Source organism: Taudactylus pleione, unplaced genomic scaffold (assembly GCF_031769625.1).
Source record: "Taudactylus pleione unplaced genomic scaffold, aTauple2 ptg000078l, whole genome shotgun sequence".
Classification (NCBI taxonomy): domain Eukaryota; kingdom Metazoa; phylum Chordata; class Amphibia; order Anura; family Myobatrachidae; genus Taudactylus; species Taudactylus pleione.
Window position 1 is genome coordinate 4,388,982 of NW_028284480.1, and position 120,958 is coordinate 4,509,939.

Genomic DNA, 120,958 nt, shown 5'->3' on the forward strand with positions numbered 1-120,958 from the left:
ATATGTGCTGGCACTGCAGCACAAAGCGTGTAATGAGATACACAGAGTATATAGCAATAATCAAACAGCAAGGGTACTAGAGTACACAAACACAGAGATGATAAATGCAAATAGGTGGAGTTGGCACAATAAAATACGTTGGTGCGGTGTCTAAGACCCTCACCTGACTTTACCAGGAATCCCTGCACGAGGATATGGACTTTACTCAGTGAGGGCCCAGGTCACAGCCCAGTGTAGTTGGTTCCCACTGTGAAAGCAACAGAGTACTTAGGGCCTGATTCAGAGCCGGACGCTCTGACCAGAGCATATACGAGCGTGCAAAAAGATGGTAGCGATGGTCTTGACCATCGCGACCATCGGAACTGCGAGTGAAAGCCTGCGGTTGGGAGCCAAAGCCTGCGTTATCAGAGCCAAAATCACTCCCACTGACATCACTAGTGATGTCAGTGGGGCCGGCTTCAGACGGTAGGCGTTCCCTTGGGAACGCCTCCGTCTGGCAGGCACGCCCACCAAAGGGGGCGTGCTGTCAGTCACCATCGACAGCACGCCCCCTTTGATGAGACACTCCGAGCGAAGGAAAGTCCTTTGCTCGCCGGGTCTCGCGCATGCGCACGACGGAGCTCCCTCCATCGTGCGCATGCGCAGTGGGGAACATCGACCCACTTGCGAGCGTACTGCCGCTCGCGGGTGGGTCTGAATGACCCCCTTAGCTAGTATGAGGACTGCCTGGAAACACTGCAGATGGAAATGCGGATATGGATGTGTTACTGTTGAGGAAACCAAACAAGACTTTAAACAACACTGGAATAAAACTATGCTGGAGACTATAATTCTGAAGCATGAACACCTATGTAGAACATAATTGACACTCAGGCACTGAAGAAAGGCAGGTTCATATAGTGACTGGTCGACTGCCTGAGGCTCAACCCAGCTGGGTTCTGCTAAGGATTGTAATTAAGAAGTCCAGCAATTAGTAACCTGCTAAGTGATGTCAACCAGACACCCACAAATCCTCTTATGGGGAACTTCCTTAGGAATTTCTTGATAGCCTGTTGAGCATGGACACCTGATGCCCCCACCCAGGTCCTTTCCTCTGGACCTTACCCCTTCCAGTCTATCGCATATTACAGGGTACCTCTGCATCTGCAAACATCTCGTGCTCCTCCTGTGATGACACCACAACTGGTGGTGGTGCCATGTCCTGGGTGGAGTGTTTTGTTGACGAGTGGTTTAAGCAGCATCTCACTGCTTAAATCACAGAGTCTTGTAGTTTCAGCCAAAATGCCACCGGACTGATGGCCGAGGTGATTTGGACTTTGGAATATATCCCTTTGCTAGGTTCTCCTGGATGTAGTCTGACATCACCTGGGTTTCTGGCAATAAAAGTGGGAAAACCTGCCAGGTGGGAATTTCCTGGAAACAGGTTGATTCCACAGTCACCTTTCTGGAGGGGTAGCATCTGCTCCACTCTCCGTTTAACGAAAATGTCTGAGAATTCAGAGCAGTGGGGGAAGGTAGGGTAAGGTAGGGTCGTGGTGCCCAGCGTATTGGGATTCCTTTTGACTGGTTTGGTAAGGCAACGAAGTTGACACTCTGTCCCCCATGCTTCGATCTCCGAAGAGGACAAGTCCAGTGTGGGACTCCCACGTGCAAGCTTACAGCACCCCCTTATACCTGTCCAACATCTTGTAACCCATTATTCTGCATTTTGCAGAATTTTACCCCAAAAATGACATGTTATTTTTGGCCAAATGCAGCTAAGTAAAAATTTCTGAGTGCTTTAATCATTAATGGTGGTGTCCCAGTGGTTCTGAACCAAGTCCCAACATTTGTACCTTAAAATAGGGATTTTCCCCAACTTTTCACCTGCTCGGGAAGACGTGCTAACGCCTATGGAGAATTAATGCATGTGAATAGCTTCAAATTTGCGTCTCCTGTAGAAAGTCATATTTACAACTCGTCCCAAAGTGTGAAATTATGGTAGCCTGCCACAAAGTACACGGATGCTTCGGTACTGTTTGTACAGCACGTAGTGTGCAACAAGGTACACAGATGTGTTGGGACTGGTTCTACAGTGCATAGCAAGCAATAAGGTACACAAGTGTTGGCACCATTAGGACATCACATAACATGTAATGAGATACACGTGCTGGCACTGAGTAAACAGCGCATAGTGTGCAATGGGAGACACAGATGTGTTGGCACTGGGAACAGCATGTAGCATGCAGTAAGGTACACAGAAGTGTTTGGACAGCACATAGCGTGTAACGAGATACACGTATGTACTGGCACTGGGAACAGCGCAAAGCGTGCAATGAGGCATGGATGTATTGGCACTGTAGGAATAGTGTGCAATGAGAAGCATGGATGTATCAGCACTGTGGTAACAGCGTAGCGTGCAATGAGGGGCATGGATGTATTGGCACTGTGGGAAAAGCGTAATATGCAATGAGGGGCATGGATGTGTTGGCACTGAAGAAATAGTGCCTAGCGTGCAATGAGAGGCATGGATGTGGTAGCAGAGAGTAGCATGTAATGAGATCCATGGATATGTTGGAACTGTAGGAACAGAGGGGTAGATGTACTAAGTCTTGGAGAGAGAAGAGTATCAACTAATCAGCTCCTGTAATTTTTAAACACAGTCTGTAAGCTTATTGGTTGGTACTTTATCTCTCTCCAAGGTTTGATACATCTCCCCCAGAGCGTAACGTGCAGTAAGAGGCACGGATATTTTGGCAATGTAGGAACAGTGCATAGCATGCAGTAAGATACACAGAGTATATAGCAATAACCCTGGAGCTACAAACAGAGAGCAAGTTTATTGGAGTACACACACTCAGAGAGATGATAAATGCAAACAGGTGGAATTGGCACAATCAAATACCCTAGTACGAAATCTAAGACCGACCCCCCACCGGACTTCACCCGGAATCCCCGCACAGGGATATGGACTTTACTCAGTGAGGGCCCAGTTCGTGGCCTAGTGTAGTTGGTTCCCACTATTAATGCAACAGAATACGTAGCTGGTATGTGGATGAAAATTCGTGCATGGTTGTGCTGCCGTCTAGGAAACCACATACTGGAGTATAAACAACACTGGAAGAAAACTATACTGGAGAGTATAGTTCTGAAGCAGGAGCACCTATGTAGAAAACAATTGATATTTAGGCACTGAATAAGTGCACTGAGCAGGTTTATATAGTGACTGGCTGATAGGCGATTCCCCACATGAATCATAGGTGCTGCAGGTTAGTGGTAACATCAGGCCATCTGGGTTCTGTTAAGGATTCTAATTGAGAAGTCCAGCAATTAGTAACCTACTGGAGCAGGCCAGTGATGTCTAAAGGGGCCCATACACTAGAAATGGTTCGCTGTGATCCTGCAACCCCGGCATCTCAGGATCAGTGATTTGCCGATCATGATCAAAATATGATTGTGATTTGCAAAGCAGGAAATTTAACATGGAGAATTTCACCGAGCCTCCGACAGATCGCAGAACATCGATGGTGTTTCCGATCCGAGCGTGACCAGTCAATAGGTGTATGGGGCCTTTAGACTTCTGGTAATGACACTCCTCCCTGCAGACTCCAAGGTAGGGCGAAATACAAACTGGTCAAACAACACGGGGGCTAGTCTATTTTATATAGGGAAAGAGGGAGCTGTCAGATTCAGGGAAATGAAGACATTGGTCTAATAACAACCAATTGGTATAGAACTGAGGTAAAGTTTAGATTTTGTATAAGTGCTATTTCCTGGGGGTGGGGTGATCAATGTTGGACAAGCTGTTCGATAGAGAAGTGAACTCTATTAGACTAGTAATAGATGCCAATGACAAACACTTCTTTAATTTGTCTGCCATCCTGACAAATAAAGCAGAATTATTATGAGACTTTGCGAGAATCATCTTCAAGGGGGTCAGTGTATTATAAAAGAAACCCCATGTTCCGGGTTTCTCTGCTGCTGGCTGGTAAAGCCTAGTAGCAGTAATTACAGGTGTCTCCACTAGTCTAAGCTGTCAGCGCTAGTGCTGAATGTATATACACACACAAAGCTCAAAATGTGAACGCTGAGGTCCACAGTGTGCAAATAATAATGTGTGTATCTCTACTACTCTGCAAGATTTCCATTCCTAGTGATCTTAGCAACTATACCATGTGACACTATAGGCATATTAGAATAGATTAGGTTAAGACTTCAGAATTTTACTTGCTTGTATTATACCAAATTTCACTTCACCTTATTATTAGTACAGCCAGGGCCATAACGTGCCATGTGTGACCTGTACCACTGCCCAAGGCACAAAACCATACTTGCCCACTCTTTTGAAACAGCTGGGAGGCTCCCAGCAAACCAGAAGAGCATTCAAGTCTTCCAGAGACTGACCCCCATCTGCCTGGCAACGTCCACTTCTCCAGTAAAGATGGGGGTCCGAGTGGCTGATGGCACGGTCCACGCTGAATCGTGTCATCGTAACCACACTCCCCACTTTACAAAATCAGTAATATCGGCATTGTATTGAGGGCCCTGATGATGCAGTTGCGCAGTCACAACCCCAGCGCCAACCCCTATGCTGCACCATGCCCCTCACACGCTTCCTGCACCTCCCCTCTATGCCGAGCCATGCCCCCCGCTGTGCCGACCTGCCAGAAAGTCGGCAAAAGGCCGATGTGGCAGTGCACACTCAGCGCAACCAATCACCACTTTTCACCTAGCTGTGTGCATGGAGAGGCACCTGCTACAAAAAGTGCACCAGGTACATCCCCAGGATGGGCCCGGCCCCCATCTACCTGCTCCCAATGTTCCCCTAGCGCTTATGTGACATCATTATGTCATGTCCAAGCATAGGGCATGGCAATACCATGCTACAGCACTGAGTACAGGCATTTTGTAATGTTTAATACATGTTCAAATTTGCACCATTAAAAACATAAGACCATGAACACAGCACAGAAAGTTTCCAATCTTTAATAAATGGCAAGTAATAAAATATTAGAATGCAGATTTTTTTTTTAGAAAAAGTAAAAATAGAAAATATAAAGAATACAATGATCAAATGTATAGTTACACTGTAGTATCCAAGCCAATTTAGCCTCTTTATTACTGTAAAGAAGGTGTTACACCTGTTAGTATGATACAGGTTTCCACATGTAAACTCATTTTGATGTCAGTAGGTAACGTCTGTTACCTTGGCTTACTGACATCTTGCCAGCACCATCTGAGTACTCTGCTTATATTGTAGGTAGGCTTTTATCTGCAGAACATTCATTCCTATGATACTGCTTTCTATTATTTTAATTTAACCAGATAGAAATATAAAAAAAAAAAAATCAATATTATTTAATGGCACCTTTTTTCATCTTTTATTAAAGAATCCCTTTATTACACAGGTATAGTAATCCTGTATTCACATTTCTTACTATGAATTTGGTACTATGCTGGTGCGGTCTACAAAGTTTTGTCCTTCTTGGCTCTTATCATTACTAAATGGAATGCATGTTTAATGGAATACCATATTGCATGGAATTGACCTACAGTGGTTTTGTTATGGCAGTGAAATTTTGTCATAAGCTTTTCCCTCTTCCAGTAACAACAAACAATAAAAAGCAATATAAAGGCACGCTGACTATGGGGCATGTTTATCGAGCAAAATTTGCGGCATACGTCTGTTTTCGGTGGCTACCTACAAATATTAAGCATCACTAGAATGTATGTACGAGGGACATCTGCTACAGTCCTGTTTTTGATCGCAAAAGCAGCCCTCAAAGGGATGTTAAAATTTCAAATTTACTAAACTTGACCCCGAATAGTGAAATGTGTTGACCAATGTACATTTTATAGCTTACAAAGTGAATACTTTATTAGAAATACACTAATGGTATAAAAGTTTATGTGTTTTGAAAAAAGGTAAAAGACCCTTTTGCATTCAACTGATCTGTATGGGATCGATATGAATACCGACAGTCGGGATCTTGTCTATCAGAAACCTGACGCCGGGATCTCGACAGGGTTAACATAGCGACATTTGTTGGTCGGTATGCTAACCCTCCCCCTCTCCCTAATCTAAACCTCAACTTTTAGTGCCGAACCCTAACACTCCTCCCAAAGCTGTTACCTTCGGCATCCCGGCGGCTGGGATGCTGGCACCGGGTTTATTACAGAGTCGGTAATGTAGAGCGTCGGCATCCTGACCGCCGGGATGCGGAACGCATCCAGTCTGTACTTATATCATAGCTCATTTTCCAAGTATATGATAAAATATGCAATAGTCAGTGAAAACAAATTAGGATTTTGGTACTTACCGATAAATCCCTTTCTCCGATTCCACAGGGGACACTGGAGTCTCAGGGCCTGATTCTGACCCGCTCGCGAGCGCTGTACGCTCGCAAGCGGGTCGATGGTGCCGAAGTGCGCATGCGCGCGATGGAGGGAGCTCCGTCGTGCGCATGCGCGAGACCCGGCGAGCGACGGGGAATCCGTTGCTCGGGGTCTCGCACCAAAAGCGGCGTGCTGTCGATGGTGAGTGACAGCACGCCCCCTTTGGTGGGCGTGCCGGGGGTGTGGCTGCCAGACCGAGGCGTTCCCATGGGAACGCCTACCGTCTGAGTCCGGCCCCACTGATAGAGCCAAAATCACTCCAGGGCTTGCGGCAGCGAGACCCTACCGCAGGGTCTCGTCGCAAGCCCGATGGTCGCGATGGTCTTGACCATCGCGACCATCATCATGGACGCTTGCTATAGCTGTGGGTAGTAACCCACAGCTATGCGAGCGTCCATGAGCCCGCTCCGATGTTAGGTAGGAGGGCCCTGATTCAGAGCGAGCGCTCTGGTCAGAGCGTCCGGCTCTGAATCAGGCCCTCAGTACAATGGGATATAGAAGTGGGTTAACCGGGAGCTGCCACCTTTAAAAAATCTGAATGGTAGCTAGCTGCTCCCCCTCTATACCCCCTACAGGCAGTCTAAATAAACTGTGCCCGAGGGAAGCTGGAAAGTAAGGAAAAAGGAGACAGAAAAGCTACAGCATTCATGTATAAAGAAGTAAACATTGTTTTAAAAAAAAAACCAACAACATTCCAATCAGACTCTGGATAAACAAACAACCGTCTGAAACTGGAAAACAATGATAAATGCAGGTAAAACAGCGCAGGGTGGGCGTCCAGTGTCCCCTGTGGAATCGGAGAAAGGGATTTATCGGTAAGTACCAAAATCCTAATTTCTCCTTCATCCACTAGGGGACACTGGAGTCTCAGTACAATGGGGACGTCCCAGAGCTCACATCCCGGGTGGGAGAGCGCTGAGAACCCTGCAAAACCGCACGGCCAAACTATGAAGCAGAGGCCGCAAAAGTATCAAAGCGGTAGAACTTTAAAAAAAATATGCCTGCCTGACCAAGTGGCTGCTCGACAAAGGTTTAAGGAGACCCCACGAGCAGCCGCCCATGAAGCACCTACTGAGCGCGTTGAATGCGCTGTAATGGAAACAGGTGGTTGTCTTGAGGCCGCCACATAAGCCTGTCTGATAGACAGACAAATCCATCTAGAAATGGTTTGTATTGATGCCGGCCAACCTGTTCGCGCCAGATCAAACCGAACAAACAAAGCATCGGACTTTCGGAGAGAAGTTCTGTCAACATAAATCTGGAGCGCCCTGACAACATCTAAGGATTTAGAGGCCGGAGACTCATCCGTAAATACGGACCACAATTGGTTGGTTTATATGAAAAGCAGATATGACTTTTGGAAGGAAAGACCTTTGCGTACGCAACTCCGCCCTATCCTCGTGGAAAATGAGATAAGGGGGACGACATGATAAAGCCCCCAGGTCAGACACACGCCTCGCTGAGGCGAATGCCAAAAGAAGAACAACCTTCCAGGTTAAATACTTTATCTCCACCCTCTGTAACGACTCAAAGGTGTCAGACTGGAGAAAAGACAATACCAAATTCAAGTCCCATGGTGCTGTTGGAGGAACAAAAGGAGGCTGAATTCTGACTACTCCTTGGAGAAAGGTCTGGATATCCGGCAATAAGGCTAATCTTCTCTGAAAGAAAATGGACAGAGCGGATACCTGTACCTTTAAGGAACCAAGACGAAGGCCTGCTGTTAAACCAGCCTGAAGGAAAAGAAGGAGGCGCGATAACTTAAATGGTGACGGAGATTAATTTTGTCGTTCACACCAAGCTACATACGTCTTCCATATACGATAGTAATGTTGAGACGTATCCTCCTTCCGAGCCCGAATCATGGTAGGAATCACACTGGATGGGATACCCTTTTTCCTGAGGACGGCCCTTTCAATAGCCACGCCGTCAAACAAAGCCGCCTTGAGTCTTGATAAATAAACGGACCCTGAAGAAGGAGGTCGTCTTGTAGAGGAACGGCCTCGGCTCGTCTATCAACAGACTCCATATGTGGGAGTACCACGCTCGTCTGGGCCAATCTGGAGCTACTAGTAGCACCTTGACATTTTCTCGCTTGATTCTTTGAAGCAATCGTGGGATGAGCGGGATAGGAGGGAACAGGTATATGTAGTGAAACGGCCACGGTGTTGTCAGTGCATCCACTGCTGCTGCTTGCGGGTCCCTCGTTCAGGAGCAGTAAACTGGTAATTGGTGGTTCAACCTCGACGCCATGAGGTCGGCCCCAACGCAGAGTCAGTTGGTGAAATACTTGTGGATTGAGCGACCATTCCCCCGGATGAATGTCCTGCCGATTGAGGTAGTCGGCCTCCCAATTTTCTGCTCCTGGGATGAATATCACAGAAATCACCACTGCAAATTCCTCTGCCCAAAGCAGAATTCTGCTTACTTCCCTCATGGCGGCCCGGCTTTTGGTGCCGCCCTGTTTGTTTATATATGCCACCACTGTGGCATTGTCTGACTGTACTCTCTTGCAGGGTCAGGCAATCAGAGGATGCGCCAGCTGGAGAGCATAAAACACTGCCCTTAATTCTTGGATGTTTATAGGCAGTCCTGCCTCCCACTGAGTCCAGTGACCCTGAAAGTGTTTTCCCAGAGTCACTGCCCCCCACCATCTCAGACTTGCGTCTGTGGTGAGTAGAATCCAATCCCACACTGCAAAACGCCTTCCTGCCAACAGGTGAGATGGATTCAACCACCAAATGAGAGATGTTCGAGTTTGGGGAGACAATAGAGCTCGCTGGTGGAGAAAGAGTTGGGATCCTGACCATTGGGAGAGAATGGGCGGGCATGAAATCTTGCGTATTGAATTGCCTCGAAAGTCGCCACCATCTTCCCCTGAAGTCGAATACAGAGATGTACAGACACTCTGCGATGTCGCAGAATCAGACACACCATGTGCTGAATGGAGGAGACCTTGTCTTGAGGTAGGAATACCTTTTGTTCCACCGTGTCCACCCAGGAATAGCAGGCGTTGGGTTGGTATTAGAGAGGATTTTTGGAAATTGAGAATCCACCCATGTTGTAAGAGAATACTCGGAGTTACCTGAATATCCAGTAACAAGTGAGCTACTGACGGGGCCTCGATCAGGAGATCGTCCAAGTATGGAACAATGACAACCCCCTGAAGACGAAGCAGGGCCATCATAACAGCCATGACTTTCGTGAACACTCTTGGTGCTGACGAAAGACCGAAAGTTAAGGCCTGAAATTGCAAATGAGAGTTTAGAACCGCAAACCGAAGAAATGCCTCATGAGGAGGCCAGATGGGGATGTGGAAATAGGCATCTTTTATGTCTAAGGACACAAAAAACTCGTCCCTCTCAAGTCCTGCTATAACAGACTGGAGGGACTCCATCTTGAACCTGAAGGCTCGACGATAGGGGTTTAGATCCCTGAGGTTGAGAATGGGTCTCATTGAACCGTCCGGTTTGGGCACCACAAACAAGCTGGAATAAAAACCCTGACCTCTCTGATGGGCTGGAACATTCACTACCACCTGAGACAATAGCAGCTTTTGTATTGCTTCCTGAATTACCACTCGCTTTTCTGATGCCAGTGGTAAACCAGTTGTGAAAAAACAAGGGGGCGGCTGGATTTTGAAGTCCAACTTCAGTCCGTGAGTAATGATGTCCTGGACTCAGGCGTCCGGACAAGAATTGATCCACACTTCTTTGAAGTGCAGAAGATGATCTCCCACCCTGGGATCCCCCAAGTGAGAAGGGAGAGCGTCATGCAGAGGGCTTTGCTGCAGCCTTGTCCTGCTGGGACGAGGATGCAGAGGATTCTGAAGCTCTACCACGGCCTCTGGAACCGCGGGAGAAGGCCGGAGCTCCTCTGGAACGACCTTTGAACCTTCCAGGGGCACGAAGGGACCGAGAGGATGGTCCTGCAGCAGGTCATCTAGGAGGAGCAGCAGATGGTAGGTAAGTGGATTTACCACCTGTAGCTTATGAGATCCACCTATCTAACTCTGAATAGAATGTCCCCCGTAAAAGGAAGAGCCTCTACTGCTCTTAGATTCCGCATCTGCTTGCCACTGACGCAGCCAAAGAGCTCTTCTAGCTGAGATAGCTAAAGCCGAGGATCTAGCAGAAAGACCACATATGTCCTTAGAAGCTTCCCCAAGGAAAGAAGCTGATTCCGCAATCTTTTCGAATGAGATCTTCAGTTTGTGCTCCGGTCTTAAGGCCCTCTGAAAGCTGCGTAGCCCAAGCTTCTATAGCCTTATTTACCCAACAGCTAACTAGTGCTGGACGCAGGGATAACCCTGCAACTGTATATATAGACTTCCACGTGTTTTCCAGCTTCCTGTCAGAGGATTCTTTAAGTGAAACAGCCCCAGGTACCGGGAGTAGTGTCTTTTTAGAAACACGGGACACTGAGGGATCCACTGCGGGAGAAGTATCACATAATTTCCTGCTTTCTGGAGGAAAGGGGTAATAAGATAAAAGCTTCTTTGATATTTGAAACTTCTTATCTGGGTGTTTCCACGCTGAGGTTAGGATTTCATCCAATTCCTTTGACGCTAGAAAAGTGACAGCCTGTCTTAATCTTTTACTAAAGATAGACGGTCTAGCAGTCACCTCTAAGTCTTCCACATGTAAAACCTGGCATACTGCAGTAATTAATGCTTCTACGCCCTGAGTTGCAGGTTCTGACTCCTCAAGAATCTGAACCTCATCTGGATCTTGAACCTCGCCCTCTTCTGGCTCCTGCAACTCTTCCTCCTCTGATTCATCCCGCTGCAAGGGATTCTGAATCAGACTCTTATTAGGGACATTATAGGACGAGGCTGCAGGAGGGGCCTGGGACATTACCCTTGTAAGTCCCTCAACGGACTTGGCTAATGCACGAGCCCAATCTGGTTTGCAGGATGTCTTTCTGAGCACCTCCCTGTCTCTGCGAGCTGCTTCCAGCTCTGCAGACAGAGTAGACATAACTGAAGTCAATTGATCAGAACATATAGGCTGAACTGGTGAGTCAGCAGTCTGAGACTGAGAAACACACTTGTCACACAGCAGGGAAGTATTAGACTGTTTCTGTAAGAAAATTCTCTGCACAATTCTTGCAGGAGAATGATTTCTGTGCAGCCTTAGAACCCTTGGTAGACATGACACAGACACACACACGTGAAGGGACAGTGAGATTCAGAGATCAATACAGAGACTGTAAGAACTGGAAAGGGACATAGAGGGAGATATGCTATGACCCTTGCAGCGCTAGAATGAATAGTGCTGTTGAATAAAAACTGTGAAACAGCAGTACTGGCCTGAGTGTCACAGCTCCGTTTTGCAGACAGTCTCCGCGTGCAGCAGTAGCTAAAATTGGCCTCCAGCCTCCCTTTGGAAGCGCTGAGGCTGCGGGGAGGCATGACCAGAAGATTTACTTAGGCTCTGCCCCCCCGCTATGGCGCTCTCTCAGCGCTAGCGGACCGCTTGCTATGTATGCCAACCTAACGTCCTGGCTCCCTGCTATTCAGAGAGCCAGGACACACTAACCTTGTTCTGCCTTGTGCTGCCGACTGCGGGCTTTTGCTGTGGGAGCCCGCGACGTGCGCCGCATGCAGAGCGTCTTGGGACTCCCCAGAGACTGTGGTCTCTGTAGCAGGAGAACCCAGCGCACACCGCAAGCAGCTGCGGTGAGGTCTCCCCGGCAGCTCCAACGGCGCAGACAGGCAGGGGCAGTGAGCAGCCTATCTGTGTCCTCAATATGCTAATTGAAGAGATCGTGAGTGAGAGAGCCCTAAGGAGCATAGGTCCAGCTCCCAGGGCACAAATTTTAGACTGCCTGTAGGAGGGTATAGAGGGGGAGGAGCTAGCTACCATTCAGATTTTTTAAAGGTGCCAGCTCCAGGTTAACCCACTTCTATATCCCATTGTACTGAGACTCCAGTGTCCCCTAGTGGATGAAGGAGAAAATGCTTCTATATATAAAGATTGCCGTATGCTAAAATATTTCTTATTTTGGTACCATATTGTCCTGCTCTTTGCATTGGGAATTTTGCCTAAATACAGGTGAGTAAATTAATATCACAAAGTGTCGTTGACTTAAAAATTCTGTTTTGATTGCATTTTAGCTATAGCAGACAATACAATAAGGTAAAATCAACTAAATGGAAAATCATTTTAAAGTACATTTCTAATGATGCACAAAGTTGTATTTTATTTATCATTACCAAATGGGATGTAAATATTATCTACAAAATACGTTTAATAAACCATTATTGCTTTTTTTCCTGCATATTTCAAACATATTGGCACTTGTGTACAAAAATATGATTTTCTGTTTTCAAAGTAAAAAGAATTGCTGTAAAATATCCCTTTAATCCTATTCTTCCTCTCCCATTTAAAAGATATGTAACAATCATTTACACATACAATGTCCAATTATGTTTTATGCCTCAGTCTTATACCTAGTAAACACATAAAAATGTAGTAAATAATCATTGCTTCACCAGTTGACCTTTACCTACATGTGATCAATAGGTAGACATTAATAATATATTAGTTTCTGGGTGGTCCTCGAGGTCAGGACTAGTTTGGTATTCTTATTGTCCATCTACTTCCTGCTGCCCATCCTTAGGAACATTGCACTCTTCTTTCTTGCTCTCGTTTTGCCCCTCCTCTTCAGGATTATCACCTCCAGTAGGTAGTTTTTCATTTGCATTATGCTCTAAGAGTGTATCCTCCTGATCCTTAGTAACCTTAGTCTGCTCTCCATCTTTTTTATCAGCATTTGTAATCTGTTCCATAAGTCCATCCTTTTGCTTCTCAGCTTCATCTTTTTTCTCCTCACCATCTTCAGCCTGCTCCTCAACTGCATCCTTTGTGTCCTCATCACCTTTAACCTGCTCCTCAGGTCCATCCTTTTGCTCCTCTGTATCTTTAGGCTGCTCCTCTGCTCCAGTTTGTTTCACACTGCTATCATTGAGTTGGTCTCCCAAACCATCATTTTTCTGCTCATCTTCTGTCTGATCTTTGGTCCCAATGTGTACCTTCTCAGAACCTGACTTGTCGTCCTCAGACAGTAATCCTTGTTCTATTAGCTCCTCAGAACTGTCAATGGAATCCTGTTTTTTGGCTTCATTTGTGACACTATTGCCATTTTGTCCTTGAGTGCTGCAAAATAGTGCAACAAACATGAGTAGGTATTTATGCAATGATCTCTTGTAATACATAGTAATGGGCCCCATACCTCAGTGACGGATTTTCGTAATTCCTTGATCCCCAGATGCTGAGGTTAGGGCACCGCTGAAATTCAACACGTTGGATTTAACTGATTTGCTGATCCCGAGAGCAGCAAATGTTTAACATGAAGAATTTCCACGATTCCCCGGACTTATCGATGATCATCAATGGCCGCCGATCAGCATTTCCGACCGGTGAATCCAGTCGGGAAATGGCTGCCTGATGGATGGGGCCCTTTACATTACAAAGATCACAGGAATGAGTAAAATCCAAAATTTAAAGCCAGCTTTCCCTTACCAGACATTGATCCGTAAAATGCCATTCAGAAGGTTCAGCTGCTGCAACAGGGTTTCAATCCCTGGCGGGACAGTCTGGATGGAAAAAAAAAATTTTTTTGAAAGCTATCAAATCATAAAAGTATATTAAATACATTGTCTAACTAAAGGTAACATGTACTTATTTAAAGTTGAGGGTGAATTAGACACATTGGGGCTCATGTAGAGGTGGATGTATGTCTGAGGGATATTTAGGCAGATGCACACAAAAAATGCAAAAATAATTTAATTAGAATTTAATTATATAAATGCTACTTTTGCCTTTTTCAGTGTAAATTACGAGAGGGACTCGTCCTGAACATATACCTCCAAAGTGCTAAGGACTAGTCTCACTTGTTATTGCCACTAAAGGAGTGAACATAAAGAAAATAAACAGGCACATACTAACAAGTCCTGCCTTGGGAAGATGCAGCAGAATAATAATGCCATCTCCAGCATCCTGGCATCCAGAGAGTCAGGGGCACTCATTTCAGAGAATACAGTCCTCATATATAACACAATATGCTACAGAAATCATTAAGAATTTCAGAGATTAGAATGATCAGTTCTCCCCTACTTGGCTTCAATAAACTAATGGGTCATATAATCATGTATCCTCTATCCTGGCTTCAGAAAACATAGGGACACTCTTATTAGATGCCATGGATTGGTTTCCCATATTATTCCAACACATTTTTTGCATCTGGCAAAATATGAAATAAAAAAAATAATCACATTCCAGATCATATTTCCTTATGAAAAGCTATGTGTATCATCCCAATATTGTGGTTTTGAAAAGATGGATTGATGGCAAAGCATGAATCACAAATTATATTTTTGTTCAAAGCCTTGATTTGCTGCATTTTACAGCAGGGAGCGAGATCACATTGATGTGATTTAATGCAAATCGCATCATCAAACCTCTGGGCCACACACTTCCCTTGGGAAGTGGGCAGCATGTGGGGGACTAGCAGTTCTGGAGAGCCCCCCAAAAAACGGTTACTCTCCCGGCAGTCTGGGAGAATTGGTAAGAATGAATAAAACACTCAAACAGTAAAAACAACAACAAAGGGCCAATTGATATGAAGAAATGTCTATATATATATATATATATATATATATGTCTATATATATATATATATATATATATATATATATATATGTCTATATATATATATATATATAGGCTCATTTATATGAAGCCATAAAATATTAATCTGCCATTATTCTCAATTTTCTATTATGCCAGGCACAGTATATAACTAGCACAAGGGGAAAGAGACCAAGGACGAGTAAATCACAAGGGTTAGGACTTCATTCAGACACGGTCGCAAGCGCTGCGTCCACGCAACCGGGTTGATGTTTTGGTCCTGCGCACGCGCAGCGGCCGCACTGCGCGTGCACAAGCCCCTCAGATACTCTCTCGCTCCGGAGCTCACTACAAAAGGGGCGGCTGTTGATGTTGATCGACAGCTCGCCCCATTTTGTAGGCTGGGCGGGGGTGGTGGCTACACAAACGGAGGCGTTCCTGACGGAACGCTTGCCGTTTTGTGGGTGGCCGCACTGACATCAGCAGTGATGTCAGTGGGGAGCTTCCTGCTCGATGAGAGCAGGAAGCTCCCTGGGGCTTGCAGTTGCCAAGACCCAACCTTAGGGTCTCGTCGCAAGCCCCGATGGTCACGATGGTGTTGACCATCGCGACCATCACCCTGGTTGGTCGCTAAGCTGTGGGTGGTAACCCACAGCTTAGCTAGCGACCAGGGGGCCGCACTAAAAAAAAGAAGCGGCAGCCCTCATTCAGAGCGAGCGATCGCTTCTTGCGACCGACTCTGAATGAGGGCCTTAGATTATACCAAGAAGAATGTAAGCATCATTAGCACAAACCATATAGCTAGACCCTGGCCTTAAACTAAATAGCATTCTGATCAATATACAGTATAACCCCCTATTTACCAGCATTTAAAGTCTTCTTTTTTCTTACTAGAATGTACAATTATTCTCGGAGCACTAACCATACTATTATGGTACGGTCATATAACTAATCCAGTGATCCGGCAGCAGCATTTAGATTTATGTACCTATTTTTTACTTCTGCGAGGAATCAGTAGTCAAAGCGGTCATACAAATGTCAGAAGATGGGGTAAATGTAATAAAGACTGCGGGCATTGGCAAGTTCCGTGCGAGACTGCCCGATGTTTTAAAGTAGCCGTCATTTAAAAGGCAAAATCAACCTGGTCTTGCCTTTTAAATTACAGCTACTTTAAAACATTGGGCAGTCTCGCACGGAATTTGCTGATGCCTGCACTCCGTAGCTTATTACATATACCCCGATGTCAGTTTCCTGTCCACCCAGTGCACACATTTTTGTGTTATACTCCTTGTGGCTGATAGTGACAGTGTTTGTCCATCTTTCACATTCTACAAGAAAATTGGATGTACAAGATGCCATCACTGTGCTGTAAACAAGAGTCCATAACAACAATTACTGTGATTAGACATTACATTCCAGTACATTGGCAAAACCAGCTCATCTATTATATGAGCTTCTTATTATTATTATAACAGATAGTAGTGGGGGGTGACCAGTCAGATTCTTATACAACTGAATGACAGGTAATAACATTAGCAGCCAGTGACCCAGTGCCCTAGCACAGCAGACAGACAGGATCAGAGCTGATGGCTGAGTTGAGGTGCACTGTGACAGTGCAATGGGAGAACCAAGAGGACGGAGGGTCCTGCCTGTAAGAACAATCTCAACACTAATGAGAGCCTAGTATTGTTGAGGGCTTCTCCTTGTATTTTAAATATAATAGTTGGATAATGTGTCAGAAGCTGTATAATGAGTAATTGCATCTATCATTTTCCAATTCTACTGTGCCTACAAGTCAGTACAATATACCTGGACATGAGATAAGGTGGCAATTGATCCATTCTTGTAGATCTCATTCATAGTTCGCTGCAGGTTTACAGCTTGTTGTGTAACATGCTTCAAAAATGCAGAGCTCTCTCTAGTGCGTTCATGGGAATCGCTGAGCTAGAAGCGACAAAAAGAAAATATGAATATTTGCCCTGTCTGGATACCAGCAGTCTTCAGGCTTTCACAGGCTGCTTTCTACTCCAGAATACTCATGCTCATATTAATAGCAAACAAATATGATGTATGGCCCATTTTCACCTATGCACGCCAGAAATTGGACACCTATGAATGCAGTGCATAAACAGACATTCCGAATGTAAATTATATATTAGAGCAGTAAATACCAACCATAGTCCTCAAGACACACTAATAGTCCAGATTTTAAGGATATCTATGCTTGAGCACTGATGGTTCAATCAAAATAATAATCATATAAAAATAATCAAAATAATTGTGGATATCCTTAATAGATGAACTGTTAATCTTGTAAAATACTATAGGACTATAGTACGATATATCGTTCCAATGGGGATCGGAATGTTATATACGTGGATCGTACAGTGTATACACTCTAATTGCGTGTGCACACCAATTGTTCATCGCATCGTCCCATCTGCTGTGCTGCACAGCAGATGGGACGATGCAATGAGTGACGCCATGATGCATGGAACAATACATCATGCGTACACCGGATCTTGTAGTGTGTACGGCATATGTGATATATCTTTATATCGCGACGTTCCGTCGGCTGGGAAGAGTTTGTTTAGTGCACCCAGATTTAGTGTGGGAAACATTGCATTAGAGCAGTGGTTCTCAAACTCGGTCCTCAGGACCCCACACACTGCAAGTTTTCCAGGTCACCCAGCAGGTACACAGGTGTATTCATTACTCACTAACACATTTTAAAAGATCCACAGGTGGAGCGGATTGTTTCACTTGTGATTTTGTGAGGAAACCTGCCAAACATGCACTGTTTGGGGTCCTGAGGACCGAGTTTGAGAATTAACCAACCTTTCTAGCAGATGCAGCAACTTAAATTAGTGTGGATTAACAGCTTTGCAGATCCAGTACTCTAATGCACAGGTGTGCATTAGAGTGCTGGATCTGCAAAGCTGTTAATCCACACTAATTTAAGTTGCTGCATCTGCTAGAAAGGTTGGTTAATTGGTTTTCCCTTTTAAGTTCCAGTGTTAATAAGATACAGTAAGTTCCTTTCACACATTCTATGTCTTACTTGTGTATAAGCTATTGAGTAATTATACAACATTATTGATGATTGTTTTCTCATAAAGGTAGTTTAAACCAACCAAAACACTTTTCAGTATGTTACCAAATATTTCAGGGGACAGGGACCTTTCTAATATAGATGCGTTCTTTTTCTTACTATTTGTTATAAGCAGTGCAGAGTTGAACTATGGGTAAGCGTCCCAGGGGGTAGTGTCCCTGACAATTTATTTATCTGCATTCTGCTGTTTTTGTTGAACCTCCTTACAGTATTAATTGTGAACTTGGGGCCTGATTCAGACTCACTCGCAAGCGGCTGTCCGCTCGCAAGTGGGTCGATGTTGTGCACTGCGCATGCGCACGACGGCGGGAGCTCCGTCGTGCGCATGCGCCAGACGCGACGAGCGAAGGACTTTCCTTCGCTCGTTGTGTCTGATCAAAGGGGGCGTGCTGTCGATGTTGATTGACAGCACGCCCCCTTTGGTGGGCGTGCCGGGGGCGTGCCTCCCTGACGGGGGCGTTCCCAAGGGAACGCCTACCGTCAGAAGCCGGCCCACTGACATCACTAGTGATGTCAGTGGGAGTGATTTTGGCTCTGATAGAGCCAAAATCACTCCGGGCCTTGCGGTTGAAAAACTCAACCGCAGGCTCCGGCTCGCAGTGGCGATGGTCGCGATGGTCAAGACCATCGCGGCCATCAAACTGCACGCTCGTATAGGCTGTGGGTGGTGACCCACAGCTATACGAGCGTCCAGGAGGACGCTCCATAATTATGGAGGGCGGCCCTTATTCAGAGCGTGCGCTCTGCTCAGAGCGTACGGCTCTGAATGAGGGCCTTAGTGAGCTACTAAACATGGATGTAGAACGGATTTGGAACTTTGGAAATGGATGATATTGATGGCACCATTATAATTGATGCAAAGCAAAATAACTGTTTGTAGTCTCTGGACCATAAGAATAAAAGCACATTTACAAGACTAAGTAAGCAAGTTCAATGGGCTCTATTCAATTCAACGCGAATTGAATAGCGCCGGGAAGGAGCTCCCGGAGCTATTCAATTCTGCACGCTGTTAGGTCGAGGAATGGCCATTCTCCCGCCCCTCGCGCCTTAAACAGGGTGTTTAGTCGCAAGAACGGGTATTCTCCAACTAAACTTCCTGGCGCGAGGGGCGGGAGAAAGGGCAGAAAATAGCATTGCGCCTGTACTTTTGTCTGATTTCTGCTCGCATCCCAGGAGGGATACGAGAAGAAATCCTTAGTCGGTCTTAGCAGCGCGCTGAATTGAATAGAACGGGGAGCTCATACCCGGTGCTATTCAATTCGCGTTGAATTGAATCAAGCCCAAAGTATAGGAGACCTTAGATATAACTACATCTTAGATTGTTTATAATCATTTCATTCTCATTTTGATGTGTTTGTATACACAAGCTGTACACGCAAAATACTCTGTATTGCTTTATGCCATGTGCTTACCAAGGCTTTGTATATAGTGTATGTTTCCTTTTCATGCTGCATTGCTGCTCTGAACTCAGCCTTGCTTGTATATGCTAGAGCTATCAGATGGTGGCTGGAAGAAAGAAATCAAATCATTCAAAGTCATTCAGTCCGTGAGAGAAATTGGCAATAGATAGGTTGTTGCATTAAACTATGAGATACAGAGTAAAATTAAGTGGCATTGGGGGAAATTTAATTTAGTGTTGTTTTTGTTTTTAAATCACAGATTTTCTGTGATTTTCTACAACTGCAATTTTATTAAAGGCAGAATATGCCAGGATTTGGACTTTAAACTGTCTAACTACATCGAGCAGGGGACTTTTTTTATTTTAGAAACCCAATTTCTCCCACTGCCCCCCAAAATCCCAATTGTGAAATATAATCAGGTAGATAGTCTAGTTTCCTAAATGGCAAGTCTTTCCATCTTGTTTTTGTGTACGTCGCTGGGACCTTTGTGAAGGCACACCTCCCAACTGTCCGGATATAGGCGGGATTACTGTCCTTCTGAGGGAGGTCCCATTAATGTATACTCTGCCTTTACTGTGCACAGCAATTCATGTATATGTGGGGGAAATCAAAAGGGGAAACACCCCACTGTGGTGTGGCCACGATCACTGCCCCAATTCCTGCTCTGACATGCTGGGAAATGATGTCATAGGAAAGGGAATCCAAATGAGATTATTCGCTGATGCAGGACACACTACAAAACTGCAGAATAACAAGAGAACAGCATCTACCTGATCTGTCACTGGTATAAGTGAATATCTGATATAAGCGATGTCTGGTAATTTCACAGATTATCATTGCCTATTATCTGACATAAGTCGTTTAGTGCATTAAAAAAAAAAAAAAAAAAAAAAAGGCGAGTTGTCAGACATAACACGGTTCCCACTGAGAGCACACACTCTGGTCACAGGTAAATTTGCATTGCTTAAATACTGTATGTACATTTTGATACCTTAGAGCAACATCCAGGGATTTATTTCCATAATACTTGGTGTTGGCTTCCAAAGCTTTCTCAAGAAATCTTAGGGACAAGTCACATTCAAGGACAGCTTGTAACACCACTCCAATATTACTCTGTCAGGATTAGAAGGCACAGCAATATGAACTAGTGTCATTAGCTCAGTGTTGGAGCACACGAAGCCGCATACCTCATGTTACCCCTTTATTTCATCAAATCAAACCTATTCCTCATCACCCAGAAGGATAATAAGAATGACATGTATGTTAGACGCGGTATGGTTAACTTGTATCTCAAATAATCAAATTAAAAACTCATGGGTTGTAGATTTTTCCTTAGTGATTATATTCTTAGTAGTGCTTTCTTTAATGTATTATGCGAATGCATGGTTTATAGGTCTTCAGATCTCACTGAATATTAGTGTTGTGCCTTTTGTTTTCTACAGCTTGTTTTGTTCTTAATTTCAATGTTAGTAACAGTTATAAATAAGCTCCAAAAATAAGCTTCTACTAAACCACCCTTCCATTTGCATAAAATAAGTATCTGTACACTTTAAAAATACTATTGAATATCAGGGGCTGATGCCACGTTGTTTGCACAATGGCCACAAATTACACTGAAAGCAAAACTCACAAAACATATCATATTTCTGCTTATATGCAAAGTTGCATTCAGCGGTAGCATATGCCATAAACAAGTGCAACAAATGCATTCAATATTAAGCACCAATGGAACTAAAAACTTTCTAATACATCAGTAAAAAGTCTCTTATCTCGCAAACACACAGGAAAAAAAATTGCTTTGTCAATGGAGCGTTCACAGTCAAACAAAAACCATTCACTATTACCAGCCATCTTCATCACCCACTATTAGACCTGCAGCTTTCCTAGTTGAATATGCCTGTTTTTCCCAGTGTGCATGTGTTCACTATAGCACAAACATAATAGTATTGCTCTAGGTACAGTATAGGCAAGCAGAACCGTGCAAATCTGCATTGGCCCATATGCGGCTTCTGGACATGGGCAGTGCAATCTAATCTAAAATACACTAAACTAACTGGCATAGTACACAATGAATAATGTGAAAGAACAGAAATCATAGATAACTGTAAATCACTATGCCCCAATGAGTTTTACTCTTAGGGCCTGATTCAGCAGTGCACGTGCGCAGGACCCATTCTGAGAGTGTGCAGAATGGATCCTGCGTAGTCACACGCAAACCGTTCTGTGTCTCTGCCTGATTGCTAGGCAGAGGCTTTTAAGTGGGGGTACGGGGGCGATTGGCGTTCCCGGAATTGGGAGCGTTTCCGCCCCCGTGCATGCACAGGGACTGCGTCGATGGACGCACTGCCCTGGGCTCGCAAGCCGGCCAGCTTGAATAAGCTGGCTGGCGGCCCGGCGCCATCTACCATCGTGACCATCGACCGCTACTGGTCGCGATGTTGATCCCAGGCTGCAATCTTGGTCACCGTGTTGGAATCGCAAATGTAGCAGGGAATGTCATACACCTCCTGCTGCATTTGCATAATAGCAAGGACGTAATTGCAAAGGTGCCTGCGTGCATACATCATATCTATAGCCTGCGTGCAGCTTTGCAATTGTGAACCTTGCTGAATCTCCCCCCGTTAGTGTGTTATACATCCTTAACCACTTAACTGGCATATATTTTTTTTAAAAACATCTCAGAAATTGAAATTTTTTATGACTCAAATTATGTAAATACTTATTTAAAATCATATTTAATAATATTTTCGCTAAAATTACTCTCAGTGGGCGACTGGTGCCATCCTGTGGGGGTATCACCATGTGACCTTAGATCCATTGATTATAGACTGTCCTATGGAGAACTGTGGGGTTGGGCAAAATATTTTAAACTGGGCTTAGGAACACAAAATGTTCTGCTTTTTAATGCGTCACTAGGGGGTGATTCAGCAGAGAACTCTAACATGTTAGCAGCTGTGATAGCTGTAATGTGGAAATGCAGCAGGAGGTGTCACACCTTCTGCATGCATTCCTTATCCGAGCTGCGTCCAAGGAGGCAGCATCGGATAATCTGCGATCACATCGGCCGGCTGAGTGACCCATGGGGTTACGCAAGCCAGCGGCCGCAGATGCAACAAAGAAGCCAGGAAATCTCCGTCCACCGACGGAGATTCTGGCCTCTTCCTTCACCCTAAACAGCTGTGACACGTCTCAGTTTTGGGAACGGAAGCCGTTGCCGTCCCGTCCCCGCACACAAGCGGCAGCAGACTGTCAATCACTGACTGCTGCTGCTTTGCGTGCGATCATGCAGTCCTGCGTGCGATTATGCAGGACTCGCACTGCACATGCGCAGTACGGGTCCGGCACCTGCTCAGATTCCCGACCACTGTTTCCACTGCTGTAAATGGAGAGATCAGGTAATAGACAAGATGCAACAACTGTAGGCTTAAGGTGGCTTAAGGTGGGTACACACTATACAGATATATCTGCAGATGATGGTCGTTCATACACAATGAACGGCCATCATCTGTGTCTGGCTGCGGGTCCCGGCAACCAGGGGGCGTTTTGGGGGAGTGTCCCGGTGGGTGGGGGGCATGTCCCGTCCCCCTCCCCGCGGCTGCCGCTGTGTGTGTGTACAGGCGGTCTGCGGACCACCCGTACACACCTGCCGATGGACAGATATGTCTGTAGACATATCTGTCCATCGGCTGTGCAGCACAGCCAATGCGATATGTCGGTGAACGACGACAATCACCGACATATTGCAGGTACACACTGCCCGACAAGCAGCAGATATATTGGCCGATCAATTGTCAGTGTGTTCCCAGCTTTAGAGTACACCTGTCACCTACAGGACGCTGCCATTTTCATGAAAACAGATCATCATAACGTACACTAGGACCAGCATATAGCCTTGTGCACTATGTCTTTATTACTGAACTGGGAGATGCGTGTTAAGCATATTAACAGTATATACCATTCCATTATTACATAGAAGTTTTTTTTTTTTTTATAGCAGCAAACATTAATACCAAGGTGAGTCTACCAAAGGCAATAAAACAATTAGAAAAGTATACCCCTGCTCACAGCAAGTGCATATGAGGTGACAACCCTGGAATTAGTGGAGGATTGAGGCATGGAAACCAACCTTATATTATAAAATCCCGGTTAAAATTGCAGACACACACTAAAATATCAGGAATCACTCATAGTAGATCAGTGTCCTGTATGACACGCTTGTTCACATGTACAACGGATTTACTTACATCTAAAGTAGCCATGGTAGGATGATTTTCACCAGCTATGACCAGCATTAGGTATCGGGCACGGTATAGCAGTTTCAAAGCTACTGGTAGCTGCCCACTGGCAAAACAGTAATGTGAGAGGAGGACCTGTTAGATAATGAACAACAATACTGTCAGCCAATTGAAGGAAACACCCAGGACCACATGCTTGCTCAAAATTTTAACATACAATACAGTTTTATTGTGATCATTAGGATTGATAGCAATGTATTTTAGGCAATAAAAGGGATGTAAGCACTCCTGGACTATAAGGCTGGCATTATAAACAATTGCTGCATATTACAGTAATTAGCCATCAGACACAGTTGGTCCAAAGGAAGCGGCATGTGACTGAATGTGGCTAACCAATCACAATCAGCCCTCTTTGGTCCACATCTCCTGACCAAGCACTATAAATACAATGACCAGCTTTATTGCTTGCTTTACACAAACACCTGGCCTAACCGGTTTATCCCAGATACTTCAACTCCCCTGTGCATGTAATCCATATAAATATTATATTTTTAGTCCAATATATAACATAAAACATGTACTGATTGGCTGACTGACAAACATACATAATCCTGAATGGCGATTGTGCTGTCATATCCCAGTGACCTCTCTGTCATTATCAGTGCTTTCTGTTGGTCATCCAGGGCCTGTTGATACAAAAAATATATTTATTAAATGCACCATTTCCAACTCAGTTAATTTTTACATTGCTGTATTGTTGCATACCAGTGTCAGCTTTGAATATTCAGGTTGCACTTCTAAACCCAATGTTAAAGGCCCCTCTCAGTGACAAATACACAGAGTGGCCAAACTATCATGACCACCAGGTTAGTACTTTGTTGGGCCTTGAATTTTTCTATACATTCTACTAACAGTCCACACGAATCGAAGGACCCAGACACTCCCATGAAAACATGGCCCTAGACGTATTAGCCAGCCTGAAGATATGCAATGACCCATGGTTTGGGGCTATCGTCTCTATATCCTCGCCCTATCATCTGCATGGTGTAATTAAAAAACATGATCAGACCACATGACCAGTTTCCAACCATTTACTGTCCAATCCTGTGTTCTTGAGAAAACTGGAGGCATTTCACCTTGTTTTCAGCAGAAAGCAATGGCGTACGGACTTCTGTAGACCATACACTGTAATGTGCGGTGTACTGTACGTTGAGGTCATCTGAATTGTTCCCTGATTCAGATTACAGTATCTGTAATTTCATGCAATGTTGCCGGTCTGTAGGACTGAACAAGTCTGCCAACTCTCCGTTCCGCTATAGCATCCAGTAGCCATCTACAACCACAGGCCTTGTGTTCAGACCTCGCTTTTTGACTGCTGGTATACGGTGTACACTTTAAGAACTGCCGTTCTTGTACAATTCACTGGGACAGCCATTTCCTATTACGCCAACAATCATTTACGTTCAAAGTCCTTCAGATCGTGTCATTTACCCATTATTTCATGAGTGATACACTTAATTAGTCTCAGCATACCTTCACCTTTCCGTTGTAATACAGGTTCAGACATCCTAAGTCAGCATTTTCTGTGGAGTACCTACTTTGCATAAAATGCCTGGTGGTCATAATTATTTGGCCCCTCGGTGTATACTATATGTAGCACCTACCTTTTATACTCTGGGCCTGAGTCCGAGATTTATGCAATGGCGATATTTACGCAGATCGAGCGTTTGCCATTGCACGTGCCACACTGACGTACATGACATGTGGCTGTCCGACTTGCTTCGATGTTACCGATGTTTGCGATGTTGTACGTCGTCGGACGGATATAAGAAGGAAGCAGTGGACGTCCCTATACTCGTCTGAGCTAGGGAAGGCAATAGCATATTCTCGGCTGCAGGCCCTCTATACCCAGACATAATTGATTAACGCCTTTGCAACATCAGTGTGAAATAAAGAAATTTTTTGTAAGTAACAATTAGTGCACTTTCCCAATGTCTATTAAGTTTCAAAACCTATATATGTTTAAGCTTTGGGGTACCCACTGGATCCCCTAATAAACTGCAAGTGCAAGCCTGTTGCAGGTCCATTGTTGTTTAAACCATTTAAAGTGAACCTGAATCTGACCTGTGAAGGAACTTTCCTAGTGTGTGTCACTTAGAAGGCACTTGGAATAGTTGTGTTATTAGGAGACAGTCCTACCAAACATAACTGCATGTTAGGGGGTTTAAATTAAATTTTTCCCTACATATTAGCACAATATTAGGATTTACACTTTCACTGATCACAATATGAAGTCAAAGTAACCTGCACGCTTCAATTTCATTTGCTTGGTGCACTTTGGAGGTAACTTCCCAGTCTCGCTAGCATATTCTGGGCAGAGATTAAACATTAATTATAGACTTTAACTACAATATCATTAGAAATCACACACCATAGCTACTATACATATGGCATACTGTATCTACACAGTTATTTGTTACATTAATTGTAATGGTTCTTACCTCTGCTATGTCTCCCAAAATTAACTTGATCCTGGCAAGCAGACGCAGGCATGTGGCAATCTCCGGATGTAATGCACCGTATACGGTGTTGAATTGGACCAAGGCTTCATTTAACAAAACCACACCTTCTTTTAGGCTACCTGCAGAGCACAGTAACATTCTCATTCTCCGGCTTTGCACATGACTCATACATACAGTAGTGCATTTTCAGCATGTAACAAGTTACATCCTTCTATAGTCCAGAAATAATGTGTGTGAGGATATGTATGCTCAGGAAGCACAATGGCGATCTATGGGAACACTTAAGTGCACTGGGCATGATTAAGAATTGCTGCAGCTGCTGTGACTAAATATGCAAGTTTTGCCACCTATGTGATGAGATACCCACCTGTGACTTTGCAAATCCAAGCATGTACGTACAAAGACGCAGCATCGGTCACAGATCATTTGATTATCGCAGTTCCGAGTAACCCTATGGTCAGAATGGCCGCGCTTTCTCCAAAAATGCTCGCGCACCGCCGAGAGCCTATGGAGGAAACCTCGCTCTCTCGCAGACTTCCTCCACTTCAAGTTTGTCCACTCCTCCTACAGCTCGGCCCTCTTCCTTGCCAAGCAATCCTTCTTCCAGTTGCTCTCCTATCTGGCCTTAAAATCCCTGCCGCCTCTTTGGTACTTTCAACACTCTCCTTCGCCCCCAGGTATCCAGCTGCCTCTCCACCATCTCTTCCTGGATGTCTGAGAGCTCTCTGAAGCTCAACATGAACAAAACAGAACTCATCCTCTTTCACCCCTAACAGTCTCCAGCCCCACCAATCTCTTTTTTCATTGTTGACAACATCATCATCTCCCCTGTTCCCCAACTTCGCTGCTTGGGTGCCACTCTTGACTCCACCCTCTCCTTCACCCCCCACATTCAATCTCTGGCTCAATCCTGTCGGTACCAGCTACGCATTAGGCCATTCCTCTCCCAGAATGCCACCAAACTGATTACTCATTCCCTGGCTCACCTATTGCAACATTCTCCTCACTGGCCTCCCACATTGCCATCTTGCTCCCCTCCAGTCTGTTCTCAATCCTGCCGCTAGACTTATCTTCCTCTCCCGCCGTTCGACTTCCGGCACTCCCCTCTGCCAAAACCTGCACTGCTTCCCATTCCCCTACAGAATATTCTTCATACTCCTTACCTTTACATACAAGGCCCTCTCTAACTTCACTGCTCCATACATCTCCAACCTCATCTCCTTACATACTCCCTCTCGCCCTCTCCGCTCTGCCTATGACTGTTACCTCTCCTCTACCCTCGTTACTTCATCTAGCGCTCGTATCCAAGATTTTGCCCGTGCAGCCCCCCTTCACTGGAATGAGCTCACTCACTCGATCAGGCTCTCCCCGACCTTGCAGAGCTTCAAACGTGCACTGAAAACCCACCTCTTCATCACAGCATACCCTTCCACCACATAACCGTATCACCAGGTCGCTCTCTACACCATTCTGCCTCAGCCATCTCCACCTTGCCTACTTCCCCATCTACACACTTATGCCTCATGTCGTCTGTCTGTCTCCCCTCTCCCCTAGATTGTAAGCTCCTAGGAGCAGGGTCCTCCTCCCTACTGTCTCACAGCCCTTTTCTCTAGCACTTCAATGACGGCCTTCACCTTCCCAGCTGCATTGTGTACTGAGAATTGTGGTGCTAATTGTTACTTGTGCTCGGTTTAGGTTTTGGTTACTGTATTGTAATGTAATGTTCTGTGTACCCTGTACTGTCCTACTATTGGCATATGTACGGTGCTGCAAACCACTTGTGGCGCCCTATAAATAAAATGTAATAATAATAATTCCCCATAACCATATTATGTCATACAATAGTGCCCACAATTCATAGTATGCCAAGTAGAACTGGATGGTGTGTTTTATTTTGTACATGTATAACTCATTGCTCTGTCCTCAGCTCCTCTGGGGGTACAGATAATCAGGGTGCGACACTATAATCTCATCAGCATGCCAGTGACTTCATTTTGCTGACAAACACAGAGATGTTGTCAGTCATGTGTGCACGCCTATGAAGTTAGTATTTAAAAATCAAATGTCCATTCTCCATCCCAAGTCATTTAATACGGCGTCCCAATGATTAAAAGAAGATGGATATATGAACGATATGCAGTCGGGATGCAGACGGTCTAAATGCCGACCGTCGGCATCCCAACTGTCTAATCCCGGCAAGGGTCTAATGACAGGCTTCAAAATGCTGACGCCTGTCATTTTACCTACGCCGGGAGCCCGACGCCTGATCGAAGGGAAAACCGGGTACGGACAGCCGCGGGGGGGGGGGGGGTGTTTGTTAGGGGCTCCCGGGGTTAACTTAGGGTCAGGCAGCCCCCCAGGAGTGTTAGGCTACGGGATCGGGGGGAGTTGGGGTTAGGCATCCGCGGGGGGAGGTTAGGGTGAGACAGGTTTAGGCTGCGGGGAAGGGGGGGGTTAGGGTTAGGCACTTGGAGGGGAGGTTAAGGTTAGACACCCCTAAAGGAGGGTTAGGGTAGGGAATTAGGTTAGTGGTACTTACCTAAATTAGCAGTCGAGATCTTCACCCCTGCCGAGCTTCCGCTGTCGGGATTTGAACCGCCAGCCATGGTAAATCATACTGATTCCATATGAACATCTGTTCCCAGAGGGGCAATTGGCACCACATTATTCTGTTTGAGAGGAGCCCCACTCTACTCTGTGTTGTTGGAGGATACTGCTCATTGCTTTATTTTATTCTTCTCCTGTAGCTTAGAATGCAACTTTTCACTTGGCTCCATTCACCCTCATAAAACATGACACTGCTCTGTTGCATATAGCTCTCCCTCCCTAATACAATCCTATGTTGACAGGTAATGTCTTCACGGGGGTGATTCAGTTCAACATAATGAAGTTCCTCCAGAACAGTTGTGCAAAGGCACTTTGTGATCAGTAACTTTAGTCACAGATGGTAGTATGCCCATCCGGACATTGCAGTATTGTCAGGCATCACATCGCCCTGAAGTGCACTCTAGAATAACTAGCTCCCACGAGCAGGACCCTCGTCTCACACTAAATCTCATATGTACAGTACTTGTCTGTTTTTATGTGCTATTTGTATTCTGCATTATTTGTAGCTCTTCACTGTCCTCTACACAGGGTAGATGTATTATAGCGGCACGCATCGTGTCGCTATAACTCTTCCTTCTTTACCACTACAGATGAGATGTATGTATCCGGCAATCCCTGCCAGAGCACACAGCGTATCAGCCTAGTGCAGCGTATAAGCCTAGTCCCTTCCTGGCTGGCTCCACGGAACATGTGAGAGACCCCGGAAGAATGCGAGATCTTCCGTGCAGCCCGAAGCCGGCAGCCGCCGCAGCAGGAACAGTGTTGTCCCTACTTGGCAATAGGGGAATAACAACTGCAGCTGTCGGAACGGCCCATGCCACTGACTGTTCATACATTGTCCAGCACTTCAGCTCTGCTATCTTATATATAGCAGCGCCGATAATGACAGGGGCACATAGCACCCCTGTCATTTAACACCGGATCCCACAATACATGGGGGAGAAGCAGTATCAGCGCACATAATGTGTTTTATGGCATCACACAGTTAAATGATGATGATGACTACACATATTGATGTCAACATTGCCAAGATCTGACTGATTACAAGTTGTCTTATCCCTACCTACTTTCAATTCTCAGACAAAATTTTATTAGACGAGTCCATTCTGACAGTAAAGACAATAAAAAAAGGGCAAGACCATGAACAGCCACATGACACAAACACTAATAAATCTCCACTTCTCACACACAGAGTAGGGGCTATGAGCATACAGATTTAGAATTGTGTCACATATAACAATTCAATAACTGTCATTTAATAACATACCATAAAAAGAAAATTATGCGGAAGGCTTACTAAGCAGCAGTTTTGTCTGTGGATTGCAAACAGTCACACATTGTATTTGGTTTTCAGAGCCTGACTGTCAAGACTTATTAACCTGTTGTTTGGAGGATTTTTTGGACACTAAGAAATCTGGAACTGCTTCTCTTCTATATCCCCTGGCTTACAGGGAATTAGTTATGTCTAAGTGCCTGCAGGAGCTCTATGCTGCTTATGGCAGCATAACAATAATACATTTTCAATTACTTTTATATTTCTGTAGAAGTCTTTAGCCTCTGCAGCTGAGGTCATACAGGCTGTTACTGTGTGTGTATTGGGTACTGGCTGTTACTGTGTGTGGTTAGTAGGATTGGCACCCCCAGCTCAATATAGGAGAACCACCTCCAGGTGGGTGAACTGGTCCCATCTCCGCGGGTAGTGACCGCAGATCCTGTGATGCAAAATAGCACGCATCAAAGAAAATATAAATGTATTATTTAGTTATAGGCTAATGTCACTTGCATCCATGTGACGATGGCTCTTGTAGTGCCATAAGTGTGCTCTATAGAGCCCCTTCATAAATTAATTCTTATTATCCCATTAAAAATAAAATAGTATAGACCTCGCAATGAAATTTATATTGCCCCATTATCAAATACATTTGTATTGCTCCTGTTATAGTAGAAAACATTTATATTAGCACTTATAGAAATTATACACTATTTACTTAATAAATTATTATTGCCCCCCACTGTAAATAAGTCAGCGTTTACTCCCTAATTTTTAAAGCTAACAAAGAAAATGTTTAACCTTTCATAATAACTATTTTGGACACAAGAATAATGACTAAATATTAATTTGTCTCTTATGACTACGGCAATCGTGAGGACAGCACATTGCTTGTCACCAATGACCCTCCTCTGCTTAATGTGACATAGGGCCTGATTCAGACCCACTCGCGAGCGGCTGTCCGCTCGCAAGTGGGTCGATGTTCTGGACTGAGCATGCGCACGACGGAGGGAGCTCCGTCGTGCGCATGCGCCAGACGCGACGAGCGAAGGAAAGTCCTTCGCTCGATGTGTCTGATCAAAGGGGGCGTGCTGTCGATGTTGATTGACAGCACGCCCCCTTTGGTAGGCGTGCCGGGGGCATGCCTCCCTGACGGGGGCGTTCCCACAGGAACGCCTCCCGTCAGAAGCCGGCCCACTGACATCACTAGTGATGTCAGTGGGAGTGATTTTGGCTCTGATAGAGCCAAAATCACTCCGGAGCTTGCGGTTGAAAATCTCAACCACAGGCTCCGGCTCGCAGTTTCGATGGTCGCGATGGTCAAGACCATCGCGGCCATCAAACTGCACGCTCGTATAGCCTGTGGGTGGTGACCCACAGCTGTACGAGCGTCCAGGAGGACGCTCCATTTTCATGGAGGGCGGCCCTCATTCAGAGCGTGCGCTCTGCTCAGAGCGTACGGCTCTGAATGAGGGCCATAGTCGGTTCATGGCAGGTGAGACACAAAGGATATATATGTATTATAACCAACACAGCATGCTAGATGTCTTTACCCTGCTGAATGCTGACTTGTGCTTTATTAAACAGCTCATTTGCCTCCTTGCTCTTAATTTTGACATGTTTGACTACTGGAAACAGATTCAGAATGTCCTCTTCTGTTAAAGCTGGCTTATGGCGACTTTCAAAGTTGTATTCCCGTAGAAGAACCTACAGCAAGAAAATGAGATAAGGCTTGTTGTGCGTAGCGTATGTTTTATTATGTACAGTAGGTATTATTTTCCATGCACCTGTCTTATGTCACAAATGTTAGAGTGCATATTTGAATGTTGCAGGTATCCTGTCCATCAGTTACGGAATAAACCAAAGGACATTAAAGCCAAGCCTAACAATGACTACAAACAAGGAAACTGAATGCACTCACTGACCAGCGAAACTGCTGAACTGTCAAAACACAGACAGAATACATTTACAATATTGTGTTATCATATTTAGCATGTCAGTACTGGAATTTCTCAAGCCGCAGAGCACACAGCTTAATGAATACACGGCATAGAGCATTAGGCAATGTAAAATATGTTGTTGAACGACACAAGGCTATACACATCTGTGAGACCTGCTACATATGCAGCTTGGGCCCTGCAGACAAGAGCAGTACATTCCATCTACACGTTGAGACAATACCTGGACTCCAGTCTTTATGCAGAACTCTCGGAGGAGTGTCACTTTCTGCAGTGTGAACTTCTCAACTAACTGCTCCACAGAGTCACTAAAACACAGAGCAGGGACAGTCAGGTAGAGGGGTTGTGTGTAAGAACAGTGAATGAGAAAATATGCAGGTAAATACCATTTTCATACATTAAAATAGTTACAAATGCTACTAGGATGCAGTGTGTATGCATGAATTATATACTGGGCATCCTGGTACTGATAGGAAGAGTTACACTAAAAATACAAATATTTGTTCTACTGGATAATGAATCAGAACGTTAAGATCAATCATTGTCCAACCAGTGATATCACACATACTGTACTTCTAACCTCTTTAAAGTAAATTAAAAAAGGAGAAGGGGAAAATAGCTGAATACTTTTAGGAGATCTTTGTAATTACTGTGTGATAATAGCCAGACAGAATTATGGACATTTTTTTTTTACATAATAAAAGAATTGCATAATGTTAATACCAAAATGAATCGGCATGAGTACAATGATATAACATTTATCAGAGCATGCCCTAGTCTCCCCCATACTTAGAAAACCCACCCTTAACCCTGAGCTATATGGTCTTCCTACCATCTTGAGTCCCCTTACCTCCCTCGAATTCACAATCCATCATCATCATCATCTCTTCTATCCCGCTGTCCCTCTCCCTACAACTCCCTCCTGTCCCCTTCGCTCTGCCAACAACTGCCACCTCTCCTTCCAACTGATTACCTCCTCCCACTCAAGCCACCGACGGGCGATGTCGCTTCTTGTGGTACCTAGCGTTCCCGCTAGGCTGTTTTAGTGGGGCGCTGTGCCCTGCCCTCCTTCAGGAGGGCAAAAAGCGCCCTGCCCTCACAGCCTGCAGGTACCGTCTTCACCCGCGGGTCGCAGTGTCCCGTGGGCGGGGAAAACACTAGGTAACAATATATATAACACCATAAGCCGGCACTCCCTTGTACTCCAGATAGAAAAAAATTGATAACTTGCCTTGGTGCCCTCCCCGGGTGTCCGTCGACTCCCCGATAATATAGACAATGAAGTGGAAATGGCGGCACTCCAAGGACTCCAGATAAGTGTACACAGACTGACTGGTTACTCCAACGTTTCAATCTCCTTCATTGGAGATTTTCCTCAGGGATAAAGCTTACACAAAAGACAAACACGTTTAAATACATACGTAACTCACCCAGGTGATCTAATCATCCGTTGCAGCCGCCGGAAGGAGTGGACGTCATCTACACGCGATCCTACAGAGGACGCGTGTGATCCCTGTTCGGCATAGTGGTAAACATGGAAACCGCTTTAGCCATCCACAGGCGATGATATCATCAGAGGGTAAACCTCTCTGAAACACAACTCCCACTGCACTGCAAACGTACTTGTGCAGCTAAGAATGTACTTAATGGTGATTTTTCGGCCAGAATATGGATGTGTAATATAATTACCACTCTCCATATACCGACATGTTGTACAGCCTAAGCACTTATAACAACCTGGATTTTTGGTTAGAAAGTTACCCAATAAATGTGAAGACTGAAAACCGGTAACGTCATTCTTTACCAATCGATCTTTCAGATTAAGACCTCTTCGATATCCTTGCATAACTGTGGTATTTTTTAAATATTTTAAGTTTGGGTCAGAGGTAATAAGTGGCCAGTACTTTTTAATGGCATTTTTAGTTATATGGCTTGCTGTGGAGAAAGTGTTAACAAAACAAGACCGAAAAATCGCCATTAAGTACATTCTTAGCTGCACAAGTACGTTTGTCGTTTATGCTATTAGGTGCCCCTACGGACTTATGTACATTGGCAAAACCATCTGCCAATTTCGTGAGAGGATGGCCCAACACCGCTCATCCATCAGATTGGCTCTGAGTGTGAGAGAAACGGACCACCCAGTAGCTCGCCATTTCAGCGAAAAGAAGCATCCATTAGCAACATCAAGCTACAAAGTTGTGGACCAAGTACCACCTTCTGCAAGAGGAGGTGATAGGGAGAAGACCCTCTTGCGATTAGAGGCCAAGTGGATACATCGAATGAATTGTATAGCTCCTTTTGGCTTAAATAAATATTGGTCTCTATCCTGTTTTTTATAAAGTTTTTCATACATTTTTTATAAATGTTCATTTTTTTCTTTAACATCATTAACATTTTTTGCTATATTGTATGTAAGCAATAATTTGTAGATAATATGGATCAATCTAGCAGTAGTGCGATGTTATATTTTTCATCACATGTAGATACATTTAAGATGTTCCAATGGTTCATCATATTGTAGATTGGCACAATACTTTAATACTAGGTATATTCTTTATTCTCCAGCATGGACTTTAATTATGTTCTGGAAGTGTTTCGATTTGATATTTTTCTTAAAAGATTAATTGTTAGGATATTACGATGTGCCTGTGTAGGCACTTCGTGGTTTACGTATTGTATTCTACTCTTTGAATATATTTACAACTTTAGCACTCTTGTGTTGTTTACAATGTTTGCACATGAGATGTATGCTTCTGAGTTTGTTTTTATTTGGTGATGGGTTATGTCACTATAGTAACGAAGACGCCGTGCAGTGGGAGTTGTGTTTCAGAGAGGCTTTCCCTCTGATGAAATCATCGCCTGTGGACGGCTAAAGCGGTTTCCATGGTTACCGCTATGCCGTACAGGGATCACACGCGTCCTCTGTAGGATTGCGTGTAGATGACGTCCACTCCTTCCGGCGGCTGTAACGGATGATTAGATCACCTGGGTGAGTTACGTATGTATTTAAACGTGTTTGTCTTTTGTGTAAGCTTTATCCCTGAGGAAAATCTCCAATAAAGGAGATTGAAACGTTGGAGTAACCAGTCAGTCTGTGTACACTTATCTGGATATATATATATATATATATATATATATATATATATATAAAGTTTGCATGCCCATACATTATCCTAGGGAGACCTGCATTCATTCTGTGTTTTCCTGCACATAGTAGGCAGCACAAGTGCAATATTTCTGATACACAATGAAGAAGTTAGGGTTCCCTATGCTACCGGTTATGTGCTGTAAAACAGCATACAAGAACAGAGTTGCTTAGGTTAATAAACATGGCTGACGCAGAGCAGTGATTTGTATGAAGGTGAAGATGAGTTGGGACGCTTTCACAATGTTACTACTTTATTCCTACTAATCTAATACAAATGTTTTTTTATTTTTCTACCCATTCCTACTAAGTCAGGAATCTGTATAAGGAGTCTGATATCTCCATACATAACTACATATTTAACTATATATCAGCAGTGGGTTTAGGCTGTGTGACTAAAGAGGGGGGTTGACATGTTCAAGACAGATGGGGAGATTTATCAATGCTTGGAGTGAGATGACCAATTAGTTTCCAACTATCATTTTACAGGTTGTTCTAGAAAAAGGACAGTTAGACGCTGATTGGTTTTTATGGGCAACTTCTCCATCTTATCTCTCTTCACGATTTGTTAAATCTCTCCCAGAGATAAGTTTAAAAAGGTGAATGAACATGAAGAAGTTAGGACACATCTTCTCTCTTAAAATCACATTGTTTATCTGAATGCTACAATTTTCATGGATCTGAGAGACTAGTATTGAATTATTAGTTGATAGATTGAAAACTTGTCTAAATAGTGATATAAACATTTCACACAGCACATTGGTGATTTTGAAACATTATGTACAGTGCACAGTTAGGGTCATTTCAGTTCCAAAGAGCATAAAGTGGGTGTGCACTTTAAAATGTGCTAGACAGACAAGTGGGTGCGGTTGCACTAAAACAAGCATTGCTGTTTTGTATTTTAACATTTCAAGATCAACCTTTGTAGCTTCAGTGGAGTCAATGGCCGGTATTCAATTAGCCCTGAACATTATTCGGGTGCTAATGGATCCCCCGGGGCTATCCAAGTAGCCCTGAAATGCAGCACTTATCGGTAATCCCCGAATACAGCCCCGTTTTTGTGTCGGTGATCGCGAAAACACACAGGTTTCACTGACCCTTGGTGTTATCTCATAAAAACAGGAATTTTTTTTCTCACGAAAAAAACAGATCTAATGGGATATCCCAATAATGACCATCAGGCAGAAATCGCGATAATAGTCCGTTATTTTTTCATGAGAAAAATGATTGGGGCTAATTGGATACCAGCCAATGTCCAAACATCTCACCCAGTTAATTATTATTATATAATCTTACCATGAAAGTGTGAAATCAAAGCTCTGTTTGGAATTCTGTTGGATTTGTTTCCAGAGATCAGCAGGAGTCATACTGGCCCATGCTGTGCTGTCTCCATTTTCCAGGGGACGTATCTTCTTCTTGTTCTTCCGTTTCCGAGACAGCAGCTCATCGGGGGGCAAATGAGCCACGGGATTCGGGTAGGAGCTCAGGAAGCAGTTCAGAAAGTGGCTGACTGCAGCTGACAAAGCCGACATCTCCACTCCCTGACATAAAGGACAAGGATGTGATACTGCGACCTATACACATGTATATGCCACTACCACACTTTGCTGTAGGCCTATTTACCTAATTCTGAGTTACCATACTGGTAATACATCTAGCATATTTACATTGCTTCTTTCATTGTCTAAGTAAATATTTAAGCAGATTTTTTTTTGTTGAGATATACATTAATTTATCACATATACAGAACTTTACATACAATTTCTCGCTACTACTTATCAGTGAAAAAAACACCACACAAATGAGACCCATCATGCACCAACACTGGGCCTGATTACGAGTAGGTTACATGTGAAAATGGGGACGGATGTGATGGATACCTGACATCGGCGCATTGTTCCATATAAAGCGGTAACTGACTGCACATGCGGTAGATCATGCATACGCAAACGGACGGAGGTTGCAAGGGCAGATGGAGTAGTCTGTCTGAAATGGGCGTTTGAGTGATAACTGGGCGGCGAACATGTGATCGCAAGGATCTGATCTGTCTCGTGGGAGCGTCGATGGGTGTGTAAGCCAATCCGCGCTTGTTCGTAGAGTGTGGACTGCGATGGGACGCCTGTTTCAGACAGAACTTCTGCACCCAGCTTGGTGTGGGTGCAAATCCCGATACGAATGATGACTGCTGCAGTCGGAAGAACAGTGGGCATGCTGGCCTTTCACATGTAGACACACGGAACTCGGCATACGTGGGCGGGTACTGGCATTAGCATAAGATAGAAAGCAGGCTGCCTTGTAATGCGTTTATAGATGCATCCAATTCAGATTTCACGTCCATTGTGAGACAGTTCCGTAAAACATTCTTACAGTACTTGCAGCAGCTCAAACAACCAATGTCAATGTCAGCAATATGACAAGGCAGCTTTATATTACCACAAACTAATGCATTTCTTGTGTGGTGCTGATCTATATGGATAGTAAAGTAAACTGCACTGATTATTTATTTTTAAAGTGTAATATGTAAAAAATTAAAGTCTACTGCAGAATACATTGTTGTTAACAGAGTAGTTTTTTATTGATTAAAGTCAGTGACTAAGATGAACTTTCACAGACATATACTGTAAGCAGCAGCTCTCAGATAATGTTCTGATAACCAAGAGCTGACCTTAAGGAAAGCAGGAAAATACTAATTTACACCATAATATATATAGAAATATTTTGGTAGAATATTAGTACGACTAATATATTCCTGTAACATCTGAAAAACTGAATTAGTTTAATTCTGGTGTTTCCACCTGTACCCTGTACCTGTAAGTAGCTGCGTAGAATCGTTTTGGCTGAACGTGTCACTATCTCCATGATTACAGTGCTCTGTTGAAAAAAAAAAAGTGGTTCATAATAATTATGGAAAAGATCAAATGCAATTTACCTTGTTGTTACAAAACCTCCAAATTAATTTTAGGATTGTATAGGTTTGCCCAATAATTAGATGGCTGGTTCATTCAGAGTCATCTCTACTAATGTATAGAATATGGAAGGCCCACTCTGGACACTTGGGCCTTGTGTTTCATCCCTGCATGTGCCTCGAGTTTAATTCCTTTATATACTTTAGGTGGTAAACTCTAATAGGTATGATATGCTTCTCTTCTAACTAAAGTACTGATGGTTGAAAATATAAATCCATCAACAAGCTAGCATTCCCGGTAGGCTGTTTTAGCGGGGCACCTCGCCCTGCCCGATTTCTAAAAGGCAGAATGCGTCCTGCCCCTCTTGGCGGCGCCTCACTAAAACAGTCTGCAAGTACCGTCCCCACCCATGGGCCGCAGTGTCCCACGGGTGGGGAAAGTAGCGGTGCAGTGGTCACCGCCGGTGAATGGATGCACCTGGCATCTATTCACTGAGACAGGAGTGCTTTGGGGCAGCCCGGCATGTCCTTACGTGCCGAGCACGCCCCCCTCAGAGTGATGAAAAGGGTGCACGTCTTAAAGACAAGCCCATTTTATTGTGGCCACGCCCCTTTTTGGGGCACGTGCAGAAATGCCCCTTCTAGGTCCTAGAATGAACACTAAACAGTGAAGTTAGAATTTCATCTCTGATCTGTTCCATTACTGATCCCCATTTTTAAATCCTCATAAATATACAAATAGGGTATTATGGAGCTGATTCAGTAGTGGACAGAATTGCAAAGCTACACACAAGCGCCTTTGCAATTCTGTCCTGCTAAAAATTCAAATACTGCAGGAGGTGTCTGAAGTGAAGAGACGCTTCCTGTCAGCATCTGCGATGCTAGCGTCGCGACCGGAGTCGCAGCCTAGGATCACCATCAGTCGAGATGTTTTGTGTGGCACCGGCCAACTGAGTAAGCCTCAGCTTACGCAGGCTAGATGGCTTGAGAGACGAGGAAGTCTGCATCCGTGGAGGCAAATCCTGGCCTCGGCCTTCCGGAAAATCAGAATCGACTTTATTGTCCAAGTATACAGTCATATACAAGGAATTTGACTCCGGTTAACTACTAGCCAAGTACTCACATAACACGGCAAACATGCATTCTCAATATACCAGGTCATAAATAATACATCTCTAATAAAAAACCTCATATTTAAAACAATATAATAATGGCCTAAATATTCCCAGTTAGGAATTTAACAACAGAACCGCCTGAGGGAAAAAGCTTTTAAGATGTCTAGAAGTCTTAACAGAACATGATCTAGATCGCCTTTCCGACAGGAGCAGTTGAAACAAATGACCAGGATGTGCTTCATCTGCCACAATGTTCCTAGACCACTCCTATCCCTGGAAAAATATAACTCCTGTATAGAAGGAAGTTCAACGCCTATTATTCTTTCCACAGTCCTAACTACTCTCTGTAGTCTAGCCCTGTCTCACTCACTGGCTGCACCTAACCACACTATAATCGAGGTACATAGAACAGACTCAATTATTGCAGAATAAAAGAGAGTCATCAATTCCTTTGGGAGGTTAAACTTCATAAGCTGTTGAACGCCCCCATTTCTGGGAACGCAGGCCGTCCCCGTCCCCCACTGCCACGCAAACGCCTCTGCCTGTCAATCAAGCAGGGGCATAGGGGTCCTGTGCATGATCTCGCAGAACCCATCCTGCGCATGCGCACACTCACGATAATCTGGAATCTGCGTGAGTAGCCCCATCAGCGTCCACTGCTGAATCAGCCCATATGTTCCAGTATTATTCCATCTCTGTTTTATGCACTGTTTTATGGGGTGAATGATAGGAATTCACCACTGAGAGAAGACTGCAGCCTTAACAGAATCATTAATGCCCCTCTCCTCCTTCCCAGTTCTAGATTTAATCATTCTGCTACTCATGGGTTTCACTAGAGATAACTGGAGGCAGAGACTGACTCCTATTCTGGTGTATTTACCATTGTTTTCTGAGGAAATCCTGCAGGGGCTTATTACACCATTATGGTCTTTGTACCAGACACACAATACATTTGTACTAATAATCCAATGCTTACATAGAGATGGTCCAGGGAGTGGCGTGCCTCCAATTTATCAATCATTTCTACAATCGTTCCCAAGTATCGCATATTGATCCCATGCATATGGAGAGCCTCTGTAAGTGTTTTACCATCCAGGGGAACAATCATATGACTCAGACATGCTTTTAGCTGCCAGGGCACACAGTAGAGAAAAGTGAATTCACAATACACAGTTTGCAGGCTCAAAATACAATTACGTATAAAATATATACAATCCTCTTTTGTCTGTCTTGTGCTTGGAATATTTGCTATTACAATTACTTTGGGGCAGATGTATTAAGCTCTGGAAAGTGATAAATTGGAGAGTGATAAACTACCAACCAATCAGCTCCTGTCATTTTTCATACACAGCCAGTAACATGGCAGTTAGGAGCGGAGTGGCTACTAGTTTATCACTCTCCATTTTATAACTTCCAGAGCTTAGTACATCTCCCCCTAAAACTCAAAAATGTTTGTACAGGTCATATACCTTCCTATATATACCTTCCTATATTCTTTTTTTCTGCAATTCTGTTCCCGTCCCTATTATCCTTAGGGGCAGATTCTGAGTCACTCATTCAGCAGTGCCGATGGTAGACGCTGTGCATGCAACTCAGAGTCAGGCCCTTATGGTGCGTACACACAGTACGATTAAAATGGACGATATGAACGATAACAATATCGATCATATCATGCATTTTTCGGTGGCCAACGACCTGCGATGCGCAGGCACGTGTGGACGATAACGATATCGTCCATCGCCCGTGCATGCATTGTTGATTGGGAGTCGTGTGTTGGCCATCGTTGGTGGGTTCATGGTGTGCTGGATGATTGAAATTGAACATCCAGCACACCCGGGAGATCGTACAACGATATCGTTATCGTTGTTGATCGTCCCGTGTGTATGCACCATTATTGTTCTGAGGGCCTGATTCAGCAAGGATCACTTTTGCATATGCAGCTGTGAATCCATACGGAACGCAATGTATGCTAATGCTTTTCACATCGCAGCGGCATATACATAGTTACCATCGACGCACATCTGACCAGTCTCGTCGCACGCAGTGAGTACTCAAGGGAAATATGCAATCATGGTGGTTTATCTATGCAAGCACAGGAAACAGCGTTCAAACGGACAGACACGCCAGAATTTTTAGGACCACTCCCACCCCCCCCAAACGCTCACAACCTGTCACTCACTCTGCGATGGCTTCCTCTCTGTGTCCATAATGACATTGTGATCGCATCGCTTGCGCAGTGCAGCTTCTACACAGGTGCACTAGTGAACAAATCGGCCGATCTGCGTGGGCAGTTGCATTTGCGAACGATGCTGAATCAGGCCCGGAGTCTTTTTACACCTCAATATAGACTGTACTTAGAAAGATGCATTTCATTTACGGTGTGACTGAAGGAGAGCGTTATTGGTTTCGCTACACATCCCTGCTGACCGCTGCACTTACATTACACATTACAATCAGAAACAGATTTGAAAACTCACAAAGCTGGGGATCTGCACGGAGAGGATGAAGGCCGCAGCTTCACTCAACAAACGCTTCTGGATTTGTATGGCCTGGCTTTGGGCCTCTGGAAACCTAACCTCTAAGTGACAAGAAAAGGAGGTTCATGTCATCCAGAAATAAAAATTAATTCACTTTTGCACTAGTGTCACAGCTTATTTTTTCATTCAGCCAGTATTCACTATCGACATTAACCAATTTGCACAGAATGTATAGTACACGTCCCCCGCTGTCTCAAAGAACAAAAATGATGCGCACAACTACCAGACACCCCAGTTTCCTTAGCTGCCGACCAGAGATCGTTTTATGGAGAAGTTATTTTTGGTCTGCTATAAAGACACTTACCTGGCGAGTACACATCCGGATTAAATCGTATATCAAAAATATAGTCTGTAGTAGAACCAACCTCTCGACAGGCTTCTCTTACAATATCTGCTCCTTTTAGCTCGTCTGAGGAGGGAAACATTTTAGAATAACCATTAACTTGCGATCACGGAATAGTAGTTATATCTAGTAGGTGCTTTGCAAAATATATAGTTACAAGTGCGAGTAACTAAAGAATATTAAGGGCCTGATTCTGATATTTACGCGATGCTGATCTTTACGCAGATCGAGCGATTGTTTACCATTGCGCATGCGTGAATGCTGCAGCGCATCGGTTGTATTGCGATCACGCTCGCACTTGCCAATGGAGTGACAGGGTAAACAGCGTTTGGGAAAGTAACAGGGTGGCTAGGCAAACGCAGGCGTGTCGGGACCGTTTAAACTCTGTTTTATGAGCGTACATAAATTAGCCATTGCGATCTACTGTACTTCGCAGCATGAGAGCTCTGTGTGTGTCAGACTTAAGAGCTGCATGGCTGCCCGATCTGCATCAACCTTACAGATGTTTACGCTTTTGTACGTCATTGGACGGATATAAGAAGGCAGCAGTCTAAGCTTTGGAAACATTAGCCACTGCGATCCGTAAGAGATTATAGTATCAACTGCATTAGCGTAAATCTCGGAAACAGGCCCTAAGTTTCCACTTGCCAAATGCAAACTGTTATGTCCCTTTCTATAGAGGTCGTATTTTGTATATAATGGAAGCATAAATATTACGTTAATCTATCACCATGTACTAGTTCAGGGGTAAGCAACGTGGGGTATTCCAGCTACAGTTCAACTACATATCCCAGCATGCCCTCATGTGGAAAAAATGGTGATTTTTGATAGTCTCAATTTCCCAGCACTTTGCATGGTATGAGATTAAATTCTGTTCTTTATCCTCACAGACACGACAAACCATTGAGGAGATGTATCAAACCTTGGAGAAAGTCAAAGGGCCCCATTTAACAACGATACATAGCCACTTTAGTACTCACTAAAGGGTTATGTTATCCTTTTAATATTTGACAAACAGCAGCAAACTAAGATTATTTATTATTAGTTATTTAGGTTTGATAATAAATGGGGCCCAAAGTACCAACAATCAGCGTCTGTCAATTTTCAAACACAGCCTATAAAATGACAGTTAGAAGCCCATTGATTGGTACTTTATATCTATCCAAGGTTTGACTACATACAGTACCACAGGGCTAGTCATACAATGCAAAGAATAAAAAAAGATTGTTGAATGTGTACAATACCCTCCTGGGGTGCATCTCCACTGTTATCAAGCTGAAGTAAGTCTCCATTTTGCGACTTTTCCATAACGATTTGCATAAACTGAGCATACCTGTGAGAAGAACAGCAGATTAGCCAGGAAAATCAGTTTCATATTTAAGGGCTTTAATGGAAAAGCCCCTATGCAAACCAAGCTGGTATATTGGGGTAGTAGCACAAAGTAATCAGTAATTACCAATCGAGTTTCACTAAATAAACATATAATAAACAAAAATAGAAAATGTGATTTAGTTATGGTAATTTCATAAGAGAATGATCAATTTTATTTAACAAAATACAGAGTGGCCTTATTCAGAGTCACATGTGAAGCGTCGCACTACGTGCCTGAAAATAACTGCGGATTGAGAGTCAGCCGCATGTCTGTAGCTGAACCCCCTATACATCCGCTTGGGAGAGCATCCATCATCACCGTCGGCACGTTTTTGTACCAGCTCTATCCTGGGAGCAAGAGATCCACCTAAGCTCGGCAATTCTTTGCGCACACTCAGCTCTGAATAGGTCACTATCCCGTCTACACGCCCACAGCAAACTTATGCTAAGTGCAAACACCCCATTGCCGCCCAGCCCCAACTACACCCATTTAACCACATGTGGAAATCCAACTGACTTCCTGCAATTCTGACGAGCCCAGCAGATATGCATATGTACGCCCGTCTGACATTGTTTAATATTTCCATCACTTGTGCTCTTGCCTAATTGTTCTTCAGTTTGAGCTGATTATATCACTTACTTGTGTTGGACAAAACCATCTATTAACTCTGGGCGTAAACTGCACAGACGGTGGTGATAAGGTTTAGAGAATCCAAGATCACGACATTCCTTTAATAGGTCTACTTCTTCCAATGGTAAGAAGTTCACATCAGGAGGGAATGTTCTGAGGAGATCCAGAATGTAGTGGCGCCCATCATTACCCACAATCCCTTTGCACTCCACGGAAGAGCAGAGAAGCACTTCTTCATCCTTCTCATTCAACACGGCATGCCTCATTATTCTCAATGGTTTACAGGCTTTCTGAAGTAAGGTGAGATATTTTACATTAGTTGACACAGTTTTACCAAAGTCAATAGAACCATAAATTACACTTTGATCTTCTTTCCGGTCCAAAATTCCAGGTATAATTGACTGAGCAGTTACTCTGTATCCTCTGTAATCAAGAACCACAGTTCCTAGGACATAAAGTTCTTCAATATCCAAATCACTGTAGGCTTGTACTCCTTTCAGGTCATGGGTGGCAGCAACATGGGCAGCGTGATCTCCACCCAGTTCCTTGTAGTGGTCCCTCACATCAAATCCAAAGCTGAAGAAAATGTTGTTCCAAATAAACATCTGCATTTTTGTCTCCTCCCCAGGATTAATTGCCATAACATTTCCATCAATTACTGCCATGGCACCTCGGGTGGATGCACCAACAAAATCAGAGTTGATCTGCAAAGAACAATGGAATTAACAAAAATCGACCTGGTGCTATGCCAAGTTCACAGAGAATGAAACTAATAATTGGTACACTACAAGTCAATCGCGACTACTTGCCAGTTCATGCACTTGAGGTCATTAGGTATTGATAGATCTATTCTCACAGCACATTAGGCATGTTGAATTAGCATACCAGAGCCAACGGGTACTGTTTTCAGGTTGGTGATGTCCACCTAACCTAAATTTTGAACTCAACAACATATCCAGAGATGAACAATTTCAATTTCCATTTTTGGAGCATTAATCTATTCAATTCAATGTACAGATGTCTGCTCAGTAAAACAAAAGTATACATTTGGGGCAGATGCAGAATTGGTATTAAGTAGGTTGTATTTTGCTCAAAAGAAGAATTTAAGAAAAGCAAAACACACAATCACATCATACGCTTGCACCATACCTATGTAACCTCCAACACTGCTTCCGGCATCAGCAGCCACCAGGAGGTTATAAAAGGAGGAGAAGATAGAGGGGCCAGTGTTGCACATGGACAGCGCATGCGCCAGCCAAAAGACTATAAGTCCTGGCATGCAGCGTGCCCCTGCAACTTCTGCCCGCAAGCAGCGTGTAAATAGACAAAGTGCCCAAGAAACTGCAGACCATTCACAGGTCAGCCCGGGAAGGTGTTAATGGGCTGGACCGAGCAGAGAGGGGCTGAGCTAACAGGGACAGTGCGTGTGAGAAGACGAAGAGGGACAGTCACACACCAGTGTCCCTCAGAGAGTCTCCATACAGAAGATCCCAGAGAGGAGCTACAGTCAGTGAAAACATCAAGAGAAAGAGGAATACTACATTAATATACAACACTCGTCCTACACACCCCACACCAACAGGGCCGCGCGAGCGGCTGCTACACCTATATTAACTGCAGAAGATATGGTTGTATTTTCACTTATGTCTGCATGGGACACATTGGTGTGAAGTTGCCCTCATTGAACTTTGCCTACGTGAGAACGCCCCATTACTGATGTGTGTCTTTTCACCATATAGATGCTCCGCCACAAGTAGCACAGCATACTTTTTCCTACATACTGCATCATAGTCACATTGTAGCCACATACAAAGACGCTCACAGTGTACCAGGAACGCCAGGTTGTTGTTACTTTAGTCACAAAGCAATTGGTATAACGTGTATAAAGCGTAACACATGGTGAGTGGAATGGCCGCGGCCGCTCATATAAAAAACTTTTTCTTTACTCAGATTTGTGATTTAGTCGCACACAGAAGCACAAGTACTGCCAACCCCAGTGGACAGTGGGCCTGATTTAGGTTGGATCACAATGCTGCGTTCACACGCACCCGACCGCTGCGAAAATATGCTGATGAATGCATTCACACTGCCATCGCAGCACAAGAAGCAGACGCCCAGCACTACATAATGCCGCCCCCTTACCCTCTTCTCACATCTGTACTAATGTGCAAGTATGCAAAATCATCAGTAACATCGGAGCTGCACACACACTTGTCGTTGCCATGAGCCTGCCGCAGAAGTTGCTAAACTTCCTGCACGCAGTGAGTACTCGAATGGGTTAATTGTGAAAAATTTATGCACGCCCCTGCAACAACGTTCGAACATACAGACATGCCTGCATTCGCATGACCACCCCCCCCCAGTCACCACCCACAAATGCCACTTCCTGTTAATCACTAAGTGATGGGTGTGAGTACTGGCTGAGATCGCATTCCCGATCGCACCGCCTGGCTCGCGCACTGCGTCTTGTACGCATGTGCAGAATGTAAACATCGGCCGTCTGCGTGCGAACGCAGCATTGCGATCCAACCTGAATCAGGCCAGGTGTACACTAGCAATGTAGTTTTGTCGCATTAGAGGTTAAGTGCTTGGTGAGGTTAAGTCGCAAAGTTTGTTGCATGCCAAACGGAGCTATTAAGCGCATAGAGCAAAGATGCATGAGGACACTCAGGGGGTCATTCAGACCCGTTCGTGAGCAAAGGACGCTCGTAAACGGGTCGATGTTGCCCCACTGCGCATGCGCACGACGGAGGGAGCTCCGTCGTGCGCATGCGCGAGACCCGGATAGCGACGGGCTCTCCGTCGCTCCGGGTCTCGCACCAAAGTGGGTGTGCTGTCGATGTTGATTGACAGCACGCCCCCTTTGGTGGGCGTGCCGGGGGCGTGACTGCCAGACGGAGGCGTTCCCATGGGAACGAAAGAAAGAGCCAAAATCACTCCTGGGCTTGCGGAAGCGAGACCCTACCGCAGGGTCTCGTCGCAAGCCTGATGGTCACGATGGTCTTTGACCATCACGACCATCTTTTTGGGCGCTCGCATAAGCTGTGGGTGGTCACCCACAGCTATGCGAGCGGCCAGGAGGCCGATCCAAATTTAGCTGGGACGGCCCTGATTCAGAGCGAGCGCTCTGGTCAGAGCATTCAGCTCTGAATCAGGCCCTCAGTTCCTCCACTTAGTCGTAAATTCACACTAGATACTCTCGGCAAATGGAGTACGTTCAACACTGCTTCAGCCCCTTAGTGTGTTATTCATGCTTTCATCTGGACACCATACAATTGAATGAAGTCAGCTAAAGCAGGTAAAGAGCAATAGAGTCCATTAGAAACAAATGCGCACTTTGTGTCATTACCTTGAAGTTGGCTCTTTGTCGCAGTTGTTGATCAGAAGGAAGCTCCCGTGGAAGTTCTCTAGTTGTCTGCAGCTCTTCATTCCAATCTCTGGTCTTTGTGATAAAGATGATATAAAATCTATTTAGTTATCAGCCTGTATCTATTCTGATTGTCTTTATTTCTAATAGTGTATGAAATAAAGTAACTGTATATATCAAAGACATACTGTGTGTCAGGGGCTTACTGAAAACATGTACGGCAATGAACACTTCATAAAACCCATTCCTCTATACAAACTGCCGGCTACTGGACAAGAAACAGGTGAGATATAGGTGCAATAGGGTATTTTCATGTAGGAGGGATTGAGAATGGTCATCCTTCATGTTTTGATGAGTACAGATGTTTATGAGACTTTCCACCACTGTGTAACAGAATGGTAAATCTGTTTCTGCAATACAGTAGGATTAGTGTGTAATTTCTACATGCGCTATATAGTGTACTGTATTGCTACATGTTTGTTTATCTACCATACTATAACATGTACAATGCATCAGCTATTTCAGCAGTAGGTAATGTGTGGCACTCAAGCTGCTGAGGACTTACACATCCCACCACCCCTGCACAGGTTTGCTGTTAAGGCATGCTAAGCCTGTGGCAGGGCATGCTGGGATGTGTAGTTCCACCGCAGCTACAGGGCTACACATTTCTAATTCCTGAACTATTTGATGATTGATAAATTACTGTACCTGGCCAGGTATGTGCTCCTCATATCCGAGACGTGAATTATACGCATCCTCTGCTCGAAGACAGTCAATGATATGATTAGTGCTGGGAGCAATCCAGTTGTATATCTGATAGGGTGTTGCAATTCTTTCCAGTGGATGACGATGGACCCTAAGTGGTTGTTAAGGAGGAGTTGGAAGGGTGAAGCGCTCTGTACTATAATATAGTACTTTTAGTAATCAAGAAAAAAATATTTATGTTGAATCATTAATTCATTCTCTCTCTCTCTCTCTCTCTCTCTCTCTCGATCTCTCTCGATCTCTCTCGATTTATTCCTGGCCTGAGTGTAGCCTATAGTTATGAACAGCAGTGTTTGTGTGTGAGACATGCCTTTATTTATACAGGCAAGTCATTCTCTTTTACCTTCTGTCAGCAAAGTGAAATAAACTGATGTGATATGAAAAATTTCAATTAACGCAGATAACACGAGGAACATGATTGTTGTAATTCAACATGGGAAGATATGTGTAAGTACTGATGCCATAACCTGCTGATTGTTCATGTATGGTACTGCACAATCTGATGTACTGTTATGTTATATTATACACTATTATGTTATACACTGTTTACTTGTTCCTGGAAAGTCTGATCGAGTGCGAGTCGACGGAGTCGTTGTGTATTTTACCTCTTCTTTTGTAAAGCGGAAAAGTTCTTCTTGAAAGCCGGGCTGACCTGGTTCAGCAGTTCAACAATACTATGGCACAAGTGACTTGGTGAAGCTGGTTTGGGATTGAACACTTCTGCTGTGGACCTTAGGAGTATAAACAAAAGTTATCATTTACAATATCCAAAACTCTTAGGTATAGATTTTTGGGACATTTATACATTTTTCCTTATACAAAACTAACCCATACAAGATAACCCATTATATATTTGTCTGATTTTCCCACTTAAACTGACTGAATTAGCCTTGATCAAATATGTATTTTATGGTAGAAACATTCAGATCAACTCAGTCAGACAGTAAATGGATAATACTCAACCAGAAAATGTCTCTCCCATAAAATGGGTCATATTAGCTTGTCTGAAAAGACTACACTTGAACATTTTCTCTAAGTTGTATGTTGTTGCTTTAGTGGTTGAAATGCACAATATTATCCAGAATTTAATATTTTGTCTCTATTGTAAGAACTAAATCTGGGATTGATCCATTTTTGATTCCCTAACTAATTGTGTGAAATACAGATGTGTCCACATACATCTATCCTCTGTGCGCTACAAATAATGCGGGAGCTCCATGTGACTCGGTAGCGCCGAGCGTCTTTTCGTTCAACTTTTTACCTTCAAATGCGTCCTATTCGCACAGTGATGTTAATAGCTAGCACACGCTGCTGATTAAAATGATATGCAGCATGCCTATATTCTGTGTGTGACTGCGGGTGCATCTGCATGCGAAACGCTACGTTACAGTGTCAGCGGCTGTGACACTAACGTACCACTTTGTGAGTTGCTCCTGAGCGGTGGTGTTTTGGAATGGGAGAATTTGCTAAAATGCATATGAAAAGTGTACACTGTCCGTCTTAGCTGGCAATCAGCAAATTCCATTTAGCCATCAACAACAGGAAAGCTTACAGCAGAATTTTTCTGTTTTAATTCAGATGTGTCCTCATACACTGTTGCTGCAGTCACGCCAAGCAGCCCCTCTCAGCGTGTCAGGTCCAGTGTGACTCTGATTGCGTTTCAAACATCTTTTTCACCTGAAAAAGCATCTTAGTTACAGTGCGATGTGACTAAAACGCACCATGAGACTATGTTGGTTCATTTCATATTTGACACTTGTAGGCGACTGAGTCTGAATCTGTTTACAAAGTGCTACCATGCAGCGGCCGCAGCTTTTTTCCATGCAAATTGTTCCATTGTGCTTCATTTACATACTTAGTCGCACAGATACACAAATGTTGCATAGAACTTAGGGCCTGATTCAGACCGCTATTTGCGGTCGTTCGTTCAGAAAATAGAGGTGGCTATTCAAATGAACCGTTCGCTCTTTGCGGTCTGTTCACGCCTCTATGTCTGAACAAGCGAACAAAACTTGCGGTCGTTTTTTGGATAACTACGCCCCCTGGCCGCTCGCATCCTACGTCATGTCTGCTATTTATTAGATTAATCGAGTACATCGACCAGCGTATGAACTGCTCGCTATTCTTGTGGTTGGTTTTTCCGACCACAAATTTGCGAGCAGTTCTGACTATAAAATAACCCAGTGACGTGGTCAGTGACGCTGCTGTATTAATTATGCACACCCATAAAACACCCGTTTTGACCTTTAAGCACGCCTGCGTTTTGATCTCCACTCCCCGTTTTCAAGCACCTTCCCCTGTTACCACCCACATACGCCTCCTCCTGTCACTCATATTAGCAGGCATTCGCTATTTAGCGAACAAACGATTTTCGGCCGCACTGACTGGTTCGCGCATGCGTATTACGATCCGTACGCATGCGCAGTTGGGCAAACATCGCTCGGAACGAACGAGTGGCCGCTTACGAGCGGCTCTGAATCAGGCCCTTAATCAGCACGGTCTCCTGGTGCGTCCTAGTCACAACACATTGCGACCAAGACGCATTTGCGGGCAAAAAAGAAGCTTGGCGCAAGTAGAGTCGCATAGGACCTGGCGGTTCGCTCACTGCAAGTATCTGGCGCCGCATGGCATATGGTGACTAGAGGAATGGACACTATTTCTGACTGACAAATCTTCTGTTTTTCTAGCATAAAGCCGGAAGCTACATACATTGCTAACGATTGATACATTTCTCCTGCTACTTACTGGTTAATGTAGAATCCTCTGTTGGAAGAGGTGATATTAATGTGATGGTCCTCCATAGTCACCACAGTTAAGTACATAAGATCTCCGTGCATTTTGCGATTGCCTGGTGGGGGATTCCAGCCACTCATTATCAAGGATTTCAGGCACTGAGGAGGCTGAATGAAAGGCAATGAATTAATTAGGATAGTAAGCAAACAAAATCTACAGTATAACTACGAGCACGGATTTCTAACTAGGAAAATTGCCCTGAAGGCCCAGAAGGTGGAAGGGTCTCCTCCATTACCAACAAGTGATCATATTTTATTTTCAGTCTCATTCTTTCACTCTATAAGCATACAATATTAATATCTTGTAACCGCATTATGCCATAATGATTCCTCCTCCTCCACCACCACCATCCCAAAGGTTCTAAATCTGTAAATTGTTCCCCCTAGCTCCCAATCTATTTGAATACTCTTCAAACACAACACTTTAACCCAACTCCAAACACCATGTCTTGCTTCCTTTTTTGTTAATATTGTAAGCTATTGAGAACAGGGTTTTCACCTAAATGTTTCAATTTGTACAAATATATGTCACACCTGTCAAAAGCTGATGGGCTCTATGAATAGATAATAATAATACATTTATATTATGGTGGCTCTGCACCAAATAATGGGGCCCATACATCTATGATGGTTTTCCTCAATTCATGTTCTACCGAAGGTGGGGACAGGGAATTGCAACATGTTGGACAATCTCAATTCCCTGATTTGACCCAAAATGTGAGTTGGAGATTTTTAAAACATGCTTTCCCCTCCCCCCAATCCGTTAATGGATAGCCGATCATTGTTTTTGATCACAGATCTTTGGATTGGATTCGGTAGAACAGGGAATCGTGCGGTAGATGTATGGCCCGCATCCTTTTAAAAATTTCCAATTTCTTGAATCAATTAACCCTAGTGTGTATGTGCATGTGATAGGGAATATAGACTGTAACTCCACTGGGGCAGGGACTGATGTGAATGGCCAAATATTCTCTGTAAAGCGCTGCGGAATATGTGTGTGCTATATAAATAACTGGTAATAAATAAATAATAATTAACCCAAACTCTTTAAAGTGTACTAGTCACCTACATGAAGCACAGGTGTCCAATCTGTGCCAATATTGAGCAGAATACAACCTATCAATTCATTTAGTTTCTCATGTCTCAGTGATGTCACTTGTTCCTTGTGAATGGATAGGCTGTAAATCAGTTGAACCCAAAAAAGGTCTGCTTCCACTGCATGCAGGCTACTAGTGCACAGAGCTCAAAGAGTAGACGAGTATTTGTATTTAGGGCCAATTAGGCATTTTACTGCAACTGGCTCGTAATGGACTCCAAACAGAAACATTTGTGCAAAATGTATTAATAACTTACACCCCTTTTACACCGACCTAAAAATCCGGGGTTGATGTGCAACAACCTGGGATTTTTATCTATGTAAATGGATCCACCCGGGTCCAGGGACGCGGGGATCCAACTTGGGTACTTTGCAGGGTTGGCCACGGGTCGTTCCCGTGGCACCCTGCAGTGTAAACGGTGCGATCCAGGTCAGAATGACATGGATCGTGCCACATGCCAGCCAATTGGCTGGCTTCAGTGTCGCTTGGAGATGATACAAGCGTCTGCTGCAACGCTGGAAGAGTCGGGTCACTACATACCCGGCTCCGGTGTGAACGGCACCGACTCGGGAATATGAAAAGGGTAAATTCCGGGTCGGATCCGGATTGGAACCCTGTTCCAACCCCCGGGTTAGACCCGGAACCATGGTATAAAAGTGGTATTCGATACATTTGCTGATTTCTGCCATGAAAGAAAAACATCAGTTATTCAAAGATGACATGGAAAGTATGGGGGCACAAAATTGTTAATCAGAAAGACCTTGGCATTTTTATAGCACATAAATCTGTAACTGTGATATGTATGTCATTTATGGCTCCTCTTCATAGCATGTACAATGTTATTGTAGGTAAAATTGTCAAATTGTTATTGTTGGTCATGGTATTTGTAGGTAAAAGATTATCTCTGTAGGTGCAGAATAATAGGTTTATGAAAATAATTAAACAGATCGTATTGGAGAATTGGTTTACATACTCCTCATGGATTACCATTGTAACTATAGCTTGAGAGCAGCACAGGACCAATGGTTCTCATTGAGCTCATGCACAAAAGCAGTATTCTGTTCTGTAAATGATTTTATATGCTGATTTCAATGGCAAGTCTAAATAGTTATCTTCCTTCCCAACAGTGCATGGGTAATAAAGGGGGGTACCTCATGGAAAACATGTATGATTTGCTGTAACTCAATGGGCTAACAATAGCCGGTAAAAGATACTAGAATACGGAGACGGTTGTTACCTTGTGGTCAAAGTGGATAGGTTGGAGAGGTTGTAAAGGACGCTCCGTACATCCAGGAAGAATATATTCTGGAGGAGAACAATCTATTGCCTCCAGCCCCTGTTCTGCAGATGATCGCTTTTTCTTCTTGCCATTGTTTTCATAGGAGGAAGGTTCTAGAATAGGAGACAAATTACCGCATTTCCAATTTACACTGAGTTTGATGGTTTAGGCAACATAGGCTTAATAAACTAATGTGATCTATATATTCTCAGATTTGGTTATAAATCCTAAACCTAGAGCTAGGAAAGAGATTCCAATGGCTGCACGTCTGATGTCCCTCTGATTTCAGGAAAAAAGACTTCTGCATTTTATAATGTATATAAATTCCTAACAATATTGGGCCACAAAGGCACTTAAAGCATTTTTACAAACAGCAAAAATTGTGTCAGTTTGTACCTCCATTATCACCCTCAAAAATGTTGCTGAGGAAGGATAGCGAGCTGCAGTCTACACCATTGTAGGCATCTGTGAGGTCCAGGCTCTTCAGCAAGTCCCGGAAATGGCGGATGTGAATTCGAGCCTCTCTAATGGTATATGGTTCTGAGAGCAAAAACATTTAAAATAACTAGAATAAAAAATGAAATCAACAAACTTTTTCTAAATAGCTGGTGGTCTGATTAGTGATGTAATGATAGCTCTCTGTGCTCCAATGCAAACGCAATGACGAGTCACCCTAAAAGCACCAATTCTTATGACTATTAAACAATATATGGTTGTATAAGGGAGCATTCACATTTCTGTAAGTAAAGAGTTCAGACCATTTTCAATCCCAAGTACACAGTCAGTGACTGGCCTCTATATAGCCAGCTGTTCTGCAGGACTTGATGTTGTACTCACTGGGTGCTACTTATCAAACATGAAAGCATATATTATATACTCCAGTGAGATTCCCAAAAGACTGAAATTACTGAGTCCCAAAATATATTTGGAATCATGGAAGTGACATGTGGTGAGGTCAATGGCTGGGGAGGCACACATGTATAAAAACTCTGGAGCATGACAGGGAGTATGATAGGGGAGGGAATTTGACAACCTCCCCTGACCACATGTCCCTGAGTAGCAGTATTGTGCAGAATGTCATCAATGTTGCATTAATTTGTACAGTAATGAAACATGCCCTAAGTATAGCTTTTACTTTAATGGCCTTCCTACTTAATACTGGTACAGCTCAGGTCATCGTACTTCCATAATACAAAGCAAAACATGCACTATAAATATTACATGAATATATTGCAGCAATGTATATAATCGTGTGTTGTCCTGCACTGTAATGTACTGTAAGTTACTTGTTTACGTATTAGTTCTATGTACTATGTAAGGCGCTGCAGAACACTCGTGGCGCCATATAAATAAAGGATAATAATAATAATAATAATAATAATAATAATAATAATAATAATAAAATCTGTATCTTATTTAATTCGGGCATTTTAAATTTTTTTGGTTGATGTTCCATTATCTTAAAGCCTATTCTTACCCTCCACAACTTTTAAAACCGATCCCTCTTTTAGTCCCTCCACAGACTTTAGCTCGGAAAAGTTGTCTAAGACATTCCCTTCGAACTGCAGTGAAAAACATGTTCTATGACAAGAGTCTTCATGTTCCATCAAGACCTGGATTATCTCCTGAACCAGCTCTTTTGCAGACACCTGTGCAAATGCAGAAGTTTCAATATAATAATTTTAAAAGTTCTACATACTTAGACTTCATTATCATGAACTTGTCTTCGGACTATAAAGGTGCGTATCCACTACAAGATGGAGAAATCGTGCTCTCGTTTCTCCGTCTTTGATGTTCCTACACTGAACGTTCAGTCGTTCAGTGTAGGGACATCCATCATCCCCGTACATGCTGAACGTGACGTTATCGTCAGGTTGACCAGCATGTACGGGTGATGATAAATGTTGGAAACGACCAGCGGGCGCGCGCATCGCTGGTTGTTTCCGACCTAAATGTGCCCGATACATGCGCGATTTGCGACGTCGTTATCGTGCAATCGCCTGCAAATATCGTTAAATGGATTGGCACCTTTAGAGTTACAGTGCCTTGCAAAAGTATTCACCGCCTTGGTTTTTTTCCTTTTTTGTTACATTACAACCTGTAATTTATTTATTTTTTTAATCTGTATTTTATGTGATGGATCTGCACAAAATAGTCTAATTTGGTGAAGAGAAATGATAAAAATATATATAAAAAAGAATCTTTATAAATAAAATTCTGAAAATTGGCATGTGCATATGTAATCACCCCCTTTGCTATGAAGCCCCTCAAAAGTTCTGGTGCAACCAAATACATTCAGAAGTCACATAATTAATTAAATGAAGTCCACCTGTGCGAAATCTAAGTGTCACATGATCTGTCAGTAGAAACACACCTTTTCTGAAAGGCCCCAGAGGCTGCAACACCACTAAGCAAGAGGCATCACACCATGAAGACCAAGGAGCTCTCTAAACAAGTCAGGGACAAAGTTGTTGAGAAGTAAAATTCTGGGTTGGGTTATAAAAAAATATCCAAATCTTCGATGATCTCCCGGAGCACCATCAAATCCATCATCATCAAATGGAAAGAACATGGAACAAACCTGTCAAGAGAAGGCCGCCCACCAAAACTCACAGACTGGGCAAGGAGGGCATTAATCAGAGGCAGCACAGAGACCAAAGGTAACCCTGAAGGAGCTGCAGAGTTCCACAGCAGAGACTGGTGTATCTGTGCATGTGACCACAGTAAGCCGTACCCTCCATAGAGCTGGGCTTTATGGAACAGTGGCCAGAAAAAAGCCATTACTTAGTGATAAAAAATAAGAAGACATGACTTGAGTTTGCCAAAAGGCATGTGGATGACTCCCCAAATGTATGGAGGAAGGTGCTCTGGTCAGATGAGAGTATAATTGAACTTTTCAGCCACCAAGGAAAACGCTATGTCTGACGCAAACCCAACACATCCCATCACCCCAAGTACACCATCCCCACAGTGAAACATGGTGGTGGCAGCATCATGATGTGGGGATGTTTTTCAGCAGCAGGGAGTGGGAAACTGATTCGAGTCGAGGGAAAGATGGATTGTGCTAAATACAGGGATATTCTTGAGCAAAACCTGTTTCAGTCTGCCTGTGATTTGAGACTGGGACAGAGGTTCACCTTCCAGCAGGACAATGACCCAAAGCATACTACTAAAGCAACACTCGAGTGGTTTAAGGGGAAACATTTAAATATGTTGGAATGGCCTAGTCAAAACCCAGATCTCAATCCAATTGAGAATCTGTGGTCAGACTTGAAGATTGCTATTCACAAGCGGAATCCATCCAACATGAAGGAGCTGGAGCAGTTTTGCCTTGAGGAATGGGCAAAAATCCCAGGGGCAAGATGTGGCAAGCTCATAGAGACTTATCCAAAGCGACTTGCAGCTGTAATTGCCGCAAACAGTGGCTCGACAAAGTACTGACTTTAGGGGGGTGAATAATGAAGTTTTCTATTATGTTGTCCTAAATGTTGTTTGATTCACAATATAAAAAATAAACACAACTTCACAGTTGTAGGTATGTTCTGTGAATGAAATGATGCACACCTTCAAACAATCCATTTTAATTCCAGGTTGTGAGGCAACAAAACATGAAAAAAGCCAAGGAGGGTGAATACTTTTGCAAGGCACTGTATATACAGCATTTTATTTTTTTATTAATGATTTTTAATTAAAGACAGAACTTCATAACCGAGGCATCAATTACATTTTGGACAAATAATAAAAAATGAAGTCTGATATACTGGCGTAATTTGGCAAAAAATAGCACAATCGAGTTGCACATTCTAAGCACAAGGTATCATATGGGGCAGAACAGTAAAATAAAAAAAAGTAAAACAGGAAGTACCTGTCTACTGGGAGTGCTCCACAAATAATTCTTCACGATATATAGTATTTTTTATAGCTTTACACTTTTAATGATACTCATGTGAGTAAGGGCCTTTTCCATGCAGTGAGTCTATAAGAGTCAACCTCTATTCTACCATAAAAGTGGTCAATAACCGTTGTTAGAGGGAGAGACTGGTCTGCAGGTTAGAACCCCTACTCCTGTCCAAATCCCTTCACCCCCACTTCCATCCAAGCAAGAGGAAAAAAAATATTCTTCCCACACACTAACCCAAGGAAGTCAGCATGTGTGTTGCTAACATAAATGTGATCACTCCAAATGAGGGTCTCACCTGTATTTCGACATCATCTCCTCCAGGCAGCTGAATAGTCACATTAAATAAATCCTGAAAGCTGTCTTCCTTAGCCTCCCCTCTGGCAGTTACTTTGTTGTCTTCCTTTTGTTCAGACACACCGATAATATCTGTAATTGTATATCACTATCAATATATGCAAACATTCAGAAAATTCAAAAAGATTAAAACTTTTTAGCACTACAGTACCATGAAATGTCATAACGTAAAATTAAAGCCCAAAGCACCATCGGGGCGCCCAAAAAAATGTGACTTTCTCACACCTTCGGAGGCTGCAAGAAAAAACGTCACTGACGTGGCTAATGGCCATCTATCGGAGAAACAATTGAAGAGTACAGAAATCAGTACACCTTATATACGTGGATTATGTAATTATGTAATTATGGCCCTAAGAAACAGGTACCCTGAAAAGGATCAAAATAATGTCTGTAATACATTTTTTTGTGGCGTAAATTTAGCCCTCTTAATGTTTTTTAAAGGGTATTTTAACCATATTTGCCCACTTTTTACAAGAGTTTCCCGGAAGATGGCAGCGGGGGATGGGGGGGGCAGGTAGAAGGTGTGGATTTTGTGGCATAGCGAATTGGTCCCGCCCCACGGTAGAATGCCGCAATTTGCGGCATTGAGCAGAGGTGCCACGATGACACAATTAACTATAATAATATGGGAAGGATCCGGGAGGCTGGTCTACTCTATTCTATCAGGAGCCCAGGAGATCTCTCCAAAACTTGGGAGCGTGGAGAACTTAGCACAATGGGTTCCCTATTAGAAAGACAGACACAGGCAGAAAGATAAAGAAAGACAGTGAGTGTTCTTCCTAAAAGAGTGTGTGGGAAAAACAACTTGATTTCCAAGGGGACGATACTATGTGCCTATCTGGTGTAGGTTATCCCGGTGTAAGCTAAGCAGACAAGGCAGGCATGGCACAAAGCAGTTAGGCCCAGTGATATTACTGCAAGACAGCTGTCAGATCAACAACCCCGAGATACAATTTTTTTTTTTTTGGGAGGACAGAGCCACTGCTAGCCTCCTTAGCAATAGAGCAGCTCCTTCCCCTACCAACAGAGGTCTCTCGTCTACATGCATGGAGACAACTAAAAACAGGTCCCCACAATCTAAAGGCCTGAAGATATATGGAAGCTGCTGCAAGGTTTTTTTGGGAAATCAAGTTGTTGGTCATCCAGTTTTGTGTTTCTCCTGGATGGCAGATCAGCCTCATGCATTCAAAGAAGCAGGAGACTCATCTGGAGGATTGCCAGGGTTCTGCAAGGCGTCAGGGACGCCTGTACATGGATTAGCGTGATGCTTGGAGGAAAATATATAAACTACTACAACATGCTCAAACAAATCTGAAAGTGGAGTCTGAAAGTATAGCTCAAACAACTCAGAAATAGTCCATTCCTTATAAAGAAGAAATAATGCATATAAGGGTGCATATAAATCTACATTAATGACAGGTCACAATAAATCAGCATTTCCTAACAGTAATAGCAAGCAGATAGAAAAATAGTTATGTTAAAAAATAAAAATCATGACAAAGTCAGAAAACTTTTTCTCATAAGACAAAATCAGGCACAACAGATTTACTTACATACAATATTTATTGACCAAGAATAAGCAAACATTAAAAAGACATATGACAATGTAAGTACACCCAAACTGCTTCCCTCTCAGTAAAGAATGTAATTTAAAAAAAAAAAGAAAAAAGAAAAAAAGAGGTTGCTAACTAAGGGCCTTAATTCAGCTGCTGAACGCAGATTCCCAATTCTCAGGAATCTGCGCTTGCGCAGGATCCATTCTACGAGTGTGCAGAATGGGTCCTGCTCAATTGCACTTAAGCCCTTGAATGTCTCTGCCTGATTGACAGGCAGAGGCATTTAATGGGCGGTGTGGGGACAGGGGCAGCTGCCGTTCCCGGAAACGAGGCATGTCTACCCCATTTTCCGGGAGTGGCCAGCCCAAAGACTGTGTGGACATACGCAGTCTTCTGGGCTCACAAGCTGGCCAGCCTGAGTAAGCTGAGGCGCCATCCACCACCACGACCATCGACCAGGGTCTGATTCAGCAAGGATCGCAACTGCAAAGCTGCACGCAGGCTTTAGATATGAGGTATGCACGCAGGCAGCTTTGCAACTGCGATCCTTGCAATAATGCAAATGCAGCAGGAAGTGTATGACACCCCTTGCTGCTTTTGCGATCCCAGCACTGCGACGGAGGTCGCAGGCTGGGATCACCATCGGGACCATCGGTGGTCAATGGTTGCGATGGTGGACAGCGCCAGGCGGCCAACAAGCTGAGGAAGCCTCAGCATACTCAGACTGGCCGACTTGCGAGTCCATCAGACCGGGTACGTCCACGGAGTCCCTGGGCTGGCCACTCCCGAAAACCGGGGCAGACACGCCCCGTCTCGACCCTTAGATGCCTCTGCCTGTCAATAAGGCAGAGGCACTTAAGGGCTTGCATGCATCTTAGCAGGACCCAATCTGCATTCAGTTGTGCACGCTGAATCAGGACCTTCAGTAATATCATCAGGATGCGTTATCTATTTAAAATAGCAGAACCTTTGGCACTTCAGTCTGACGTATGCTTATCAATCAGGAAAGTATTATAAAACTTTTTACTAATAATTCCGGCTAAATCTGTGCAAACTGCTGGACGCGATAAGTTTGGGTACACAAAAGCCCAACTTTGGGCAGATTTTTGCTCAGGAGGGTATGAGCAGAAATAACAGGCGCCCACGACAATTGTGCCCTGTGGCACAAATAACTAATTAGCTCCCGTCACTTTAGCTTGGAGCTGTGGCCGCGTTAAAACAATTCAATCCCACCATTGAATAAGATAAATGATTTACTAATGAAAAACACTGAAAACAGTTGGTAATCTACCCTAATGTGTGCATCCCAACAACCCCAAAAGGCTGCTTATATGATGCAAGGAACTAAATAGCTGAATCCAAGGATCCGTTTGCAAGGTTGAATAACAAAACACAAGACTTCTGGAGCCATGTCCTCAGAAAAAATGAGGCCAAAGTGGAGTTGTTTGGTTTTAATATACATTACATTTGCCAAAATCTAAACTCAATACATAAACCTCCTACCCACCGTCAATTGTGGTGGTGAGGAATGAAGAAATCAAGTAGGTTTGCAGGTACACAATGAAGCGATGTCGTTTCGTAACAACATATCGCCTACATCACTTAGTGTGTACGCATATTTACGCGCTCCCGCGGTAACTAGCGAGGGTCGCTAGGTTTGATGTGCAGCACCCAGTGCATTGTTGATGAATGACGTAACGGTGATCATTATATTGTTCATTAAAGTCGTCCAGTGTTGACGCACAATCACTGTTGACAAGCATTCGTTCTGATGTCAGAACGAATGCCCGTTGCTACAGTGTGTTCCTAGCTTATGATTGAGACCACCATGTCTTTCCCATGTAAATCCCTGCTCGAGACCCGGGTCATTCCCCTTTTCCAGCACTGCAAAAACCCAGGTTATTGCCATGTCAACACAGGTCACGGCTCAGTGTAAAAGGCTCCTAGGAAAAAATCCCTGCATTTCTTCCTTGTTCTCGAGCAGGGTTTTACGCTGGTAAGACCCAGGTAAGGCTCAGTGTAAACAAGTAACACAGGTCATCCAACCTGGGACCAGTTTACAGCATGATGATTGGGTGAAATCGGAAGGTGTCTGACAGATGTCACCGGGTAGGGAGAGATTACATCCTCCCCGTATGGTCCTGATGGTTTTAAACCCAACCCCACTTCATATGGGGAGCCTGTAATCTCTCCCTGTCCGTCTACCACGTGACAGCTGTAACATCAGCCACCCCCCTGGAAGGACATTGGCCACCTCCCCTGGAAGGACATTAACCCCGCCCCCCCTTCGGAGGTTGCCGGAGTCTACGGTGCTTGGTGATTACATCATCTCCAAGCACCAGCACTGCACAGTGTGAAGGGCGCAGACAATGGGAATGTAGGAAGTTCCAAGTCTGACCTGGGAATTTGGTGTCAGTCGACCCCGGATTTTTTCCTAGGAGCCTTTTCCACCGAGGAGCGACCCGGATTGACACGGCAATAACCCGGGTTTTTACGGAGGTGGAATAGGGGTATTATATAAAATGCCTCTGAAATTCTAATAGTGTCTAAGCTCTGCAGCAAAGATTCCAAACTGTAACTAAAAGACTGATACATTCCTAAATTCCATCCCTACAGGCAAATACGTTCGGGGCAAGATCAAACTTTAGCTCCTCTAAAGGCCCTTCAGTAACGTTTTTGCAGATGCAGATCATGTTCTCGCTTATATTAGTGCTGTCATATATTGAGCTTTCCAACTAATTACCTGAGAACAAACAGCACTTCTGATACAATACTGTTAATATATTCTTTAAAATATAATTTTGTGTCTTATTATACTTCAAAGTCTACTATCAATTTAGACCACAGGTTCTCAAACTCGGTCCTCAGGACCCCAAACAGGGCATGTTTTCCAGGTCTCCTCACAGAATCACAACTGAAATAATTAGCTCCACCTGTGGATCTTTTAAAATGTGTCAGTGAGTAATGAATAGACCTGTGCACCTGCTGGGTAACCTGGAAAACGTGACCTATGTGAGGTCCTGAGAACAGCGTTTGAGAACCACTGATGTAGACCATAACTTATATTCATTATATTGTCCTGTCCCGAGTCCCATGCATCACTTAAGAGTTTTTAAAAATTCCATAAGCAATGGTTCACTGCAGTGACATTTTTTTCTGGTGTATATTTTCTAGCAACGAAGTATTAAAAACTTGGACACCATTCAAAAAAAAGCTGTGGTACAGAGACATTTCACATACTTGAATGTACGCAAATATCCTGGGCGTCATACAGAGAATCAGACCATATTTACACACACACAACGTTTAGGCGTATGACCCATTCATCTGTGACAAAAGGGAGCTGAGCCGTGACGATTTAGTGAAGCAAAGTCACAGAAAACAAGGCCCTCATTCAGAGCCACTCGCTAGCGGCAGTACGCTCGTTCCGAGCGATGTTCGCACATCTGCGCATGCGTACGGTTTTTAGTACGCATGCGCGAACCAGTCAGTGCGGCCGAAAATCGTTGGTACGCAATATAGCGAGGGCCTGCTATTTTGAGTGACAGAATGAGGCGTATGTGGGTGGTAACAGGGGAAGGTGCTTGAAAACGGGGAGTGGAGATCCGAACGCAGGCGTGCTTAAAGGTCAAAACGGGCGTTTTAAGGGAGTGCATATTTAATACAGCAGCGTCATTGACCACGTCACTTGGTTTTTTTTAACTCAGAACTGCTCGCAAAATAGCGGTTGAAAACACCAACCACAAGAATAGCGAGCAGTTCATACGCTGTACGATGTACTCGATTAATCTAATAAATAGCGGACATGACGTATGGTGCGTGCGGCCAGGGGGCGTTTTTATCAAAAAAACGAGCGTATGTTTTGCTCGCTCGTTCAGACTTAGAGGTGGGAACAGACTGCAATTTGTGAACGGATCATTTGAATAGCCACCCCTTGTTTTTGAACGAACGACCACAAATAGCGAACGGCTCTGAATCAGGCCCCAAGTCTTGTACCGAACTGCTGTATAGGAGCTGGCCAGGGTGCTGAAACGGCAAGAGAAAGTGAGAGCCAATCAGCAGGTCTTTTTCAGATATGGACACTGATGCAATCGTTGCAGCAATTTTTTACGTAATGCAGCTGTGAAAATATGCTATTGGTTGTAAAGATAACCCGAGGCTAGGGATGTCCACTGCTGCCTTCTCATCTGCATACTTCATCACTTACCTGTGTAAATATTGGTAACATCAATGCACATCCAGTAGCCATCTTGCCCTTATGGCAGGTCTGATCCACTGCAGCTCTCCTCGCCCGCTGAGAGCTCTCCTGCTGCAAATGCAATCGCTAATTTATGTGCGTCCTTGAAACGGTGTTCAAATGGTTAAACACGCCTGTAGTTTTTTGACCACCCCCAAACACTGACTTCCAGTCACACACACTGCGAGTGGATCCCCTGTGCGAACGTAATTGCAACTCAACAGTGGCACCCACGTACTGGGACTTGTATGCATGCGCACTGGCAAACAATCGCTTAATCTGCAAAAATATCGCCACTGCGTCCGTCTCTGAATCAGGCCCAGAGATGGAAATGTGCCCTGTTGCTTAACAGCAGCCTAGAGAGAGGAGGGAGTCAGGGACTGAGCAGGTTCACATCTGAGGCAGACAAAGAGTGAAAGACAGCCTCAAACAAACCATGAAGATGCCCCAATGCAGACACAGTAACCAGAAAGGTGTTAAACATCGGGCCACCACCATCAAATAGTAAAATCACTACCATCGGAACAAAAACATTGATGCTTAGTAATCATCAGTTTCTGAGGTCCATCCCAACACTGAACCTGCAGACGGACTCCGACCTCCACTCCTCTACTGTGAAGTGCTTCCTCTCCAGTGTGATGCTCCCGCTCAGGCACACACTCTCGGTGAACAGGAGACACCAGTCATGGAAGTGAATGCTGTTCTCGGACAGGGGCACCATGGTGAGGAAGAGCAACAGAAAGCCCAGTAAATACACAGTACATTGTGCAAAGAGAACATTGCTCATCGCTATATTCGGCAGGTGGGGAGGGGTGCGCATAGAGGCTGCAGAAATATGCACAAGTGCCCCAGCCCCGGAGACATGCTGCTGATAATGCTTACGGCAGCTGCAATACAAATCTCTCATCCAATATCCTCCTGCCCTTCCCAGCACATCCCAGTGGCTGGACCCCAGCCAGCTGCAGGGCAGCAGCAGTGGGGGTTGTGGTGGCACTGGCAAGATGCAGGGGGCACGAGTGAGAAGCAGGGGACTGTGGTGGCATGGGGTAGGTTGTTATGAGATGCAGGGTGCTTTGGCAAGATGAAATTGCTCCTGTGCAAAGCCAGGGCAGGTCGCTAGTTATGCATAAATTTACACTTTATCGTATTAACCTCATGCTAAATGCATGAGATAAGTGATCCATTTGACACAATGATTATATAGTGAGGCTCATTTAGAGAATAGGGTGTACATCTGATATTTTGCATAAGATGAGCATTTTCATACTGTGCATATGCACTAAATAGCACGTTTTATATAGTTTTTGTGTATTGCCGACATGCATTTATTTACTTTATGAGGGGTACATTGGGGGTCGGCATGGGCTTGCAAACATTGGCAGAGTGCAGAAAGTAATCTAAGAATAAAATATTCTGATCCTTGCGCTAAATATTCCTTTACAGCAGCTAGTTCCTCTATTGGAATATACCAAATCCCATAGAAGTCTATGGTGTCTATGGTGTCTATGGTGTCTATGGTGTCTATGGTGTCTATGGTGTCTATGGTGTCTATGTACTAAGCAGTGATAAGTGACAGAGTGAAAAGTGATAAGTCTGTGATAAGTGCCAGCCAATCAGCTTCCAACTGTCATCTCACAGGCTGTGTTTGAAAAATTACAGTTGGGAGCTGATTGGCTGGCACTTATCACTGCTTAGTACATAGACCCTTAATAGTTAAAGTATAGTGGACCTCAGCACTAGGATACATAGTTGCACCAGATGTCTTTATATCAACATTTGCTAAAAAATAATAGAGTTCCAGAAAAAAAACTAATTTCAAAGCTTCTTCTTTTTCTATTTCTTTTTGCTTGCAGATGTTCCCAAAGTTCAGTTAATCACATATATTTAAAACCCAATGTGCACATAAGGTTTCTTTTCACAATTCAGATGATTCGGAATATATGCCAAATCTTTGCCAACAATTGTAATTATATAGTAACACTAACATTCGTAAGTAGTAACACCTACATTCGTAAGTCGCCCTGTGGCAGCCCCCACAATCTTCCTACGTTATTATTATTGGTTTGTTATAATTTCTACAACTGCTTAAAATGTCTACTGATGTGTGTCCTTTTATTAACATTTATTTTGCACTGAAGTTATTACTCCTTTAGTTTTGTTTATTCACTTGTTCTACACAATAGCTCTATGTATTACTAGCCATAGTCCTATTTTCTAAGCATGAGTATTCCGAACAAAAAAATTTATTTATTTCTATCTCTGGTTGCTGAGTTCTACCAACCCTACATGCTGTAAAGAGTGCCTGACTGAAAAAAATATATAAAACACATATTAGATAGATTTTTGCACAGATAAGTATAAAACAAGATAATCCACATCAGGTACAGTAGTATGAGTAATGCTGGGTTCACACTATACTATGTGTGTACACAGCGACAGAACAATGCAATGTAACGATACATCGCAAGCGCCATAGACACTGCACGATCCGGTGTGCAACGGTGAAATTTATCTTTACATTACAGTGATATTTTGGAGTTTGTAAATAAAATGTAAGAATGGGCACTTTTCACTGTTAATTACCGGCTCCAAGGAGGTACACGCAGTAGAGGAGCAAAAGATACTACTGTTTGATTTGCCAGCAGGGCTGGGCAGGAATCACTTGCTCCGCCATAGCGTAGACGCCGTAGGTGAAACCACAGGGAAGGACAGCTGCGGCAATCACCTAATTTACTTCCCTGTGGCTCCACCCATGGTGTCGACACCATGGGGGAGCACGCATCAGAGGTCACTTCCTCCTAGTTTACTCTGCAGTACTGCAGCTAGGTGAGCTACCAAAATTAAGGCCGCGAGCTACGGGTAGCTTGCGAGCTACAGGTTAGAGACCACTGGTGTATAGGATACTAAGGATACTAACCGCTGGTATAGTGTGTACACAGCCTAAAGGTGCATATACACTACACAAGAGAGGAATGACTGTACGATTACAACATTGTAATCGAGCAATCGTTCATCATCCTGTGCAGTGGACAATGTGCCCACACTGAACGATATGTCGTTCAATGCAGGCACCCTCCCTCATCCCCGAACATGCACGACCTGACGATATCGATAGGTTGGCCTATATGTTCAGGCGATGACAAATGCCAACAACAACTAGTGGGAACGCGCATCGCTGGTCGTTGCCGACATATTCACTGCACAATTAATGAGCGATTGTATGATAACGATGTCGTAATCGTTCAAACGCTAATTTTTCTCGTGTAGTGGATACGCGCCTTAATTCTAAATACCTTTTGCTGATCTCCACTTGTCCTGACCAATCTCACTGCCAGGAGCAACCACTGACCTGACCTTACTCTGCCCAGTGTATTTTAGAAATTGTTTTTTATTCACCTGGCTTGTATGTCTGTAATATTGTGCATATTGTATTATATAGCGTGTCACAAAAATTTACTTTTTATTAAAAATGTGTTTCATAATCCTTACATGCTCTCAATTAGATCAAATCAGTTGGCTAAAGTGTAGCATTCAACAGCTGTCATGTTCAGGCCAGTCTCGGGTCAGAAATAAAACAAGTTTGAAAACGTTAAAAATAGGATGTGTCTATGAAACCATATTAAAACTTAAAAGCTAAGTTGTTCTGCCAATTTCTGACTATCAAATAGGAATGGTTCCATATAAAAAAAACCACAGAACAAGATCTCCACACACTTAGAGCCGTATTCAATTTGAGCCGAGCCACGATACTTATTCGCGTCCCGGACTTTGCCTACTTCACCTGTTTTATAGGCAGAAAAGCATCACGCGCATGCCCGCTTTACCCCGCATTAAATTTGAAAGTACGCGAAAACGGGACCCCACGAAACTTGAACAGACGGAAAGTACTGTCAGATTTGGAGAAATCAGCCTAACACCCCCCAAAAGATGCTCTGACATGGGGGTTCACTATGATACTCCCAGATTTGGCTTGTTGAAGTTATCTGGTGTTTTTAAACGGACTCAGTAGCTGATAAATAGCGTTTTTCTATACGTGGTGCAGAATAGTATTCATGAGTATTTTTTCCAGAAAATAACTTATCCCAGCAAATTTGGGGTACTTGAAAATGGGGGACAGCATATTTAAAAGTTGCTAAAATGAAGTTGAAAAAATTGTGAAAAATCCACCTGCCGCAAGCACCTACAATCAAGAAAACACTTGGGGCATACTTGGGGACCACCCCAGAGTCAAGTTCGCTAGTTTTTAACTTTGTCCCCCCAATATTTTTTTTGCGCCCCCTTTTTCAAAGTAATATTTTGGGGTGTCCTTAAATGTTTTTTTTACATTTTTTGACACCTTTGGGGGACTGTCTGAAGGCTGCACGGGGGTTCCCGCAACGTTGCACCCCAAAACCCAAATTCTGCACTTTTTTCCGCCTGCTATTCATAGCGAAACTTTTTCGCCTAGTACACTGCATTGACTTTTCGCCTAGGCGGTAAGTCTTTCAAATTGAATACGGGGTGAAAGCAAAACAGGCGAAAATGACGTCATCGCCGAAAAGTATCGAGGATCTGGACTTTTCGTCTCAACTTGAATACGGGCCTTAGTTGTTAGCCAGCAAAATAGATCCAATTTGAATGTAATACCTGCCTTTAAAATGCAAAACCAAAACAGAAATGACAGCGGAAATATATTAAAGATTGTTTAGCTAAATAATTTATTTTATTTTAAAATATATATATATCCCTTACATCAGCAATGGGGAACCTCAGGCGTGGGGGCCGTATAAGGCCCCCGAAACCATTTGGTCTGGCCCTCAGAGCTTTATTCTGCTAGCCTCATCTGGCTAGCAGGGTGCCTAGAATGGCACCCTGCAGCCAGAATCTATGCAGCAGTGCCATTTGGAGCACTCTTAGGATGCTTCAGATGGTCACACCGCTGCCCTTACAGCTCCCCGAAGCATCCTCAGGATGATCCGGGCATTGCTGTAATCACTGGCGATTGTGGCCTACCCCCCATGTGACTTTACACGGATGGGGCGTGGCCTGCACCAGGCCCGCAATTAATGTTATATATATCAAAATGGCCCTCGGCAGAAAAATGGTTCCCCACCCCTGCCTTACATAGTCCTCGTTCTCCACTTCAATACTCACAAAATACAGGAACAGGGTCCTCCTTGTTCCATGTAGGCATCCAAGGACCTTGGCAAAATAACAAAACAACGGTCTGTCCCTGAGAAGGGCCATGCCGTAGATTGACTGGCAATGACCTGTCACTCTCTATAGAAATGAATGGGGAGGTGATTGGCTGAGACCGTGGGAACGGCGCTCTCAGCCAATCAGCGTTTCCACATTCATTTTATTTTGCCAAGTCACGTGGATGCCTACATGGACCGAAGAGGATCTGACTCCTGTATTTTGTGAGTATCAAATTGGTGAACGAGGGCTGTGTGGGGGAGAGTTTTTTTTTTCTTAATAAAGGTATACAATATACAGTGTGTGTCTTGTCTTTATTTTTTTACATGTGGACTACAGATGCTAGCAGGCCCTAAATGTCCAGGCATGCTGGCACTTGTGATTCTAAGAAGTGCAATCATGCTGGGGTAGGCTTGCTGGGACTTGTAGGCCACCTGTAAAGAACAATGGGGTACATGTATGAAGCAGTGAATAGAGTGGTTAAGTGCACCAGTGGAGAAGTTGCCCATGGCAACCAATCAGCTTTGATGTTGCATTTATCAAGAACACTCTATAAAATGATAGGAGGAGCTGATTGATTACTATGGGTAACTTCTCCACTGGCACACTTCTACATACATCTACAGCAATATTACTTACCCATACCTAAAGCCCAGATGGGGGGGAGAGAGACTTTCCTAGGGATTCCAGCCCTGGGCTTACCAGTTTGGGGCTGGTTAACATTATAGCAGGGGGACACCAAGCTGTGGGTCTCCCTGCTATAGCTTTATCCCCTGGCTGGTTTTGCCTGGTCCTGGCATCTGGAAAATAGGAACCCCATGCCGTTTTCCCTCGATTTTCCAATACAAGGTGTGAGGCTGGTTTGGCTTTGGAAAGGAGCGACCACACGCATTTTTTGCTCTTAAATGTAACTATATGGTCATATAGACAGACATAATATAGGCATGTCTATATTATGACTAATCTTCCTGCTAGGCTGTTTTAGCAGGGCACCGCGGAAGCATGTCCGTAAGTGCTGGGCACGTCCCAAAAGTGATGAAAAGAATATGCCCCCTTTGCTTGTAGCCACGACCTCTTTCTGGGCACAAGCAACATTTTAACTGTCAATAATTTAGTTGGGGTCAATGCAATTAGGAGAGAGTTTGTGAAAGCAAATTTGTTTCAAGAAACTCGCATACATCAAAGCAAAATTAAAGTCTTTCCTGCATTTTGGGGTACAGAAAAATGTATGTATAGTAATTTTGCAGTGTTTTTATACAAGTTTGTAAAAAATTGGGATAAAAACTTTTACCTCTCATCTGCTGGTTAAAAACCCCTATCCCATCAATTCAACACCCAACATACCTGTCCCACATCATTTACACCTCCATGTACCTGTTCCACATCATTTAACCCATTATTGAGCTTTTTAGAGAATTTCACCTAAAATGTCTTTATTGCCCAAATTATACTATTTAAGTGCATGATTATTCTTTGGGAGGGATGTATCAGTGGTTCTGCACTGTGTTCCAACATCTGTATCTTAAAAAAAAAAAGTTTTTCCTACCTTTTCACCTGCTCAGGGGGCTGCGCACAAAAATGTTTTCATTTCATCAGAAAAAGCAATGCGAGTTTGGATTTGGATTGCAAATGTACTTTGCAGTGCAAGTTCGTCATGAAAACGGCTTGCAGAACCCATATCGCACCTAATTGGATTTACATTGATGGCTGTAGACAATGTAACTGTGTCTATAGTTTGACTGTCGAAATTTTGACCCCGCCGACCTTATGATTTGTCTATATTTTAAATGTCAACAATGTGACTGTGTCTACATTTTGACCCTGTCAACACTTCAACCTCTATATAGTGTCTACAATTTAACCCTGACAAATTGTGACGGTCTACATATTGATTGTCAACATATAGTGCATGTCTACATATGGTACCCGTCAACATTACGGTGTTTATATTTTGAGTGTTTAAATTTAGACTGTTTACGTTATATACCGAACCCGGTCTCGCCACCTGGATTGTGCCTTGCATCAGCGAGACTGCACCTTATCCCCTCCAGTTCCCTCCAATCACGCTATGACTGCTGTCAGCTATGTACATGGCACCTGTTTACTGCTACTCTGCATTGAATGGGACAAACTGCAAAGCAAAGCGGGACAATGCTGTATTTACTGCAGTGGTGACAGAGCCTTCAAATCCAGAGTCAGAACAACTGGGAGAAATGAGGCACCAGTTATTAAATATATATGGCTGACAACAAAGTTATAATCATATACAGGAAAATCTAGGTTGCGGAGTTCAGATTAACATTTAGCAATATTATTAATTTACAATTAAATTTTTTAAACAATTGTCGAGCTTTGTGGTCCAGCTTTGGAGGAGGTCCTAGAATTGTAACATTTTTAATTATATAGCAAAATTAAAAAAAGGCATGCACATTTTGCATAGGTCAGTGACAATTACATGGATAAATCAAATTGTTTTTATAGTCATAAACTACCATGATCTGGTTGAAAAAGCATCCCCAGGACAGCAAAGAGATCATCCTAATGCTGATACCAGGGGGGCATGTCACATACTGTCAGGGTCCCTCTACAGAAGTTATCTTGGAGGCTTATTCATTTTGTACCGCCTACCTCTCTCTTGGTGCCCCTGAGCAGTCCATAACAAGGGACAAATTGCCATAATGACTAAAGCACCATGTTTATACTGAAATGTAAGCGGCACACACAATACTTGATAAAGACAGCCAGACCTCTTGTGGATGCTATAAACCAGGGCTCGACAAATCCTGGGGGCCAGGTAGTCATGGCTACCAGATTTTGCTGCCTGGCTGAAGCAGATCCTCATCAGCTCTGGTGGAGATTCGTGCCTATAGTATTGCGGTGTTCATATCATGCACAGGACTGCATGTGCCGAGTGTCGCCTGCGGTGACTGCTGTGCCTGTGTCCTACCCAGCCTGCGCTGACGACTCCTCTCCATCCTGGCCGGCTCTGATCCCTGTTGTCTGTCCCAACCTGGATGTCTACGGTCTCCTATCTCCGACTGCATAGAGCTCTCCGGTAGTAGTCTATGCGTGGCCAGGGATTGCGGAGCGGCTTCAGAGGGATAGTGGTGTGACCATGAGGGGAGGGGGGTTTTGTTGAACTTTCTGGCACCATTGTTTTATGTGAAATGTGGTCTGTTATTACTGGAGGGGGAATCAGAGGAGCTGTGCAGAGCAGTGAGGGGGCCTCCGTATTACTGTATCCATTAAACTGTGACCATTTTGTGGACTAGTATAGTGTGTATAACACACAGAGCTGTGCTCCTTACTCACTCCTGTAATATTTTTTGGGGAACGGTGGTCTGGGTCCTACAATTTCATCCTGGCTCCTAGATTTTAGAAAAAATTGTCAAGCCCTGCTATAAACATTATTCCTAGCACTCCACCCTTCTACTCACAGCTCCTGCCTAAACTAGGGAAGGGATGAGTAAGAAGACCTGTCACAAACAAAGCAATACAAAAATTGTGGCTTACACACATCCCATACAATTTAGCTGCACTGTTGATGTATATATAAAACACGACAGAAGCTAGGCAGAGATGGCATGATCCCCCATTGCTGGCAGGAAATTACAATGCCATTGATCTGTTTATTAAATACATACCACATCTAAGGTCTCTTAAATATATTTTTATTCATTACTTTTTATTTTATTTTTTGTAAGATTTCAACTGGAATGAATGGGAAAACGATTATTTACAGTATTAACACTAATCACAGGGAATGTAACTGTACATTAATCAATTCCTTCAATTTTACAGCAGAGTCCTGTCCCTAGTGGTGGTGGGCACAGCAAGGGTAAAAGGTGACCTTGGTAGTTTGTACACACATCCACGTGCTGAATGACCCAATGCACCCAGAGCACTGGCATATAAAGTTTAGAGTAACTTACACCTTCATTCTAGAACAATCTTCAGTCACTGAAATACTATAAGACAAGTAAACCCACTGTGTACAGTATATGATGAATATTAATCTGTGTATAGAAGTAAATCAATTAAGAAATATGTTGCTCAATGACATTACCCTGCACGAAGAGATATTATCATTATGATGCTTCTTCAGTGTGATCACTGAAGAAGCATTACCGGATACCTATAGGATTACCGAATAGTGGTGTCATCATTGGTAGATGACACTGGACACTAATGTATCTGTGTGTGATGTGCCATGGAGCAAAGTTATACAGCCAATGTAACTGCTCCCATTCTCACCTTGCCGCAAGTTGTCCGCAGCTTCCCCCGCATTGTGCTGCCCAGGCAAGGAGAGCCCCGCCGCCCGGCTCTCCGTATCGCTCACCATACTCCCAGCTCCCGTCCCCGGTCACTTGTACAGAGTGTACGCGGTCCCAGCACATGCAGTGGTGTCACTACTAGTGCAGCAGTGATTTAGCACAGCCAGAGGTCACCCTTCCAGCTTCCACTTGTGCTGGGGGCGGCGCTGCGTCCTGTCTGTGGTCGCTGACCAGTCAGGGAGAGGGGGTGTTCCTGCTCTAGCTGCCGGTACATGTGGTAATATGTGTAGAGGTGACAGCACACCACAAGTGCTCCACATGTCAAACACTGGAGGTCACTAGTGCAGGGAAACTTCTGGCAACAATGGAGACTACTACAATTTATGGCACAGTTACAACGACATCGCTCCCTTTCCCGGGCTTTGCAGAGGTGTATTATTTGCAGTGCACCTACTAAACTATTAAAATGTAACTTTTATTACTTCCTCAGGGTAAATCATCATGCAACAGGCTGAAATGGAGTATACGCATGGCAATGGGACAATGAGCCAATGTTACAGTGTGTTCTGTAATCCAACAGCCCCCATAGAAAGCTATGGGGGCTGCTTCTGCTGTCGGAAATAGAGAAACCGGAGATATCTGCTGCAGTCCCTCCGTGGTACATCCAGGGGATCCTTAATTTTTGTGGGTACCCTGATAACGGATGTTTTTTTAGAGGGATATCCCACAAAAATTATTTGATAAATAGGTCCCTAAGGGCTATATTTACAAACCAGGGATACAAGGATTGGAGCTGAACATTTATAGAAGCATTAACTTTCAGTGTAATGGTGCCCACACACATAGCGATTTTTTTCCCGATCTGGCCGATTCCGACACAGTGGAACGACAGATCAGGTAAAAAGTGCCCAAATCGTGAGTCCCCACTCACGATGCGATGCGCCCCCCCGCAGGTCGCACATCGCATTGTCAGATCTGCCGCGCAGTACGGCAGATCTGTAAATGTAGGAAACAATGCACTATAAAAAGGTCTGGCTGCAGGAGATCGTATGAAGATTGGACAGCATATCGTGTGCTGAGCTGCTGGGGACAATTTCAAGGTAAATCGGACACATCGTCGGATCATAAGTATATCGGTATGTGTGTGGGCACCCTAACACCCAGCATGCTTTAAACTGAGTGTTAGTGCCGCTTTAAATTTTCAGCTCCAACCTGCCAAGAAGCCGCTTAAGCTGCGTACACACGGTATGACTTAAATGAACGATATCGATCATATCGTGCATTTTCGCCCACCAACGACCTGCGATGCGTGGGCACGTATGGTTATCGACCATCGCCCGTACATCAGGGTTGTCTTAACGGCAGCATGGGCCATGGGCAAAACAATGCATTGGGGCCCCTACCCACCCCTTCACGGGAAAAAAATGTAAATGGTCAATAAAATGAAACCCTCCTGCATGCCCATCAGACCTCCCACACATGCAGAGAGTCTCTGACTGGTCTGAAGCCGGCGGATGAAGTGAAACTGGGACCGAGGTGAGTACTCGTCACCAGGGGGGATGGGGTGGGGGAGGTTAGATCAGAATACAGTGCACCGGTGGCTGTAAGTGTTGGCATCCCGACCGCTGGGATGCCGAACACATCCCCTGCCAAAATACCTCAGGTAGTGACCCATAGAAATAAGTATTATTGAGTCAAACCATCCAAATTGAAATTGTTAAAACAATGTCGCACAAATAATATATAAATGTAAGTAGCTGTTTTCCTATTTTACTCCATGTGTCCATGTGACATACAAATTTAGACCCATTGACTTCCCCAGCTAGATCATGCCCCCTATATGTACTTGTGCTGCTGATAGCAATGGCACGGACATTTGTCAGGGTAGAAGGATCCTTCAGAGTAAGCAACAGAGCTAATCTCATGGGGCTAGGCAACCCCAGAAACCGAATCAAAAAGACTCATCTGTGCCTGCATTGCGTTATTGCTACAACCATGTTAGTTACTGAGGAAGCCCCACACCTGTGCAAACACATTTGGAACAACCCCTATACAGAACTATCGACACGATTCACACAGCTTGTTATTTTTTCTTTAATCTTCTGTTTCTTTTGGATTTGAATATTGTTACAGTTACACAAAAAAATCAGCAGATCAGCTTTACACTCCACACAATGGTATATTTAATAAGCTGCATACATACACAACGATTTTATTTACCAACGATTTTATGAACGATTTTCTGTCAGATTTTTTAAAGTGTAATGAACGATTTTTTTGAACTACAAACGATTTTTGCATATTCCCTTAATGAAAATCGTTGAGTTGACAAGTCTGACTGAACTACAAACTACAAACGTGAACGCGCATGAACGATAATCGTTCATCGTTTGACTCAGAAAGTAAATGATTGTTTCAAACTATATCGTTTAACGATAATCGTTCAAAAAATCGTTCTGTGTGTATGCAGCTTTAAACTTATTACTAAATTTTACAGCAATATTTTGTCTGTGAAGACTGAAATCACTGTATAAATGGATCACTCCAACAAATTAAGAATTACGTTCAAATAAAGCTCACCAGCATTTATATAATTAGCAGTACATGTCGCCCTTATACGTGTAATACTAGTTAAGTGTTAAAGTTTACCTGAGTTACTCCTTTCCCGTAGCATATCGACACTGACACTGCTTGCTAACATGTGTGCTACTGTGCTGCATATGCTCCCGGTTTTACTGCGACTGCGCATACCAATCATCTCTCCACAGCTTCCTATTGGTCTGTGGGGTCATATATCTGTTTGGCAGACATCTTACGCTGATTGACATAAAGGTCTCACATATTTCCACAAAAGGGTTGTTTATGATAAATAGGCTCCAAATTGTCAAAGTGAAAATGAAGCCTGATAGGTTACTGGTCATTTGTTCTGTAATACATAGCAGGAAGTATCACAAAGATCAGCCAGGGATATCTCTGATTGAAATCCACTGTCTAAAATTGAGAGATTCTCCAACAAGTAAAGGCTCTTTTAAATGATTCTCTAATCTGATATATATTGGCAGCAATACAGTCTAATCCCACCTCCAAAATGTGTTCTTTCTTATAAAATATTCATTTTAATGTGTAAATATGGGCACAAGTACATTATAGATAGGGGAAATAAGGACTCTTTCTCCATATCTTATACTTTTTAGAGTTTGGACAGGATGAAACTTTTATATACATCATTTGCCATAATGTATGTGACCTTTAGGACTAAGCTCAGCTACACTGTAGCTGCATGTGAAATCACAGTTACTAGTAACATCACAAATCTACTTGTACAATTGCTGAAACCCCAGCATCGCTGTTTTCAGAAACTCCAAGCTGCGCAGTCACTTTTTGTGATACTGAAAGTTTGTTTTACTCTCTAAGAGCCCTATTGTTGTCTTCTGACATAACATGGGAACAATCAAGAGAAAAAAAACCTCCAGACAAAGTGTGGAGACCGGAGAAGCCAAGTAAAGCAGACCAAAAAAGCAGAGAGACGCAGAGGAAAGCAGGCAGGCCAGACAAAACCAGCCAAGAGAGAGGTGAGAATAAACAACGCATGTGTTGCAGGTGTACAGAGAGGCTGGGACAGGTTTGCTGTATTTATAAAAAAGAAAAAAGATCAGTTCATAAAAGCATGCAGCAGATGCCCCAGATTTTGGCAAGTGAGACACAGTAGAAACTCTGACATTGCTGGAGATCCAGGACAGGGATGCAGTCATTAGGCAGACCAGACAAACCTTTCAAAGAAAGAGTCTATAAAAAAGAAATCACTTACCACACTTACTTTGTATGCGCTACACACCACTCCCGCTCTTTGCCAGGATGTACCCAGCTGGGTAATAACGTTGTTACTGTGTCTCTAAAGCTGTGAGCTACTCACGTTACTCTACCGGGACGAATACAGCTAGTGAGTATTGGCATGAAGAGTGAAAAAGCCTCCAGTGGTAAGAGGCGAAACACGTCAGAGAAACTTGTCTTTTTGTGTCCCTTTTGATGGGTACATCCTGGCAAAGAGCGGGAGCGGTGTCAGGGCCGGACTTTCCATTAGGCAACCTAGGCGCCCACCTAGGGGCTGTCGGGTCCCAAGGGGCCCGTAGCCGGGCCCCACAAAATCCGACCCTGGAGAGAACCTACGGCAGTGCACACACACTGGCAGTAGAGCAGCACAGCAGCAGCACGGTCATATCCACTGTCGAAACTGGATTATTGGCTGAGACAAGATCAGTTTAAAATTGAATTGCAGCGACACCATCTTGCGACTGGCCGCAAGACGCCATTTTGCGAAATGGTCGCCTAAGCGCCATTTTAGATAAACTCACACTTTAGTACATGTGGCGATAATATTATTCGCATCAAGCGAATGCATGTGTGACCATCGCCAGAAGTTACGGCGATTCACCAGAAGCCTATTTCATGACTTTACGTATTATAAAGGATATATTTCAGAAATGGCTTTACAGTATGTAAAAAAATTGGATTGCATTAGATGAATAGAGCAAATGGCTACGTGACAACTAGCTTGTGTAGATAAGCTTCCTGGACAGTGTCTGCCCTCACTACAGGTGGTCTGGCTCGAATACACACCTTACATTAGCAAGCTTCCTGCAATGACATGATTTCAAAGACTAGAGTGTCATCTTAGGTCTGTCTCTTGTAGCTGGGCTATTTGCATTTCACACAAGAGACTGGGAGAATAAAGAGTTTTTTCTTTTGAAGCCTGGGACAGGTGGGGGCTGCTGACAGAGTGGGCATGTGGAACTATCTGGCTCAGCATGTCACACTGCTAAGATGTTCACTTAGTGAGAGTTAAGTGCACCCTTCCTCATACACACATTAATATGTCTTTATATCAAACCCCGAATACTCACACATGACATATTCACACATAAGGTTTAATAAGCTTTAAAGTATATGATTTAAGTTGGTTCAGTTAGTTTAAATGCTGAGAAATAAAGATATTTGATAACTAAGTTTCTATACATGTTAAGACAGCCGTGTTTGGTTTCAAACTGATGCGTACTCTTTCAACAGAATTCCGGTACTATCGGTGTGGAGATCGCATCATGCATTCCCAACTTATGGACCGCAGAGACTACAAGCAACAAAATGTATATTTTAGGAACAACTGTTAGGATGCAGCATGGGGAGGCAGGAGGCGGGAGGAAAAAGACCCTCAGTTGTTAGAGGCTGGGTGAGTCTATTTGAACCAGCCTGTTAAATGCACTGTAACATATGCTTCTCCCCTGGGAACCAATGGCATAAGCAAGAAACTTCTCTATTGTCCTGTCTATTCTGGGGGGGTATAAACATGTGTGCTCAAACACTGGGTCTTTAGTCTTCTTGCTGAATGCTGATTGATGGAGGTTTTCTTTCTGAATGCCGGGATCTGGTCCAGAGGCGCTGCGTATGTATACTGTACTTGGGTCTGTATAATTCCTTTGCTCTAAATTGTACACAGATCATAGCGTGTAACTGACTGTACTTTTACTTGAATAATACTTTGTGCTTTGGAACCACATGTTCTGAGTCTGGAGTCTCTATTTATTGTATGACTGCGTACGCAAATTAGCATCATCCTTAGAGGTTTATAGGAAGGATTTTAGAAGGTACAGGCAGGGGTATATAGAGGTTAATTTTAATATCGTCAGATGGGGGCTCATCGAGTGAAGTCACTTACCTACTCACACGGCACATACGGCTATCGATATCTCAGCAAAGGGTGGAGTGGCCACATGCAGGGTTTTCCTGCAACCGCTTTGTGCTGAAAAATCGCTATCCGTTTTCGTGTGAGCAAAGGAAGCTGAGAGGAAAAAGTTTGTTTTCCTTCGTTGATAGAACCTAGCGTTTAAAGGGGTGCCGCAGTACTGAGTACGCGGCTAAGTCGCAGGTTTGCGCATAGCAAAGACGCACTTTTGTGTACGCAGCTAAAGGTTGTGTGGTAGTCGCATTATTGTGTATGCGACTGGTCGCACAATAGCGTATATGTACTTCCGGTTGTGCTGCCACGTGTTTGAACAAAGCCATTGAGGTTTGCATTTTTTTAATTATTACCAATATCTGGGTTAACGTGTATTTTTCTGCGCAGGAAAAAAGTGTGTAACAGTGAATATTTGTTGGACAAAGTTAAGGGTATCGTATGATCCTTAAGGGCTAGGTGCAAGGGTTAGTCTAGCCAAATGTTGGCTAACCTTGACACTCCAGCTATTATGGAACTACATAACCTAGCATGCACTGCTACAGTTTTGCTATTAGGGCATGCTAAAACTGTGGCAGGGCATGCTGGGATATATAGTTCCACAACATCTGGAGTGTCAAGGTTAGCCAACACTGGTCTAGCCGCTCGGTAAGTAGCTTTACCATTCTATACACAGTAGCAGGTGTACATGTTGTCTTTGTTGTAGAGAGGTGAAGTGGGAGTGGCCGACATATAAACTCCCATAGGTGTGGAAGTTGCCTTACTAAATCTTATCCGGGTGTGGAAGTTGCCTTTTTCAAATCTTATCCAGGTGTGTGGGCACCGCCGACTTAAATCGTCCACAGGTAAGTGAAAGTATCTTGATTGTCTTTCACCAGTTTAAATCTTTATTGAAAAGCGTAGGATTTTGTCTCAGAATGGGAGCCATGCAAACAGTAGAGATGTTAGACAATGGAGGCGCTGATCAGATCGGCCCGTCGTATTATGCATACTAAGTACAGTACTTATGCAATAAGGTATTGTGATTTATGGTTTAATATGACGAGGAAGAGTGTTAGACCGTTTCCCAGAATTGGTAGTTTTGATAAAAATGTGTTAGATAATGTCCAGGATCACATCGGTCTGATGCGCTCCCGAGAGAAAAAGGTGAAATATTTTGAATGTTTAAAACTGTGGCAGCATGAAGTGGATGCGTGGCATAAGAATATTCAAACGACGCAAACTAGCGTCGTGAGCACATTGCCAGAAAATACGTCTGCAACGCTGAATTGCAATACGGGCGAGCCACAAAATGGCGTGCACGTGCGGCAATGTAGCATTGTGGAGAGTATTGCCAGCAGTTCACGCTCACCTCCCCCACCTTATGTGGATGGAGGTGCAAGTACAGTTACCAAAAATACCCATAAAAATGTAACAAGCAACTTGTACCCTCTCTTAAGCAACTATAAAGAAAATGTTCATGATGTGGATGATGAGCCTATTGTAATGTCTGCCATTTCCCATGCTGTGCAGATGAGAGATGCTGCATCACCACAATCATGAGTGGTGCCGCCATCTCCATCGGTAACAGCAGGGGAAGTGTTAACACCCGCTGCACCCGTAGAGGAAGTTGTTCATACCATACGTAGCAGCAGCAGACTAAACCCCCAGCTAGGTAACCAGGTCAGAGGTAGCAACGTTACCGGTCTGCATCCCATTCGGACGATAACTGTTCCGAATGGAAATGCAGATGCGAACGGTGTAGTGCCCACGAGGGAAGTAGTAATGCATTGTCCTTGGACAAGAGCAGAACTAAATTCCATCATAAATGATTTCCCCGATCCCAAAAAGGAATTAGCCAAATGTCAAAGACTTTTGAGAAATTTGGGTAGTTCACATGAACCACTAATAAAGATTGGTGTGTGGTGTTAAGGGCCTATCTACCACGCAATACCGACGTGACAAAATTTATCACGGATTGTATATTGGATGGTGACGTTCCCTTAACAGACCAAGTAAACCAAGGTAACAATTCCCACATTGTAACTCAATTGGGTATATATTTTCTAGTAGTAGTTAACTGGAACAAAATTTTCACAATTAAGCAAAAGGATAGTGAAACTGCAGAATATTATTGCGACCAGGCTCTGCAGGCTATCACCCAGTACACTGGTGTCAGGGTTCAGCCTAGGATCGGCCTCTCTCACCTCCTTGCCTGACTTCCTTGCGGTCAGACGTCTGGTGCAGTGATGGATGTGGGGCTGAGTATTTTGCCTTAGATGCTTTTTGCGAGCTTCCATGGTCAGTTGTGTGTTCTGGGGATCGGAGTTCCCATCATGGGCACCACCATGACAGTTCCTCTCATGTGACAGTACTCCTAACCTATGGTAGCATGATTCAGTCAGCTGATGCTGTGCTCCAGTAATCTGCTACCCCTGGGTATAAATCCGCCTCCAGAACTCCAGGAAGTTGCTGTTCAACTTCTTCTTCTCTGTTCCAGTGATACCAGCGTTGCTCTGTGCTAATCTTTCAGAGAGTTACTTCAGCCTGTTCACAGTTCTCCAGTTTCCAGTATTAGCTTCCAAGCTATTCTTAGTCTGAGAGTAGTTCTCTCCCAGTATCCAAACTGTTTTGTTTTCTATGTCTGTGTGTCTTTGTATATGTGCTGCTAGTCTTGCAGCTTCCTTGTGTCACTGAGGTGTCAGATTACCTGCTGGTATTAATTAGCTCACAACTGGACTTCCCAGCACATATCTGTGTCAATCTGCCCTGTGTCTTGTCAGTGCAAATCTGCACTTGCATTTAGCACTCTCCTAGTGTATGCCTGACTTCTCTTTGTGTCTTGTCTCTGCCAATCATTTCCAGCATTCCCATATATTCCCTGAGTCCACTCTGCTCTTGTCTGTGCAATCTCCAGTATATGTCTGTGTTCTTTGCTCAGGGTCTTGTCTCTGGTAATCAGCTCCAATCATTTCCAGCATTCCCATATATTCCCTGAGTCCACTCTGCTCTTGTCTGTGCAATCTCCAGTATATGTCTGTGTTCTTTGCTCAGTGTCTTGTCTCTGGTAATCAGCTCCAATCATTTCTAGCATTCCCATATATTCCCTGAGTCCACTCTGCTCTTGCCTTACCAATCCCCAGTATATGTCTGTGTTTTTCTGCATACTTAACTGTTTCCAGTCCATGTCTGTGTTATAGCATTCAGTTCCATTTTCAGAGTTCATTCATTCCATTCACCTCCAGTGCTATTGCATTCTTTATAGTTTCCGGTCTTCTGTCATTCCCAGGTACCTGTCCAGAGGGCCGCGACCTGCTCACTTGGTGCAGCTGAAAACCAAATCCCAATTGGAGGGGTCACTGGAGAAAACCACCAAGTGAGTTAGACTCCGCGCCTCTGGGCAGGTCTAGCCAAACCTGGGTTTGGCCGCAACTAGGAGACCTAGTCTAGTCACTCCCCTAGTTACCCGAACCCCTTGGCTCACCGTCCTCCACAGAGGAATTCTTACACTGGATCGTGACAACTGGGTTAGAAGATATTAAAGATAGCACTCACCGCAGGGGAATGATAGTCACAGTACTCATGGACGGTCTGAAAGACGACTTAAAGACTCGGGTTCAGACCTCACAACCTGGCTGGAGGGGAGTCACAATAGATAACCTCATAGAGTCTGCCATAGAACATGATAAAAATATCACAAAGAAGAGAGAGACCCAGAGTGAAAAACTAATGGCTGTCAGTATCCAAGCTCTGGAAGGAATGACAATAACATCACAGACACACCTGCACCCACACACACATCTGCACCTTAACAGTTACACGTCCTCACTAATCCCACACCACAGCAAACACATCCTTACCCCACATATCATACACAACCACAGGCCTCATACTACCCACAAACTTCATACCTCCCACAATACCCTTATCCTTCACATACTTACCCATACCCACCATCTTTTCCTCTTGCTCAACTCCCACAACAATCCTTTCATCCAACCCATTCAAAAATATGTTTTAACTGTCACCAAGTGGGACACGTAAGTAAGAACTGCAAAGTGAAGAACACCACACAGGAACACGAGTTTCCCATGGGTTCATAGGTAACCCTAATATCTTCTCCCAGGCCTTATATGACTGTTTACAATTTTTTCAACCTATCAATGGATCTGTTCTAATGTAAAATGTGGACGATTTATTGTTGTATTTTAGGTCATGTTTAAATGATATTAAACTGTTGTGCTTTATCTCCCACTCCTAGGACACAAGGTTGCTAAGGATAAACGGCAGCCATGCCAGGCTGAGGTCGACTACTTGGAATACTATCCAACCCAGTGGCCCAGACATTATTTAGAGCAGTAGCTATTAATAACAAGATTTAATTGCAGGAACCTGTATGCAGATACTATATCCCTAGAATTATTAAAAATGATGGGGGGACTTATTTTACAGGTGACGTTTCCAAGAACATGTGTAAGGTGATGGGTTACACTAAGATTATCCCAGACTGTCTTTTCCTTTATTTGCCCCCCCTTTGAGATACTGTTCAAACAGGTAGCCTCATGTGAAAATATGATAATGAGGTTACTGTGCAGGGTCTCACGAAGATGAATGAGAATAACCGAAATTGAAAGTGTTATTAACTAACATATCTAATGCAACCTGTCATGATGTCAAATCTGGAGAATTTGTTATGATCCAAATTTTTTTTAGCTCAGGTTATTTGACTGATCGGTGGAAAGGTCCGTATCTGACGATACAATATCCTCAAAGGGTGGCCAAGGAAGATACGTGGGTCCATTCCACTCACTAGAGGGAGGTTAACCAACCGGTGGAGATACAAGGCGGAGACAAGGCCGATAACGTGGACCTGTCGATTGCGAGCTTGTGCCGGAAGGAATAAAAAGGTGACGGTGAGATATCTGAGCTAAAGAAATGTGTAGATCAGTGCTTCCAGCAACGGAGTGGTCTGCTGTGGTCATGCTAGTTTTTTTTTTTCCAGAGTTTTTGTCGTGATGATCTGTTTGGGGATACTCAGTGTCTGATGGAGGACCGATTGAGGAAATGGGAGCTGATGGCAGTGCTGATGGAGTGGAGTCAGGAGGAGTGCAATGCCAATCAAGGGAGTGTCTGACCAATTTTAGTATTGTAATTGTTATGTTATTTGGGAAGAATACTTCCAGAAGTTATGACCCTCACACATGTTGAAATGCTTGGTATACATAAAAACACACCATCACCATATCTTCACACGCAATATGAACACAGAGGCAAGAGAAATATGATACCTGGTGATGTGCATAAAGCCGCTCAGTTAATTAGTGAGACAACTGGTTTTCAAGTTTTAGTCGCACTGGATCCCACCAGAATTGCTCGGGGTACATAAAATTTTAGATATATTCAGGAACTTGCTAAATTGATAGATAATATCACCGAGATGTACGATGACACATTCAGGTATACAGGGAGAGAATTGCAAGCGTACAAGAAAGAACTGGTGCAACACAGGCTAGTGTTGAATTATTTAACTGCTGTTACTGGAGGGTATTGCGTAACGTTAGCCACCCAATTTGGAGTAACATGTTGCACCTATGTCACCAGAGACCCTAAGGAGGTGATAGACCGGAAGATGGATGAAATTCTGCAGCTAAAGTGGGAATTTCGTAAGAACCATAACGCTTCAGTGGCTGAAGTAGGGGAGAAGATAGAAGGATGGGTTTCATGGCTGAACCCAGTGAAATGGTTCTCAGGTCTAGGGGAATGGGTCCAGGAAGTGATCGCCAGCATAGGCAAATTCTTAATCCTTATACTGATTGTCATCATAATAATTGGCATATGCGTCCGGTGTGTTCCTATTGTGTTGAAGTGTGGAAAATGTAAAAATAGAGTAAAACGAAAGAATGAAATTATGATAGTGGCCAGTATGAATACCGAGGTAAATACAGAACTGCATTACAACCCTGAACTAGGAAATACCATCATTTAATGTATTATATTTAGCCATGCATAAAAATGTATTATTGAAATGTTATTTTTAAAACACCTCAGATAATGTAAAGTCTCAATTCCCCTTCAAGACTGCTTTTATAAGACTGGTGCATCCCCACACCTTTCACATGATCTTCCAAGATCCGCGGTGTGCGTATAATAGTAGTTTTATGTCCCCACTCAGAGACACATTATTGATGGATTAAGAACCACCTTGTGCCATCCCATAAATAACACTAAATAATATATAAATGTAAGCCTAAATTAAATTTTAAGATCAGATTGTGATAGCATGTTGTTCGCTATAAAAAAGTGGACTGTCGAAACTGGATTATTGGCTGAGACAAGATCGGTTTAAAATGGAATCGCAGCGACACCATCTTGCGACTTGCCGCAAGACGCCATTTTGCGAAATGGCCGCCTAAGCGCCATTTTAGATAAACTCACACTTTAGTACATGTGGCGATAATACTATTAGAATCATGCGAATGCATCTGTGACCATCGCCATAAGTCACGGCGATTCACCAGAAGCCTATTTCATGACTTTACGTATTATAAAGGATATATTTCAGAAATGGCTTTACAGTATGTAAAAAAATTGGATTGCTTTAGATGAATAGAGCAAATGGCTACGTGACAACTAGCTTGTGTAGATAAGCTTCCTGGACAGTGTCTGCCCTCACTACAGGTGGTCTGGCTCGAATACACACCTTACATTAGCAAGCTTCCTGCAATGACATGATTTCAAAGACTAGAGTGTCATCTTAGGTCTGTCTCTTGTAGCTGGGCTATTTGCATTTCACACAAGAGACTGGGAGAATAAAGAGTTTTTTCTTTTGAAGCCTGGGACAGGTGGGGGCTGCTGACAGAGTGGGCATGTGGAACTATCTGGCTCAGCATGTCACACTGCTAAGATGTTCACTTAGTGAGAGTTAAGTGCACCCTTCCTCATACACACATTAATACGTCTTTATATCAAACCCCGAATACTCACACATGACATATTCACACATAAGGTTTAATAAGCTTTAAAGTATATGATTTAAGTTGGTTCAGTTAGTTTAAATGCTGAGAAATAAAGATATTTGATAACTAAGGTTCTATACATGTTAAGACAGCCGTGTTTGGTTTCGAACTGATGCGTACTCTTTCAACAGAATTCCGGTACTATCGGTGTGGAGATTGCATCATGCATTCCCAACTTATGGACCGCAGAGACTACAAGCAACAAAATGTATATTTTAGGAACAACTGTTAGGATGCAGCATGGGGAGGCGGGAGGGAAAAGACCCTCAGTTGTTAGAGGCTGGGTGAGTCTATTTGAACCAGCCTGTTAAATGCACTGTAACATATGCTTCTCCCCTGGGAACCAATGGCATAAGCAAGAAACTTCTCTAATGTTCTGTCTATTCTGGGGGGGTATAAACATGTGTGCTCAAACACTGGGTCTTTAGTCTTCTTGCTGAATGCTGAATGCCGGGATCTGGTCCAGAGGCGCTGCGTATGTATACTGTACTTGGGTCTGTATAATTCCTTTGCGCTAAATTGTACACAGATCATAGCGTGTAACTGACTGTACTTTTACTTGAATAATACTTTGTGCTTCGGAACCACATGTTCTGAGTCTGGAGTCTCTATTTATTGTATGACTGCGTACACAATCTAGCATCATCCTTAGAGGTTTATAGGAAGGATTTTAGAAGGTACAGGCAGGGGTATATAGAGGTTCATTTTAATATCGTCACCACATATCCATGATACCTGTGCACTGCAGCTGGAGCCACTACCCACTTCACCCGACACGACCTGTGCCGTGTATGAAATGGTGCCTGCAATCTGACACCTCCATTCTCTCCCGCCCTCCCAGACTCAGTTCCCTCTTCCCTGCCGGCGGCCGGTGGTGACTTGCAACCTCAGGCAGAGAGAGGCTTCCTGACATCACCGCACACAGGACGGAGCCAGTTAAGTGGAGACCGGCAAAGGAACTGCAGCGCAGGTGGCCAGAGGAAGCATATCAGTAAGTATCCTGCCCAGCTGCCACCTCCTTTCAGGAGACCCCCTCCCCTCCAGGCATCTCATGTCTGTGTCCCGATGCAGGCTGTCCCTGGTATATATATATTACATACATATTACACATATTACATACACATACATTACATTATGCTGCACATATAACTATATGCAACAAAACCCATACATTACACTGCCTCTCTCTGTAATAATACACATATTACTGACTACACATACATACATACATTACACTGCCTGCAATAATGCACATTTTATATACTTCATGCTACGTACACACATTCACTACACTTCCTCTGCCTGCACTAATGTCATATACACCCATACATTATAATGCACATATTACTATATATGCCACTTAAATCTGTATATTATACCGCAGACCATTAACTGCTATTGATTAAACTTGAGCATTTAATTTAAATTTCTCAACTGGAGAGTAGCCAATACCTTTTTTTCTATCTTATTTTTCCTTTTGGTTAGGAGACTACACAGTCTCCATTTGGTAGATGCTCCATTGTAGATACTCTTTAAACACAAAGGGCCCGATTCAGAGCCGGACGCCATTTCAACGGTCGTTCAGAAAAAGGGGCCGGCTATTTAAATTGAGCGCTCACTCTTTGCGGTCTGTTGACGCCTCTATGTCTGAGCGAGCGAACGAAACATGCGCTCGCTATTTTGTAAAGACGCCCCCTGGCCTTTTGCATCATACGTCATCTCCGCTATTTATTAGATTCATCGAGTACATCGAAAGGCGTCTGAACTGCTCGCAGTGCTTGTGGTAGGATTTACTTCCTGCAATCACTGCGAGCAGTTTAGGCTAAAAGACAACCAAGTGACATGGTCGATGACGCTGCTTTGTTAATTATGCACACCCATTAAACGCCCGTTTTGAGCGGCTCTGAATCAGGCCCAAAGGCTTCTATTATATTTCAATAGCCGGACGCGGACTTCAGTGACTGAAGACAGCAAAACAGTTGTGAGGAGTATGCGTGCTGCAGCATTCAGGGGTGGGACTCCAGACTTTGGAAAGGTAAGCAATGTACCCTAGGTTCTGATGGGAGGTGGGTGTCACTACACCACAGAAAATATGGGGGGGCATTGTTATTATTATAGTAAAAGTGGCAATATATACAGTATATAAAGATTATAAGAGAGGGAACTTACATTTATTATTATATGGTTGAAGACACTTTACATTTAAAAACTGCACAGATTATGGCTATTTTAATAAAAAACAAAATGGCACAGATTATTATTTTATTAGTAGGGGGCACAGGTTATTACTATTTTAATAAAAAGTACCCAGATTATCACTATTTTACATTTTTAATAAAAGGCAGCACCACGACTACTGATATTATAATAATGTGGAATGGCCACACCCCGCCAAATGATGGCCACACCTACCCAATGGCTGGTCACACCCCTTCAACGGGCCCCTGCCATTGTATTCCCCTGTGGGCCCTTGATGCCCCAGTCCAACACTAGTTATGCAGCAAAATGGTCTTCTGCCTATGGGCTCTATTTATTAACATTATTTTTACTAAAATAAAGTAAAAAAGGGTGTTTTCACACCCTTTTCACATTATTTTAGTATCACCTATAGTTATTACAGGGCAATTGGAGTAGAATCCGGAAAAATTCTACTCCAACCCCTAAGTATCACTTATTTTTAGTAAGCAGATTGCATTTCCCATAATTGTAATGGGAAATGTGATCCGACAAAAGTTACTAAAAATAAATTGTAAAAAAATACCGGGGACAGCCCTGTGATAATAACGCCACCTGGAGGTGGCATTATCCAGGGTCTCCCCGGTTACCAGGCTCCTGCCCTGCTGTAACGGGCAGAGCAGAGCCCGGAGCCGGTCCCAGTGATCAGCTGTGTGGTCTAAACAGACCGCAAGCTGATCTCTGCTAAAATAAATAAATAAATAAAGTAAAAAAAAAAAAAAAGACTTACCTGACTCCAGGAACCGGTGGTCAAGGCTCCGGTGATGTTCTCCCTCCGGTTAGCTGGTCTCCCATGGTGCACTGCGGCCCGGTCATCAGGTGATCGGGTCCCAGTGCAGTATGGGATATCAGCTGACCGAAGGCATGGAAGACATCACCGAAGCACTGATGACTGCAGGTAAGTGCTATTAAGGGAGAGGGGGGGCGCAATCACGGGGGGCGGGGCTTAACACCAGGGGTTAGCAACGGCGGCGGCCGGTCGGTGCATGCGCGGGCACTTTGTCACGGTATTTTTTGAGAAAATACTGTGACTAGTGTGCAGAGGGGATTTGCAGGGACAGAGCTTTCTTGCAAGCTCTGTCCCTGCAAGGGATTTGTAGTAAATCCCTGTGATATTGCCTGAATTCGCAATGCAAATTCAGTCGATAATATCACACTACAATCTGCATTACAAATGCGGATTGTAGAAAATAGAGCCCTTTGAATTAAATCAGCGGCAGCAACATGACACAGCACAGACAGAGATGGCACTCGGGGTAAGTTTAACAGAAAATGTTTTCTTATAGGGCAGGATGCACCAAGCCAAGAAATGCAATAAAACCCTGAAAATACGGGGTTGACAGCATTTCTCCTATGTACCAAGCCCCGGAGTGCGATGCACTCTGGGACTTGGATGCGGTGGGTAACGCCATCCTCCTGATGGCATTACCCATAAAAGCCTATGTGCTTATCTCCGCAGAGTGTTGATAAAGGGATCCAATCAGATCCCTCCCAGAACCCGCGGCATGCGCAGAAGGATGCCAGGGGGGCTTCTGGTTTATAGACCCGGAAGCCCCGCCACCGCAAAGGGCTGCTCTTACCGCCAGAGCGGTTCTTTGTGGGGATAGTCATGCATCCCGCCCATAGTGTTAAATAACATAGCCCTCTCTACCTGTTATATATATATATATATATATATATATATACACACACACAAACATATATATATATATATATATATATACACACACATAGGTGTTAATTTTCTTTTCTGTTCCCCCACCTTCTCCCGTCTCTCTCTGTTCCCTTTCCTTTTGTCTCACCATGTTCTTCCCCTTTACCACCTGTCTCCTTCTATTTCCCCCCTTTCCTCTCGTCCCCCTTTCTTCCCATCTTGCCCTATTTCTCCTCCTTTCCTCCCATTTCCCTCTGGGGGTCATTCAGACCCACTCGCGAGCAAAGGACGCTCGCAAGCGGGTCGATGTTGTGCGAATGCACATGCGCACGACGGAGGGAGCTCCGTCGTGCACATGCGCGAGACCCGGCGAGCGACGAGGAATAAGTCGCTTGGGGTCTCGCACCAATGGGGGCGTGCTGTCGATGATGAGTGAATGCACGCCCCCTTTGGTGGGCATGCCAGGGGCGTGGCTGCCAGATGGAGGCGTTCCCATGGGAACGCCTACCGTCTGAAGCCGGCCCCACTGACATCAGTAATGATGTCAGTGGGAGTGATTTTGGCTCTGATAGAGCCAAAATCACTCCTCGGCTTCCGGCAGCGAGACCCTACCGCAGGGTCTCGTCGCAAGCCCGATGGTCGCGATGGTCTTGACCATCGCGACCATCTTTTTGGCCGCACACATATGCTGTGGGTGGTCACCCACAGCTATGCGAGCGGCCAGGAGGCCGCTCCATTTTCAGGTAGGAGGGCACTGATTCAGAGCGAGCGCTCTGGTCAGAGCGTTCGGCTCTGAATCAGGCCCTCTGTTCTTTCCTTGTGTTCTCCTGTAACATTCCAAGTGGGGTCTTCTTGTAACAGCCTGCAGCTTGTGTTGTGGAGGCGTGTACATGCGCTGTGGAAAAGCATGGGCCGTTGTTGTTCTGGAGGTGGGTCTCCCATCAGATATATATAATGATGTGTGTATCTTGCTCCAGCGACACCAACTGTGATATATGCACAATATTGTTTGAGGCAGGGGGACCCCAAACCGGTATCTTGCCTAGGGCCCCATGAGGTCTAAATCCAGCTCTGAGCGGTGTGTAGCGCATACAAAGTAGCTTTCCTGCTGACGAGCAGGATCGAGCCAACAGCACCATCTGAGCCTTTAAAGTCTCCGCTACAGAATAGAGAAAAGTGGGAGCGACAGAGAGGTTATCATAATTGTTAAAAGGACAGAGATTACATTGATGTCTTCTTAATATAAAGTTCAATAGAGGAAACTGTATATTTTAATACTGGCTGAATATTCGGTCTTCAACCTAAAAGCCGTATGGATATCCATTTCTTCCAAGAGCGATAATAATTTTTTATATAAAGGACTTTTTGGGATTGTTTTTATTTTGCAAAACAGTTATATGGTCATAGGACCAATTTATATACAGATGTATACATTGTTAAATGAAAGTATGTGTTTTTTTCTTATTTTCTTTATGCTGCTATATTTATAAAATGTGTGATTCATTTGTATATTGATGATAATGGTTTTTTAGTAAAAATTATATATCGAATTTATCCTTAAAGTGGTTCCGACTGATAATTAATTCTGCCACCTCTCAATAATTTTGTTACATTATTACAACATTTATAGGAATACTAGCGCAGCACATAACAAAATAGCGCTATTGGTTTTCAGTTTTTTTGGGGCAGCATATCACAACTCTCCATTTTTGTGCTGCAGCTCATAGTTTATAAGGGAGATACTTAAAGAAGGGTGTGTATATATATGTATATACATATATAAATCTAAGATTAGCGCCAGTAAATTAGATGTGTTTTTTTTTTTTTTTACCAAACAGTTAAAGCTTCAGCTCCCAGGATGCCTCGGGTCCTCCTCATATATACCCCGCCCCTAGCCATAGGACTTCAGTTTAGTTAACAAGCCTCAAGGCAGGAGAAGGAAAGAGGAGAAGGATGAGCAATCGTACACCAGAAACACTCTTACACAAAATGAGTGAATTTGTAACCGAAAGAAAAAATTACCCATGCTGCCAGGTGCATCAGGGTGGGTGTCCTGTGGACCCTATGGATCTCGAAGAAAAGGTGTTATCGAGGTAAGTCTACCATAACTCTAATTTTCTTCTTCAGGGCCCATAGGGATCCCATGGGGATATCCTAAAGCAGTTCCCCTAGGGTGGAGAACGCTCCTGAGCAGAAAGGAGAACTCGTTGCCCAAAGGAAGCATCCTGAGAGGCAAAAGTATCAAAGGCATATAATCTAAGAAAAGTGTGGACAGAAGACGTTGTGGCAGCCTTGCACAATTGTGCAGCAGAGGCACCACGACTAAATGCCCACGATGGCCCTACAGACCGAGTAGACTGTGCTGTCACCGTGCTTGGGACAGGGATATCAGTCTGTGTGTACACCTAAGATAAAGTCATGCGTAGCCATCTCGCCAGAGTCTGCTTATTAGCTGCCCATCATTTGTGAAAACCATATAATACAAAAAGAGCATCTGATTTTTTAACAGAGTTTGTGCGCTACACTTATTTACGGAGAGCACGAACTACATCCAGGGAGGCTTCACCTACAGAAAGATCTGAAGCCTGAAAAGCTGGAACTTCAATTTCTTTATTTACATGAAAACAGGACACTACCTGAGAAAGGTAACCCTCCCTTGTATGAAGAACAGCTTTATCCTGATGAAAAATAAAAAATGGAGAGCGACAAAAAAGCACTGCCAAATCAGAAACTCTGTGAGCAGAACAGATAGCGAGAAGAAAAAGTGTCTTCGCTGTCAACTACTTAAAATCTACAGAGTCTAGAGGATCAAATGGGGAGCTTGTACCCCCTTAAGAACCAAAGACAAATCCCCCGGTGCTAACGGTGGAATAAAAGGAGGCTGAACTTGCAGAACTCCTTTGAAAAAAATTCTAACATCTGGTAATGAGGCAGTCTTCCTCTGGAACCAGACTGACAGAAACCTGCACTCTCATAGTAGCCAGATGGAGACCACGGTCTAAACCTGCCTGGAGAAAAGCCAGTATCCTGGAAATCCTAAACACCTTAGGATCATATTTTCTGTGGGAACATTATTGACCAAAAGAATGCCAAACTCTGTAATATATACAGACAGAGGCAGGCTTCTGTGCCCTAAGCATCGTTTGAACTACAGAATTGAAAAAACCTTTTGCTCTTAGAATGGAAGATTCAAGAGCCAGGCAGTCAAAGCCAGACGAGGTAAATCCAGATGCCTGCGTGGATCCTGCATTAGCAGATCCTGCCATAGAGGAAGAGGATACGGACTGTCTATTGACAGATTCTGTATGTAGGTGAACCAATGATGCCAGGGTGAAGATGGAGCCACCAGTATTACTGTTCCGCCTTCCTGCTTGAATTTCCTCAGAACCCTTGGCGGGTAGAGATATTGGAGGAAAGAGAAATGCCAGCTTGAAGTCCCATCTAACTGCCAGTGCATCTACAAAGGTTGCTAATGGGTTTCTGGACCTGAACCCATACCTGGGGACCTTGTGGTTGTGACGTGACACCATGAGATCTATCTCTGGTAGACCCCATTTGTTTACCAGGAGCTGAAACATGACAGGATGTAGAGACCACTCTCTGGGGTGTATGTCCTGGTCTGCTTCCCAATTAAGTACTCCCAGTATGAATATTGCCGAGATGGCCAGAAGATGATGTGCTGCCCAAATCAGAACCTTTGTCACTTCTTTCATGGCTGATGATTGAGGTAGGCCACTTGTTGCATTTTTGGATTGGATCTGCACTGACTTGCCCTGTAGCAGGTCCTGTGCCCTGGCAAGTGCTTTGTATGCTGCTCGCAGTTCCAGAATGCTTATTGGTAGATGACTTTCCTGATTTGTCCATCTTCCCTGCAAGGTGTGACAACCTGTCACTGCTTCCCATCTGCGAAGACTGGCGTCTTAGGTGAGCAGCACCTGATTTGGAATCCAGAATGGGCGCCCTTTGTTCAGATGATCCTTTCTCAGCCACCACAGGAGGGAGTGATGAACCTCTGGAGTAAGAAGGATCCTCTGGGACTTTATTTGATGATACTGTCCGTTCCACTTGGAGAAAATCAATCTTTGCAGAGGCCTGGAATGGAACTGAGAATACCCCACCATGTCGAAGGTGGATACCATTGATCCCAGGACCTGCATTGCTAACAGAATGGATACCCTTTGCAATGATAGGGCCACAATCTTGTCCTCTGGCAGAAACACCGTCTGTACCCAAGAATCCAGAAGAGCTCCCTGACGTACAATCTGCTGTGTTGGAGAAAGTGATGATTTCTTCCAATTGATGATCCAGCCGTGCTTTTGTAAGCAGGCTATGGTCAAATGAAGATGGTTTTGTAAAACAACCAGAGTCTGTGCCATTATCAGAAGGTCGTCTAGATATTACAGAACTCTGACTCCCTGACACCTGAGATAGGCCATTATTTTGGTAAATACCCGGGGAGCCGTAGATAGGCCAATGGGTAGAGCCTGAAATTGGTAATGTTGCTGAAGGACAGCAAACAGTAAATATTGCTGGTGGGATGGTATAATAGGAACATGCAGATATGCATCTTGAATATCCAGGGAAACCATGTAATCCCCCGGCTCCATTGCCAAAATAATTGATCGGAGAGTTTCCATATGAAACTTGAGTACATGGATAAACTTGTGGAGGGCTTTTAGATTTAGTATAGGGCGATAAGCCCCATTTGGTTTCAGAACCAGAAATAGATTGGAATAATAACCCCTTCCCTGGACTATTACCCCACCTGCAGCAGGGAGTGAATGGTTTTCTGACCTGCCAAAGACTTTACTGCATCTGCTGGAGGATCTGTGCAAAGAAACTTCTGGGGAGGATGCCTCCTGAAAGTGAGGGAATACCCCTGAGAGACCACTTCTCGGACCCAGGCATCTGTTGTTGTTTGACGCCAACAATCCGCAGACTGAAGAAGTTGGCCTCTCACCCTGGGAGCGTTTGTCGTCTGGTTTAGAAGCTGGACGTCTTGCCGGCCCATACCTCTTAGTTTGTCACCTTGATATTTAGCAAAAACTAGACATCTTAGAGGTAGGCTGTTCCATTGCCTATCCCTGAGAACGGAAGGACCGAAAAGAAATCTGCCTAGACTTTATAGTCACTGTAGATGGCAGATCTGCTGACTTTGAAGCTGCCAGAGTAGCTATTATTTTATCAAACTCTGCTCCAAAAAGTACTTTTCCATAGAAAGGTAAAAATTCCAGCACCTTCTTTGATCCTGTATCAGCTATCCAGGATCTTAACCAAAGGGCCCTGAGTGCCACTATTAAAGCTGCTAATGCTTTAAGCTAAAATTCCTTCCAGATAGGAAGCTGCTTCCCGTATATGGGAGATATACATAATCTGCTCTCTGGTAGCATTTGGTAGAGAATCTTCCAATGCTCCCATCCATTCGTCAACGGCTTTGGCTACCAAGGCTCCAGCCATAGCTGGACGAGTAACAGGTCCAGATGATGAAAAAATCATTTTAAGACATGCTTCAATCTTGTTATCCATGGAATCCTTCAGGGAAGATGCAGACGGAATAGGCAGTGTTGCATTTCTGATTAAATGCGTCACATGAGCATCCACAGTAGGAGGTACCTCCAGGGCCGGCAACAGAAATCTTGGGGCCCGGTACACTGATGTCTTTGGGAGACCCCATGAAACCCCCACTACCCCAACACTATCCATCGTGGCCTAAAAACCCTGAACCCCCACACCACAAGGTGTATTTATGAGATATACTGTACATAAATTTCAAGTTGAAGTATCCAGCTTTGTTTTGTTTATTGCTGTACCCTGTTGCCTTGATTTGAAATGTCTTGACATAGACATATGTGTGGACCAAAACGTCGACTTTTGTCACAGTTAATGTGAGTCAAACTAATAAATACACATTGTTGAACTTTGGTGATCTATATACATACATACATACATACATACATATATATATATATATATATATATACATATATACACATACAAATGAAGCGGCGGCACTCGCAGACTTAAAACACTCTGGTCACAGAAATCCTCAAATTGAGTTCAACAGTTTTGGCTTATTACAACCATCGTGAGGAACATAAAATAGAAAAGAGCTATCTTACCTTATATACAAACTCTACAGTAGTGAAAACTGACATCAATCAATCATTCCCTTTCCGGCATCCCTCGTTGCACACAAGTGCGGAAGTGACGTCCATGTAAGGAAAAATTATCCTATAGCAACAAAGTGACAATTTCATCACCATAACAACAAGCCTGGCAACATTAATGTTACAATAAATCTCAGGAGAATCTATCATATTAATAATGACTTTGATGCCTAAGCACAGCTATACATTTTACATAAAACAGGATAGAGAAAGAGAATCATTCAGTCCATGCGGCTTAACAGTATTGAGGTAGTTAATCCACCAGGCTTCCCTCTGTAATAGTTTACGATCCCTGTCTCCACCTCTAGGGTCATCAGGGACAAAATCAATCACCTTATATCTGAGGGTTGCAAGCGAGTGTTTATACTCCCTAAAATGTCGCGCTACAGGTTGTTCATTTATATTCCCCTCTGTAGCAGTCCTGATCAAGTTGCGATGCAGTACCATTCTTTCTTTAAATTTTCTTGTGGTTTTTTCCACAAAAAGTAAACCGCACGGGCACCTAATCAAGTATACCACGTATCCCGATGAACATGCCAAAGTGTATTTGATTCTTATCTTTCTCCCAGAGTGTGGATGTGGGAAACTATCTCCGATCTCCAAGTAGCTACAGGTAGTACATCCTAGACACTGAAAATTGCCTACTTTTTTTGACAGAAAATTACTTTGAGTTACCGGTTTAGGGGTTTTTACATCTGTACGTACAAGGATATATCGAATACTCCTACCCCTTTAAAGCATGGAAGAAGTCGGGTTTCCTTCAATAGTGGTAGTTCATTCTCAGACTTAATCAATGGCCAGAACTTTTTTGCTGTTTTGTTAATTCGTCCACTACAGACATTGTAATCATTAACCCATATCACAGTATTTTGTAAATTTTTCTTAGATCTAGTTTTAAATGTCTCTTGTCGGAGAATCTTTAGGGCCTTTAGTCTCGCATCTTCCAATAGTCGTCTGGAATATCCTCTCTGGAGGAATTTATTCATCATGAGGGACATTTGTACCTTTTCATCTTCCTCACTGTTGCAAATGCGGTTTATCCTCAAAAATTGTGAAAAGGGGAGACCTCGTTTCAGTGGGACTGGGTGATGACTCAATGACAAAAGAAGGTTATTACAATCTGTAGGTTTTTGGAAGAGCGATGTTTGTAGAAGTCCATCAACAATTTTAATATTAACATCCAAAAAACGAATCTCCGACCCCTGTATGTCATATGTAAATTTTATATTTTCATCTTGGCTGTTAATTTCATTCATCATTAAGAGGAAATTCTCCTTCACTGCTAGTCCAAATTAGCAGTACATCATCTATATATCGTGCAAAAAAGTTGATGTATTTAGAGTATTTTACATTGGACAAAAACAAATCTCACTCTACCTGAAACATAAATGCATTGGCATACTCGGGGGCCACAAAGGACCCCATCATGCAGCCCAAAAATTGTAAGTACAATTAATCATTAAATAAAAAATAGTTTTTAGTCAAGACCATTGTAAGCAGTTGTAGAAAGAAAGATAAGTCATGTCCCACATACTTAGGACTATTAGTAAGCAGTTGTTTCGTTGCCTCAATCCCTCTCCAATGTGGGATGTTAGTATAAAGAGAGACCACGTCAATTGTGCACAAGAAAAAATTACTTGGCAACACTTTAATCTTCCCAAGTTTACATAATAGTGAGGTAGTATCCTTCAAATGTGTCAACTCATTTTGGATCACCGGTTGCATATAGTAATCCAAATATTTGGAAACCTCATAAAACAAAGACCCCCAGGCTGATATAATTGACCTACCCGGGGGGTGTTGCAGATCCTTGTGGCCCTTGGGTAAGGTGTAGAACATAGGTACAGTATATGTGGGGTCATTGGGATCAGTGTAGTCAGTACTGATCTAGGGATTAATTATTTCTCAAAGGCTCTTTGTAAAATTACTTCCAACTCTTTACAAAAGTTTTTTGTCGGATCAGTATCTAACCTTATATACACCGTGTTGTCAGACAATTGCCTATTTGCCTCTGCTATATAATCAATGGCATTTTGTATTACTATTCTGCCCCTTTATCTGCAGGGCAGATAGTAATATCATCATATGTAGCCAATCTTTTTAGTGCTAAACTCTTATTTTTGGTAAGATTTTGTTTACTCGTGGTAGTACATGATTTACAATCCTCAATACTTGTATTAAGAATGTTTGTGAATGCCTTGATGTTATAATTTGTTGAAACAGGATCAAAATTTGATTTAGCCCTGATTGAGCACTCTAAATGATGCGGTGTCTGAGGAATAGAATCCTTATTACCAAAATACTCTTTTAATCTTAACTGTCGATTTAATGTTAGTATATATTTTACTCTGCAGGTCATTGAAAGTACTGGTAGGAACAAAATTTAGACCTTTTTGCAACACACTAATCTCATCCTGATGTAATTATTGTAGAGGAGAGATTAAAAAATTATTTTTCTTTCTTGTAAGCTGCTTTCCTCTGCCTCTCACTTTGACCTCCTCGGCGGGTATTGGATCTTGTGTGCTTCCTTTTAGTCCTCTTGTTATTACCCCACTCGGGGGACGTTGCTGTAAAAACTTGACATTAATACTCACACCTTCTGAATCACTGTTTGTTGAACCAGGACCACTGGTTTCGGTATCCAATAGTAACCTTCTGCCTTTTCTAAAGGGAGCACGAGTCCTAGGAGGTCTCGGTTTAATAGTTGCATTATTAACCCAATTGTAAACTCTCCACTCCTCATAATCACGGTTGACAGCTCCTACTTTATCTTGTTTAAACTTGATTATCGCCCTTTTTACACCAGAGCTAAAACCCGGGTTATTGCAGGGTTAACCCAGGCAGCTCCTTGGTGTAAAAGGGGTGAGGGTTGGATCGCCGAGTCGAGTGACCCGGCAATCCAACCCAGGTAAATAGCAGGGTCTAACACGGGCGTAGCCCGTGAAACCCTGCTGTGTGTACGGCGCACTCCGGGTCTTGATGACCTGCAGTGCGCCGCAAGCCAGACGATTGGTCCTGCTTCAGTGGCGCTTGGAGATGTCGTCATCTCCAAGCATCCAATTTCACACTGGAAAAGCCGGGTCTATGCAGACCTGACTGTGGTGTGAGCGGCGCCGACTCAGGAATATCCCGAGTCGGCGCCGGCTAAATTCCGGGTCTGTACCAGATAGGAACCCTGTTCCAACTCCGGGTCAGACCCGGAATTTTGGTGGAAAAGGGGTATTAGTCTTTTTTATATTTATCCACCTGGACCTGTAACTTTTCAATCCAGTCATAGGATTCATCTGCCTTAATCATGGTTAAATGGGATTCCTCAAAGAGTTTAATTTTTTTCTTTTGCTATGTTCATTTCTCTACCAGATTCTTCAAGTACTAATAACATAAGATCAAATGAGGCTTTATTTAATATTGCAACCCATTTCCTACAAAAATCTGTTTTGTTTCTTCCTATCGTAGGAATGTTTCTTAATCTGCTACAGAGGGGAATCTAAATGAACAACCTGTAGCGCAACATTTTAGGGAGTATAAACACTCGCTTGCGACCCTCAGATATATGATATTTGATTTTGTCCCTGATGACCCTAGAGGTGGAGACAGGGATCGTAAACTATTACAGAGGGAAGCCTGGTGGATTAACTACCTCAATACTGTTAAGCCGCATGGACTGAATGATTCTCTTTCTCTATCCTGTTTTATGTAAAATGTATAGCTGTGCTTAGGCATCAAAGTCATTATTAATATGATAGTTTCTCCTGAGATTTATTGTAGCATTTATTGTAACATTGTTGTTGCCAGCCTCGTTGTTATGGTGATGGAATTGTCACTTTGTTTCTATAGGATCATTTTCCCCCACACGGACGTCACTTCTGCACTTTTGTGCAACGAGGGACGCCGGAAAGGGAATGATTGAATCATGTCATTTTTCACTACTGTGGTGTTTGTATATAAGGTTAGATAGCTCTTTTCTAAGTTTTATGTTCCTGACTAAGGCTATAATAAACCGAAACTGTTGAACTCAATTTGAGGATCTCTGTGACCAGAGTGTTTTAAGTCTGTGAGTGCCGCTGCTTCGTTTGTATTTTTTCCTGGTGGAATTGGATGGCACCCAGCTACAGTATATATTGAGCAGTGTTTGGGAGTGCCGAGGACTACATCTTTATATATATAGTGTGTGTGTGTTTATGTATGTATAAATGTATTCATGTATGTATGTGTATATATAAATGTATGATTGTGTATATGTATACACACACACACATATATATATATATATATATATATATATACACACACAGTATACACACATATATACCGTATAAATACAGATCGCAACACTTTGTTGCATTCGTCCAGCCATCATCCTAGCACGCTTAAGGAGAGCCTTCCCATCTATCAGTTTATGAGAGTACTACGAAACAACACAACTCTACAGAAATACAACAGAGACAAATGAGCGATCGGTTTTTGGAGAGAGTATATACACTTAGCACACTCCACAGGTGCTTGGAGAAGGCTAGGTCTAGACATGCACAGAACACCAAGAAACGTCCTCTGGATCCCTCACGTATGATCTATACCTCAACATTTGATCTAGCATCACAGTGCAGCATGAAGGCGGTTCGTAAGCACTGGAATATTATTACATCTGACATAACCTTTAAAAAGGGATCAGCAAGAAACCGCCTATGATGGCCTATCGCAGAGGAACAAGTCTGTGCCAGCTATTATTACGTCCCACTAGACAACCAAGTGGACAGCAGCCACAGTGGCTTCCTTGTAATAAGTTGGGCTGCTTTAAATGTCCCAACTGTATAACTTGCAGATCAATGTTGGTAGGCACGTATTTCCCACACACGCATAGTGGCAAGAGGATCAACATCAGACATAAATTATTATGTACAATGGACCATGTGATCTATTTATTGACATGACCATGCGGGTTGTATTATGTTGGGATGATGACACGACCATTCCGAGAAAGGATGGCGAACCACCGATCATCAATACGGTCCGCATTACAGACTAAGTTCTGATAAGCTGGTTGCAAACATTTTGTGGATTTTCAACATCCTCTCTTCTCACTAAAGTGCATGTTGATTCATACCGTACCTAAACCTATGCGTGGCGGTGATCGTGAGTTGTTACTAAGGAAATGCGAGGCATGTTGGATTTTCCATCTTGATACTGTTGCTCCCCGTGGACTGAACAAGTACTTACCACATAACATCTTTATGAAGTAACTGCATAATACGGTATAATCTATTTTTGTATCACTTTTTTGTTTCCTCTTTTTGAGAATCTGGATATGTGAATCTGGGTGCTGGCAATACTATAAAATGGTTTTTGATAATAATGATTTATAAAGGGCTATTTATGGCTGTTCTGTTCAGCATTGTTATATATATTTAATACATTCTTTAGTCTCAGATCATGGTCAGTTTAGATATTGTTGGCGCCGTTGCACCCGCTCTAATTGAGTAGGTGTCATATGTACCTATTTTTATTGGATATGCATATTACATGTACATAATGTCAGTATCATAATATTATTCTTATTGTGCTTTGAAATTGACTGTTTTTTATTATGTGTTTTATTATGTCTGTTATAGTCAAGGCATTTGCCATGTATTAAATTCTTGTAAGTGTACAGTCACCCGGGGCTAACCTATGAGCCCTCCCAGGTAATCCAGCTTCTGCACACATGCGTTCCAACAGCCTTCATCAAGGAGAGATGAGGTAAGTAAATCATTAGACTTAATAAACCAGGGAAGTGGGAAAAAGAGCTGGGCAGAGGAGCACTGGTACACATATAATAAACATTGAATAAAGGTAGCGTGGAATGGGCAGGGGGTCCCAGGGAGGAAGGTGTGGCATGGGAGCCTGGGGGCCCTGGCTATTTAGTCAGTCCTGGGCCCCACAATTGTGATGGCAGCCCTGCGGTTGACTATGGGGTTATCTTTCTTCTGAGGTGGTTGTGCTGTTTGGATGCTTTGTGTCTTGACAAGGTCGTGTTGGACCGAAACGTTAACTATGGACTTATGAACATGTGAGCTAAAATAAAAACTATTCTATTTTTTTGCATTTGAGAGTGCCCATCCATTTGTATGTTTTACATTTTGGTCCAATTGGTTGGCCTTTAGAGGAGCACCTCACCGCTGTTCATTGTAAGCTTGATGTGCATTTTCTCAATCTGTCTACATACTATATATATATTTCATTAAAACAGGGATTAAATAAAAATAAAGTAAAGTACACTTATCACAAGTCTGCTGTTACCTTGGGATGGATAAGGTGTCTGCAGCCAGTGTCACTAGAGTGGAGTGTGATTCCCACCTCCAGCTCTTCATAGGAGGCTGCTGCAGCAAGGAGGCAGGAAGGGATAGAAAGCGGGACAGCGCGGGTGCAACATCATACGTAATGACGTGACAGCGTCCTTCATTATTATGGCGCATGCGCAATGCGCATCGCTCACCAGCCGGGGATGGGGTCATCAGGGACATTATCCTGGCGGCTTCTTTGTTTATTGGTCCAGTTGCGTTGCACCGGCCCAGATGTACGGCGCAGCATCTACTTTATATGTTGTCAATGAAGTTTAGCAGCTGCTGCCGCTCGAGGCCCCTCTACACCTCGGGGCCCGGCGCAGGGGTACCCTCTGTACCCCCCCGTCACCAGGCCTGGGTACATCCTGCTTAGTACATACAGAACCCAGGAAAGGATAGAAGAATGTTATTCTCTTATTCACATAAAAATGTTTGTCAGGGTTACCCCATGCCTCATCCATAAGCTCAGTGAGCTGTTCAGATACAGGAAACTCCGTTTTGACCACCTTCCAGTGGTGATTAAACACTGGAGCCTTCTTATTATGAGTTGGTTTATCATCCTGAATGTCTAGGATTAATTTAACCTCCTTCACCAAGAGTGAACAACCACTGTAGACGGATGGTTCTCCTCCCCCGAGCTAGACCCTGGAGAGGAACTTTGTGCATTATCTAAATCCTCTGCTGATACATTTGAATCCATATGTTGAGCAGACTGAAAAAAGCTAACTTGCGCTTAGGCGCCTTAGTAACTAACAGTTTGCTATCAACATTAGATGGTGCCATACTCTGACTATAATGGCCATCAACATCCTTCCAAGAAGGATGCATAGGAGGAGCAACCATACGATCCACAAACTGCTTCATTACCTGGGACAGAGAGCCTACCCAAGAAGGCTTTTGTCCAGGAGGAGGAAAACTGGACTGGTTAGGTGGCTCTTTATGACAGACAACACACAAACCATCCTATGTCCTGAGGGGACAAATAAGCCATACATGAGTTGAATGAAACCAGCACCAGGGCTAAGGAGGGGGGGGGGGGGGGGGGCTAGAGCTGCACGTGCACTGGGTGCCAGAATGCAGGGGGTGAAAAAAGCCTGACGCGCGGTGGCTTGGGGGCTGCAGATTCAGAGGCATAAACCCCATGGCAACGAGCATGTAACCCCTGGCCACGAGCATAAACCCCTGGCAACGAGCATGAAACCTGTGGTAATGAGCATAAATCCCCTGACAATGAGCATGAAACCCCCCTGGCAGTGAGCATGAAACCCCTGGCAATGAGCATGTAACCCCATGGCAACAACCATGTAACCCCTGGCAACGAGCATAAACCCCCTGGCAATGAGAAAGGAAATGATAATGAGCATAAAACCCCTGACAATGAGCAGGTAATTTTAAAGTAATTAGAAGCCTTATTGTGGGGCATAAAATGGTGTCGGGCAAATATGTAAGTGGCACTTTGGTAATAGGCATTACAGTGTGTGGCATAATGTGTAATGGGCATTATGGTGTGTGGAATAATGTAAGTCACTGTACCAGGGACATCTGAGTAGTGCACTGCCTTATGGAGGAGCAAGGACAAAATTCAGGTAGAGGAAGGGAGGGAGCGCAAAATTGCTGCCGTGCATCGGGTGACAGATATCCTAGTTTCGGCCCTGCCAGCACAGAGGGCTCCCCCTCCTGTATCCCTTTATCTAAAGGCAATACTATGTGACAGCCTTCACAAAATCTAAATTAAAGTGAAATACTCAGAGAAAATGCTCCACCCCAAAATGATGGAGAGAAAAAACCAGTGATAGTTATAATTGACAGACAGAAATAAAAGACAATACAACAGCTAGCAAACAGTCACATACAATGCATATGTAATAAAATTACAATCATCTGTAAGGGCCGTAGTCAATTTGGAGCAAAAAGTCAGTTGTCGGACTTTTTGCTGTCTTCGCCGCTTTCCTGCGCGAAAAAGTATCCCCGTATCCAATTTGGAATCGGCAAAAACGGTACCCAGCGAAACTGAAATCGGGGAAAAGTTCTGCCAGTTCTGGAGAAATCACCCCGACACCCCCCAAAAGATTCTCTGACTTGGGAGATCACTATGGGTACCCCCGAATAGCCGTGCTGAAGGTATTTGGGTTTTTTAAATGGTCTCAATAGGCGCTATTTTTTGCGTCTTAAAGCAAGTGGTGAAGAATAACATTTTGCAACTTTTTTTGGAGAAAATAAGTATTCCCATCAAATTTGGGGTACATGAAAATGGGTGGAAGCATATTTTAAAATGTGTAAAGTGAAGCATTAAATAGTGCCAAAAAAACGCACCTTCAGCACCTGCAATCAAAAATACACCTCCCACATACTTGCAGACCCCCCCCAATGCTATTTCATTAGTTTTCGAATTTATACCCCAACTTTGATTTTTTTTCACCCATTTTTTCAAAGTGCTTTTTTGGGGTGTCCATTTAGGTTTTTTTTGCTTTTTTGACGCAGTTAGCGTCAGGGGGTGTCCAAAGGGTGCAGGGTGGTTCCCGTAACTTTGCACCCCAAAATCCCAATTCTGCACTTTATTCTGCCAGGTGTTCATAGGCAAAAAATTTTCACCTATTACATTGCATTGCATTATCACGCCGGCGAAAAGACGCTGCAATTGAATACGGGGATAATTTAAATCTGCGAAAATGACATCATTGGCAAAAAAGTTTCACCGAAAATGGCTTTTCATTCCAAATTGAATACGGCCCTAAATCAGTTACACAAACACAAAGGAATGGTAGCATATAGAGCACTATGGACCTCATTCAGAGGCGGTCGCACCCAAAGTGATCGAGAATATGCAAAACGAGCGCTCAGTCGCAACGCATATCGTAAGCGCGGAAACACCCACAACAATGAAAGCACACCTCTATCTCTACGTCCTAATTCAGAGTCGGTCGCAGGCGGCAACGATTAACACCTGTTATATTGTTAATTGCCTACAAACATCGCTTGAGGCAGAAACCATCGCCAGCACTCGCAATGCTTAAGGTAGACCCTGGGCTACCCTTAGCTCTGCGAGCAGTAGCGTCGTTATTGCAACGAGATGACGTGTGTGATGACTCGCTCAGTAATATATACATGCCCTTAAAACGCCCTTTTTAAGGTCAACCACGCCTGCGTGCGCACCACCACACTCCCGTTCACAAGCACCCACAAACGGCACAAAATGTCAATCACAGCTACGACCTTGTAGGGACTAGCGAGCAAGAGGATTGCGGTTGGGAAGACAGGCTTGCGCACGGGCACTGCCATGTACACGCAAATCGATCCATGCGACCACCTCTGAATGAGGTCCTATATACCTTAACCAAGGAAGAGGTATACAGGGAGACTGACCCAAACCCTCCTGAGACCAACAGCTACAGGGCACACTGAGCATGGACTGTGAGTGTCTCATACACACGTGGAGGGTAGGCAGAGCAACCCAGAAGCGCGAAAGCCTTCATAGGGACTGTGTCTGGGTCGGAGCTGCTGGGGGAACGCCTACCTCCCCTAAGCTGCGTTAACCAGTTGGGTGTGCTGGCCTTGTAGCAGCAGAAGCATCTGCTGCTGATCCTCGGCGTCAGACGATAGGTCCCGGTGGTGTAGTGAGGACACGGACAATCCCAGGCCCTGACAGCAGTGGCTTCTAGTGAGTCTCTGACACCAGAAGCCAGGACTGCCGGCATGCGATTCCCCGTAAGTGAGGAATCGCCTTCCCTGACATCTCCGTGCGTCCGGTTGCAGTCCAGGTCGCAGCATTTCGGCTAACAAGCTTAGCCGCAACCTGCCGAAATCACCAGCCCAGTTACTGGTGTTGCGGCCTGGCAGAGATAGAGTCGCAGTATATGCGTCTTAATTCAGATGCTTAATACTGCCAAACCAAAAACATAAAACAAAACATAAAATAAAAGCTTAGGACTGCTAGAGCAGTCCCGTTACAAAGGTGCGCCTTGATCCTGCCGCGCCAAACGTACAACTAAAATGAAGTCCTATGGCTAGGGGTGGGGTATATATGGAGGAGGACCCGAGGCATCCTGGGAGCTCAAGCTTTAACTTGTGCCTGGTCTCCAACCATAATATTCCCCATGGTATCCCTGTGGATCCCTATGGACCCTGAAGAAGAAATTGATTGTTTCCAGGGGGTATTGCAAGCTGAGCCCCTATGATGCACTGTTACTCCGCCTCACCGTCTCCCAGCCTCCTGCCAATCAGCGGCTGCCAGCAGCTCTCGTGGAAAGAAGAGAAAGGTGGCGTTTCTTTCAAGGCGCAAACCCGGTGCTGATTTGCTGGGAGTTGAGAGTCTGGAATCGACATGTTGGAGAAAGTAGGTGAGGGAAGAGCGCCCCCTATGACAGCAGCCTCACGTGTTGTGCCGCCCGTGCTCTCCCTCAATATGTAATATCTATGTCACGCGGCCAATCAGGAGCTGAACTGGGCAGAAGGTAAACAATGTCCGCACATGGCTAGGGCGCCGGGTCCATGTGAGAGCACAGACCATTAGTAGTGCGTGGGAACAGCAACCGGCGGCGGTCACCCCTATTCCACTTCCCCCGGATCACTGTGCCGGCTGTGTGTTCTGGTAGTTTTCTTGACATTTTAAAGTTAGCCATACAAAAGCATTTATTATGGTTTTTGTTGATTGTTTTTTTATCATCACATTTTATACAGTTGTATTCCAAATTCTGTAATTTATTGCTGATTGAAATCTGTCACAAAAGAATCACATTAATATCTTAATTAGTCTTTGAGATATTCAAATTCAAAGAGCGTTCCAGGCAAAGAGACTAAGTAAATTATATATATAAGAAAATATATTGAAGTTACAACTATTACTAGTCCTTTGGGGTGGAATGCTTACAGTGGGTGGCCATCTAGTGGCAGCAGTAATTATCAGTTGAAATACTTTTTAGTTTTTAAGCTTGAACATTATCTCCATTCAATGAAAAGCTAACTGAAATGTTGTTAATACGGTTATATATTTAATTTAATTTATTGTCACTGGCTTTTGGATGCAAGAGTGATACATGTTTGTGCAGTCTGAAATATATGGTAATTTGTCTTATGTGTTTTTGTTAACATTAGTAACATTTCTATAGCTATATTCATTATTTATTACTACATTTGTTTCATATTATACATTTATTACATTTGTATTATTGTCTTTTGTTTATAGAGAGCTTACATAATACCTAACCATATATATTGAGGAGATCATGGTAAATAAGCTTACAATTTAAGAGGTGCTGACTTGATTATTATTTTTATCATCATCCTTTATTTATGTGGCGCCACAAGGGTTCCGCAGCACCTAACAAAGTACATAAACAGAAGAAAAATAACCAAGGAGCGCTAATGAAAACACTGGTGTGACTGATGGAAAATAAACTCTTATTCAATCAATATGGATATATAAAAATATAATAAATATAATAATAAAATAGTTGACTACAATGATTCTACTAGTTATAACGTGCATTCAGTTGAGACATGAAATAACACGCAAGCAACACATATGAACAATTGAAACAGTTAATGAGACCTGAATAAAAACTTGGTGTTTAGAAAACGAATAAATAATATGCATAAAAAAAAGTCCTTTTAAAAACAAATAATCCCAGAAAAGGAAAAGGTGATATATGCCATAGGTGCTGACTGGAATAGTTTGTAATGGGTGTAAATGGCTTTGTAGTTGAAAATTAGGGGGTGTTAATAAAGCCAATTACTGGGGATTCTTACCCGATGAATATTATAGCTTGATGATTATTGTTATCACCATGAGAGTGTCCGCTGTCTGCTGCACAGTCAATCACGGCCTGGAATTGGAAGATGGTATGCAAACAGTGGCTTAACTACCGTGGGCGCAAGCGGTGTGGCTCTGCACTGGCAGAAACCAGTGGGACCCAGGTACACCCATCTACTGTTTTTTTTTTTTTTTTTTTTAAAGCATTCTTACTTTGCAGCATTTTTTCCACACCTGCCTCAAACTTTTGCAAAGTACTGTATATTATATAAATACAAACAAATGTTGAAGATTGTGAGCACAGGGGAGGAGGATGTGTGGTAATAAGTGGCACTAATTGGCCAGCTGTGCAGCCCTGGGAATGGATCCTCCCCCATAAGATTAAAAAGTGGTGTGACTACACCTATCTGGATCACAGTGGAGCCATTTTGTTAGACAGGAGGCATGAGAGTAGGCTCAGTCAAGTCTGAGAAGTGACCTGGGTGTATATTTACTAAATGACCCATGAACAAACAAAAAATCAACCAAAAATCGTCCAAGCATCAACCAAAATCAACTTTCAGTAAATATACCCTTAAATCGAACATTTACTAACATGATTTTCGGCATTGTTTAAAAAACATGATGTAAAAAATCATCTGTTAGTAAATGTATGATTCATACCCTGAAATTAAAAATCGCCCAAAAATCAACCAAACATAGACCCTTAGTAAATATATCCCCATAAGGTCCATATGAACACAACAAAGAGACTTTAAAGTAGTGACCGGCTGGGAAGGGACTATGAATTGTTCATATGCTAAACCCCAGTTAAAGTGATAAGTGGTCTAGAACCCACTGGCTAGAGATGGACGAAGTGAGGTTGTGTCCTGAGTGGTGGCTAGGACTAGGAGTTTGTTACTTTCTGATTCTTTAAGCATACAATTAAAAGCATACACAACATGAGTCGCCAACAAAATATATATGATAGATGTACACAGTGGCCATTTTATTAAGTACACCTATTTGTTATTGAAACACATAAGCAGCCAATCTTGCAGCTGCAACTCACTGCATAAAAGCATGCAGATACAGTCAAGAGGCTCATTTATTGTTCAGACAAAATTCCTGAATGGGTGAGAAAGGTTGTTGGTCCCAGGAGGGGTAGTTTGAGTATCAAAGAATTGGCTGATCTCCTGCAATTTTCATGTACAATAGCAACATAATTGGTGTGTGCTTGGATAAGAGTATATAAGCCTGTTTGCACCAGCTATAGGAAATATAGGGGGTGGTCAGTGCACAGGTACATACATAAAATTAATTGATCTTACTCAAGATATGTAGCTGAAGATATCAACAATTTCTAGTATATAGAACACCATTGACTCTACAAGATCATAATCTTATATATTCTTGTATTCTTGTTCGGCGGTGCTCCCCAACAGTCAAAATATCATCAACAAAGAAGAGGGAAGAAGACTTTTTGTTTGGGAGCACTCTAATTCGATCTAATTATTCTAAAACTTAGCTTTTAATTCATCCTATTATAAACAAATCGCCAATAGATACAAATATTAAAAATATAGCGTTATGGTAGACTTACCTAGTTAACTCCTTTTCTTTGAGGTCCATAGGGTCCACAGGGATACCATGGGGGATATTATGGTTAGAAGACCAGGCACCAAACACTTCAGCTCCCAGAATGCCCTGGGTCCTCCTCCATATATACACCGCCCCTAGCCATAGGACTTCAGTTTAGTTAACAAGCATAAAGGCAGGAGTAGGAACAGAGGAGAAGGAAGAACAATCATACACCAGAAACACTCTTACAGAAGATGAGTGAATCTGTGACTAAAAGAAAATTACCCAATGAAGCCAGGTGCATCAGGGTGGGTGCCCTGTGGACCCTATGGACCTCGAAGAAAAGGAGTTATCTAGACAAGTCTACCATAACTCTATATTTCTTCTTTGGGGTCCACAGAGATCCACCAGCATACTATGGGGATGTCCTAAAGCAGTTCCCCTAGGGTGGGGGACGCTCTTAAGCAGAAAGGAGAACTCCAAAGGAAGCATCCTGGGAGGCAAAAGTATCAAAGGCATAAAACCTAAGAAAAGTGTGGACCACGTGGCAGTCTTGCACAATTTTTCAGTAGAGGCAACATGACTGAATGCCCACAAAGGCCCTACAAGACAGAGTAGAATATGTTGTCACTGTGCTTGGGACAGGAGGATCAGCCTGTGTTTACACCTAGGAGATAGTCATGAGTAGCCATCTCGCCAGAGTCTGCTTATTAGCTGGCCATCCTCGTTTGTGAAAACCATATAATACAAAAAGAGAATCTGATTTTCTGACCCAGTTTGTACGCTCCACATAAATATAGAGAGAGCACGAACTACATCCAAGGAGGCTTCACCTACAGAAAGGTCTGGAGCCTGAAAAGCTGGAACAATTCTTCATTTACATGAAACGGCACTACTTTAAGAAGGTAACCCTCCCTTGTATGAAGAGCAGCTTGATCCTGGTGAAAACTCAAAAAATTTGGAGTGACAAGAGAGCGCTGCCAAATCCGAGCAGAAGACATAGCAAGAAGAAAAATTGTCTTTGCTGTCAACCATTTCAAATCTACAGAGTCTAAAGGTTCAAATGGGGAAGCTTGTAACCCCTTACGAACCAAAGACAAATGCCAAGGTGCTATCAGTGGAACAAAAGGAGGCTGAACTTGCAGAACTCCTTGGAAAAAAAATTCTAACTTCTGGGAATGAAGCAATCTTCTTCTGGAACCAGCCTGACAATGCAGAAAACTGCACTCTCCAAGTGGCCAGGCGGAGACCATTGTCTAACCCTGCCTGCAGAAAAGCCAGTATCCTGGAAATCCTGAAGACCCTAGGATCATATTCCTTATGAGAATACTACTGATCAAATGAATGCCAAATTCTGTAATAGATGCGGGCAGAAGCAGGCTTCCATGCTCTAAGCATCGTTTGAATTACAGAACTGGAATATCCCTTCGCTTTTAAGATGGAAGATTCAAGAGCCATGCCGTCAAAGTCAGACGGGGCAAGTCTGAATGTCGGCAGATATCCAGCGTTAGCAGATCCTGTCATAGAGGAAAGGATATGGGCTGTCTACCGACAGATTATGTATGTTAGTGAACCAATGACGTCTGAAGCAAGCCGGAGCCACCAGTATTACTGCTCTACCTTCCTGCTTGAATTTTCCTGAGAACTCTTGGGAGCTGGGAAATTGGAGGAAAGAAATACACCGACTTGAAGCCCCATCTTACTGCCAGTGCATCCACGAAGGCTGCTGATGGATTTCTGGACCTGGCCCCGTACCTGGGGACCTTGTGGTTGTGGCATGACGCCATGAGATCTGTCTTTGGTAGACCATTTGTTTACCAGGAGCTGAAACACTCCCGGATGGAGAGACCACTCTCTGGCATGTATGTCCTGGCGACTTAAGAAGTCTGCTTCCCAATTTAGAACTACCGGTATGAATATTGCCGAGATGGCCAGAAGATGACGTTCTGCCCAAATCAGAACCTTTGTCTATTCTTCCATGTCTGCATAACTTCTTGTGCCTCCCTCATGATTGAGGTAGGCCACTGTTGTCACATTTAGTGGATTGGATCTTGACCGGCCTGCCCTGTAGCAGGTCCTGTGCCTTGATCAGTGCTCTGTATATTGCTCGCGGTTCCAGAATGTTCAATGGCAGATGACTTTCTTGATTTGTCCATCTTCCCCAGAACGGGTGCCCTCTAAGAAGATGCTGTCCGTTCCACCTGGAGAGAATCAATCTTGGTAGAGGCCTGGAATGTAACTGGGCATATTCCACCAGGTGTATACCATGGACCCCAGGGCCTGTATTGCTGAGTGAATGGATACCCTCTGATTTCGGAGCAATTTTGCCCATCCGCAATTGTATACCTGAAAACCTGTTCACTGGTAGAAATATCCTTGTGCCAGGGAATCCAGTAGCACCCCCCAGATGTACCCTCCTGTAGACAGGCAGATGTGCTCCTGTAGACAGGCAGTGTTCAGCTGGAGATGATGTTGTAAAACCTCTGTAGACTGTTAATATCAGGAGGTCATCCAAGTATGGCAGTATCCTGACTCCTTCTGAAAGGAGCAATTATGACCGCCATTATCTTGGTAAACACCCGGGGGATTGTGGACAGACCAATAGGCAATGGTAATGTTGTTGATGCACAGCAAAACTCAGAAACCCTTGATGGATAGTGCAGATATTCATCCTGTATGTCCAGGGAACCATGAAATCCCCTGGTTCCATTGGAACTTGGGCACATGGATGAACCTGTTGAGAGATTTCAGATTCTGAATAGAGAGATACCCATTTAGCTTCTGAATCAAGAACAAATATGAGTAATAACTCCTTTCTTATTAGCTACCGGAACCAAGAGTTATGCAAACAACCTTCTGGGGAGTAACCCCTTAGTAAGGTGTCACGTAAGAATCCCCATTAGGGTGGGGAAATTCCCACCTAATACACTCTTCCCTGTGGGAAAGTGTAAAAATACACTAGTCTTTATGGAATCTGGAACAGTCTACCTAGAGTATTCCATGCTTCCCCCATAAACTCAGTGAGCTGTTCAGATTGAGGGAATCCAGCCTAAAATCACCCTCTGGTGCTGAATACCAGGTTTATCAGGGCTTCGGAGCTGGTACTTCATCTTCTATAATGAGAATTGAATAACCGCCCCTGCTAGAGAGGAACATTCACTGATGATGGTGCTCCCCCTCTCCGAGATAGGCCCATAGGGAGAAAACTGTGTATCCTCTGCCTCCTCAATGATATATCAGAATCTGAAAGCAGGGTGTACTGACAGGATGTGCAAACCATCTATATGCTTAGACAGCTGATGCCTTATTCACCTGTAACATCGCCTATAACATCTGCAGATAGCTAGATGCTAAAAAACAGTTTCTGAACTGAGTGGACATAACCCTCCATCCAGGAAGGATGTATGGGAAGAGGTAACATAGCAGGCTGTAATCACTGTGGGTAATACAAAATGGGGGGCAATATGGGGGCTGATAAGCGGTCCACTAACTGCATCATAACCTGAGACCAGGAGGACATTTAAGGTGACCTCTGAACAGGTGCCGGCAAGGCGGACTGTTGTGGTGTATAACAATCAAACCACAGTCCAACCTATATGAAATCCTGAGAGGCCAACTGCACAGAATTTACATGAACCCAGCACAGGGACAACAGTCTCGTGTTTACCCTTATCCTGAGACATGGGGAATACTTGCAAGTAACCTTCAACCAGTGTAGGGTTAAAAGTGCACTGTTACCCTTTTCACAGATAAAAATAAATATGAAGTATTCTCTAACCCTTATACACCAGGTAGTTGGGGGTTAGGAAAAACAAAAGAAAACAAAAACTTTTCAGAGTTAGCATAAGTCATATAAAATATATCTGCAAAAAGGCATTAAAATCAACTACCTAAACACATAAGTTTGGTAGGATCTACATGTATATAAATATCACATAAATGGGATATAAGTGCAATGCATACAAATATACTTACAAGTCGGCGTCGAATCAACTTATACAAACACAAAAGTTGTTAGGATTCCAGGGAGTATATACCTTGTTCCTAGGAGAAAGATACTCAGAGAGCCCAAATCTCCCCTCAGCAGACATTTCCACGATCAACTGCAGCTGAGCGTCTTCAACTAATTAGAATAGAGGGGGGATGGTAGCTCAGTCTTCATAAGTAAATGTGAAGTACAATTTAACCTCTACCATCATGGTAGTTGAAGGTCAAATGGAGCAATAGCAGTGATAAATAAAACTGGCCTCCCTTTACGCTTAGCATATAAAAGGTAACAATGCAACGTGACAAGATGGCTACAACAGGTAACCCAGATTGGTAAATTGGCACTTCATAACAGTCAACACACAAACACTCTTATGTCCTGTGAGAACACACAAGCCTTACATGATTTACATGAAAGCAGCACAGGTGGCTCCCCCTCTGCTTTATATTTTGACATACTCAAAGTAAAAGCAAAAACGCAAAGTTATGTGACAGCCTTCACAAAATTTCAATGAATGTGAAGTACTTCAGACAGAAAGAACAGTGATAGTTATAATTGACAGATAGAAATAAAAACCAGTATCAGTCAGCAGCTAGCAAACAGTCACATACAATGCACATGTAATAGAATTACAATTGGCTCTAAATCCACTACAGCAATGCAAAGGAATGGTAGGACATAGCGCACCATATACCTTAACACAGGGAGAGGTATACAGGGAGACTGACCCAGACCCTCGAGACCACAGCTAGCGGGTGCACTGCGTGAACCATGAGCATCTCATACACGTGGAAGGTAGGCAAAGCAACCCAGACACGTGAAACCCTCGTAGGGACTGTGTCTGAGTCAGGGGAGGAGCTGCCGGGGGAGCGCCTACCTCCCCTAAGCTGCATTAACCAGCCGGGTATGCTGGCCTCGTGGTAGCAAATGCATCTGCTGCCAATCCCCAACGTCAGATGATAGGGCCCCAGCTGGTGTAGTAATGGTCCATACAGCAGTGGCTTCTTGTGCGTCTCTGACTACAGAAGCAAGGACTGGCGTGCGCGATTCCCCGTAAGCGAGGAATCGCCTTACCTGACATCTCCAAGCATCCGGTGCAGTCCAGGTCGCAGCCTCGCTGCTAGATAAGCTCAGCCACCACCCACCGAAATCACCAGCACAATTAGTGATGTTGCGGCCTGGCGGAGGAGATGGAGTCGCAGTACATGCGTCTTAATACAGACGCTTGGTACTGCCAACTCAAAAACCCCCCCCCAAAAAATAAATAAAAGCTTAGGACTGCTCTAAGCAGTCCTCCTGTTACAAAAGTGCATCTGGATACTGCTGCACCAAACAACAAAACTGAAGTCCTATGTCTAGGGCCAGGGTATATATGGAGGAGGATTCTGGGAGATGAAGCTTTTACTGTTTGGTGCCTGGTCTTCCAACCATAATATCCCCCATGGTATCCCTGTGGATCCCTATGGATCCCGAAGTAGAAAAAGACAAACAAAATAAAAATGTATTAAATAGTGATCAGATGTATTAACTAGGTCATTCCAATAATCATATACAGATTAGTAATCCAAGGGTAATGCCTGCTATTTTTACTCTCACAGCTGTCAGATGAGAGAGACTTTCACAGATGGAGTTATAAATATAGTTCATTGACATGAATTGTAACACATTATTTTGGTACAATTATACTTATAATGTATGCTGCACAGTGGCAGACTACAAGCAATGAAACAGCCTTTAAATTAAAATTTTGCATCAGATGAAGAACACAACAAATGACAATGCATATTTCTCTGTTTGTTATTAATTGTTCTGAGGATTGTATATAGTCAGTTGTGAAAAGCATACACATCAATCTGGAATAGAGATATGCTGTCGATTATTTGTCCGTCGGCAGAGAATAATTGGATGAGAGTCCCTTGTCCCAATGTGTATGATGAGAAAGATTTCCCTGCATCTGCCGTCAGCCTCAAGATATGAGGCCGATGAGAGTACAGAAAGTAAGTCAGACAGTAGGTGTGGTGATTAATTGATCATTTATACACAGTACTGTATATAGAAAAAAAGAACCTAAAATCTGGGTGAAATACGGTCTAATATAAGTGTTTCGAAGCGGGATAATTGCCTCACTTCATGTAACAGCACATACTGTACATTATCCAGTCATCTATACCATTATTGGTAATACACATCCTGCAGGTAGTAACCCCTGCGATTACCTTGTGTAGGAAGGGAAAGAGAAAATTTAAACTCCTCTGTTCCATTCCACTGTGACTGAGTATGTGCCATAGGCAGTGAATGCTCAGAAAAAGTTACCCAAATGGAGTACTGGGAGGGATAAATTATGACTCCGATGATGAGGTATGGGGGATTGATTCCATTGGTGAGGATTAACCGCACTACCTCTAAGGAGAGATAATGTCTACCTGTATTGTGAATGTGTAAAGGAGAGTGTGGTGTGCGCACAACCGGAGTCCCTGTGGACCAATGCGCGTTTCACCCCTCAGGCTTGGTCATGGACTCGTATGTATCAGTTGGTACATGTCAGATTTTATCAGGAAGTGCTCACTCGCGGCATACCGGCTGCCGGGTCCTCCGGTCAATCATAATAGTGGGCGGGACGCGTGACGTCTGATCACCGGGGCGTATGTCATTATCCTGTGACAGACAGAAGGTAGGATCAATGGATGTGTGTCCTTTCAACAGTGGTCAAGCGTGTGCAGCGTGTTTTAAGCTGTAGCACGTCTTTGACATATGAATATACCCATATACTGTAATACTGTAGTTATCATTATAAGCAAAGAGTCCCTGTCAGGGAGTCTCGTGCATCAGTGGTGATACTGAGAGCGAGCATATTCCTAGCCCAATCATATAACATTCACATTCCTTTACATACAATACTACGAGGTTCAGTATCAGGCTGCTTAGCAACCAGAGTGACGCTACGAGACCTTAAATCACATGTCGTCACTGGGGGAAAGAGAAGGAAAAACAGAGAAGGGGGAAAATAAGAGGAAAAAAGAAAGGTGTTTGAAATCCCTATACTTATGTATTTATTTGCTATTTCTGACGTTGCACATAGAATCATGTTACACTCTACACAGTATCGGATAAATGTTTGTATAATAGGGAATATGCATATGACCCTGAAAGTACAAAAGAGCATAGAGGAAGGTAATGATTCTGACTTTTAGTCTAACAGAAGGGGAAAGCACACCCTATGATGTTATATAATCCTTTGTTTTAAAGCTCTTGAGGTCATCCCCACATACTTCAGTCCGCAAATGCATTCTATGCAATAGATGACTTCAGATGTATTGCAATTGATTACACATCTCTCCCAAATTGTCTTCTACTGTTCGCTTTTTGATCATGTAGGTACATGCTTTACAATTCCTGCATGCATATGACCCTTGGGTCTGCATTGTCTTAGTAGTGGTTCTTTTGAAATTACTCTGTACTATGGAGTCTTTGATGTTCCTGTAACTTCTCCAAATCATCATTGGTTGGCTTGGGAACCTCTATTTAGATCTGTATCCATTCATAGGATTGGCCAGTTTTTATTGACTAGTTTCTTAATGTCCCTCCATTCCTCGCAGAAGTTGCCAACAAAGCGCATGCTACCCACTCCTTTTTATTTTCCTGTTTGATGGAAAAATGAGTCTCTCCCTGTTGGTCTGAGCTGTATGTTGCATTGCTCGTTAGATGGTACAGTGGCTATAGCCCCTATTACGCAGTCTGTGTGAGTTCTTTACTTTTACTTTAAAGGCCCGTTTGTCTGAGCAGTTTCGTCTGAGGCGCAAGGATTCGCCCTTTGGTATATTTTGGACTATAGGCGGAAAATGGGAGCTTGTGCTGTGAAGGGGGCTGTTTGTGGCAGTTCTTTTGCGATATATATCTGTGGTGATTTCTCCACCTATGTCACTCCTGATCTTTAGATCTAAAAATGCCACTTCTGTCCTACTGATATCCATGGTCAGATGTAGATATAGATCATTCAGTTTTTTATGTTGTAGGGTATCTTCTGCGGCATACATTATAAGTATAATTGTACCAAAACAATGCGTTATAAATATAGCTCCTGGACATGAATTATAACTCCATCTGTGAAAGTTTATCTCAACTGACAGCTGTGAGAGTAAAATCAGCAGGCATTACCCTTGGACACTAATCTGTATATGATTATTGGCAGGACCTAGCTAATACTAGGGTCTGATAACTATTTAATACATTTTTATTTTGTTTGTCTCATGTTTTTTAATATTTGTTTTTAATTAGAGTGCCCCCAAACAAAAGTCTTCTTCCTCCTTTCTTCTTTGCACCAGCTATAGACAAGAAAAAAACAACACTGGTGAAGATGAAGGCTTTAGATACAGTATATATGATTGGGACCATATAGGAGAATATACCAATATAAGCGTGTGATATTGATAAACACATTTTTTAAGGGCATGACTATCTCACAAGTGGTCTTATCAGTATTATTCAACTCTAATAAAGATGAGATATACCCTTGGTCAGTTTAATGGAGATCGTCTCTTTGACACCTGAATCATTTTTAATGTTATGCTGAGAGCTCATGCTGACTTATTGCCCATACTGTTTGCTGTGAGATGACTTCTAAGTGCCACAATAAAATTGATTAGAAAATTTGATCAAAGGAAGTTTTCTATTTATATGAGTCAGACAAAATTTAACAGAATAGCTCCCAAAAGTACCGTCAGTGGTGTGCCAAACTACTGGTCTCTAGCCATCTAATATGGAGTAGTGGCATCTCTTTGGGTGAGGAAACCCAGTGCAGCACTTAAGGACTGCACGAGCGAGATAGGGCTACGCCTCCTGATGGGTGATATTTTGGGGGTGTGCCTGTGTGTCTCTTCCCCATTCTCGTCTCGCTGGGGCTTGCCCAGCACTCTGGGAGCTGCTGGGCAGACCCCAGCCTTTCCCAGCAAAGTAGATGCGAGTCATCAATCACAGCTTCAGTGCTACTCTGTGACACCATCCAAGGGGGTGCCATCAAAATAGTAGAGCAGTTCTGCTTTTTTGGTGTCACCCGGTGCGGCCCGCACCCCCCTTGTGACACCACTGGTCAACCTACTGAAATGGCTGCCATCTATATTGAAGAAAAACATTTAATGTGCACCCATTACATGGGTGTAACACTTTGTTAATGAGAGAGTTCAGAAGAGAATAGGCAGACTAGTTCAAGCTGACAGGAAGGAAATTGCAACCTAAAGAGCCACATGTTACCATTATGGTATGCAGAAGAACTAAGAACAGGAAACTGAAGCTAAGGTGGGCATAGGTCCACCATAAATGGACAGTTAAATATTGAAAAGACATCACCTGATCTGACAAATCTGGATTTCTGCTGCAACATACAGATGGTAGGGACAGAATTTGGTATAAACATAAATAATGAATCCATCCTGCTTTAAATCTACAGTTCAGGCTGCTGGTGGTACAATGGCATGGGGAATGTTATCGTGGAACCTTAATACAAAGTGAACATCATTTAAAAACAGATGTGTCCTCATACACCTATACTCAAATCGCCAAGTAACCCCATTTGGCTCGCTACGGAAAATGCAAGTAAGCCACGTCATGCATCCTGCTATGCAGTTTTGTACAGAATGTGCGTCTTAGATAGCATCATGGATACAACTGATAGGCTGTTATTTAATGCACCATAAGTGGACTAAAAATAATGATCTATGTATCTTTCTGAGTAATTCGACTTTGTTTTTCAAACATTAGGATTACCCAGAACTTATGGCCCATCCATTATTTAAATATGTTAGCATGCAAAAATGGATGGGTTAGTTGTAATTGTTGGGCAAATTTATTAAAATAAAGGATGAGCCCTCTTCACATCCCTTCTTGCCAGGCAATTTACGTAAAAAATATATTACCCTATAGGGCAATTCAATTAGCGGCTCAGCCATGATGTACACACAGCTTGTGACCAGCAACAACTTTATTTTTGCAACGTGCCCCATTGAGGTATGCAAGAAAAATAGCAATGTTTGGCCTACCGTAATTGTAACTACTTGAATTGGCTTCTAAATGTGCTTTATGTTATAATTATACTGTTCTTATACGTTGCCGTCTGGGTTACCTCAATATAAACTATCATTTATAGTACTGCATATATAAAGCATATATTATTGTAAAATGCAGTAGCTGTATTTTAGGTACTGGGTTGTTTTTTTTTATATAGCCTGTACACATGAATTCATGTGTAAATGAATCCTTGCCGAGGAGAAATGTCAGATGGGAATGTATTCCCTTGGCAACTGCACTTGTTTACACCTCCTGTGTGTCTGTTTTTCAGTGTTAGAATTTCCTATGTTCATATACCAATGGTAAAGCCATTGTGATGAAGCAGATATTTGGAAATTCAGAGATTATTAGATATTGTGCTTAAATCATAATATTAGACAAATCTTTTGTGCCCTAGTCTCAGGCTTACACGCTTGAATGCTCCACAATTTAATAACACTATAGTGAAAGCTTTCTTGTTTTTAAGAAGAGATGTTTGACTTCATTAAATGAGCTGCACGAGCATAACTCTCCTTTACATTGGCCTAGTCAAATCTTGTGCTGAAGGGTTTGTTCGGTGTAGTCTACCCTCTTTCCTATATTGGCATCTTGAATGCATTAGCTTTATATAAAAGGGCACAGTTTTGAATAGGAGTTACGGCTCCTGTTGCACTAGTGTGAAATATTGCTGGAAAGTGGGATCTTCTCTGTGAACCTTGTCACTTTGCACTTGCTGAAAACAGAACATTGGGTATATCAGACTCCATCCCTACCCTGCTGATTGAGGTGTGAAACTGGCACAGCAGCACATCATTGCTCTAAGTCTAACTGTGACTATAGCTCCTTTAGGGTAAGGGCGTTTAGTAGGCTCTTTATCCATCAAACATCCTGGCTTTTTGAATTGTGTATTATTATTCTGTGCATTTTTATATAAAGAAAAGCACCACTTGTGAACCTAGGGCTACCTTGCTGTTGAATGTATTATATGAGCTGATCATCGTATCAAGATATGTTTACCCTTATACGGTGCAATATACTTCACAGTGAAAATGATTTACAATAAGTCATGTTACACAAATGGGCAACGCTTGCTTCTCTATACAGTAAGAAATATACATTCTGGTAATACTTCTTTTCAAAGAAATCCAATTAAGCATTCTTGTGTTATTCTTTACAATGTTAAATTGTGATAGAAATTACTGCACCAGCTATTCCACTATATATTTTACATGCAACTAATGATTCAGAGATGGACGGATTGGCAGAGCCGCACACAAGCAGCTGTGTAATTCCGTCCACTTCAGATGTGAATGCAGAAGGAGATGTCAGACACCTCCTTGCTGCATTTGCGATCCCAGTACAGATGTCTCAGACTGGGATTACCATCGTAACCATTCTTTGGTCAGGTCGACCGGGATCTGCTCACTTAAGAGGCCAGGAATCTGTGCTCACCGACGCAGACCCTGGCCTCGTCCCTCCCTGAAAGCGGGGACGACACCCCCCCATTTCTGGGAAAGGTGACCAGGCACGCCCTCGCTCTACCCCCCAAATGCCGCAGCATGTCAAT

The 120,958-nt window shown here is 43.5% G+C and overlaps 1 protein-coding gene and 1 pseudogene across 1 annotated transcript; both read right to left on the reverse strand.

The window, feature by feature from the left end:
- Positions 1-5,941: 5,941 nt before the first annotated feature.
- Positions 5,942-11,354, reverse strand: LOC148532388 (uncharacterized; annotated as a pseudogene).
- LOC148532387 (clustered mitochondria protein homolog) lies at positions 5,942-73,155 on the reverse strand. The gene is made up of 26 exons (XM_088467908.1): positions 72,937-73,155; positions 57,656-57,786; positions 54,937-55,108; positions 53,856-53,999; positions 53,418-53,572; positions 51,037-51,191; positions 48,897-49,022; positions 48,235-48,382; positions 47,509-47,601; positions 44,169-44,863; positions 43,402-43,490; positions 42,119-42,223; positions 41,755-41,855; positions 40,254-40,406; positions 38,066-38,128; positions 36,554-36,798; positions 32,336-32,420; positions 31,708-31,861; positions 26,257-26,396; positions 24,361-24,441; positions 23,765-23,890; positions 20,512-20,633; positions 19,533-19,626; positions 16,818-16,952; positions 13,902-13,975; positions 5,942-13,535 (listed from the first exon to the last, which is right to left on the reverse strand). Exons 1-26 carry the CDS (start codon positions 73,022-73,024, stop codon positions 12,965-12,967), a joined length of 4,245 nt encoding a protein of 1,414 aa, XP_088324034.1. The 5' UTR covers positions 73,025-73,155; the 3' UTR covers positions 5,942-12,964.
- Positions 73,156-120,958: the final 47,803 nt, after the last annotated feature.

Excerpts from the sequence above, each read along its gene's own strand:
- LOC148532387 (XM_088467908.1), bottom strand. The coding sequence starts at position 73,024 with ATGGTGAGCGATACGGAGAGCCGGGCGGCGGGGCTCTCCTTGCCTGGG. Across the intron at positions 57,787-72,936 it reads TGCGGACAACTTGCGGCAAG|ATATTATCGGTGTGTCTGAA; the intron begins GTGAGAATGGGA and ends ATACAATTACAG. Across the intron at positions 32,421-36,553 it reads TTTGATTTCACACTTTCATG|TGACTCTGTGGAGCAGTTAG; the intron begins GTAAGATTATAT and ends TCTGTGTTTTAG.